Raw genomic sequence first — 144,179 nt, 5'->3', positions numbered from 1 at the left:
ATCAATGATCTTTTCAATCAAATTTCCAACACCTATTGGAAGATCATTTCTCTAGATGTAGAGAGAAAAATTCAAATTTCCCAGATACTTAGCTATCAAAATTTTACACCAATTGGCCTCCTCCTTCATCAGTTTCTACCCCACTTTCTGTTAGAGAAAAAGGATAATTTAATTTAATTTATTAAATTACCTTTTCTCCCTTCTTAAGATTTCACTTTATGCATTTTTTAGCTTTCTCTATTTAATAATTATTTTATAATTATTAAATAGCTTTCACCTTTAGGTTACCCTTTGTAACTTATTAGGTTACCCTTTTCAGGTTTTGATCTCCTTTTATAAGGATTGATCTCTTTGTATCTCTTGAATCTCTTATTATTTTGAATATACAATTTGCATGTCTTTAGATCAAACCCTTGCCTCTTCTTGTCTTTTTTCTTCTTCATGACAGGTTTTCTACATGCAATTATTCTTGGGCTTTCTAGATTTGATTTGCATATTTGCTCAAATCCTACATAGTATTAGAGCCAAATTTGTTGTAGCTTGTTTGGTATTTGGAGAAAAAGGGAGAATAAGGGTTTGATGGATCAGATCTAGAGTTTTTTGGGTATATCCTAAGAAAATAGGGGGTCACTAATTTTTGGAGGATTTTGAGGTCAAACGGACTTCATAGATGGATTCAAAGGATGTCAAAACCTTTGTTTCCATATAAAGTTTGTCCATTTTGGACAATGTTGATTTGGGAGACAAATTTCTTTTGCACACTAGGGTTGTACAGCCTCTGGCACGTGTTACAAGGTGGAAATTTTTTTAAAATTGCAAAAAAATAAAAATTTGTACAATTTTTAGCTGTTATGGTTAGAAAAACTATTGGTGGTCATCGAAACTACTAGCAGCTGTGGTAAACCACCGACGGTTACCACTCGCGGTCCTGTAGACTGTTGCGGTTCAGTGGCCGCTGTAATTCCTCCATCGCCTATTGTGAGCAGAGTTTGCCAATGGCATTGCCCACCCACCTTTGTAGCCCCACTCAGTAGCCCACCCCTTTGCCCAACCGTTGCTCGATTGGCGGTGTGTGGGTGGTGTATTTTTAAATTTTTTAAATTATGTTTTATTAAAAAAATAAATAAATTTGCATTTCCAAGGGCCCTATTTGTTTTTCTCCATAACTTGAGCATACAGATGTATTTTTTCAATCTGTAAAATGCACCAAAAAGATAGTTCCAAGATGGAGACATTGGTGTAGGTATTTTATGATTTTTCTGTAGTTTGGTTGCCTATTTTGGAGTCAAAGCTGGATGTTCTATTTTTTACTCCAGAGGGCATATTTTGAACGTCCCATCTCTATTTTTCGAAAACTTTATATTTTTGGAAAGCTGATTCTGTCTACTTTTCAAAAATGTTGTAATTTATTCTAGATTTTGCTACATGTTCTTTCTATCATTTTTTTTTCTATTTTGTTCTCTAGCGGATATCTTGAATATTTCAGGTCCGAGGATTGCTTTCTTAGCATGAGATCTCTTCTTTTCGGTTGTTCTATCTATTGTATCAGCTCTTTGTCATTTCTAATTATTTTTTATATCATTTGTAAGCATTTTTATGCAAACACACTGAGATAAAGTGCCTCTCCTTACTTTTTGAGATCTTTTTTTATCATTGTGATTTATTGTACTCGCACTGTATTATAAAGTGCCATGGGAGATAGTTGATTTTCATTTAGTGCCCTCTTCCTTTTTCAAGTGAGTGTCCCTTCCATGATATTAGCCCCATGATGTGTCAGTGACATGTGCCTTTATAGGTGTTTGTATCTCTTCCTCACTCTCGATGTTCTTGGTACTTTTTGTTTTGTAAGAGATTCTTGGCCCACTTTCTCAGTTGTCTATCACCTCACCCTTTTTTACATTAAGGGGGAGTTCTTCTATTGTTTCTAATGCTTCCTTGACTTGTTGGAGTGAATAATGTATTCAATATTTGATCCTATGTACAAGCAAATTACAGTGGCTGGATACCTATGCATTTGGCTGAGATGGATCATCTACCATATATACATTCTTCTTTTTGTTTTCAGAGGAGGTTCTTTAGATCAACGGTTTATTTTTGATAGAGTTTGTAGCTTCTTCATGCTTCAGTGGTTTTCTTCATGATCTCTCTTTGTTCCTATTTTTTGGAAGATTCCTCTAGTTGGAGGCTTTTGTAGTCCTTCACTAGATTGTTCAGCTATCTCTTTTTGGAGTAGAGTTTTTCCCACTAAGTTTTCTCTATTTTTCCATTTCATAGAGATTTTGTTGTGATTGGGTACCTCATCAGGCCTTGTTGCTGGGACCCAAGTTTGCTTTCAGCATTGTAGTTCCTTGTTCTTTTTACATTGTTTGTAGTTGCATTATTGCTCATCTTAAGGGGGGTGTTAGAGAAAAAAGATAATTTCATTTCATTTATTAAATTACCTTTTCTCCCTTCTTAAGATTTTATTTTATGCATTTTTTAGCTTTCTCTATTTAATAATTATTAAATAGCTTTCACCTTTAGGTTAACCTTTGTAACTTATTAGGTTGCCCTTTTTAGGTTTTGATCTCCTTTTATAAGGATTGATCTATTTGTATCTCTTGAATCTCTTATTATTTTGAATGTATAATTTGCGTGTTTTCAGATCAAACTCTTGCCTCTTATTGTCTTTTGTCTTCTTTGTGATAGGTATTTTGCATGCAGTTATTCTTGGGCTTCATGGATTTGATTTGCATATTTTCTCAAATCCTACACTTTCATGAGAAGCACAAAATTTAGATCAGATATCCTTCTGACTCCTAGACCTCCTCTACTCTTAGGTTTACAAACTATGTCCCAGCTAACGAAGCTTAACCCATTCTTTTCACTTCCTCCTGACCAAAGGAAATTTCTTTGGATTTTATCCAATTTATCCACCATGTCCTGAGTGATTTTGAACAGAGAGAGGAAATACACAGGGATGCCTTGAAGGGATGAAATCAGAAGTTGAAGCTTACCCACACTACTCAGGGTTTTACTTTTCCACCCGATCAACTTCTTTTCCATTTTTTTCCAGAATGGTATTCCAAATTTTTTTGCTTATATCTTTCATAGTCAAAGGGAGCCCCAAATACGTGTCAGGGAGTAATGCAATATTACTCCCTAGTATGTTTAAGATCCTCCGTTGGATATCAAGAAGTGTTAAAGAAAAACACCTTGCTTTTATCCAAATTAATTTTCTATCCCACATTATCCGCATAAACTTCTAGGACAAATTTCCAAGCCTTAGCTTCCTTCACCGAGGAATCCTCGCTTAGGAAAATGTCATCCACAAACTACTGTATCACCTTTGGAACAAGCATGGAGGCAAGTTTAATACATTTGATCTCCCCCCCTTCCATCTTTCTTAGGAAAGCCCTACCCAGTACTTTTGCCACCATAATGAATAGGTAAGGAGAGATAGGGTCCGCCTACCTTAGACCTCTCTCCCCACCAAAGTTCCCCCAAGGTGAACTTTTCATCAGCACTAAATAATTAACAGTCTCTGTCATTGATTTAACCATCCTTATAACCTTCTGACTAAAACCAATTTTAACCATAACATCATACAAAAGGTCTAGTTGATCCTATCATAAGGTTTTGAGATATCAAGTTTCAAAGTGACACTTGGATTACCACTCTTCTCAATAGAGTGAAGCACCTCATGAGTTCTTATGGTCACATCAAGGATTTGATGCCCTGGAACAAACCCATTCTGGGTTTTCCCAATAAATTTGGGCAGCAACAATTTTAGCCTATTCACCATAATTTTAAAAAAAATCTTATAAGTAGTGTGACAAAGGCTAATCAACCTAAAATCTAAGCGAGCCCCCAAGTCCTTGACCTTAGGGATTAGGAAAATAAGCATTTTATTGAGTTTCTTGAGGAGCTTCTTATTTTAAAAAAATTCACGGGCAACCTAGAGTAGATCTGTTTTAATCATCTCCCAAAAGTGTTGAAAAAAGTCAGGGGGAAACCATCAGGGCCTTAGGATTTATAGGCTTTCATAGACAAAATAACTCTACGAACTTCCTCCTTAGTGATCAACTGTGTTAGTTCCTCATTCTCCTCTACCAAGATCACTATGGGTATGGAATTAATCAACCATCGTACCTATCCTCGTCCTTGACATTTCTATGCTCCTCTTTATAAGAGTTCTTGAAGTAAGCAGTAGCCCAACTACCTATTTCTTCATATTTAGTAAGCTTTACATTGTTATCATCTTTGACAACATCAATAGTGTTTCTCCTTTTATGGATGGATGCTGACCTCTGAAAAAAAAAAGTAGTATTCCTATCTCCCAACTTGAGCTATAAAACTCTTGATATTTGCTTCCAAAAGGTTTCCTCTTTGCTCATCGTATCTTTCCAAACCTTCCTATAGTTTTCCTCTTCCAAAAACATATCATCAAAGGCTAAGCCCTCCCCCATAATTTTTTGGAGCTCCTCTAAATTCTTTTCCACCTCCTTAGTCTTAAAGATATCCCCAAAGTATTTTGTTGTCAAGGTTGAACATTCCTTCTAATATTGTCCAATTTAGCAAAGAATATGTACATTGTAGTTCCCTCCACATTAATCCCCCACCACTCTGTCACCCGCTCCCTAAATTCGGGATGAGATTGCCACATAATTTCATATCTAAAAGGTCTTGGGGCCCCCTGGAACACCTCTTTCCAATTAGCATGATCTAAGATCATCCTGGGTAATCCCATGAGAGAGGAGGAAGTCAGACCCTCCCAGCTAGCCGGGACCAAAAGTCTATCAAGTTTGACTTGGATAAGGTTAACTCGCTTCCTATTGTTTGACCAAGTGAACTTCACACCTCACATCTCCATATCCATTAAATCATTTTTATTAATGAATTCAACTAAGTCCTTCATACTTTCATTGAAATCCACCATTCCTCCAACCTTCTTCAAGGGGTATAGAAGAGTTAAAATCTCCCATATAGAAGGTATTTTGTTATGAGAAAGGAAGATAGACAGTTCCTCCCAGAGATAGCTTCTTCCTTGTCTAGAGTTGGGGCATACACATTAATTATGCTCTAGATCGTATCATCATTCCTATGTTCAGTAATAAGATAATTTTTAGAACAATGTATAAAAATTCCTTTACCAAAACTTGGATTCCAGAAAGTGGCCACACCTCTTGACGCTCCTTCCACTTCACTGTAGCAAAAATTAGCACTTGGCCAAATATAACTAGCACTACATTCAAGGTTAGACATAGTCATTTTAACTTCCTAGATCAGGAGTATATCAACTTTCATGTTAGATAGTTGTTTCTTTAGGGAAAATTGTTTTTGGAGGATATTCAATCCCCTCATATTCCATGATAGAATAATCATTTTCTACCCTTTGTCATAGACTCTAGGGTAGGTTTCCTTCACTAGCCACCTGCCTTGCCATCTGCTTCATTCCTTTGCTCTGTTTCCCATATTTCCCCACATCCATCTTCAACTCTTTCTCCACCTCAAGTTTCTTTGTTACTATTTTCTACCTTCTCTAGGTTTGCCATTTCCCCTCAACATTGTCAAGCATAGCCAATGATGTGCTAGTTTTTTCCACTCCTCTTAGAGTTTGGGGTAACATATTCACTCCAGCAAAGCATTCTAGCTACCTCCACACCTTCCAAGTCTTTTCCATTTTCCTTCTCTATTACTTTACTTTTGTCCTCCAAACTCCCATATAGCTCTTCAATCACCATATTTCTTAACGGGGCGCTAAGGAGGTCCTCAATGCCTTGTAGAAAGGGGAAAGTCTCCTCTCCATTGAAATCCTCTATCTCACCTTCCTCTAACCCCCCAGAAGATCCACTCGGTTCATGGGGCTTCTCAGAAGCCCCTTTTATTTTAATCTCCACCTCACCTGGGTGGGTAGCAACCTCCTCTTTTGGCCTCTTCCTAGGTCGAGAAAGCTTCTTCTCCTTTTCCTCCAACACTTCTTCTCCTTTATCCAAAGAAACAATTACTTACTCTCTTGGTTATGAAGAAAACACTACAACTTCCTTCTCTCCTGTTAACATCTCCTTCTTAACAATCTTATTTTTCTTATCAAAATTTATAAACAAGTGTCCAAATGATGAGAATTTCTAGCAAAACTGCTAAACATTTTCATATATAATGGGTTGCACCTTCTTATCCCACTTTGAACTCAGAAAAATGGACTCAGGTAAACAAGCACCAATTGCAACATTCACACTAAATCTTGTAAACACTAGCGTAGACTTCTGTATGGTAACTATGTCTACCATAACATAATGTCCAAAGGAATTCCCAATAGATTTTAGGATCCCTTCATACCAAAACTCCAAGGTGAGTCTTGGGAGCCTAACCTAGACCAAAGCCATCCTATTCAACACTTTTATTGGTTCTAGTACAGGGTGCCATTTGGCCACCATAAGACTGTGCTTCCTATAGAACCAAGACCCCACCAACATCATTGTCATGTCTTCTATTGCCATAAATTTGAAGCAAAAAAGACCATTTGACATCACCAAAATAGTCACACTCCCTTTTAACTTCCATCTCTAACTTACCCACTTCCTAACCATCTCAATCAATGGTCGGAAGGCCACAAACCTGCCAATTAGGTAAAGTTTCAAGTTTGTAGACACACTATCAACCAGGCTATCTAGGACAACAATTTCCACTCTCTCATCACCATTGATCACTTTGGGTGGTTCCAGTGGGACATGAGTCATATTTTCTCCAAGGACTATGTCCTTCCATCCTTGAGCCACTTTTGTACTCTTTTCTTCATCCTGACACTCCACAGAGGCCATTGTAGACTCTATCGGAACCCCATAAGTAGGACGATTAGAATCTACACCCCCCTAGATAGCCCCAAATGAGGTCAAAACAAGTTGCAAGTCTGGGAAAGAATTTGGGACTCAGCCCGGCTCTTGGGGGCCATCCCCACTCATCAAAATTCAAAAAATCAAAGGAGCGGGAAAAGAAAAAGTTGCAAAGAACAGAATCATTATAACTTTTTGCTCAATTTTATTTTTTGGATTGGTAAGATTTTATCATTAAGAAGTATTTTTTAAATGCAAGAATATTAATTTTTTTGTGTTTTATTATTTTAATATTATAAAAATTAATTCATACAGTAAAACTAATTTCTTTTTTGTATCGATAAACAACCAAGGCCTTGATAATATTGATTAATAAAATTAATGATTTACAATAGAGAAACTTTGTTCAAATGGGCACTAGTAGGAAAAAATAGAGAAGAAAACCTTCAATCTAGCTCGGGACCTTTTTCCTTTATTATTACATCATAAAAGGGCCATACCCCAATTAGAATACCACCACAGCTATTATTATAGTAGAGAAGATCATAATTCAAATGAGTACATATGATCAAATGATTCTTTAAAAATAGTAGAGACCAATTGTGGAAAGACCTATCCAACCACTACACTTTATGTCCTTCCATTGAGAGATAGACTCATCTGTGCCTAACTGACTTGACAATCGAAATGGTTAGAAATAATACTACATTAATCTTTCTAAACATTAAGGATACCATGGAAGGAATAAATTATTACCTTTACCTTTTTGGTTTATTACTCCATACTGCAATACTTAAAATAACACTTACCAACTCATTAAAATGAATAATTTCCCCTTCTTTATAAAATAAATCCAAAAAGTTATCAACAAATTTGTTAGTATTCAATTCTTACTAGAAAATTATATTTATAATTGTAATTGAAATGATACTAACTTGAATTTTCCCTAGTATACTAAGCTAAATTTAAATTTTGGGATCTCATCACAATTCTTATGGTGACCAATAACCACAATAGAACCTCAACTACCTCTGATGAGCCACATAACAAAGTCTCAATCAAAAATAACAACACAACTAACACCTTAGAGTAATACCAGAGGAATACCAAAAATCAAAATAGAGCTAGTTGGGATAACCATTAATGCTAGCTGAAAACTCAAATACCCATCTCCTTTGCCCATCATACCATTCTCGATCATCAAAAGATTGAAATAAAACTATGGTGAGATCCAAACCAATGAACCCTTTAAATATGGGATTTTAAAACTGAATGTCCTTCTAAGTGCACATAATTATCTTGCCAAAATGCTAGATAGTTTTGAGTAAAATCATTAATCTATTTATCAGAAAAATCAATTGTTGTTTCTAAAATTACAAAATGGATCTAAATGATTAAAGCATAATATATAACTCAACAAACTCATACCAAATTTGAATCCTAGTAAACATATCACAGAGGATTGAAGCCATCAAAAAAGAGGAAAACAACAAACTATAATCATAATCTATATTCATTTTGAGTATAGAGAATTACATGTAATCATGAATATCTTATAATCCAAGGACAACTAAACTATCTGTTCCTTGAACATGTTCCAGAGTCAGCCTTCGAAATCTTTACATCAAACCAAAACCCTAATGAAAACTAATAGAAACCTATCTAATACAGTATGATAAAAACTTAAGCATATAAGCTAAAGGCATTTTGGGACCAAAAAACCCCTTCAAAAAAGTCCTAATCTCTGGGAGAGACTATATAACAAAACCCAACCATCAAAATGGAACAAAGTAGACCGAGATACTAAACCAAAAAATATGTGACATGTTTTACTTCTTCCAGAACACCATGATAAATTATGCAATGTCATTCATATTTTCTGATTGAAAATGGGGGGGGACTTCAAACCATGACCTTTCTCTGTTGGACTTCTCAATATTGGGAGTGCAGAAGTCCAGCAAATCTAGATTACCAAAACCCACTCCTAGGTGAATATAAGCCTTAAAAATGCCAAGAGAATTGAACATCCATTTGTGACCATTATCCATCGTGATCCTTCTCCAACATAGGAGGAAGTGGAAACACAATTCGATCTTTGGCCAAGCCAAATTGAAAGCTATCATATCCCTAATAATCAAAGCAGGACTCCTTAGAATATTTTCCACAACCAAGCTTCTTGGTGGATGATTCATATACATCTCAGGAAGGGGCACACATAAATTTTCATCTAGACTCGTGATGACTTCTATGATTCCTTGACACCAGATGGAATAAAAAATATTCAAGAATTTTTTTACCATGGCCCATTTGGAGATCCCGTCTTTGGCCATGCATCTGATGAATGTGTTGATAATGTCACTGTTCATCCTCCAAGTGTATTCATAATTGAAGAGGCCTTCACCAATTACCTTGTTGACTGTAATTTGAGTCATCCTGTCAACTTTCCTGAGAATAGGATTCCATCTTTTAGGTTTTATATTACCTTGAAAGCCATGGTGTGGGCCTTGACAGTATGAAAAACACAAATGTTTGTATCCATATCTCAGAAAATGCTGATTGACAAAGATAGGGCAATTTAAGTTAAAGGAATAAAATGACATTGTGAAGTTTCTAAAAAACCCTCAACTATCCAACAATAACTAAGAAACTTGACATCACCTAAGAATTATGATTCAGACAGTCTTCTACTAAATGGAAATATATGCATCAATAAAGGAACATCAAAGCCTAAATATCTTTTTCAGTCCTAATCATGATCTGTTAATCCAAATATGATAACATATAAAAAGAAACCTGAGAGTTCATTTGAGTGCTACGATGACTTCAAAAAGATTTGAACCTTAGCCACCTATCTACTATATTACCCATGGGAGGTTAAAAAGCAAAATGTATTAAAGTTTATTAATGCCCCCCTTCAGCTTATCCTTATATATGTTTTACCTTATCTAGCTATCCTTATTATTTTTTAATGGAGGTACTAGGTAACCTTACCATAAACATAAAACTAATGGAAAAAAAGAAATTTAGAATTCAAAGTCCATCTCTAAATACCAAGAGTTTAATACCATCAGCTTCTTTATTAGCTAAAAGATCTTCCTTCTATTTACCTTCTCAAAAAATATGGAAGATCCTGATATCTTCAAACCTACCCAGAAGATTAATAACTTCTTCTAACTTGGAATTAAGAACCCAATTTGGAGTAGCACTATTCCTTATTGCATTTAATATAATTTGATGTTAGTGTAGTTTTTTATTTTTTCCTATTTTGCTAGTTTTTTCCTACACTTTTAATAATCTCGCTTAGGTTAATAAAGCATGTCTTATTAGGTGAATGGTTGTGAGGTGTCACCTTCCTACATGTGAGCATCCATTAGCTATCTTGGGAAGATACTTTGCTATCTTTAGTCCGATAGATGGTTGCTCCTCATTGGTTGGTGTTGCCACCTCCTCCCTCTTCCTAGCCTATATAAGCATGCTACCTGGCTTGTATTTGTATCTCTTGTTTTTGCATCCTCTTAATGCTATTTTTCTTTCAGCATTTGCATTACTCTCTTGGAGACTAACTCTATGATGCTATTTTGATTTTGTATCATTTGCATTCATAGTTTAGATATTTACTCTTTGCACTAGTTTTCTGGGTTATTAATCTTTTCAGATTCTAACATGGTATCAGAGCTTTTCTATGTGCAAGAGTAGATTTTAGTTTCCTTATTTGAGAGATTCGGGGGGGGCAAATAAACTTTATTTTAGTTTTTTGACAAAAACAGTTTTTCTCTGGGGTTTCAATCTCAAATCTGACAACCAACTTGCATATTTGGAGTTTTCAATTAGTTTTGCAAGTTCCAGCATGCCATTGATGGACTTGAGAAGTTGATCCAGCATTTGCATGTCAAATTTTGGTTGCTGGGGTCGTTTTTTGATTTTTGGAGCCGTTTTTTTCTGTTAAAGGCGTCTGATTTACACTACAGCAACATCTTCTGTTCATCAGGAAGAAAAATGCTTTCTGGGTTTTGTTCGCAGCCTCGAAAAACCATCTGGGTATCTTTTAGATTTTGCATGCAAGCTGTATATTTTTCAGAATCGAGCATGCAAAGCTACAGCCATACCCCTCTCCGTTGGCAGCCGCAGATTTGAATGCAGTTTTCAAATGTCTCGTTCTTGCTCATACGGACTCCGATTTTGATAATTCTTGTTATGAACTTGGCTATTTTTTTGTGCTCTATCCACTAATGGAGTTAGTTTTTGATTTTCATGGATGAATTCTTCAGAAATTGCAGATTCTCAGCCGTGACTGTGCACAGTTCTCGTTTTGGAAACTTCGGAGGATCATAACTTTCTCATACGACCTCGTATCGAGGCGATTCTTTTTTTGAAAGTGCATAATTTTTCGAGTAGATCGCAGTGGTGCTATTTTTTTCCTTGATTATTGTGCCCAAGTTTCACTTTTAACATATGCTCTTCATGAGGGTTTGTAATGCATTGAAATCAAGACCTACTTGTGGTTTTTTGGCCATAACTTTTGCATATGGAGGTATTTTTCCGATCCGAAAAAAAGTGCCAGAAAGCTGGTTCCGAGACGGAGATGTCGGTACAGGTGTTTTTGAGTTTTGATTCAGTTTGGTTGCCTGTTATGGCAGTCAAAGCCGAATGTTCTATTTTGCACTCCGGGAGGCGTATCTTGAGCTTCCGATCTCCAATTTTGGACTTCTTTATATCGTTGGAAAGCTCTTTCTGTGCTCTTTCCAGTGATGCTGGTTTTTGTTCCAAATTCTGTTCCAAACACATCTTATTAAGTCTTTTGCATTTTAGCATTCTGGTGGATATTCTGTTTGTTTCAGGTCCGGATATCGATTTTGTTGCTTCAGTTGCTTCGTTTTGGGCTTTACCTTCTGTTGTTTCAGCCTTATATTTGTTCTGATCATTGTTGATATTCACTGTAAGCATCTTTATGCAACACACTGAGATAAAGTGCCACTCTTGCGTTTTGGGATCCTTTTCATCATTGTGATTCATTGTACTCGCACTATTATATAAAGTGCCATGGGGGGGATAGTTGTTTGCCGCTTATAGGCTCTCTTTCTCTAATTCCTCATGCAGTGTCAACGACACATGCCTTTATTTGTGTTTGTACCTCACTCTCGATGAGTTTTGCTCCTGTGTTGTAGGAGATTTTTGGCCCATCTTTTCAGCTGCCTGTCACCTCACCTACCTTAAGGGGAGGTTATATTGTTGTTCTATGCTTCTTTGGTTGATGGTTCGTGCCTTCTATTTCCATGGAGGTTCCTTTGGTTGATGGTTCGTACCTTCTATTTCCATGGAGGTTCCTTTGGTTGATGGTTCGTGCCTTCTATTTCCATGGAGGTTCCTTTGGTTGATGGTTCGTGCCTTCTATTTCCATGGGGGTTCTATAGATCAGCATTTTGACAGAGCTTTGCGGTTCTTCATGCTTCAGTGATGCTGCTTCTTCATGATCACTCCTTGTTCCTATTTTAGGGGACAATTTCCCTAGCGGGAGACTTCTTCAGTTCTTCACTAGGTTCTTACCTCTTTTTGGGGGAGGGTTTTTCCCTTGTGGTTTTCTCTCTTTCCCCGCTTTCAGAGGTTATAGCTTCTTGCATTGTACTTGGGTACCTAACATGGCCTCGTTGCCGGGACCCATTTCTACATCCACTTAAGCTTTGCTTATGGGGGGGTGTTAGTGTAGTTTTTTATTTTTTCCTATTTTGCTAGTTTTTTCCTACACTTTTAATAATCTCGCTTAGGTTAATAAAGCATGTCTTATTAGGTGAATGGTTGTGAGGTGTCACCTTCCTACATGTGAGCATCCATTAGCTATCTTGGGAAGATACTTTGCTATCTTTAGTCCGATAGATGGTTGCTCCTCATTGGTTGGTGTTGCCACCTCCTCCCTCTTCCTAGCCTATATAAGCATGCTACCTGGCTTGTATTTGTATCTCTTGTTTTTGCATCCTCTTAATGCTATTTTGCTTTCAGCATTTGCATTACTCTCTTGGAGACTAACTCTATGATGCTATTTTGATTTTGTATCATTTGCATTCATAGTTTAGATATTTACTCTTTGCACTAGTTTTCTGGGTTATTAATCTTTTCAGATTCTAACATTTGAGAATCGCCTTCGATGAAGATTTTGGATAATCCTAAAAATTGACAAAGCTTCAGACCTTCTTCTAGTTCTTGGAGCTCTGCTAGATTATTAGACATAGGACTAATAGGCTTGGCCTTTTTACCAATCCATTGGCCTATATTATCATTGATGATGCATCCAACTCCTATTGTCCCTAGATTTCCTCTAGCTACCTCGTCAAAATTAAGCTTTACCTAGTCCTTCAGTGGAGGAGTCCATTTACACCTTTCCCTTGCCTCCTTACTTTTCTTCAAATATAAAAGAGGAGGATTAGTCAATTTAGGCCATACATTTTTAATTTGGCCATCTTAGATAGAGAAGGATCCTTCTTCTATTCTCATTTTCTTGAGATGTGAGTTAGCTGTTTCAACTATGCTAGCTTCTATTTTTTGGACAAACTCTTCTGATTTCAACTCTGTACTGCAAAAGATTCTTCTATTCCTTTCTTTCTAAACTTCCCACACAAGGATAGAAGGACAAATATTCCAAAGTTTACTATGGATTCCCTTACATAGATTTGTGGGCCAACCTTTGAGAAAGTTAGATAATAAATTAGGAAATGGAGAATACAACCTAACCTCTATCTAAGTCATTCCCAACAGGCTCGAGAGTACGAGAAGCTATATAGTAGATGATCAACATCTTCACTATCATGCTTACAAAGAACACACCTTGAAGGACTTTTGAAACCTAATTTATGAAGTTTGTTTGTCATCATAATCCTATTTTGAAATGCCAACCATAAGAAGAATCATGCCTTCGGCAAATAGGTAGGGTCCCGACAAAGTTTGAGTGGGATTTCCACTTCATCCCATCTCTTTGAATTTATTAGCACTTTGTATCCATTTCTCACACTATACATACCATCATTTGATGCCGCCCAGATGAGCTTGTCATTCCTCTCAAGATGCTTAACTTTCCTATCTTGAATGATCTTTTCATATGCCTTTATAGCGGCTAGATCAATCTCTAAATCTTTTAGAGGTTTCCAAATCCATCTTGAATATCCTTCCATAGTGATCTTTGTTTTGTAGTCACTCTCTCTACTACCCTATAGATTATTTAATTTCTCTTTAAGTTCTCTTGGGATTAGACTATTGTCTATTGGAGGGTGCCCATCCCATGAATCTTCCCAAAAAAGGACTTCATCCCCCTTACCAACATCCCATGTAAGGTATTTTCCCACAAGGTGGAAATATTTAACAATGAAGTTCCAACTTTTTGATCCTTTAGGAAGGGTCTTCATCCTACAAATTGAGATAAGGTCTTCTACCTTCAAGTATTTATTATACATATTCTTGGCCCATTTATGCTCTCTTTCTGTGTAGAGGCACCATATTAATTTAGCCCCTAGAGCTTCATTTTGCCATTGTAAATTCTTAATTCCTAATCCTCCACATTCCTTAGGTTTGCAAATGTTGTCCCATTTTATGAGGGCTAGTTTTTTTGGACTCCTCGCAATCATTTCATAAAAAATTCTAAGTTTAGCCTCTAACTTATGATGAAGATGCTTGGGAAGAGGGAGGCAAGAGAGCAGGTATGTAGGAATGATCGACAACACTGAGCTTATCTTGGTACTCTTACCAGCTTTCATGAGCCATTTATCTTTCCAATAGCCAATCCTAGCTTCCAATTTCTTTGATATATTATACCAAACCTTACTAGTCTTCACTCCCTTCCCTAACTCAATGCCAAGGTACTTGCATGGGAAAGAACCTATTTTATATCCCATAATTTGGCATATTTGTTTTTCCACCTTAGGATCCATATTAATAAAATATATCTCTGATTTCAAAACATTCACTTTCTAACCAGAAGCATTCATGTAACTCTCTATGATGGATTTTAAAGAAATCACCTCTTTAATTGTACTTTTGCCTAGCAGATTGTGTCATCTGCATATTGTTGGTGAGTTATATTAGGGATATTCCTAGTGACAATAATACCTTTAATTTCCTATTTGTTATGAGCCCTAGTAATAGATCTCCCAAAGACTTCCACCATGATAATATACAAAAATAGAGATAACAGGTCTCCTCGTCTTATACCCCTTGAAATATCAAAAAAACCTTCAGGGGACCCATTAACAAGAATAGAAATTTTGGTAGAGGAGATGCATTTAAAGATAAGATTTATCCATTGATGGGAAAAATCAAATGCTTCTAGGGTCTTACAAAGGAATCACCAATCCACCATATCATAGACTTTTTGAATATCAAGCTTCATAAACATACATGGCTCTTTATTTTTTTGGGTTGAGTGAATAGTTTCTTGAATGGTAAGAATGCCATCTAGAATAGATCTACCTGGAACAAAACTTGTTTGTTCCTCAGAGATAATCTTCAGAAGGATTAGTTTTAGTTTGTTTGCTAGAATCTTTGATTTTTTTTATAAATGGTATTACAAAGTGCAATGAGCTTGAAGTTCCCTGGACTCTCAGGCTCTAACTTTTTGGGGATCAAAGTAAGAAAGGTATAGTTAATTTTGGATAACAGGGATCCACCTTTCCTAGAGGCTTCAATTGCATTCTAGAGATCTATATCAATAATGTCCCAACATTTCTGATAAAAAATGCTTGGAATCCATCTAGACCTGGTGATTTGTCAGGATTCATGTTAAAAATGACCGTTCTAACTTCTAATGTTATAGGTTTCTTTAATGCTTTATTGTCCTCTATTGTAACTAGTTTAGGGATAATTTCAAGTAAGTTGGATTGAGCCTCTTGGTTATACCCTTCATAATTATTTAATTTTTTCTGAAAATGATCCAATTTTTTTAAAAAAATTTCATTTGGTTTATTTGTTGAGATACCCAATTGATTTCTAATACTCGATATTTTACTTTTGGCTCTATTATAGAGGGTAGAATTATGGAAAAATTTAGTGTTATGATCTCCCTCTTCTAGCCACCTTTCTTGAGATTTTGTCTCCAAAAAATTTCCTCTTTGGTTAGTATCTCTCTTGTTTCGCAAGCAATTATTTTTCTAAAAGGGAGCTATCATTATTCATTCCTTTCTTAATGATTTCTAAGTTTAATTCCTTTAATCTATCTTCGATGTCCAATTTTTCTTTAAAGATATTGTTGAAGTGATCTGTATTCCATCTAAGAATCTTTTCTTTGAGCATCTTCATTTTAGACACAAAAATAAACATCCTAGACCCTTCAAAATTACCTTGTGACCACCACACCTTAATATTATCTAAAAAACTAGAATCTAAAAACCACATTTTTTTGCATTTAAAAGAGCTCCTAACAAGTTTGTGAGGCTCAAAAAATTTAGTTCTAACTGGGAAATGGTTAGAACCAACAATTGGTAGAATCATAGATTGAATATTTAAATTATTAACATTTGGGTCTCCTTTAATGAAAAACCTATCTAATTTTTTTGCTATATATGTAAAATCCTTCCGCTTTTTGTTCCATGTAAAATTCCCATTCTTAAATGGGATATCTATCATATTATGGAAGTCACACCATTTTTAAAAATCTTTAGAAGATTGAGGAATTTGTTGAGAACCCCCTATTTTTTCATTTAAGTTTAAAATAGTATTAAAATCTCCTCCTAGCAATATTAAATTATTCTCATGATTTTTCATGAATTGGCTGATTTCTTCCCATACTACTTTTTTTCTCTATATTGTTGGGAGGACCATAAATGTTAATTAGAATAAACTTGAGGTTGGATTTCAAGCTTTTGACTGTACCATTAATCCAATTATTATTCATACTTAAAATATCTAAGGTTACTTTTCTATGATTCCAAATAAACCCTAAACCCCTAGATGCACCTACAGATTCTTGCAAAGAAATATTCCAATTGCCTAACTTCTTGTCTAATTCAATACCTTTTATCTTATTTAGTTTTGTTTCCTATAATAAAATAATTTTAGATTCAAATTATTTTATATTTTCTTTTAGTAATCTTTTTTATTACGGGCATTTAAGCCCCTAGCATTCCATGTGGTGATCTTCATGGATCCTTGGGAAGGATCTTCCCCTTCCCTATGTTAAAAAGCTGATTGACTTTTGGCTGCTCGCATGCCTAACCATCTGCTTCTCTGAGTTCCTTGAGAGATTTTCTTCCTTTTTTGGGTTTTCTTCTACCAAAATTAGGGGATTTGACCCCTTCCTAGTTCATTATTATGCCCAGTTGTTCTAGATTCTCTTGTGCACCTTTAACAATTTCTATTTGATTGCTCTCCATAATCTCTTTTTCTTCATTAGCCAGCTCTTGTAGTATCCGTTCTGTTAAACTTTGGTGGTCCAAGGTAACTCTATCCTCAACCTCACATGGCTTTTTGGCTACCAAGTAATTAGTGTCTTTGTTTGGCTTGTTTTCTTCTTCAAAAGATAAAAGGTCCCTTTTGAGATCTTCAAAAGTGTAGTTATCTCCTCCCAACTATAATACTTGCTTTAGAAGTTCTTATTTTTGTGAAATACTGCATTTTTCTTCATTTTTGAAGTCAAATACTTGGATTAGTTCCTCTGAGAGCCTTTCTATATTTTTCTTATCATCCTGTTTTAAAGCTTCTACTTCAATGTCTTCATTCTCCTCTAGCTCCTTATTTAAAAAATCCTAGAAGTCTAGCATTGGGATATCTTTAGACCTAATTCTTTCTAATATACTTATTTTAAGATTGTCTTTGGGAGACTCTCTCTTTGGGGTGGGAGTCTGCCATAATTTGGTTAACTGCTTTGGAGTCTTCTTGTCAGAATTTAAGATCATCAAAGATGGTTCTTCAACCTGCTACCTTTGTGCCTTCAAATTCTCTTCAATATGTTTAGTCTTACTATTAACTGAGTCTCCTCCTTTTATGGATGAGCATTCCATTTCATCAATATCTTTGAGTAAATTGTCTATGCTCTTGTCACCCACCATGTTATTTTCTGATTCCAAATTCCTCTGTTCATTGATTGATTTTGTAGGACCTTTCCTTTCTATAACTTTCTTTTCTTCCTTCTAGATTTTTTTTTGTTAACTATTGTACTCTATATTTTGGACCTCTTGTCTGATTTGGGGGACTTATCCAAACTATAACTACAATCTTTTTGCTCCACCATATCTAGTGAATGCAATTTGTCTTTGCTCTTATCTGTGCTTATGGGTACTTCCAATTGGAGACTTCCTTTTTTGTTCTCTTGTGATATCAGAATTCTTTCCTTCTAATTTTTATTGATTCAAAGTGTTTGGCTATTGATATTTTCTCTTATAGCTTTATTTGACTATTCAGCCATTTCATTGCCTAAGTGACTTCTTGTGATGATTAAAACATCTTCCTTGGCTAAGCACTCCTCCTGCTTCATTCTCTAATACCTTATTTTGATCATGGGGAGGGAGGTATTGAGATCTGATGTAGCTTGTTTTATTTTAAAGGAAATTTTCCACTCATCATCAAGCCTGATAATCTCTATAACTTTGCCTTCATACCTTTGAAAGTTTAGTTTGTATACCAATCTATTGGTGATAATTTTGATTGGTTTGAGAATCATATTATTTTCTTTACATTTGATTAAGAATTTAATGTTATTACAACACTCAAAGGAGTCATCTAACCCAATCAGGTCTCCTATTGAGCGTCCTATCATTTTGATAATACCTATTTGTTTTAACTCTAGGGGGATAGGGTTTATTGAAACCCAGGTAGGTATTAAAAATTCTAAGTTATCTTCATTACAATTAGGTGTCCATTCAAAGAATTTAACTGCATGACCTTTGGAAAAACAATAAGAATTGTAAAGAAAGTCTTTTTTCACAGCCTCCTTATTGCAATGAATATAAACTTATCTATAAATATAGTGAGAAATACCTACCTAATAGTTGCAGTAGTCCTCTAGCCAGCCAATTAGATTATGCAACTCTGAGTAAGATTGATTTTTATCCGTTCTATATGTTAAGAGAATAATTATAACTTTTTGTTTAATCTTATTTTTTGAATATATATATATATATATATATATATATATATATATATATATATATATATATATATATATATATATATATATATATTCATTATTTAATAAAATATATTTATTTCTAGTATTATTAGGTGAAATTGGTACATTCATAAATGAGGTTTTTTTTCTTCAAGAAGATGAATAATTTAATTTTTTAAATAAAAACTTTCATCTATTTTGCCTACTTTCTAACCCCTGCATGAGGTAGGGACTCCAACTCAACTAGAGCTCTTGTTATTTATTATTATTTTTTTATGGTACTTTGTTTTATATATTGTTAATTCTAATGTTAATATAGCATTAGGACTTCAAGATTCATGAGATATTCTTCAACAACTACTCAACAAGGATCCATACATGGTCATCCATTAAATATGATAAATACCTCAAAAATATTTTACCACCCAACCACTTGGAGCCATAAATGGTCCACTCCCCTAAGCTATGAGATAAGACCATGATCCACATAGGTTCTAAGACAATCTAAGGCTTGGATTATCCCTTCCCAAGAAAACATAACAAACATGTGAAACAAAACAAAATGGCTAATTAGAGGCAATGCCAACACGAGTGAGGGCTTAGGACACTTCTAGGTGAGTAACATTACATACCCCTCAAATATTGGGATCAACCTCCTCAAGCATTCTCAACATGTTGCATCTAGACCTTACACAAAATGACATATGGTCTCTATACTCCAACATGACAATTGTGGTTGAAATATCTCATATCTTAATTAATGTGTTAATGCAAACCTCAAAGCCCATTTATTTTATTAATTTTTTCACTTGATTACAAACTCACACATAGAGCTAGCCTACTCAGGGCCCTAGTCTCCACCACATAGGATCCTTTAACAACCAATTTGCATTCAAGCACTTATGGTGAGGCACTCACCTAGGAAACCTAGCTAACCCTAATCAACATGCAAATAAGATGTAAGATTACACAAAGAATCCATCCAAACACCCAACATAAAGGTTTAGGAAGTTGATTCAGGAGCATCTTGGGTTGCCTTGTTATCCTGCTCTTTTTTTGGTTCATTCTATCGAGTTCTGGTATTAATCAAGTTACAGTGTTAACTGAGTTACATTGTTAACTAAGTTACGATGTTGACCAAGTTCTAGTGTTAATCGAGTTCCAATGTTAACTGAGTTTGAGTGTTGACCGAGTGTACCTTCATGTGTTGAGTGAACTTGATATTTGTTGATGTTGGGTTCCTTCTTTCACCAATTTTTTCTATGATTGGTTCTTAGTTTGAGTTGCCTTATCTATTTAATTTGGATCAAGAATTTAATAATAGGATCTTATCTTGGGAAGTGTGCAAACTATTTTAAGGTCGACCTTTCTATTATGTAATGATATAGAATCTTCTATAAGCCATTTAGGCAAGTATAAATAGGGGTATTTGGTCTAGGTTTGAGAGATACTTTAGGAAGTTGGCAATAAATGTTTATGGTAAAGCTGATTTGAAGCTAGATAGTGGATCTTGAAGTTGTATTTTGCATATGGTTGTAACCCAAAAGGCCTTACAATTGGGCATGTATGTTGATAACTTGATGAATCAATAAAGTGTTTTTGTTTCTTCTCTCCTTAGTTTTGTTCTCTTTGTTGTTGTCTTACATTGTGTTACTTAGTGATGTGGTTGGATAGTTAAGTGAGCCTCTAGCCCTAGCTATTCAGATCCCTCCCTCAGTCAAGTTGTATCTAAGCTTGAGGTTCGTCCTTAAGGAGATTGGATCGTGTAAAATGCTAAGTTGAATTTGGTTGTAGGGTGGTAGATCTATGAATTTTTTCTATAACTTTTAGAAGGGTTATGAGGTAAAAGCACAAACCTGTATCACCCTTTTATAAAGGAAAAGGCTAACAAAAGTGTAGTTGTTTACATTTAATAGCATAAAAGTGGTATTATTATTTAGAATTTTAAAATGAAATAAACTAATGAAATTTGTAGAAATGGATGAATTTTAGGATTATAATTTTTAATAATTATTTGAAATAAGAAATTATATATTCTCTTATTTTTTAAAGATAAATTTTAGTTGTTGAAAAATATTAGAAATTAGGGGTCTTGTTCCCACCACAAAACTATATGGAAATAAACTTATTGCCCTTTGATCTTAGATTATGTTATTGATAATATATGTAGCTAGAACAATAAAAAATAGAAATGGGCTTTAGACTTATATTTTCTCTTTTATAACAATTCAAATTTTAACTTATTCAAATCAATAGTTTTCATCTCCCATCACATTTTTCAAAATAAATCTATTCCAACCAAAAGAAAAATTATAGATTCTGGAAGAGGACTCTCTCCTCTAGAATGTCATATAATTTTTATTTATTTTTATATATTATTTAATATTTTTTCTTTCTCAAAATCAACATCTTCTTAAGTGTTAAAATATGTACTTGTAGAATTTTTTAATTACAATATACTGTATCTAATTAAAACACTATGAACTCTATATGAGAATATTCTTGACTTTGAGTTCTATAAAATGGTGTTTATATGTTATGAAATAAAATATCATAATAGATAGTAAGAGTTATTGAAACATCAATTGTCTAAAATAATTGTATTTTTTTAGTTATTGGATACTAACTAGTATAAAACATGCATTTAATAGATATTTCCAATTGGAAAAATGTGAAACCATATATAACTTAACTAGAATAATTTTATCAAAGATCATATGTTTGAAAAAAATGGTTATTAGATAGAAATACTCAAATTCAATCATTTTAATAAGTTCGCTTAAAAGGTGACACAACTTTTCACTTTTACCCTATGATCTTGTAGGAACCTATTTGTAAAGATGGTTTGAGGCAAAGGAAATGTTGACACTGCTATTATGGACATGTTAAGATATATTGCAGCTAGATTATATGCTATAGAGACATCCTAGAGGAGAGAAGTGCTTCTTGATGATGTGAGTGATGATGAAACAATAACACCAAACCTGACTACTAAACATGAAGAAGATCAAGATGGGAAAAACTATTCAGAGTATTGTCTAGGGCACATTTAAAACCTATTGTAGAAGTTGTTTCTTATGATGGAAAATTGGACACCAATGTTGTGTTGGATTAGATCTCTAATATGGAGAGGTTTTTTGAGTTTGAAGGTACTCTTGATAATAGGAAGGTGAAAATTATAGTCACTAGGTTGAAAGGTCACACCTCATTGTGGTGGGAGCATTTGCAAATTAATAGACAAAGGAGAGGAAAGGAGTAGATCAAGACTTGAAAATGGTGAACAAGGTGAAGAAGAAGTTCCTTCCTATTGATTACCAAGTTAGCTTGTTGAGAAAAATGCAAAATTTGAGACAAAAGGACATGAATGTGAAGGAGTATACTAAGGGATTATATAGATTGGACATCAGATCTGATCATGTGGATGATGAGGTTGAGAAAGTCGCAAGGCATCTAAATGGATTGAGATTTGGAATTCAAGATGAGATAAGTTTTGTGAAATTGGAGAGTGTGGAAGAAGCATATCAATATGCCTTGATAGGTGGAGAGATCTTGATAAAGAAGCATGAAAAAAGACAATGATGTAGAGGTGGTAGATTCCAAAGAGGCAAAGGTAGATATTATGGAGAAGGGGGTTGATCCAACAGTTCTGTGCAAGATAAGGGAAAATCTAAATGGAAAAATAATGACAAAGGCAAGACTAAGTGGAAAGGTTGTAATTCTTACCAAGGAGGTATTATCTCTTACCGAGGAAGAGGTAATTCTTATTCTGGAGATGGTTTTTGTGGTAATTGTTTCAGATGTAGCAAAGAAGGGCATAAATCCTTTGGGTGTAGATACTTTGGTGAGAATGAACAAGGTAGCAGAAATGTTCTGATTCATGGAGACCTTGAGGGTTCACCAAGGGGACTTGAGGTTGGAGAAAATATGATGGTGAGAATAACTTTGTGTAATAAGGTAACTGATGAGGAACCTATCATAAGGAGAAGTCTTTTCAAGTTTAAATGTAAGATGCCTAGAAAATGCTGCAAAGTGATCATTGACAGTGGAAGTTCAACAAAATTTGGCATTAGAGGAGTTGGTTACAAAGTTGTAGTTGCAGAGACTAAAGCATCCTAAACCCTATCATGTTTCATGGATCAAGGATGAACATAAGTTGATGGTAAGAGAGCGATGTGTTGTGAAGTTCAAGATCGAAAATTACTTTGATGAAGTTCTGTGTGATATTATGCCTATGGGTTGTTGTCATATTCTATTGGGTAGGCCTTGGAAATATGATATAAATGTTATGCATGATGGAAGATTTAATCAATATATTCTTTGGGTGAATGGAATAAAACAAATACTTTTACCTTCCACTGAAAGTCTAGATGAGGTTAATTGTACTATTATTTGAGTTTGTGTGGTCAATGGGAAGACATTTGAAAAGGAAATGAAGAAGAATAATTTTTTTTTTGTCATAATTCCTAGAAGACCAAGTTGTGCTAGTTGTAACTGAGTGACAGAACATAGTGATGACTGAGTGTTAGAGGATAGTACTAACCGAGTTATAAAAAAGTCGACAATATTAATCGAGTGCTAGTAGAAATTGAAAGTTTACTTGATGAATACAAGGAGATTGTTGTAGAAGGTATACCCAGTGGTTTACTACCAATAAGAAGTATAAGTCATTGTATGGATCTGATTCCTAGAGCTAGTTTTCTAAATAAAGAACCATACAGATTGACACCTACAGAGAATGAAGAACTTAACAAATAGGTGCAAGAGTTGTTGTAGAAATGTTTGATTAGAGAAAGTTTGAGTCTATGTGTTGCACCTATTGTATTGGCACCTAAGAAGAATGGAGAATGGAGAATGTGAACTAATTCTAGAGCTATTAACAAGATCATAGTGAAATATAGGTTTCCTATGCCGAGGATGGATGACATAATAGATTGCTTGAGTGGAGAAAAATATTTTACCAAGATTGATTTGAAGAGTGGTTATCATCATATTAGAATCAAAGAAGGTGGTGAATAGAAGACTACTTTCAAGACAAAAGATGGTTTGTATGAACGGTTGGTTATCCCTTTTGGTTTGACTATGCACCTAGTACTTTTGTGAGGTTGATGAATGAAGTTCTCAAGACATTTTTGGGTAAGTTTTTTATTTTTTATTTGGATGATATTCTAATATTTAGTAAGAAAAAGGAATAAAACCTTGAGCATGTTAGACAAGTATCATAGAGGTTGAAAGAGGGGAAGTTGCTAATTAATTTTAAGAAGTGTTCCTTTGTGCAAGAAGAGATTGTGTATTTGGGATTTTTTTATTTCAATTGATGGTTTGAGAATGGATCCTTAGAAAATGTCAAAGCAATTTGGAATGGCTGACACTTGAGAATGTGGGTGAGGTAAGATCATTTCTTGATTTGGCTAGTTTCTATAGAAAGTTTATAAATAATTTTAGTTCTATTTGTAATGTTATGATTGAGACAATAAGAGGAGATAAAAAGGATTTTAAGTGAACATGTGGAGCTGATAAGAGTTTTGAGACTTTGAAACAAAAGGGTGGTAAGTTATCAATATTGGCTTTTCCTACTTTTGATAAGGTATTTGAAGTTGAATATGATGCAAGTGGCAAAGCAATAGGAATTGTATTGAGTCAAGAAGATAAAGTTGTTGCTTTCTTTAGTGGGAATTTGAATAATGCTAAAAGGAAGTATTTTGTGTATGATCAAGAGTTTAATACTATTGTTCAGTCCTCGAAGAAGTGGACACATTATTTGGTTCCTAAGAAGTTTGTGTAGTATATTGATCATTTAGCTTTACAATATTTGGGAAGTCAACATACATTGAATAATAGACATATGAAGTGGATTGATTACTTGTAGAGTTTCACATTTTTTATCAAGCATAAAAGTGGAGTTACTAACCAAGTTGTTGATGTATTGAGTAGAAGACATTCTTTGTTGACTGAGATGAATGTTGAAGTTCTTGGTTTTGATGAGATGAAGGAGTTGTATGATATTGACCTTGATTTTTCTAAGGCATGGAGAGAGTGTAGAGCACCAAATCTATTAGATCAAATGTGTAAGTTTGATGAATATTTCATTTAAGAAAGTATGTTATTCAAAGGAATTTAGTTGTGTATACCAATAAGTTCTATGAGAGTTAACTTGATGAAGGAAACACATTGTGGTGGATTGGTTGGACATTTTGGAATTGATAAGACATTGAGTTTGCTAAAGGATATGTATTATTTTCCACAAATGTATAAGGATGTTTAGAAGTTTGTAAGAAGTTGAAGAATTTGTCAAGTTATAAAAGGAGTAAGTTAGAAAACTAGATTGTGTACACCTATTTATGTTCCCGAGAAACCTTGGAGTGACATCAATATGAATTTTTTTCTTGGATTACCTAAGACAACAAGAGGTTATGATTCCATATTTGTTGTTGTAATAGATTTTATAAGATGATACATTTTATACCATGTAAGAAGACATCATATGTTGTGCATATTGCTAAGATTTTTCTTCAAAGAGATTGTTAGATTGCATGAATTACCAAGAAGTATTATTTCTGATAGAGACAACAAGTTTGTTGGTTACTTTTGGAGGAATTTGTGGAAGAAGATGGGTATTGAGTTAAGATTTAGTTCTACATTCCATCCATAGAGAGATGGATAGATAGAGGTTGTGAATACAATCTTGGGTAATTTGTTGAGATGTTTAGTAATTGGGCTATGATATTGGCACAAGATGAGTTTACATATAATAATTATGTGAATAGGAGTATAGGAAACACACCTTTTGAGATTATCACTGGAATGAAGCCCAGAGGAATATTAGATTTGAGGTATGTTGTTAGTGAAGAGAAGAGAAGTATTGAAGGGGAAGAATTTGCTAGTTTTATGAAGCCTTTGCATGAGGAGGTGAAGTTGAGGTAAAACAAAGTAATCAAAAGTATGAGGAGAATATTGATAAGTCTAGAAAAAATCATGTTTTTGAAGTTGGTGATGAGGTCATGATTCATTTAAAGAGAGAAAGATTTCCTTTTGGAGCATATAGTACGCTGAAAATGAAGAAGTTTGGACCTTGTAAGATCTTGAAGAAGTTTGAAAGTGGTAATTCCTATGAAGTGGAGTTACCAAATGACATGAATATATCTCCTATATTCAATGTTGTCAATTTGCAAAAGTATAATGTGTTGGATGATGAATTTGTTGTTTAGATGATTATGCTAAGAACAAAATTGAAGAGGTTGAACAAATATTGGATCAGAGAGTTGGTAAAAGCACAAGAGGAAAAGATTACTATGAATATTTGGTGAAGTGGAAGAACATACCAATTGAATATGCTATATGGATTTCTCAATCTAAGTTGGATTAAACTTAGGTTGTGACATCTCAAAGATTCAAGAGAATCATTTCTTTCAAACCTAGTTGTCTAATGCAGGAGCATCCTGGGTTGTTTTTCTATCCTGCTCTTTTTTTGGTTCACTCTATTGAGTTCCAGTGTTAACCGAGTTATAGTGTTAACCAAGTTACAATGTTAACTGAGTTACAATGTTAACCAATTTACAATGTTAACCAAGTTCTAGTGTTAACTGAGCTCTAGATTTAATCGAGTTCCAATGTGTAATGCCTACCCCTAGTTGATCTTTCAGATTGTATTGTTGGATTATTTTAGGCTAGTTTGATGGTTATGTTTTATGACTATTGATACTTGGTTACCAAATTTGATTAGATGTTATTTCATACTTAGCTAATTTATGTGATGAGTTACTTAGGTATTTCATGTGTTTATGATTATTTTGATGATGATATATGTATTTTCATAAAGTGATTTCAATGATCTCATCATGATTAGTTAGATGAATGATTTATATGTAGTTCTATGGTTACCCCATACTTGCATGCATATGGTGTACTTGTATGTTTTACTCTATGATTGGCATTCTTGATGTGGTTAAGGGAGTGAGTCGTAGTCACTTGCTAGTTGGGATCTACATGATGCACTGATCCTTGCCATTGCCTATTTAGTTTAGCTTATATGTGTATGTGCATGCTCAAATTTTATGTAGATTGTAGGTACTAGGTATTGACTTCCCTAAATTGCTAGGATGAGCGCACCCTATCGCAATATCTCAATGGTGAACAAAGGGAGATAATTCTTGAGTCCAAATCCTAACCTAAGCAAAATTTTCTAGAAAGTATGATAAATATTTGAGTTGTTTACCTATCCGAATTTGTCAAGTGATGTGAATTCATGATTTTGACCCTAGAGTTTGATATGTTCTTTGTCTTTAGTTGAGTTGTCATATTTAATCTTGCGTGTCTATTGTGATTTTCAGTTATAATTAAGTCAAATTAAAAGAGTATTTAGTGATTTAATTTAATGGAAATTTTATAAAGAAAATTTAATATTTAATTATAATTAATTAATTGAGAAATTAATTAAATAAAAGAATCAAATTTAAAGATTTAATTAAAGTTCTAGTTTTGACATAAGCATATTTATTTTATTTAATAATAATTTATATTTAGGAGTTTTATTTTTATAATAAACTCTAAATATTATTATTAGTTGGATTAATAAATATATTATTAAAAATGTCTCAGGATATAATAAGAGAGAGAAAGTATAAATTTAATAAAGTTTATTCTAGTTAAATTGCATAAAGCTTACACATGAAAAGTAAAATATAATAAAGTAATAAAGGAAAAGGGGTTTCACATGATTGCACAATGGAGGTCCTAATTTGGAGAAGAACTCTTTATTAGGAAATCAAAGCTCATTTGTCCATACCAAGGTTTGGAGGAGCCATTTTTCAAGAAGAGGGTTTAGAAGGAAAAAGGGAATTGCTTGCGAGTTTTGTGCATTTGGTTGTTTAGCATCAGATCCAGGTAGGATCTTGTGGATTTTTTGTAGTAGATTCATTCTTAAAAATATATATCTTCTCTGTGTCTAAATGGATCTATTTTCAGAATTTATTTGGGTTAAAATCCTCATGTTGAAATTTGCTTTTATACATTCTTGAAAATGTCTATGATTGAGTTAATTATTTCAAACCCTTATTTGGGAATCTTGTATTTGTAATTTGATTGATTATAATCTAGGGTAGGGTTTTGGAAAATAAAATTAGGATTTTTATTTACAAACTTGATCTATTGTATTTATCTTTCTTATCAAATCTATGTTGGATTTTTATTTAAAAAATATATATATATATATATACATTATATAAAATTACCACAATAAATAAATTAATTATGAAAATTTTATATATTAAATTAGCAATTTATCACACCAGAAAAAATTGGATATTTTGTGATTTTATATGGAGTGACTTTTTTGCTGTTTGTTTATTGAATTCTTTTTATAAAAACTAAAGGGTTGATGTTGTTGTTATTTAAAATAAAATATAAAAAAAATATCTTTGGGAGGCGGACCACTATCCATACCCCCCTCACATCTAAGATAATGGCTTTGAAGTGCATGTGATGGCAATCAAAAATTTGAAATCATATTTATTAATATCGTACCATGCACATGAGAGAGTAAAAATTAAATGGCACCTCCTCTTAAAAATATTTAGATAAGAAAGGGAGAAGAGAGGTGGGGCCTGTACACTCAAAAGTGTCCCACTCTAAACCATTCTATCCAAACGATTCCATGAGTTGGAATGTTTGGATGCCAGTTTAGAGCTCCCTATCCACGGAGTGCAAGAAGCTAGTGTTCAAGTTCAAAGCTCTTAGCCAAGCCTTAGAAATGTACTTCTTGCTAGTAAACCATGCAACGGGAGGTTCTTTGAGACAAGAGAAAGAATGCCAATATCTTCAAGGAATCCCTCAAGAATGCAATGCAAGTATGGAAACTAAGCTAAGATGATAATGCAAAATGTAGCTATGCTAAGCATGAATGAGAGTATTACAAAACCAAATATTAAGCTATGTGAGATTATTGCAAGAATGAAAACTAAACTAACATGCAACTATGCTAAGAATTCCATATGATCTTATGTTAATATGATGGAATGAGAGAATGTAGACAACGAGTGAGAAGTTCTCCACAAAGCTCCCAAGAAACCTATTAGAAAACCTGTAGCATAACAATATTCAAAAGATGGATCCTTTGAGGGGGAAAGCTCTCTCCCTTTTAAAGTCATATGGACGGTAGAGATCAAGATGAAGATGGTGGATGATCAATGGTGGAATTTGAAAAGAGGAGTGATCTATGTGCACACACAAGTCAACCAATAGAATATAAGTTGACTTGTCATATAAGACAAAAGTCACAAAGCCTTTTCTTTTAAATGCAAAATAGAAAAAGGACTTTATGTGTGCACTTTAAGTGGGTTAGAAGAATGGGGTCTTTTATTTAATTAAAAGGGGACATGTTCTTTTGATCAAATAATGAACTTAGGATAGCATAGTCAAACTATAGGTTATAATCAAATAAATTGATTATTAGCAATTTGGTCTAGGTAAATGATTAAATTAATTTAACCAGAATGTTGAAAAGGGGGCTAATAGTCTAGATGACCATTTTTAAGTGATTACATTTGCCCCTCTTTGACTAATGCGTAATCGATCTGGGAACACATTATGTCAAAGAAAATAGAAAGCCAAGTAGGTGGTGATAGATATAGATATCTGATTTCAAAGAATGAAATGCAGAAATAGATAGCAAGTCCTAAATGCACAACCTAATAGCGGTAGTACTAAACATTAGGAAGATGATGTTAGGATCCAAAAAGAATTTTAACACCTAGCAAAACGAATAGATCGAGAGCAAGTGATAAGGTCAAACAAATGCTTCTAAGAAATAGATAGCTGTAACAATTAGCAATAGAGTATTTCTGCCCCCTCGGGATCGAAATTGAAATGAGGTAAGGGGATGCAGAAACTAGCTAGACATGAGAAAATTAGAATAGAGCAATGTCCAAGATGATAGATAGATGATTAGAACCCAAGAATGACTATAAGAAATTGATAAAATGCCCTAATTTGACTAGAGTTGACCTTGAAGGATATACCATAAAAATTAGGTCGAAACGAGTAGAAAGGTGATTTTAGACATGAAACAGTGAATTGAAGTAGATATGAAGTATGGAAATGATGAAGACATGGAGAAATGAAGATGCCCTAGTGATGATTCAGAGATTAGACCTCAAAAGGTCAGCTAACTGCTCATAAGTAAGTAGAATTTTAAAAGACAATTTTGACCATCAAGATGAACTCGAATTTGGATTTCGATCCTGAAAATGAATCTAGGACGTTGAAATTATTTAAGACGTCAAAACTTTATATAATGTGATGATAAGATAGAAATGAGATGAAGTGAAAGATTAAGAAGGTGAAAAGACATGAACAAGAAGAAAGTAAAGAAATATATGAAATGAGTTAGCCGATATGTCTATGAAAAGATGAAGAGAGAGCTCTCCCCATATGCAAGAATGCAAGACTAAGCTAGAAAATGAACCTAAAATGCAAGCTAATATGCAAAGTGGTTTACCAGCAAGAAGCGCATAACATTTAGACTCTTAATTTCATCATTGAGCATTTATTAGGGACATCATGAGATCATACAACCATCACTAGTATAACTATGAGCATATGAATATGATCGATATTAGATAGGTATGTGGAAATCCAATCTAAGCATCAGAGACATGTAAGTCAAGATAACTGCACGATTAGATTCCCTAAGTTTAATTTAGCAAGATTACACCTGTATCAAGGCATAAGCGCCAGGATAAACCCTGAGTGCAGTCTTGCAAAACAGTCAAGGATGATACATTTGTAAGTCAACGTGTTGAATAGGACCAGCATAAATGCTTACAACACTATAGGCAAAGAAAAGTATACCCACAAGCAGAAATCAAGAAAATATGTCCCATGCCCCCAATCTTCTAGTCAATGACATCCTTGAAAGACTATTTAGGGATGGAACATATAGTAAATAAATCGTCATAGACAACACACAAAGTAGTTAAAGATCAACATAGCTCAGTCATTTAAGTGTTAAAGTGTGTGTGTGTAAGTCACTTGGCCATTTCTTCAAGACTTGATTCTGATAGTGAGAAATATCGTGACATCGAAGATTGTAGGTAAACTATTTGAAAAGTGTTGAAAAACACTTGATGTCAAGGTGGGGGAAGTGTTGAGAAACACTATTTTGTGAGTTGTCAAAGAAACCCAAATGCACAAGAATACCTCAAAAAGGCTTAGTAGTTATGCCCCCGAGATGAGGACAAGAAACAATTCCAAGCTTAGGAAATGTGTAGGAAAGTAGGTGATTGAGACTGATAGACATAGGTGCAAGGGTTTCAAGTAGTGCCTGTTTCCAGGTTTTCACCACTTGACAGATTTTTTTAGGACTTTTTTCAATTTTTTATAGGATTTTTCAATGTTTGATTTTTTTGGTGATACATCAAAGTGCCTATTGCTAGGTTTTCACTAAAATGATCATTTTTTCAAGACATTTTCCGATTTTTAGCATTTTTTCAGCATCATATATGATTTTTTGGATTTTTTAGAACGTTTTAGAGATTACTAGTTCTCGAGCAAGATCACATCATTTTCTCCTAATGTTTAGCAAGGTATAGGACATGATGGAGAAACAAGCCAGTGGATAAGAAATAATGCATAAGAAAGGAATGTGAAGCAAGTGAAAGTGATCCTCAAGAACTGACTCCTCAAGAGTACCCAAGCTAGGGAAAGAGGTGAATTAGTCATATGAAGCATATTTTGGATAAGAAATGGAAGTAATGAGAAAGATAGCATGTAGGATAAATGGTGAAGCCAACAAGTGCGATAGCATGAAGTGTGTAGTCCAAAAGAGTAGACATGTCAAGAGACCTATGAGAACCATGTTTCATTTATTATGATCAAGACCAAGGGGTCAACTAGATAGTATAGCAATGGGATAGAGCAATAAGAATAAAGCTCAAAAAGAGAGGCTATGAGTGAATGGGAGAGCACAATAGAAAATCTCATGGATAAGATATCCAATATGCAAAGATAGCTCAACATTGTCAAGATCAAAGAGAGAAGAGGGGATAGATGGATGATGGAAGAATTACGCATGATGCCTGTTTGCCAAGTTTTCATCATGGTACTTATCCAAGGTGCCACAAAAAGTAGTTTTCACCATAGAATAAATTTATTTCTCTTTACTTTTGCTACCAAGGTGCCACAAGAAGTGGTTTTCACCAAGGCACATTTTCATTTTTATTTATTTTTTGCTTCTTTTTTTTTTTCTATTTTTTTTTTCTTTTTGAATTTTTAGAAAGAGCTCAAGCTTTTTGAATTTAGATAGTGCTCCTATAGGAAAGATAAGCCATGATAAGCCAAGACCATAGAAAGGTATGCTCAAAGATGTTGATAGGGTGATGAAAGGGAAATGGTAGTAGGAAGAATATATGGAGGATAAGAGTTCATGTATAGAAAGGAGGTGTAAGCTTTAGAGGATTTCATGTGGGTAGCTGAAATATTGGACAAGATCAACATTGACACACACCTTGAAGGGTGTTGGAACAATGGAGGAATCATGGATGAAATAGCTTGAGATTTAGATGTATGAGGTGGTAGAAGAGATTTGGAAAAAAGTGGAGTGGAAGGCTTTGGAATATTTTTAGGAAGATTTTTGGAAGAAGATGGAATGTAAGCCTTTGGAAGCTTGAATGTCAACTTTGAAATATTTTCAATATTCAAGTCTTTTAAAAGAGACTTGGGAATCCACATAGCTTTAGATTTTCCTCGTTCTTTGGGTGCTTGAGAGTGCCTTTGTATAATGATGGATTTAGGAACCCATATTTTCTTTGGTTTAGCTCTTTGAGTAGTGGACCTTTGTGGTCTCTTTTGTGCATTCTCCTTCTTAGCTTTCACATGTCGATTAGATGGGACATAGTGATCTTTCTTTTTCAATGGATTCTTATGTTTATTATCACTTCCAAAGGACTTGGGATTTGTGGATGAATAAGGATGATATGATTGGTTTAGATGTATAGATGGGTGAAAATTCATCAAGGATGAGTGTCTTTGTTGATCTTGAGGTATTATAGCAGAGCTATGGAATGAGCTAGGAGTGAATGTAGGAGATGGAGGAACATAAGGCTCCAATATGGATGGAAGGTTTGAATGCTTTAGCTTAGATGGGTAAGGACCAAGGATAGATTTAGAAGATGCAAAGGGATAGTGGGAAGGGATATCAACATCTTTAGAGTAAGCAACATGGTCAAAGCCATCAATAGACTCATGAGTACCTTTCATAGGAACAACATTTTTAATAGAACCGCTTGAAGCTTGAGCACAATTTTGAAGTGGATGTGGAGAAGTAGAACACGAGGGGATGCTTTGATCTTGACAAGTAGCTTTGGATAGCATAGGAAGAGAACTTTTCTCATAATTTTCAGTAAGCTCAAGGAAAATAATGGAAGTGGTATCTTCATCATACTTAGGAGGTGGACAAGATATAGGATACAGAGGGGAAAAATATTGAAAGAGATGAAAGGGTGCTTGATCTTGATCTTTCTTGATATTTATAGCTTTTTATTTTTGAGAGTCCTCTTGACATGGAGCCACTTCTAAGGACAAGCGAGAATGAAGAGTGAATGGAGTAGTGCTTGGATTAGGCATAGTAGTGCATGAAGGTTGAGGATATTTAGGATTAGTAGCATGGAAAAGGTTTACAGCCAAGTGAAGGTTAGCTTGAGTTTATTTTAGAGGTAGCCCTTGAGGATACACGTAGTCAATGTGGAAAGCATTAGGTTCTTTATTTGATAGAGGCATGTTGGAAAGATTTGAAGTGTTGGGAATTGCATGAGTGTTGGAAGAAGTGGAAGATGTAATGGAGCCACTACTAGACATAGGTTCATCAACATAATCTTGCTCAAGAGAAGTATCCTCACCACATGAGTCACTAGAGGTTCCAAGATCAACAATCTCATCATCAATGAGATCTTGGATTTTATGTTTTAGCTCAATGCAATCTGAAGTAGCATGGTCATTATGTTGATGATAAGCGCAATAGATATCCAAGAATGGGTTTCCATATGAGCTATACTTAGGTAACATGATGATCTTATTGCCAAGAAGTTTTTGCAAAGTGTCATCATAAGAATCTTCCAAGGGAGCAAAAGTTCTATTAGAAGTATGTCTAGAGTCCTTTTGTTGTTTCTTAAGTGAATGGTATGCATCCATGCCTTCATCATTATCTTGGTCAAAGATAGGTCCATCATGAAATTTTGGCATAGGCTCAAAGGAGGTATCACTTGCTTTCTCTCTAAGGAGGTCTTTAGATCTAGAAGATGAAGTTATTTGATGTCTTGAAGTAGAGCATGTAGACCTAGAAGAAGAGGATGACCTCAAAGAAGGTGACACACATGCATGTAAAGGCCTTAAGGAAGATTCATGTAATGATGCAATCTTCTCCTCTAACCTTTTCTCAAGTTTAGACTTCATTTCCATCATGCGCTTAGAGAGATGAAGGTAAGAATGATCATTTGTCTCTTCTAGTTCTTTGTATTGCACATATAGATCTTGAAACTCTTTAGTGATATGGAGGATATCATGATCATCTAGATTTGGTTGAGGCTTGGTAGCACAAGATTTGAATTCCATAGTGGTAGATGCAAAGCCAAGCATAAAAGAGCCTAGAAGATAACTTGATGTTGAAACTATAGGAGGTAGAGTGTTCACTTGCCAAGATAGTAGAGAGAGATTAAAGTGACTTGTCAAACAATATGTCCAAGAAAATTACGACATGAATGACTCAAGTCAATAGCTAGGCAAGATGCCCAAATAGTCAAATAGATAGAGCAAGCAGGGTGACAAGTGAACAACTCTCCAATCCAAGAGTGTATTCAAGAAATCAAGGTAACCATTTCAGAAAAAATATAACTAGCAAGTGGACATAGACCATGAAGATAGAAAGACCAAGAGCACCAAGACCAAAGAGTCACTTTAAAAGTGTTCAAGAACTAGAGACATAAAAAATAAAAATCAAATGATGAGACTCCCCTTAGGAAGCAACACAAAAAAAATGTTAAGACTTGATGCTTTGACTTGGTTGACAAAGTTTGACAATAGTTGATAGCATAGCAAGTTTGATGTTCAAAAGAAATTTCTTTCCAAGCAAGATAGTGACACATGGAGTAGTCTTCAAACAATCAAGCAAGGGACAAAGCAACCTTGCATGATACAAGCATATGTGAGGTCTTAAAAGAAATCCCTAGAACTATCATCATGTGTATGTTCCAAAGATTTTCACAGGTCTAGCACATTCGAGAAAACATCAAGCAATATCTACCTAAAGAACATGGGTCATTACTCAACAACTTGGCCTATGCTTGATGCTCCTTCGCCTCACACCAAGTGGTTTCCCACAAGAGATATTGGCTTTATCATGGAAATGCCATAAGCATAACCAAGGGAACACATATGGTGAGTGTAAATCTTGGGGTGATCCGGGTAGTCCACTAAGATCAATCCTTGCACCAAGAAGTTGAGCAGCTAAAAAGGGTAGTTACTAACTTAGGGTGTTTAGATAGGGCTTCCGTTCATAGTGTTCCTCTTTCTCCCAATTACATGACACCTCACCTTGCGATGAGTAACTGATCTCGCGACCACAAGAGTACCTTAAGCATTCTTGCCTAGTGATCTCCTTATGGTTGAAATCTCATAAGCGATCACATTAGGCAAAGATAAACACTACATCTACCAAGGTTTTGTGTCCTTGATAGCCTTGAGTTTATAGTGGGTTGGAAGAGCCGGGTAATTTGCTTGTCCCCACTTGGGTCGTTCCTCTCAGGTTGTCCGAGAGCAGGCCCTCTAAAGGATTCTAAACTACACAAAGAGTGGATCAACTTTTGGAAGTCAAGATTTCTGATTCACCACAAGGGTGAAGATACTCTCCTATTTCAATCATTTTCTCCCAAACACGCCAAGAAGATTTAGTTTCCTCTTACTCTTGAAACCAAATGGCAAGTCAAGATTTATGATTCACCACAAGGGTGAAGAGCATACTTTCCTATCACCAAAAGATCCCAATTGTAAGTTTTTTAATGTGCCTAAAAATAAACAAATATTATATGCCGCACATGTAAAAGTAAAAAACAAGAAAAATTGGATTTTTATGCGTTGGGCAGCCCTGCAAACAATCGTTAGTAGCCCTTGTGCATTTGAAGCTTTGACATGCGTTCTTTTTATGCAATGTTTCAATTTTTTTCACAAGGATGGCAACCTGCAATCACAACTTGTTAGCATCAAAAGTTAGTGTGAAATAACATAAAATAATGCAATAAAAGGTGGTTAGTTTCCTTAAAAATCCAATTTATCTTCCAACCAAGTGCATGCAAAGAAAGTGCAAGTTAATCACAAATGCTCTCATTTTTACTCTTTGATTTTGACCTAGTCAACAAGATTGGACTTGTTTGCTATGATTTCGTATTCAAAAATAAAAATGAAAAGAAGAGACCCCTATTAAAAATCAAAGAGCTTTCTAAAAATACAAGAAATTTAAAAAATCTCTTCATTTGCGCTCTAGAGATCGATTTTTTCAAAACAAGCCAAATTTATCAAATTGAGTTTTTGATCCTTAATACGACCTCAAAATTCAAAACACAAAGAAAGAACCCCCATTAGAATTGAAAACCCTTTCTGGAAATGTAAGTTTTTTTGAAAAAAATGCTAATGTGTGACTAGAAATGACTTTTTATGAAAAAAAAAAATCACAACTTTCGCAAATCACGTCAAAATGCTCTGAAAATTGGACTGAAACATTTTGGATACATACCCAACCTACAAAAAAAATTTTAGAATCATAATCCAAGCGGTTTAAAAGATACGATCAAATATTTAAACCAACTAAATTTTTGGCCTTCAAACCAATCTACTTATGGGTTGGCCTTAAAATCAAAGTGATAATCCTACAAAAGCACTTAATTAGATCCAATATGCTGCTGTAAAAAAACTAGAGATGAAAAATAAAAGCAAATGGAGCTAGAAACTTTATTCAAGCCCCATGGTGGGCGCAAAAAATGTACACTCGAAAGTGTCCCACTCTAAACCATTCTATCCAAACGATTCCATGAGTTGTAATGTTTGGATGCCAACTTAGAGCTCCCTATCCATAGAGTACACGAAGCTAGTATTCAAGTTCAAGGCTCTCAGCCAAGCCTTAAAAATGTACTTCTTGCTAGTAAACCATGCAACGGGAGGTTCTTTGAGACAAGAGCAAGAATGCCAATATCTTCAAGGAATCCCTCAAGAATGCAATGCAAGTATGGAAACTAAGCTAAGATGATAATGCAAAATGTAGCTATGCTAAGCATGAATGAGAGTATTACAAAACCAAATATTAAGCTATGTGAGATTATTGCAAGAATGAAAACTAAACTGACATGCAACTATGCTAAGAATTTCATATGATCTTATGTTAATATGATGGAATGAGAGAATGTAGACAACGAGTGAGAAGTTCTCCACAAAGCTCCCAAGAAACCTGTTAGAAAACCTGCAACATAACAATATTCAAAAGATGGATCCTTTGAGGGGGAAAGCTCTCTCCCTTTTAAAGTCATATGGATGGTAGAGATCAAGATGAAGATGGTGGATAATCAATGGTGGAATTTGAAAAGAGGAGTGATCCATGTGCACACACAAGTCAACCAATAGAATATAAGTTGACTTGTCATATAAGACAAAAGTCACAAAGCTTTTTCTTTTAAATGCAAAATAGAAAAAGGACTTTATGTGTGCACTTTAAGTGGGTTAGAAGAATGGGGTCTTTTATTTAATTAAAAGGGGACATGTTCTTTTAATCAAATAATGAACTTAGGATAGCATAGTCAAACTATAGGTTATAATCAAATAAATTGATTATTAGCAATTTGGTCTAGGTAAATGATTAAATTAATTTAGCCAGAATGTTGAAAAGGGGGCTAATAGTCTAGATGACCATTTTTAAGTGATTACAGGGCCATGTGCACACCTCCATGCTTTGGTTTAAAAAGTCAACATGGTTACTTTTTGAGTTTTCTAAATATCTTGTTTTAACCTATGTGGGGGACTTTTTAGTATGTTGAATTTGAGATTTTAAAAAAATCTTTTTATTATTTAGTTTGAATATATATTGGGGTAGTTGAAATTAAATTAGGTTGTAATAATAGATTTATGTTTATGTTTATGTTTATTTTATTATTTTTATCTATATGTATCTCAAAATAGATTTATTTAAGTACATAAAAACTTCTAATTAGTACTTCTTTTATTATTTATATTATGTTTTGAAATGGAATATAATTAATAAATTAAGTATTTATTTCTGAAATATAGTTAAAATATTTGTATATTAATTTAAACTATTATTAAATTCTGCTTATTTCATTTTTCAAATGTTTAATGAAAATGCTTTTGTCAAAGTGAAACATATTGAGATCAAGAGATTTAAATTCATCTAAGGTTGTCTATAAACAATAAGTGATTTAGAATAAGAAAACTTATATCTTGTAATTTGAAAATAGAAATCTCAATAATGGTTGAATGTTTAGTAGTAAGTGAATTTTACTTTAAATATATAAATACAAATTTAAAATTAAGAAAATCAATTAAGTAAGAAGATAAAATTCTTATCTGCTTTTGAAAATGAAATTTATTGTTATGATTAACTATCTTTGGGGAAAATAGGAACCCTTGTAAAAACTATGGATTCGGAATTTTCTCTAAGATCAAACTAGGCATAGTAAATTGTCAACTGGAAAACTTTGGAAATGAAAAATTGGAACCCTGAATCGTAATCAAAAACCTTGTCAAACTATAATACTTGAAAAAAAAATGGAAACTTGAAAACCTTGAGTGAAAATTGAATTGTTGTGTTTTCAAAACCAAATGAGTTATGAAAGTTGCATTGTTTTGTATTTTATATGATGTGTGGTTTACTGTTGTGGGTTTCGGGTTTGGTACTTTGACCAAATCAGGATGTTTACCAAAGGCTTGGGGGTTTTGTTCTATGATGATGTTATGTGTATGATCTTTTATACTTGACCATGGTGATGTGTCATGTCTTTCTATGATGAGTTATGATCAATGCTTGTTTGTGGTTTCCAATTGCTTGTATAGAACTGGGGTGATAATTGTGGCTTTCTTGATGTAACTTTTGAGTTTTTGATTAGTTATCTTCTAGTACTTTCCAGTTGCTTGTATAGGACTAAGATGATTACTGCAATTTTTCTTTTGGTGCTTTCCAGTTGCTTGCATAGGACTGAGGTGAATGTTATGATTTGTTTCTAGGTGCATTCTAGTTGCTTGTAAAGGACTGAGGTGAATACTCTATTTTATCTATAGGTGCTTTCTAGTTTCTTATAAAGAAGTGAGGTGAAAATTGTAATTCTATGATTTATACTTTTTATGAGCCTAGGGTAGGTAATCTATGTGTACATTGGGAACTAGCTTGCAATGGAGGCTAGAGCCCAAAGAGGTTTCCTGGGTAACCCATTGTAAGTTGTTTTAATAAGTGATAATGTTTTATTAAATGAGAGTAAAATGAATTAGTGAGAGTCATTCTTTGCCTAGCCCTTGCCTCAAGTACTAGTACATACTAGGATTAGTGTAGAGAGGATGCTTGGTTGTGACGTTGCTTTGTTAGTATGCCTTGTCTGTAAAAAAGGATATTGGTGCCACATAGAGACACTAGAGGGTCAGAGTCTAGAGTGGCTTCCAGGGTAACCTTAGAGCTGGCTCATGTGATGACACTTGCCCACTTACATAGTAGATTCCCTACATGTCATTGTTGCCTTTGGGATTAGATGATACTAGTGTCTTGGTACCCTTTGAGATAGTTTTCTATCAAGTGTTTCCTTGACCTAGATGTTGGTTATAACTTGTGTTTTGATATTCATTTGGGACTTGAGACTATCTCCTCAGCATGGTGAGAGTGGAACAATTCAGGTTTCACAAAATTAGGTGGTAGTGCTTTTTCTTATACCATTGAGATCTGACAGTTGGATGTCGTTTCTAGATGTGTCTACATTGTTGATCCTTTCTATCTGATCTTGTATTCTTGTTAGATGATTACTGTCTAATGTATGTATTTGATTATCAGAGATCTTATGAGATGATGTATTGTATTCATGATGTATATTCATTGATCTTTTCATACCCTATGACTTGTACAGTGGATGATTACACATTCTGATTATTGCCAAGTGACATCCTATAATTGTATATTATTATTATTTAAATGGATTTGTACTTAGGATTATTCTTTGATGTGGTTATGTTGTATATTGGATTTAGTATTAATTAAACATAAATGTGATTCAATGTCATGTTACCCTTAAGAGATGTAATCTATTTTATGATGGTTGTTATGTATGTGAGTTAATGCTTCAACTATATTTTATCTCTTGTTGTTATCATCTTTCAAAAAATATAGTTTGACAAACTTAGTGAAACTTTAGGTTAATTTCTTTTGGGTTCCCTAGTGGGGTGTTACATCTGGTATCAGAGCCTCATTTTCTACATTGGGAGATCTGGGTATATTGGAATGTCACTAGTTGTCAACTAGTTAACTAAAACAAAACTTAAACAATGTTATGTATATTTTACAACTTGAACACTTGAAAACTTGAAAACTTGAATACTTGAAACATAGAAAAAGGGAAAAACTTGAATTATTCTTGAGATTGGATTTCAGACATATTTTCATATGTTTGTGCTTTATGGTGGGATACCTTTGTTGACTTGTGAACATTGTTGTTGTTCTTGGTTGGGTGATCTCAATGGAGTCTTATCCTCCTATAGGGGAAAGGGTGTAATGGGACCTGCACAGTGAGTGTTTTAGTTTTATCTTTCTTGTAGGGTTCCAACAGTAAGCCTAAGTCTAGGGGGAGTGGATGTAATACCTGTATTGTCAGATTCTTTTAGGCCACTTTGATGGTTATGTTTTATGATTATCGCTACTTGGTTACCAAATTTGATTAGATGCTATTTCATGCTTAGTTAATTTATGTGACGAGTTAGTTATTTCATGTGTTCATGATTATTTTGATGATGATATATGTATGCTCATACAATGATTTCAGTTATCTCATGATGATTAGTTAGATGAATGATTTATATGCAGTTCTATAGTTACTTACTGTGTACTTGCATGTTTATGGTGTACTTGTATGTTTTACTTTATGATTGACATTCTTGATGTGGTTGAGGCAAGGAATTGTAGTCACCTGCTAGTCAGTATCTACACGATGCACCACTCCCTAACATTTCCTATTTAGTTTAGATTATATGTGTATATAGATGCTCATATTTTATGTAGATTACATGTATCGGGTATCGACTTCCCTGAATTGCCAGGATGAGCATACCTTATTGTAGTATCTCAATGGTAAAAGAGGGTAGATAATTCTTGAGTCCAAATCCTAACCTAAGCCAGTTGTCTTAGAAAGTAGAACAAGTATATGAGTTGTTTACCTGTCTAAATTTGTCAAGTGATGTGAATTCATAAATTTGACCCTAGAGTTTGATTATGTTCTTTGTCTTCAATTGAGTTGTCATATTTAGTGTTGTGGGTCTGTTGTGATTTTCAGTTATAATGAAATCAAATTAAAAGTGTATTTAATGATTTAATTTAATGGAAATTTTATAAAGAAAATTTAATATTTAATTAATTAAGAAATTAGTTAGATAATAAAATTAAATTTAAAGATTTAATTAAAGTTCTAGTTTTGGTGTAAGCATATTTATTTAATTTAATAATAATATATTTAGGAGTTTTATTTTTATAATAAACTTTAAATTAATAAATATATTATTAAATTTTTTTTTGGATTTAGTAAGAGAGAGAAAGAATAAATTTAATAAAGTTTATTTTAATCAAATTGCATAAAGCTTGCACATGAAAATTAAAATATAATAAAGTAATAAAGGAAAAGGAGTTTTGTGTGATTGCACAATAAAAGCCCTAGTTTGGGAAAAAACTCTTTATTAGGAAATCAGAGCTCATTTCTCCATAGTGAGGATTTGAGGAGCCATTTTTCAAGAAGAGGGTTTCGAAGGATAAAAGAAATTGCTTGCAAGTTCCGTGCATTCGGTTGTTTAGCATCAAATCTAGGCAGGGTCTTGTGGATTTTGTGAAGTAGATTTATTCTTAAAAATATGTGTTCTTCATATCTGAATGGATCTATTTTCAGAATTTATTTCGGGTTAAACCCTCATCTTGAAATTTACTATTATCCATTCTTGAAAATGTCTGTGATCTAGTTAATTATTTGAAACCCTTGTTTGGGAATCTTGTATTCATAATTTGATTGATTATAATCCGAGGTAGGATTTTGGAAAAGAAAATCATGATTTTTATTTACAAACTCGATCAGTTGTATTTATCTTTCCTATCAGATCTATGTTGGATTTTTATTTTAAATATATATATATATATATATATATATATATATATATATATATATATATATATATATATATATATATATATATATATATATATATATATATATATATATATATAATATAAAATTACCACAGTAAATAAATTAACTGTGATAATTTATATATTAAATTAGCAATTTAACATTCTTATTAATTTTTTTTTTTTTTTTTTTTGTGATTTTATGAGGGGCCTTTTTCATTGTTTGTTTATTTAAAAACAAATTATAAAACTTGAATGGGCAATGTTGTTGTTATTTAAAATAAAATATAAAAATATATTTTTGGGAGGAGAACCACCATCCATGCCCCCCAACATATGAGATAGTGACTTGGAAGCGCATGCGATGCCAATAAAAAATTTGAATTCATATTTATTAATATTGTACCATGCACAAAAAAGAGTAAAAACTACTCTTTAAAAAATTAGATAAGAATGGGAAAAGAGAGGTGGGGGCCACGTGCCCACCTCCATGCTTTGGTTTAAAAAGTCAAAATGGTTACTTTTGAATTTTCTAAATACCTCATTTTAACCTACCGCAGGGACTTTTTAGTATGTTGAATTTGAGATTTTTAAAAAATCTTTTAATTATCAAGTTTGAACATATATTGGGGTAGTTGAAATTAATTTTTTTTTGTAATTAATAGATTTATATTTATATATATATTTATTTTTATCTATATGTATTTCAAAATACATGTATTTAAGTATGTAAAAGCTTTTAGTTAGTATTTCTTTTATTATTTATATTATATTTTGAAATGGAATATAATTAATAAATTAAGTATTTATTTTTGAAACATAGTCAAAATAATTATATATTAATTTGAACTATTATTAAATTCTATTTATTTAATTTTTCAAATGTTTAATGGAAATGCTTTTGTCAAAGTGAAACATATTGAGGTCAAGAGATTTAAATTCATGTAAGGTTGTCTATAAACAATAAATGATAACCTTTTGCTACAAACGATAGTCTTTTGCTTTGCAACTCGGCCACCTTTTGCTGCTCCTTTTCAAATTTTGAAACCAATCTCGTGGTAGGCCCTAAGCCTCCTAACCCTCCATCATACCTAGACTTGTAGATGATGTTGACCCTACACAGGGATTTGGATGTTTCGAATGATAAGTGTGGGACCCTTGATGTGGAGATGAAGAAAATCTCTGGCCCTACTCCCTTGGGAAATGGAAAACCTATTGGTGCTCCTATGGAAGGTAGAAAAAAGCTGATGGTTGGGATCCCTATTGGGTGGAAGAATGCACTAGTGGGTACCAATGTGGCTAGAGATTCAATGGAGGATCCCAAGATTGCACATAGTGCTAATGGGCCAGTGATCTCCCTTCCAGATACTTTGGTGGGAAGTGTTACTTCTAGCCTCAAACTATGTGTGGTTGGCAGATTTGTTGCCTTCAGACCCACGATAGAGATGGTCTGAAAGTGGGTAGGCCAAAAATGGAATATTAAGGGAAGTGTTGGTATTTCTGCAATGCCAAGCGACCTTTTTTGTTTCAAATTCAATTCTCTATTCAAGATGAACTGAGCATGCATCATGTTAATAGTATGGAGGAAGCCTACCAATTAGCTCTAAAGGTTGAAGAAAAGTAGAACAGGCAATATAACCAAAGGAATAGAGGTGGTCGAAGGGGTACATCAACTCCATTTCGAGGAGGTTATAATAATGGCTAGGGAGAGAGTTTTGAAGGCTCTAAAAAAATTATAGATGCTAGGCAAGATCCTCCAAATCAAGAAAGAGGAAGGGGGTTTTAGCGAGGTTGAAGCTACGAAAGTGGAAGAGGCTAGGAAAACCAGAGAAGGCCTTTTACTTATTTTGGGTGCAGAGAAGAAGGCCATAGGGCTTTTGAGTGTTCCAATTTCAACATGCAAGATAGAAATCAAGGAGGGTCATCTAGAGTGAACCTAGCCTAGGTTGACAATGCATTTGAACAAGAAGTACCTCCAGATATGGGAGAAAGTCTCATGATGAGAAGGACAACATTTATTCTTGCCAAGGTGGATGTAGAGGAGAAGGGCATTGATGATTGATGGCTTAGGACCAACATATTTTGGACAAGGTGTACCTTGGGGGGAAAGGTATGTCAAGTAATTGTTGATGGAGGCAATTGTGAGAATATGGTTTCTAAAGAAATGGTAGATAAACTAAATCTCTAGTGTGAAAAGCACCCTCATCCTTATCAAATTGCATGGTTTAAAAAAGGTAAGTGAAGTCATGGTAGATAAGAGATGCCTTGTTAAATTTTCCATAGGGAAGGTCTACAAGGATGAGCTATGGTGTGATGTGATTCCAATGGATACATGCCATGTCCTCTTGGGTTGTCCTTGGCAATATGATGGAAAGGTTGTTTATAATGGGGAAAAGAATACTTACACCTTTTGGAATGATGGATCTAAGCTAGTCTTATTACCTCTAAAGGGTGATGGAAAAATTGAAAGTATGTTGTTTGAAAAGGAACTTGTCAAGGAGATGAAAGTGATAGGGTGTTGTTATGCATAGGTAGTACAAAAGGGGAAAGAAGAAGACTTGACTATACCACCAGAAGTAGCTGTAGTGTTGGAAGAATATTCAGATGTCATTCCAGAGGAGCTACCTAATGGACTTCCCCCAAAATGAGATATCCAACATCATATTGATCTTATTCCAACAACAAGCCTCCCCAATCAAGCGACATATAGAATGTGTCCCACCCAACATGCAAAACTGGGCAAACAAGTGACTGAGCTCATACAAAAGGGCTTAGTACAAGAACACATGAGCCCTTATGCTATCCCAACATTATTTACTCCAAAGAAAGATGGAATGTGGAGGATGTGCATAGATAGTCAAGCCATCAATAGAATAACCATCAGGTATCATTTTCCTATCCCACATTTGGATGACATGTTGGATGTTGTTGTTGGAGCAAAGTATTTCTCTAAGATTGATCTATGAAGTGGGTACCATTAGATCTGCATCCAAGAGGGGGATGAGTGAAAAAAAACTTTCAAAACTAGGGATGGTTTGTATGAATGGAATGTTATGCCTTTTGATTTATCCAATGCACCAAGTACTTTTATGAGACTCATGAACACTATGTTGCATCCATACATTGGTAAGTTTCTAGTAGTTTATTTTGATGATATACTAACTTTTAGTAAGGGAAGAGAAGAACGTCTGCAACACTTGAGGATAATATTGGGGGTATTGAGGAGAGAAAAGCTCTATGCTAGTTTAAAGAAGTGTAGGTTCATGCAAGAAAGCTTGGTTTTTCTAGGATTTGTCATTTCTGTAGATGGTGTCAAGATGGATCCAAAGAAAGTTCGAGCCATTCTTTAATGGCCTAGTCCACATAGTATCACCAAGGCGAGAAGTTTCCATGGCTTGGCTATTTTTTATAGAAAGTTCATTTGTAATTTCAGTAGCACTATAGCACCTGTGACAAATTGCACTAAGAGTCAAGAATTTTCATGGGCCAAAGAGGCTAAAGAGAGTTTCCAATACCTAAAGAAGAAGGTCATTGAAGCTCCAGTACTAGCACTGCCAGATTTTGACAAAGTCTTTGAAGTGGACTATGAGGCCTCACATGTGGGCATTGGTGCTATACTTAGCCAAGAAGGTAAACCAATTACCTTTTTTAGTAGAAAATTGAATGACGTGCGGAATAAATATTCTACATATGATATAGAATTCTATGCAATTGTACAAGCTTTGAGTCACTGGAAGCATTATCTAGTACCCAAAAAAATTGTGATGTTTACAAACCATATTGCTCTAAAATACTTGAACACACAAAAGAAATTAAACACTAGACATGCAAACTGGGTCTCTTTCCTACAAGGTTATACATTTGTTCTAAAGCATAAATCAGGGAAACATAATCAAGTTGTAGATGTCTTAAGCAGGTGAGTTGTTTTTCTGAATATCATGGAAATAGAGGTGGTTAGCTTTGATGCAATCAAAGACTTGTATGAATCTGATAGTGACTTTTGGGAAGTTGTTGATTAGTTCAAGAATCTAGTACTTGGACATGCAGACATTATTCAAGGTTATTATCTAATGCAAGATGGTTACTTATTTAAGGGAAAGTAGCTATGTGTTCCTATAGGTTCAATGTGAGAAAATATTATTTGGAAATTTCATAGTAGTGGTATGGCTAGGCATTTCGAGAAGGATAAAACAATAGCTTTGGTGGCCGATAAGTACTATTGGCCAAAGATGAAGTGAGATATGACCAGGTTTGTGGAGAGGTGTCGAGTTTGTCAAGTAGCCAAAGGGCACTCCCAGAACACTAGATTATACATGCCATTACCAGTACCAGTTAAACCATGGACATACTTGAGCATGGACTTTGTATTGGGATTTCCACATACATAGTGAGGTAATGACTCTATTTTTGTAGTTGTGGACAAATTCTCAAAAATGGTTCATTTCATTGCTTGTAAGAAAACTAGTGATGCTACTACAGTGGCTAAGTTATTTATTTCTAAGATAGTCAGATTGCATGTGGTTCCAAAAATAATCACCTCTGACTGAGATACCAAGTTCTTGAGTCATTTTTTGTGGACATTATGGAAGAAAATGGGAACAAAATTACAGTACAATTGTGCTTACCATCCACAAATAGATGGACAAATAGAAGTTGTTAATTGTAGTTTGGGTAATCTGTTGTGATGTATTTTTGGAGAGAAGCCCAAACAATGGGATTTGGCATTGCCTCAAGCAAAATTTTCTTATAATAGCTCAATGAATAGGTCAACTGGTAAGTCACCATTTCAAGTTGTTTATGGATATAGCCCTCAGGGTGTTCTCAATTTGGTGCAGCTTCCTTTTGGTGATAGAGTTAGTGATGATGGAGAAGCCTTTGCAGAGCAGCTCCACAAGTTGCAAGAAAATGTAAGACAAAAGTTGCAGGATAGCAATGAGCTGTACAAAGCTTCTACAGGTGCTACTTGAAGGTATCAGGTTTTTAATGCAATGGATCTAGTCATGGTTTACCTTAGAAAGGAGAGGCTTTCTACTGGGACTTATCATAAATTGAAATATAAGAAAATTGGTCCCTGCAAGATTTTGAAGAAGATTAATGATAATGCGTATGAGGTAGAGTTCTCAAGTGGTCTTGATATATCTCCTGTGTTTAATATTTTTGATTTGTATACTTTCCATAGTGATGATACCTCTGTTGAAAAAGAGGATGAGGTAGCTAGACACACACCATACCCATCAAAAAAAGAGAAAAGGTTGCATAGATTCTAGACTAGAAGACTGTTAAGACTTGTCAGGGTGACTACAATAGATATCTTGTGTAGTGGGAAGGGTTGGCACTGATAGATAGCACTTGGATTATGGAATGGGAATTACAGAAGCTAGATGAGCCTAAAAGGAAGTAGTTTGAGGACTGGAACTTGCATGAGCTTCATTCTTTTCAAGTAGAGGAGAATGATGCATGGGCATTCGAGGGCCAAGGATGTTGACTTAGATGTGGGTTTTGGTCGATATTTACTTCTAGGGTTCATAACAATTGACTCGGATATGGGTTTTGGCTGAAATTTTATAGGTAGTTGCACTAGAAGGAGTTATTTGGATTGCCGATGAGCTCATCTCGATAGGTGGCCATTTTGACATTTTTTTGGGAGCTTGAAAACTCATCTTGACCTTTGGAATTGGCTTTTAGTGTTTTTCCTAGTTTTTTTAGAATTTTGTTTTTGTAATAAATCCAAAATCGTATCTTTGATTTCATTGATTAGTTGGCAATTCATCTTGCCTTAGTTGGGGGCTTTTCCTGGGAAAAATTAGGATTCATAGGATGAGTTTTAAAATTTGCCAAAAATAGAAATTTCTATTTTTCCTGAAAATTTGCCAAATATTTTAATTTTTGGATTTGTAATAAGTAGGTGTTTGTTTTCATTGTACAGGTAGAATAGAGCTGCAAATTTTTTAATGAAGAATTATGGTATTCTGAAACATTTGTTTTGTGTCAAATTTTGAATTATTCTTTAACGATATTGGGGTTATATCATTCACTGTGGAGGAGGATATCAATATAATACTTTTAGGAACTTGGTATTATGGAAAGCATTGCCTTGCCTTGATAAGGTGGCACCTAGGCTTTGATGCTAGCATAGAGCTCAATAAGCTAGCTCCTGTTTGGGTATGACTACTTGGACTACCACTTGAATTTTGGGATGAGAAGATTCTAAGGTGGATAGGGGATTCCTTCGGTCATTTTGTTACTGTGAACATGGTGACACTTCAAAAATCTAGACTAGTGTATGCCAGATTTTGTGTGAATGTTGCATTGAACTGAGCTCTCCTGACTGTGGTCACTCTGAAAGCTAAATGGGGAGAGACATAACAACCTATAGAATATCAGAACACATGACTATTCTATCAAAAGTGTGGACAATTCAAGCATGTCATAGTGGACTATAAAGCCCAACTGAAGAAGGAGAAACAAAAGGAAGGATCCTCGAGAATTGTAAAAGAAAGTATTGGGGAATCCTCAGAAGCTCCATGGTTGGAGGAGGTTGTTTCTAGTACTCAAATCTTCGAGGTTAACAAGGTGCAGGATACCCCTGTCAAAAGGTCTGAGGGGCTAAATGAACCTGAAGTGAGGAAGCTTTAGATGAAAAGAAGAAATTGGAAGAGTATTCATTTAGACAAGAGATAGAGGAATTAATAAGGTCACCTTTGAGGGGGGCTCAGGAAGGTGAGTTGGTGGAGGAAGGTAAAATAGTGGTATGCCACTCCCTACCTGGTACTCCATCTAGTTTGAGAAGCAGGGGATTACAGGGACAAAAGTTTGTAGGCTGTGATACCCATGAGAGGTTATGCACCCCTCTAAGTATTATAAAGGCCTCTCTAATGGAGATAGCAGCAAAAGTGACGGCAAGTTTAGATAAAGTGGAAGCTGAAAAAGAACTAAGCCCCACTTCCCCATAAGTGGTGATAATGAGGAATGGGAAGTTTAGAAAAGGAAGAAAGGGGGGGGGGACCAGATGTAGGGACATGTGGTACAACTAGAAGACCAAGTAGTAGAACAACCAAGATAAAACAAGTAGCATGGGACGTAGCCAGTGGTAAGAAGTTTACATTGGAGACTGTAACAAGAGGTAAGAAACAAAATTTCTTTCTTGGAACTTAAGGGTACTAAATACACCCCAAAAACAATATTCTTTAAAGTAGTGTATATTCTAGGAAATTGTTGACTGTATGTTAATCCAAGAAACTAAAATGTCTAGTTCAAATTTTGTAGACTAGTGGGTCATATGTGGCCAGGGGCTGCCTTCATGCATGATGATGCTGACAGAGCCTCATGGGGTATTGCTACCATGTGGAACCCATGTTCTATGATTGGATTTGAGTTGTGGAAAGACAAAAATTTCCTAATAACAGAGTTCCAAACTAGTAATGAAAGATGGGGGCTTATCAATATCTATTCTTCTAATAATAAGATAGGGAGAAAAGAAACCTATGGAGAGCTAGAAAGGATAATGGATACTATAAAGGAAAAATAGATGATGTGTATGGGAGATTTTAATACCCCCCTCTACCACTTAGAAAAGTTAGGTGGAAATAGAGATTGCCCTAAAACTTTGCAAGACCTTCATGATTTTATGGGAAAAATGGATCTAATAGATGTAGACTTGAGAGGAAACCCATTCACCTGGACTAGTAATAGAAAAGGAAGTGATCTTATTCAAGTAAAACTAGATATATTGATGGCGATAGGGAACTAGAATTGATTGAGTGAATCCTTCCTAAAAAATCTCCCAAGAATTGCTTCTGTCCATTCCCCCTTAATCTTCCATTGGGAGGATGGTATAAGAGGAGGTCCATAACCTTTCAAGTATGAAATAATTTGGGAATCCCACCTAGAATTTAAAGATCAAATCCAAGAATGATGGAACATAAGGATATATCGTACTGCAATGTACAGAATAACTAAAAAATTAGATAATATAGGGAGAAATGTTAAGGGTTGGGCTAAGAGTTCCTTTGGAGATTTGTTCAAAGTTAAAAGAGAAGTGGAAGATAAACTTAAAAAATTGTAGGGGGTTATTGCTGAGGGTAATAATTTGGAAGAAGCTGCACAAGAAGAAGAAGAGTACACAAAAAAATGGAAGGAAATAATTTTGAGAGGAAATATTTTGGAATCAAAGATTGAGAATTCAATGGTTAACTAAAGGTGACAAGAAAACTACCTTTTTCCATAGGTTGGCCTTGAACAATAAAAGAAGAAACATGATCAACATGTTGGAAGGAGAAGGGGGAAAGAAATATAAAGACTAGGAGGAGATGGGAAGACATGATGTGGAGCACTTTTGCAATGCTTATAAAAAGGAAAATGGAATAAGAAATTAGGTCATAAGAAGAAGTTTGATAAACATGATCCCACAAGTGCTAAGAGAAGCTAAAAATAATAGCATTTTGGGAAATATGATGGAGGAGGAACTAAAATGGGCACTATTTTCTATGAAAGCTTACAAGACCCTAGGACCTAATGGCTTACAATTCTGGGAGGTTATTAAAAATGAGCTGATTTGGGCAACCAAAGATTTCTTTAAAATGGAGAAGATGCCAAAAATGATAAATAAGACTTTTATTGCTCTAGTCCCTAAGACTCTAACACCCATGAGTCTCCTTGACTTTAGACCCATTAGTCTTTGTAACATAGTCTATAAGGTTTTTTCCAAGGTAATGGTCAACAAAATTAAGCCCTTCTTAGAGAATATTAGAGGAACACCACAAAAGAGGTTTATGTTGAGATGAAAAATCTTGGATGCTGTGATAACCACTCATGAGATCATACATTCTATGGAGAAACTTATACCTAGTATGGCCTTGAAACTGGATATCTCTAAGGTGTATGATAAGGTAAGAGGGGATTTTTGTTATGATGTTCTTAAAAGAGTGAGGTTTAATGAAAAGGTCATAAACCTCATTAGGATGATGGTGAGTACTATCCAGTATGTGGTTCTTCTAAATGGCTCTCCTTGGGGTAATTTTGAAGTGGGGAGAGGATTAAGGCAAGGGGACCTGCTATCTCCCTACCTCTTCATTATGGTGGTAGAGGTGATAGGGAGATCATTTACCAAAATGGTAAATACGAGCTATGTTAGAGGCATCAAACCTGCCACCACTATTGAAACTAAAGTGTTACAAAAATTTGTAGATGACACTTTTATTTTTGGAGAATCCTCTATAATGGAAGCCGGAGCATGGAAGAATATCCTTAGAAACTACAAAGACAACTCTAGTCAACAAATAAATTATTCTAAAGGTAAACTTTATTTTTTTAACACTGCTGCTTTTATGTAGAGGAAGATTAGGAACATTTTAGGCTATCATTTAGCTAACCTCCTAGATACTTGCCTTGGTTTACCTTCAACCACTAAGGAGGTAACAAATAACTTTTGGAATACCATTTTTGAAAGAATCTAGAAGAAGCTGGCAAGATGGAAAGGGAAAATACTTAGTAATGCAGGGAAAATACAACTACTCTCTATGGCTCTCTAGGGTATCCCAATTTACTTTCTATCCCTTTTAAAAATAAACCAAAACATGGCGGACAAAATTGAGAGAATACAGAGGAATTTTCTTTGGTCAGGAATGGAGGAAAAGAACAAATTAAATCTTGTCAATTGGGAGGATGTTTGCAAACCAAAGAAGAAGGGTGATTTGGGAGTGAGAAGACTCAAGGAATTGAATAAAGCCCTTCTTGCCAAAATTGGATGGAGGTTGGGAGAAAACAACACAGATTGGAGCAAGATCATGAAAGATAAATACCTAACTCACCCTATTTACTCATAATATTTTTAATAATGACCTAGGAGGACCCAAAATTTGGATGAATATTATCAAAAGTAGAAGAATACTTAGGGAAGGGGTGAGATGGATTATGGGTAGTGGGTAGAACATCAAGTTCTGGGAGGATAATTGGACTGGGGGGAAAACCATTGGCTTACAACAAATTTAGAAGACTAATGGAAACATTGAAGGCAGAGGTGGGGCTAAGAATGGTAGTTTATATTGATGCTAGAAGGAAGTGGACAAAATTATGAAAAGATATTTGTCCTCTAGAAGATATTCAACTACTTAAAGAACTTGAAGAGTTGATGCTTCCACTTCTAACACAGGAGCATAAAGTTGTGTGGGATATACCTTCTAGTGACCATTTTACTATCAAATATACTTACAAACTTCTCTTTTGTAAGGACCTTTGTCCCACAACATGTTGTAAAGTCTAGATTAACAATTTTTTTCCCAAAATCAACTTCTTTTGGTGGACTATTCAACATGGTAAAATATTATTGTTGGACAATCTAAAAAAGGGATTTCTTTATCACAAACAAATGTTATCTCTGTAAAGAAAAAGAGGAGAGTATCTCTCACCTATTCTTTGAATGCCCATATACTCTAAAGATCTGGTCACTGGTGTGGAAGAAATTTGGACTGTGTTGGGCACTGAAGGAAAATTTGAGTCAATTTTTTGAAAACTAGGATTGTCCCTTTTATCACCCCAAGTTGATATTTCTATGGAGAATTATTCCACCACACATTTGTTGGCACATATGGAATTAAAGAAACAATAGAATCTTAGGGAAGAGGAAAGGCCTATGGAGGTAGTTATGGGAGTTATGAAGAAACTACTAAAGGAAAATATAATGATTACCAAATGTAAGACATTGAAGGAAGAACCAAGAAGGAAAGAATACCAAATAGCGAAAAGATGGGGTATACACTAGAACTTTAATCACTTTGATAACTCTAAGGAAATAAAGAGATAACAGACAAGATGGAAACTACCAACAATAAATCAGCTTAAATTAAACTTTGATAGTGCTACAAGAGAGGGTGTTGGGGCAATGGGTGGAGTGCTAAGAAATGGAAATGATGAAGCATTGCTAGTCTATTATGGGAAAATTGGTGGAGGAAGTAATAATATGGATGAAGCGATGGCTCTACTTTGGGGTCTACTATTGATTAATGATATGTAAATAAAGGAAATAAGTATAGAAGGTGATTCTAAATTAATAATTGATATGGCGAAGGGAGTCTCTCAACCAAGTTGGAATATCCAAAACATTATCACGAATATTAGACATATCCTAAGTGGGATGGAAAAAGTCCAGTTACAACACATATATAGGGAAGGTAATATGGTGGCTGATGTTACTGTTACCATGGGGTTTGAGTTAAAAGAAATGATGTGTTGGAGAAGCATGGATAACCTAAAGGAGGAAATTAAGGCCCTGATTTGCAGGGAAAGGGGGTGACCAAAAATTGAGCCTGGCTAAACAAATAAAGATCAGTGCCAAATTTGGTAGTATCATCTCTAGGAAGGCAAAGCTTGCTAAAATTAAGAAGAAGTACAAAGGAAAGATGACGAGACACCTTCGTACATGTTTAATGATAAATATATGCAATTTAAGGCAAGAGTTATTTCGCAATTATGGTAACATAATGCGACATTATAAACACTTTCTTTTTGAGAGTACGAAAAAAATCATTATGGATACTATCAGGGATTTTAGGGATGTTAGAGTTATGATGCAAAGTATGCATGAATCCCACAATGAAAAGGTATGGGATTTTGAGTTGCCTTGAAACCATGCTTGTAGGATGATTAAAGATCCTAGAGATGTTATTTTAAACTCCACAGTTCTGTTATTGATTAAAAATATCCATGTTGTCAACAAGCTTGAGGGCAAGAAGGCTCAAATGCAAATTACTAAGATTGTGGGGTTAGAGATCAGAAGAGAAGAAGTGGGTGGTGATTTGAATCAATTAGAGCCAACAAGGATAAAAAAATTTAAGGAGAGGATGGCGATCTAGTTCTTGTTAAAAGAAGGGGGCCTTATTCCTTATATGCAAGCAATGGTGAGTTACAATGAAAATTGTTCTCTCTAGTTTGTGAATGGGTGGAATGACTGAAGAGTTTCCATAAATGGTATCATGTTCCAAGTAAATGAGGAGGTTATCGCTATGGCCATTGGTTTGTCCCTGAAGGGGGAAAAATGGAAGAAGGTTATGAAAATGGTGAACGAGGCTAGCATGAATTGTTTTTTCACTGATAATGAAGAACCTATTCATTATAGGGGAGGCTTCCAAAGGGATAAGCTATCAGCTCCTTGGGATGATGTCTATCTAGTGATCATGAAGTACCTCACAATCGAGGGTAGGTTTGGAGTCTATTATTATTATCACTTTCCTCTCCTAAACCATTTTAGAAATAGAGACTTTATTTCGAATTTGTTCTTTCTATTACATTCCCTTGAGAACATGATTAGCGATGTTAGGGAGAAGAGAAGTAAGGGTAATAATTTCACTATCATTCACCAAGGTCTAATTTTTAGACTTTACTAGTTTCATCTTGCCTTCTATCCCCCTAGGGTCATTATTGTTGATAATCAATTCCACCAATAGAATTCCCCTACTAGTACCAGCACTAGAACTAGAATCCATATGCCACACCCTTCCCCTAGTAAGGATAATAAGAAAAATAAAAACCCAGACCTGGTAATTGAACATAAGGGTAGTCAAAAAATAAAAATTGAAAGGCCAGTGGAGGTGGATCATGGTGATTAAGAGGAGGAGGAGGGAGGAAACTGTAGGAGAAGATCAAGGAGGCTAGCCAAGTCACAAGAAAGGTATAAAAAAAAGGCCAATAGATTGAGGGTCAAGGAGGTGGAGGAGGAGAATTTTGAGAACAATGGGAGAGATCTTGAGGAGGAGAAACATTCTGACTCCTAGAGAGAAAAGGTGAATGAGGAGAAAGAAAAAAGTGAAAACTCTATTGATAATACCTAGGTGTCTTCTTACAATGTCAAAAACACTAAGACTACTCATGTGTTGGATAGTTTTACTTTGCAGCCTATCACCTTCTACGAGGACACCAATAAAGTGGATTCCTCCCCTATCACCATCTCCTCTCTAACAAAGAAAAAAACCAATGTTTTTGCTAACCCCCAGGTTTTGCAGGATGAAAACCAACCATTAAAAAAGATTAAGGAGATGTTTAAGAATGTGGAAAAAGGAAACAAGGAGAAGGAGGAGGAACAAAATGAGAAGAACACATAGATGGAGAAAAGGGTCAAATTTTTACAGGAGTGATTTTACTCCTCTAAATTTTCCTTGAAGGTTACCCATGCTGTTGCAACTACCCTACAATTACTGGCACAAGAGAAGGATGAGGAGGAGTTGGACATGGAGTACACCAAATTCTTGTATAAGTTTCTTGCTAAGGATTGGGCTAGGGTGCTTGTTGCTAGGAAAAAAAAAGATAAGGATGAGAAATAATGTGGAGGTCTCTAGGGGTTTTTAGCCCTAATTTGTTTATTTGTTTTTACAGTTGTTTTTGTTTGTTGGTTTACAGGTTATTCTCAGACTTGGGTTGGCTTTGTTAGAGTAATTATTTGTTTATACTTATTAATTAAATCACTTTGATTTAATTAAATAAGTTTCCTTTTACTCTTATTTTCTTAAGCTATCTCTTAGGTGCATATAATTAATAATTAATATTAATTATAATGTGCAACCTAGCTTTTTGAGGCTTTAGGTTACTTTTTTTGGGTTTTGATCTCCTTTATAAGGATTGATCTCTTTGTAATTTTTGAATTCGTTGAATAATCTTTTCTTCATTTGAATACAATTTGCAAGTTTTTTAGATCAAACCCTTGCCTCTTCTTGTCTTTTTCTTCTTTGTGATAGGTTTTCTACATGTAGTTATTCTTGCAATTCATGGATTTGATTGGGATATTTGCTCAAATCCTACATGTTATCAAAGCCAAATCTATTGTAGCTTGTTTGATATTTGGAGAAAAAGGGAGAACAAGGGTTTGGTAGATTAGATCTGGTATTTTTTCAGGTATTTCCTAAGAAAATAAGGTCACCAATTTTCAGAGTAGTTTGAGGCCAAACAGATGTCACGGATGGATTTATAAGGCATTAAAACCCTCATTTCCATATAAAATTTGTTTGGTTTGGACAACATTGATACATGAGGAAAATATTTTTTGCCTGAGAGGGCCATACAACCTCTGAATGCACTTTGAGGTAGAAAAATTATAAAAAATTGCAATTTTTTTTTGAAAACATGTGGTTTTAACCCACAGCTATTAATAAATTGCTAGCGGTTACCATTACGGTCATTGTTGGTGGCCACCACTAGTGGTTATCACTGCCAGTCTGCCCAGTTGCTTGCAGTGGCCCTACCATGGCCCCACTATAGCTCTGCTCCATCATAGCCCTTTTCCCACCCACCGCCCAGCCGCTGCTCCACCGGTGGTGCGGTATTTTTTATGATTTTTTAATAATTTTTTGTGCATTTTAGGGGCCCTATAGTTTTTCTCCATAACTTGAGCATATAGATGTATTTTTTCGATTCAAAAGATGTGCTAGAAAGCTAGTTCAAAGACATAGACATTAGTGTAGGTGTTTTTGAGTTTTGATGTAGTTTGGTTGCCTATTTTGGTAGTCAAAGTTAGATGTTCTATTTTGCACTCTGGGAGGCATATCTTGAGCATTTGATCTCCGATTTGGGACTTCTTTATATCATTGGAAATCTATTTTTGTACTCTTTCCAGTGATGTTGGTTGTTGTTCCAGATTCTACTCTAGGAACATTCTATTTAGTCTTCTACTTTTTTGCATTCTGCTGGATATCCTGGTTGTTTTAGGTCTGGGGATCGATTTTGTTGCTTTAGATGATTTGTCATGACTTATATCTTTCATTCAGTCTTATGTCTTTTTTGATCATTATTGATATCATTTATAAGAATCTTTATGTAAACACACTGAGATAAAGTGCCACTACATGCATTTCAGGATCCTTTTCATCATTGTGATTTATTGTACTCGTACTATATTATAAAGTGCCATGGGGGGATAGTTGATTTCCATTTAGGCCGTCTTCCTTTGTCAAGTGAGTGTCCCTTCCATGACATTAGCCCCATGATGTGTCAGTGACATGTGCCTTTATATGTGTCTATACCTCACTCTCAATGTGCCTAGTTCTTGTGTTGTAGGGGTTTTTTGGCCCATTTTCTTAGTTGCCTATCACCTCACCCTGTCTACATTAAAGGGGGGAAGGGGGGGGGGGGTTTCTATTATTTTTAATACTTTCTTGGTTCGATGGTTCATTGGAGTAAGCTATGCATTCAGTTTTTGATCCTAGATACTAGGTGTTTGTAGTGGCTAGCCACCTATGCATTTCAGTGAGATGGATCATCTACCATATAGACACTCTTGGTTTGTAGCCTTCTATTTCCATGGAGGTTCTTCAGATCAACAATTTCTTTTTGAAAAATTTTGTGGCTTCTTCATGCTTCAGTGATTTTCTTCATGATCATTGTTTGTTCCTCTTCTGGAACATTCTTTGCTATCTCTTTTTGGAGTAGAGTTTTTCCTACTGGGTTTTTTCTATTTCTTTATTTCATAGACATTTTTTTGTGATTGGGTACCTCATCAGGCCTTGTTGCTGGTGTAATCACCTAAAAATGGTCATCTAGACTATTAGCCCCCTTTTCAACATTTTGGCTAAATTAATTTAATCACTTACCTAAGCCAAATTGCTAATAATCAATTTATTTGATTATAACCTATAGTTTGACTATGCTATCCTAAGTTCATTATTTGATTAAAAGAACATGTCCCCTTTTAACTAAATAAAAGACCCCATTCTTCTAACCCACTTAAAGTGCACACATAAAGTCCTTTTTCTATTTTACAATTAAAAGAAAAAGCTTTGTGACTTTTGTCTTATATGACAAGTTAACTTATATTCTATTGGTTGACTTGTGTGTGCACATGGATCACTCCTCTTTTCGAATTCAACCATTGATCATCCACCATCTTCATCTTGATCTCCACCGTCCATACATCTTTAAAAGGGAGAGATCTTTCCCCCTCAATCCTCATTTTGAATATTATTATGCTGCAAGTTTTCTAACAGGTTTCTTTGGAGCTTTGTGGAGAACTTCTATTTCTTGTCTACATTCTCTCATACCATGGCATTTTAGCTTAGATTCATGTTGCATGTTAGTTTAGCTTCTATTTTGCAATAATTTCACATAGTTTAAATAATGGTATTGTAACACTCTCATCCATGCTTAGAATAGCTGCACTTTGCATCTCATTCTAGCTTAATTTTTATTTGCATTGCATTCTTGAGGAACTCCTTGGGACATTTGCATTCTTGCATCTTGTCTTTGGAACCTCCCATTGCATGGTTTACTAGCAAGAAGAGTATCTCTAAAGCTCATCTAAGAGCCTTCTTATTCTTGAAATACACTCTCTTGCACTCCATGGATAGGGAGCTCTAATCCGGCATTTGAACATTCCAAACTCATGGAATCGTTTGGATAGAAGGTTTTAGAGTGGGACACTTTTGAGTGTACATTTTTGGTGCCCACCGTGGGGCTTGAATCAAATTTTTAGCTCCATTTGCTTTTATTTTTTATCTCTGATTTTTTATAGCAGCATATTGGATCTAATCAAATGCTTTTGTAGAATTATCACTTTGGTTTTAAGGCCAACCCATAAGTAGATTGGTTTGGAGGCCAAAAAACTTAGTTGGTTTAAAGATTTGATCATATCTTTTAAACCGCGTGGAGTTTGGTTCTGAATTTTTTTTTGCAGGTTGGGTATGTGCTCAAAATGTTTCAGTCCAATTTTTAGAGCATTTTGACATGATTTTCGGGAGTTATGATTTTTTCTTTATTTTTCATAAAAAGCCATTTTTGATCGCAAATCAGCGAATTTTTCAAAAAAACTTACATTTTCAGAAAGGTTTTTCAATTTTAATGGGAGTTCTTTCTTTGTGTTTTGAATTTTGAGGTCATATTAAGGATCAAAAACTCGATTTGATAAATTTGGCCTGTTTTGACAAAATCGATCTCTAGAGCGCAAATGAAGAGTTTTTTTAAATTTCTTGCATTTTTGGAAAGCTCTCTGATTTTTAATAGGGGTATCTTCTTTTTATTTTTATTTTTGGATACGAAATCATAGCAAACAAGTCCAATCTTGTTGACTAGGTCAAAACCAAAGAGTAAAAATGAGAGCATTTGTGATTAACTTGCACTTTCTTTGCATGTACTTGGTTGGAAGATAAATTGGATTTTTGAGGCAACTCACCACTTTTTATTGCAAATTTTTATGTTATTTCACACTAAATTTTGGTGCTAACAAGGTTTGATTACAGGTTTCTATCATTATGAACAAAATTGAAACATTGCATAAAAAGAACGCATGTCAAAGCTTCAAATGCGCAAGGGCTACTAACATTGTTTGTAGGGCTGCCCAAAGCATAAAAACCAAAACTTTCTTGCTTTTTTTTTTTCATGTGTGGCATTGATTAATTTTTCATTTTTCATAAGCACATAAAACTTGTGATCGGAGTCTTTTGGTAATAGGAGAGTACGCTCTTCACCCTTGTGGTGAATCAGAAATCTTGACTTGCCATTTGGTTTCAAAAGCAAGGGGTAACTGAATCTTCCTGGTGTGTTTGGGAGAAAACGATTGGAATAGGAGAGTATGCTCTTCACCCTTGTGGTGAATCAGAAATCTTGACTTCCAAAAGTTGATCCACTCTTTGTGTAGTTTAGAATCCTTTAGAGGGCCTGCTCTCGGACAACTTGAGAGGAACAACCCAAGTGGGGACAAGCCGATTACCTGGCTCTTCCAACTCACTATAAACTCAAGGCTATCAAGGACATAAAACTTTGGTAGACATAGTGTTTGTCTTCGCCTAGTGTGATCGCTTATGGGATTTCAACCATAGGGAGATCACTAGGCAAGAATTCTTAAGGTACTCTTGCGATCGCGAGATCGGTTACTCATCACAAGGTGAGGTGTCCCGTAATTGGGAGCAAGACGAACAATATGAACGGATGCCCTATCTAAACACCCTAAGTTAGTAACTACCCTTTTTAGCCGCTCAACTTCTTGGTGCAAAGATCGATCCTAGTGGATTACTCGGATCACCCCAAGATTTTACACTCACCATCTGTGTTCCCTTGGTTATGCTTATGGCATTTTCATGAAAAAGCCAATATCTCTTGTGGGAAACCACTTGGTGTGAGGCAAAGGAGCATCAAGTGTGGGTCAAGTTGTTGAGTAATGAACCATGTCCTTTAGGTAAATATTGCTTGATGTGTTCTCAAATGTGGTATACCAATGAAAATCTTTTGAACATACACATGATGATAATTCTAGGGAATTCTTTTGAGACCTCACATATGCTTATATCATGCAAGGTTGCTTTTAATCTTTCTTTATTGTTTGAAGACTACTCCATGTGTCACTATCTTGCTTGGAAAGAAATTGTTTTTGAACATCAAATTTGCTATGCTATCAAATATTGTCAAACTTTGTCAACCAAGTCAAAGCATCAAGTCTTCACATTTTTCTTGTGTTGCTTCCTAAGGGGAGTCTCATCATTTGAATTTGATTTGCTATGTCTCTAGTTCTTGAACATGCTTATAGTGGCTATTTTGTCTTAGCGCTCTTAGTTTTTTTGTCTTCATGGTCTATGTCTGCTTGCTAGTTATTCTTTTGCTGAAATGGTTTTCTTGATTTCTTGACTACACTCTTGGGTTGGAGAGTTGTTCACTTGTCACCCCACTTGCTCTATCTATTTGGCTATTTGGGCATCTTGCCTAGCTATTGACTTGAGTCATTTATGTCATAAGTTTCTTGGACATATTGTTTGACAAGTCACTTTAATCTCTCTCTACTATCTTGGCAAGTGAACACTCTACCTCCTATAGTTTCAACATCAAGTTATCTTCTAGGCTCTTTTATGCTTGGATTTGCATCTAAAACTATGGGATCTAAACCTTGTGCTACCAAACTTTAACCAAATCTAGATGATCATGATATCCTCCATGTCACTAAAGAGTTTCAAGATCTATATGCACAATACAAAGAACTAGAAGAGACAAATGATCTTTCTTACCTTCATCTCTCTAAGCGCATGATAGAAATGAAGTCTAAACGTTAGAAAAGGTTAGAGGATAAGATTGCATCATTACATGAATCTTTCTTAAGGTCTTTACATGCATGTAAGTCACCTTCTTTGAGGTCATCCTCTTCTTCTAGGTCTACATGCTCTACTTCAAGACATCAAATGTCTTCACCTTCTAGATCTAAAGACCTTTGTAGAGAACAAGCACTTGAGCCTATGCCAAAATTTCATGATGGGCCTATCTTTGACGAAGATAATGATGAAGACATGAACACATGCTATTCACTTGAGAAACAACAAGAAGATCCTAGACATATTTTTGAGAGGACTTTTACTCCGTTGGAACATTCTTATGATGACACTTTGAAAAAACTTCTTAGCAATAGGATCATCATGTTACCAAAGTCTAGCTCATATGGAAACCCATTCTTGGATATCTATTGTGCTTATCATCAACATAATGAGCATAATACTTTGGATTGCATTGAGCTAAAACATAAAATTCAAGATCTTATTGATAATGGAATTATTGATACCTCTAATGATTCATGTGATGAGGATACTTTTCTTGAGAAAGATCATATTAATGAACCTATGTCTAGTGATGGTTTCCTTGATACCTCCACTTCTTCCAACACTCATGCATCTCCCAACACTTCAAAGCTTTCCAACATGCCTCCATCAAACAAAAAACCTAGTGCTTTCCATATTCAATATGCGTACCCTCAAGGGCTACCTCTAAAAGAAACTCAAGCTAACCTTCACTTGGCTGCAAACCTTTTCCATGCTACCTATTCTAAACATGCTCAACCTTCATGCACTACGATGCCTAATCCAAGCACTACTTCATTCACTCTTCATTCTCCCTTGTCCTTAGAAGGAGCTCCATGTCAAGAGGACCCTCAAAAAGAAAAAGCTATATATGTCAAGAAAGATCAAGATCAAGCACCCTTTCATCTTCAAAATTTCACCCCTCCATATCCTATGTCTTTTCCATCCCCCAAGTATGATGAAGATACCACTTCCATTATCTCCCTTGAGCTTACTGAAAATTATGAGAAAAGTTCTCTTCATATGCTATCCAAGGCTACTTGTCAAGATCAAAGCATCCCCTCATGTTCTACTTCTCCATATCCACTTCAAAATTGTGCTCAAGCTTCAAGTGCTACTATTAAAAATGTTGTTCCTATCAAAGGTACTCATGATTCTATTGATGGCTTTGACCATGTTGCTCACTCTAAAGATGTTGATATCCCTTTTCACTATCCCCTTGCATCTTCTAAATCTATCCTTGGCCCTTATCCATCAAAGCTAAAGCCTTCAAACCTTTCATCTATTTTGGGGCCTTATGTTCCTCCATCTCCTACATTCACTCCTAGCTCATTCCCTATCTCTCCTATAATACCTCAAGATCAACAAAGACACTCATCCTTGGTGACTTTTCACCCATCTATACATCTAAACCAGTCATATCATCCCTATTCATCCACAAATCCCAAGTCCTTTGGAAGTGAGAATAAACATAAGAATCCATTGAAAAAGAAAGATCACTATGTCCCATCTAATCGACATGTGAATGCTAAGAAGGAGAATGCACAAAAGAGATTGCAAAGGTCCACTATTAAGAGAGCTAAATCAAAGAAAATGTGGGTTCCTAAATCCATCATTGAAGAAATGCAATCTCAAGTACCCAAAGAACAAGAAAAATCTAAAGCTATATGGATTTCCAAGTCTCTTTTGAAAGAATTGAATATTGAAAATACTTCAAAGTTGACATTTAAGCTTCCAAAGGCTTCTATTCCATCTTCTTCCAAAAATCTTCCTAAAAATATTCCAAAGCCTTCCACTCCACTTTTTTCCAAATCTCTTCTACCACCTCATACATCTAAACCTCAAGCTACTTCATCCATGATTCCTCCATTGTTCCAATACCCTTCAAGGTGTGTGCCAATGTTTATCTTGCCCAATATTTTAGCTACGCACATGAAATCCTCTAAATCTTACACCTCCTTTCTATACATGAACTCTTATCCTCCGTATATTCGTCCTACTACCATTTCCCTTTCATCACCCTATCAACATCTTTGAGAATACTTTTCTACGGTCTTGGCTTATCATGGCTTATCTTTCCTATAGGAGCACTATCTACATTCAAAAAGCTTGAGCTCTTTCTAAAAATTCAACAAAAAAAAGAAGAAGAAAAAAATAGAAAAAATGAAAAAAATGAAAATGTGCCTTAGTGAAAACCACATCTTGTGGCACCTTGGTAGCAAAAGTAAAGAGAAATAAATTTATCCTATGGTGAAAACTACTTCTTGTGGCACCTTAGATAAGTACCATGATGAAAAACTAGCAAACAGACGTCATTTGTAGTTCTTCCACCATCCATCGATCCCCTCTTCTCTCTTTGATCTTAACAATGTTGAGCTATCTTTGCATATTGGCTATCTTATCCACCAGATTTTCTATTGTGCTCTCCCATTCACTCATAGCCTCTATCTTGAGCTTTATTCTTATTACTTTATCCCATTGCTATACTATCTAGTTGACCCCTTGATCTTGATCCTAATAAATGAAACATGGTTCTCATAGGTCTCTTGACATGGCTACTCTTTTGGACTACACACTTCATGCTATCTTTCTCATTACTTCCATTGCTTATCCAAAACATGCTTCATATGACTATTTCACCTCTTTCCCTAGCTTGGGTGTTCTTGAGGAGTTAGTCCTTGAGGATCACTTTTACTTGCTTCATACTTTTTTCTTATTCATCTTTGCTTATCCATCGGCTTGTTTCTCCATCGTGTCCTATACCTTGCTAGACATTGGGAGAAAATGATGTGATCTTGCTTGAGAACTAGTGATATCTAAAACCTTCTAAAAAATTTCAAAAAAAATCATATATGATCCTGAAAAAATTCTAAAAATAAGAAAATGTCCTGAAAAATTTGTCAAGTAGTGAAAATTTGGAAACAGGCGCTACTTGAAACCCTTGCACCTATGTCTATCAATCTCAATCATCCACTTCGCTACACATTTCCTAGCTTGGAATTGTTTCTTGTCCTCATCTTGGGGGCATAGCTACTTAGCCTATTGAGGTATTCTTGTGCATTAGGGTTTCTTTGACAACTCACAAAATAGTGTTTCTCAACACTTCCCCCACTTTGACATCAAGTGTTTTTCAACACTTTACAGATAGTTTACCTACGGTCTCCGATGTCGCGATATTTCTCACTATCAGAATCAAGTCTGGAAGAAATGGCCAAGTGACTTACACACATGCACTTTAACACTTAAATGACTGAGCTATGCTGATCTTTATCTACTTTCTGTGCTGTCTATGATGATTTCTTTGCCATGTGTTACCTCCCTAATAGTCTTTCGAGGATGTCATTGACTAGAAGACTGGGGGCATGGGGCATGTCTTCTTGATTTCTGCTTGTGGGTATACTTTGTTTGTCTATAGTGTTGTAAGCATCTATGCTGGTCCTATTCAACACGTTGACTTACAAATGTATCATCCTTGACTGTTTCGCAAGATCGCACTTGGGGTTTATCCTGGCACTTATGCCTTGATATAGGTGTAATCTTGCTAAATTAAACTTAGGGAATCTAATCACGTAGTTATCTTGACTTACATGTCTCTGATGCTTAGATTGGATTTCCACATACCTATCTAATATCGATCATATTCATATCCTCATAGTTATACTAGTGATGGTTGTATGATCTCATGATGTCCCTAATAAATGCTCAATGATGAAATTAAGAGTCTAAATGTTATGCGCTTCTTGCTGGTAAACCACTTTGCATATTAGCTTGCATTTTAGGTTCATTTTCTAACTTAGTCTTTCATTCTTGCATATGGGGAGAGCTCTCTTTCTTCATCTTTTTGTGGACATATCAGCTAACTCCTTTCATATATTTCTTTACTTTCTTCTTGTTCATGTCTTTTCACCTTCTTAATCTTTCGCTTCATCTCTTTTCTATCTTGTCATCACATTATATAAAGTTTTGACCTCTTAAATAATTTTGACGTCCTAGATTCATTTTTGGGATCGAAATCCAAATTCGAGTTCATCTTGATGGTCAAAATTGTCTTTTAAAATTCTACTTTCTTCTGAGCAGTTAGCTGACCTTTTAAGGTCTAATCTCTGAATCATCACTGGGGCATCTTCATTTCTTCATTTCTTCATCATTTCCATACTTCATATCTACTTAAATTTACTATTTCATGTCTAAAATCACCTTTCTGCTCATTTTGACCTAATTTTTATGCTATATCCTTCAAGGTCAACTCTAGTCAAACTGGGGCATTTTATCAGTTTCTTATAGTCATTCTTGGGTTCTAATCATCTATCTGTCATCTTGGGCATTGCTCTATTCTAATTTTCTCATGTCTAGCCAATTTTTGCATCCCCTTACCTCATTTCAATTTCGATCCCAAGGGGGCAAAAATACTCTATTGCTAATTGTTACAACTATCTATTTCTTAGGAGCATTTGTTTGACCTTATCACTTGCTCTTGATCTATTCGCTTTGCTAGATGTTATAATTCTTTTCGGATCCTAACATTATCTTCCTAATGTTCAGTACTACCACTATCAGGCTGTGCATTCAAGACTTGCTATCTATTTCTGCATTTCATTCTTTGGAATCAGATATCTATATCTATCATTGCCTACTTGGCTTCGATTTTCTTTGACATAATGTGTTCCCAGATCGATCACGCATTAGTCAAAGAGGGGCAAATGTAATCACCTAAAAATGGTTATCTAGACTATTAGCCCCTTTTTCAACATTTTGGCTAAATTAATTTAATCACTTACCTAAGCCGAATTGCTAATAATCAATTTATTTGATTATAACCTATAGTTTGACTATGCTATCCTAAGTTCATTATTTGATTAAAAGAACATGTCCCCTTTTAATTAAATAAAAGACCCCATTCTTCTAACCCACTTAAAGTGCACACATAAAGTCCTTTTTCTATTTTACAATTAAAAGAAAAAGCTTTGTGACTTTTGTCTTATATGACAAGTTAACTTATATTCTATTGGTTGACTTGTGTGTGCACATGGATCACTCCTCTTTTCGAATTCAACTGTCGATCATCCACCATCTTCATCTTGATCTCCACCATCCATACATCTTTAAAAGGGAGAGAGCTTTCCCCCTCAATCCTCATTTTGAATATTGTTATGCTGCAGGTTTTCTAACAAGTTTCTTTGGAGCTTTGTGGAGAACTTTTATTTCTTGTCTACATTCTCTCATACCATGGCATTTTAGCTTAGATTCATGTTACATGTTAGTTTAGCTTCTATTTTGCAATAATCTCACATAGTTTAAATAATGGTATTGTAACACTCTCATCCATGCTTAGAATAGCTGCACTTTGCATCTCATTCTAGCTTAAATTTCATTTGCATTGCATTCTTGAGGAACTCCTTGGGACATTTGCATTCTTGCATCTTGTCTTTGGAACCTCCCATTGCATGGTTTACTAGCAAGAAGAGTATCTCTAAGGCTCATCTAAGAGACTTCTTATTCTTGAAATACACTCTCTTGCACTCCGTGGATAGGGAGCTCTAAGCCGGCATTTGAATATTCCAAACTCATGGAATCGTTTGGATAGAAGGGTTTAGAGTGGGACACTTTCGAGTGTACAACTGGGACCCATTTTTTTGCCTTCATGGTTTTGCTAAGTTAGCTTACCTCTTGAGCTTCACTTAAGGGGGGTGTTAGAGTAATTATTTGTTTACACTTATTAATTAAATCATTTTGATTTAATTAAATAAATTTCCTATTACTCTAGTTTTATTAAGCTATCTCTTAGGTGCATATAATTAATATTTTATATTTTTTATAATGTGCAACCTAGCTTTTTTAGGCTTTAAGTTACCCTTTTTGGGTTTCAATCTCCTTTTATAAGGATTGATCTCTTTGTAATTTTTGAATCTATTGAATAATATTTTCTTCATCTAAATACAAATTGCATGTTTTTTAGATCAAACCCTTGCCTCTTCTTGTCTTTTTCTTCTTTGTGACAAGTTTTTTGCATGCAATTATTCTTGGACTTCGTGGATTTGATTGGCATATTTGCTCAAATCCTATAGGCTTGTTTATGCCAACAATTATTATGTTCTAAAAAATCATAATATGTTTAGTACTATAGTTTTTTAAATTAGTATAGATGATACTCTGGTAGTTGTGAATAATCGTGTATTTTTTTTTGGCTACTAGTTGTTCTCTACTTGTTTCTGCTGGTAGTGTGCTAGTTGTTGGTTTTTTGGTTTTAAGGGTCGACCCCCTTATTTTGGTTGCTTTTTATTTCAAAAAAAAAAAGTGATTTAGAATAAGAAAACTTATATCTTGTAATTTGAAACTTGAAATCTCAATACTGGTTGAATGTTTAGTATCAAGAAAATTTTAATTTAAATAAATAAATACAAATTTAAATTTAAGAAAATCAATTAAGTAAGAAGATAATTTTTTTTTTGATTAGATAAACAGGTTTTACAGGGATCTTGAAACCCAATAGTTAAAACATATAAGGCTAATAATAAGCATGAAAGCCCAACCAAAAAAGTGTAAGTTTAGAGGTTGATAATAAGCATAAAGGCCAGCCAAAAAGTAAAGTTATGAGAAAAGACTAGGAAAAAAGACAAGTATTACCATGGCCTAAAGCCAAAAAAAAAGCCAGAATACATAGAAAAACAAAAGAACAAGCGAGAGTTATTCCTTGTTCTTTCACTCTAGCTCTTGCATAACCTGAGTAGCCTCGAAGGCTAGTTGATTCTCCTCCACTTCCAGCTGTTGCACCCTTTGGTCCCCTTGGTCCTGATCAAGAATGGTGTTGTCGTTTGCAGAGTCATCCTCCGTTCTGGCTTCTTCCCTATATTTTCCTTCCTCATCATCCTACATTTCTCTGTCTTTGATACAACCTGTAAGAGAGATGATGTTTTTGTTAATGGAACTTAATAAAGAGAACATCTGATTCGCAAGGTTGTGATTGTAGTTCTCTAGGTTGTGTATCCTTCTTTCCACCAGACTGAGCCTGTTAGTCAAATCCGTCCTCCTATTAGCATCCATCCCATTCCTTGCTGCCTCAATATGTCTCACCTGTTCTTTGACCTCCTCCAACTTGTGGAAAAGTCATTTGATTGATCTAAAATTTTCAATCATACTATTATGAGCATTATTAAAGAGGTTCATCCCTGTCTCCCTGGCTCTGTTTGAAATAGCCACTATCATTGGGTCAATGAGTTCTTCTAGCCGTAGTTCATCTTGATTTTCTACAAGGATTTGGGGATTCATGGCTTCCCTAAAGATGCCCATCTTCGAAGTCTTGGCATTAAAGTTTTTCCAAACTTTACTCCTATCATTGACTTGCACTTCCCCTTCCACATTCCCTGCATTCTCCTCTTTCTGCTCCTTAGGTTGGGCTTGGAGGTGGATAGGAGATAGGGGCAACACTAATGCCTCCTCAAACTGAGAGCGCACTTCCTCCAAATTCTCCTTCTTACGTTTCTTCCTTCCACTTTCATCCTTAATTTCCTCTTGCATCTCCTTAACCACCTCCTCAGACTTTGGCTCCTCCTCATCATCCCTATCTCCCTCCTCATCCTTCTTAGGAGGCTTCTACCCATGATCCCTAGGGCTTTTTCTGCTAGGGGTTATGGGGGAGGACAATTTTTTAGCTTGGTGGGTTGCTAATTTCCTTGAAGAAGAGATCCCTCCTTCCTCAAAGCTAAGGCTCTGTATATCTTCTGAATCAGAGTAGTAACTAGAACTACTAGACTCCACATTCTCTGCCTGAGGGGGAGCAATGCTTATAGTCTGAGCCTTGAAGTGCTCATGGATAAGCATCAATAGCCCCTTGTGCAATGCTAGATTTGTGGTGGGCTTCTTTTTGAAGCTGTCCACCTCCTTGCTCCTAGAGGTTAATAGATAATATGGAAAGGAAATATTAACATTATGCCAAAAATGATTCAATATAACAAAGTGGTGGGTACGAGCTCTATCAAACCTAGGGTCCAACATCATGTACTTGATAATAGCTCTCAGAATATACCTCCACCACTTCTTCATGGAGTTGGGGACATGGTAGTGTCAATCTTTCTCAGTGCCTTCAGTTCCTTCTCACTCTCCACAAAGTCCCTAAATGCATTGGCTGAGAGCTTCTTATCCTTGAAGAATTTAAAACCCTCGATAGGGATTTTGATGACAGTTACAATCACCTCCTTCGTTATCTGGAAGTAGAACCCATTCACCTTCACCTTGCCATCCTTCCAAAACCCCACTATACTTTTGGTCACCTAATTGAATCCATGCAGCTTCATGATATAATTGGTAACCCCACCCTCTTCTAGCTTTTCCCACACTTTCTCCCTACTTCTCCATTTCTCAAAATCTCCCATCAGCTCCTTTCTGCACCTTTCGCCTACTTTTGAAAATGAAATTTATTGTTATGATTAACTATCTTTGGGGAAAATAGGAACCCTTGTAAAAAGTATAGATTGGGAATTTTCTCTAAGATCAAGCTTGGAGTAGTAAATTGTCAATTGTAAAACTTTGGAAATGAAAAAATGGAACCCTAGGTTGTAATCAAAAACCCTGTCAAACTGTAATAATTGAAAATGAAATGGAAACTTGAAAAACTTGAGCCAAAATTGAATTATTGTGTTTTCAAAACCAAATGAGTTATGAAAGTTACATTGTTTTGTACCTTATATGATGTGTGGTTTATTGTTGTGGGTTTTGGGTTTGACTTAGTACTTTGACCAAATCATGATGTTTACCAAAGGCTTAGGGGTTTTTTTCTGTGATGATGATATGTATACAATATTTTATACCTAACCATGGTGATGTGTCACATGTTTCTATGATGAGTTATGATTAGTGCTTGTTTGTGCTTTCCAGTTGCTTGTATAGAACCAATGTGATAATTGTGACTTTCTTGTTATAACCTTTGAGTTTTTGATTGGTTATCTTCTAGTGCTTTCTAGGTTCTTGTATAGGACTAAGGTGATTATTATGATTTTTCTTCTGGTGCTTTCTAGTTTCTTGCATAGGATTGAGGTGAATGTTATGATTTGTCTTCACGTTCTTTCTAATCGCTTGTAAAAGATTAAGGTGAATACTATGTTTTATCTATAGGTGCTTTATAGTTTCTTGTAAAGGATTGAGGTGAAAATTATAATTATATGATTTATACTTTTTATGAGCCTAGGGTAGGTAATCTATGTATCCATTGGGAAGTGGCTTAAAAGGGAGGCTAGAGCTCAAAGAGGCTACTTGGGTGACCCATTGTAAGTTGTTTTAATAAGTGATAACATTTCATTAAAATGAGAGTAAAATGAATTAATAAGAGTCATTTTTTTCCCTCACCCATGCCTTGAGTGCTAGTATAGACTAGGATGGCAGTAGATAGGATGCTTGGTTGCTACCTTGCTTCATTAGTATGCCTTGTTTGTACAAAAGGATATTGGTGCCACATAAAGACACTACAGGTCCAAAGTCTAGAGTGGTTGCCAAGGTAACCTTAGTGTTGGTTAATGCAATGACACTTGCCCACTTACATGGTGGATTTCCTACGTGTCATTGTTGCCTCTGGGATTATATGATACTTGTGTGTTGGTACCCTTTGAGATAGTTTGCTATCAAGTGTTTCCTTGACCTAGATGTTGGTTATAACTTGTGTTTTGATATCCATTTGGGACTTGAGACTATCTCCTTAGCATAGTGGGAGTGGACCATTTGGGTTTCACGAGGTTAGGTGGTAGTGCATTTTCTTATACCATTGAGATCCAACAGTTAGATGTGTCTGTACAGATGATCCTTTCTATTTGATCTTATATTCTTGTTAGATGATTATTGTCTATTGTATGTATTTGATTATCAGATATCTTATGAGATGATGTATTATATTCATGATGTCTATTCTTTGAACTTTTCATACCCTGTGACTTGTACAGTGGGTGATTACACATTTTGATTATTGCTAGGTGGCATCCTATAATTATATTTTATTATTATTTAAATGGATTTTTACTTGTGATTATTACTTGATGTGGTTATGTTGTGTATTGGATTTAAGATTAATTAAACTTAAATGTGATTCAACGTCATGGGACCCTTAAGAGATGTAATTTGTTTATGATGGTTGTTATGCATGTGAGTTAATGTTCCATTGTATTTTATCTATTTTTGTTATTATCTTAATTTTTTTTTTGACAAACTTAGTCAAAATTTAGGTTAATTTATTTTGGGTTCCTTGGTGGGGTGTTACACAGTGTTGACCATGTTTCTTTCGTGTGCTGAGTGAACTTGATATTTGTTGATGCCCGGTTCTTTCTATGACCAAGTTTTTCTATGATTGGTTCTTAGTTTGAGCTGACTTATGTATTTAATTTGAATAATGTATTTAATGATAGAATCTTGTCTTGGGATGTGTGTAGACCATTTTAAGGTCATCCTTTCTATTATGTAATGTTCTGGAATTTTCTTTAAGCTATTTTTGCTAGTAGAAATAGTGGTATCTGCTCTAGATTTGAGAGATACTTTAGGGAGTTGGCAAAAAATATTTTTGGTAAAGTGAATTTGAAGTTGGATCATGGGTCTTGAAGTTGTATTTTGTATATATTTGTAACCTAGAAGCTAGGCATGTATGCTGATAATTTGATGAATCAATAAAGTGTTGATGTTTCTTCTCTCCTTGGTATTGTTCTCTGTGTTTTTGGCTTCCAATGTGTTACTTAGTGAGGTGGTTGGATAGTTAAGCAAGCCTCTGGCCCTAGCTATTCAGATCCCTCCCTATGCTAGAAGTATTCCTGGGTCCCATACCCCTATGATAGACCTACTATTTTGGGTTCCAAACACATCAAAATTTCATAAATATATCATGTGCAAAGTATAAATATGAAATAAAAACACAATCATGAACCAAAAAAAATATTTTTCTAAAGACCTCTAGTACTAATACAAGGTCACAAAATATCTTGACAAGGACATGTTGAAGAAACCATACAGAAAAGATAACACTTAATGTCCCATGCAATACACATAATCAGTTATATTGCTAGCTTATAAACCAACTCATATTTATAGACTCAAATTGTAAATACCTAAAAGTTCATTCCTTTAATTAATTCTTCATATTTGATTAATATTCTTCTACATCAGTATTCACATTTCTCAATTGTACGAAATATTATAGATTTTCAATCACAAACACACAAAAATGTAGACACGTGTATATTTAAGAGTCTCTTTGGTTCTAGACCCTACCTAGATTTCTATAAAGATCCCTTTTTAAAGCCTAACTCATCCTTTGTTCTTCCCCTTTCCTCCAAACCTCTCAAATCCTTCAAACATAACATTCCCACCATTGAGAAAAGATGATGTTGGTCATATATTTTTATTTCTTCTTAATACTTACATTTTCTTCTATTCTATTTTTCAAAAGAATAAAGGAATTTCCATTCCCTCTTCGAATTTACATTTTAAACCACTTATATATGTGGTTGAATAATTTTCATACCACTTTAGGTGAAAATAATCCACCCTTTTATATAAAAATAACTCTAAATCTTGAAATTGCCTTAGTTTATGTACAATTAACTACCATTGACAAGTTGTTTAGACATATAAGGCCCTTTTAGGGTTATATAATGGATGAATGGTCCAAAAATGATGTAAATACCCTCTATGGTGCTTTATAGCCCTTTTTTTAATGCTCCTCATTATGTTTATGTTTTGTTCTTATTTTCTTCCACCTGAGTAACACAAATTACTTATATATTTTTCTCTTGAATTCATGTTATATCCATCCTTTGTATAGTAGGGAGATTTCAAAATTTGTAAAGATTTTAAGTCCCAACAACAGATTATTTATGTATTAGTTTTTCCTCTTTTAAATACTTATGCTTTTTATTTTACCTCTTTTATCTTTTTATTTTTACATTCTATTAAATTTATCTTTATTGTCTAAGCATATTAATTAATTTCTTACATATGATTTACAAACATACACAAATAATTAAATACATTAATTATGCCAATATCTATATTTATATAGACATATATGTGTACACCCATAAATTCTCATATAAATATACAAAACATATACCATAGACAATTCACATGAAAATCCAAATATCTAGATCATGAACACATAATTCTAAACACTAACATCCACTAATCAAATCATCAAATGTAATTATAAAAACATAATCCTTGGACTAGGTGATTGAATTCCTATATGAGTTCTAACAATACAAGGGTGCCTATATATATCATCATGTCATCTCCTTATCAACAACAACTTATTTGAGGATTTTAAGGCACACTTAGATCTATGTAGTCAGGTGGAGTTGATGCTTGGTACCTACACTACTGCATCACCAACTGGCAACATAATAAATAAATAAATAAATATACATATATATGTATATGTATATGTATGTATATATGTATGTATGTATATATATGTATATACATATATATCTATATGTATATATATATATATGTATATATATATCTATAGATATGTATATATATCTCTATATATGTATATACATATATATACATATAAACATATAAACATATATATACATATATACACACATATATATACATATGTATATATACATATATATATATATACATATATCTATATATGTATATACATATACACACACACACAAATATATTGTAATGATTCTATTTTCAAATTATTTATGATTCACCACACACACACACACACATATGTATACACACACATATACATACACACATATACACATATACATATGTATATATAGATACATACATATATATACATGTGTATATATACATATGTATACATAGATATATACATATACATATATACATACATATTTATATTTATATATATACACATATATATATATGTGTGTGTGTGTGTTTGTATACATATACATTTATGTATATATCTAACTATATGTATATGTATGTATGTATATATATATGTATATATATGTATATATATTTATATATACATATATGTATATATCTATATATATGTATATGTATGTGTAGATATATGTATATATGTGTATATATATGTATGTGTGTGTATAGATAGATTGATACACACATACAAACATTGACAAGTAAGGAAGGAGGAATGTGCCATAGGAGTGACTACAACTCCCTCCCTCATTCAGAAAATGCACCAAGTAATGATAGATATGTAACATATGGTGGGTTAGCTGAGTTATCTTAAAACCAAATAATGAATAAAAATGAACCATATCGACAATAGTAACATCCATATGAATATTATGTCCACACAGTGTGTTAAAAGCATAGTGTAAAGTGTAATGTGATGCTAATTTAGAAGTCAAAACAACATGTTTATCTCATAATGTAAAGCATGATTCATAGTATGATGCTAGAATAGGAATCTAAACAACATGTCTAATCTTACATAGCACAATATAAAATATGATCCAAAGAAAGATCAAAATAACATATGCATATTCAAATCATATAATAGTCTCACAATGATAGCATCAAAGATAAGAATATGCCTAAATTGTTAACATGTTATTCCATAAGAACATGAGGGTTCTATCTAAACATATATCTAGTTGAAAATAATTTCATTAGTCCTAATTGAATCACATGACTCTATATCTTACATTAGGTACTCTCATTGATTTAGAAGGTTGTCAAGTAGGTAGAGCATTATTATAAAATTTTTTAGCACTACATAATATTGAAGACCCCAATATATTTGAACATAATCTTATAGTATCACATTCTCTATTAAATTTTAATTTTATTTAACCAATGTAAAGGACATGATACTCATATAAAAAGATAGTGCCCTAAGCCCTTAAAATGAAAGAATAGTCTTGAAAACATTAGTAAACCTTTTGCACTAATAAAATTGAAGCATACTAGACATATAAGCATAAATAAAAATAATCTTTTGTAAAAACACAATCCAACATGTTAAAGATAATTATTTTCTACCCAAGGAAAAAAATCACAACCATTTCTTCAAGATGTACAAACCCTAGATTTTGTCCACACATGTCATATCTTACTTCAATGTTTTACTAACTAAGGAGGACTCAATTCAACTTGTTATTTGTCAAAGTAAGAATAATTTATTGGGAGGTAGAATATCCAACATATCTCATCTTAATTTTTTTTTATTGTTATTTATTTCCCTTAGTTTTCTCTAGTAAATCCAATTAAAATAGTTTACTACACAATATTTTTTAACATACTAGAGAATTAATTTATCTTTCAACATGTATTCCTAATGGATTTGTATGCATCTTCCTTATTACCAATTTTCTCTCTTACAAACTATTGCATTTATCTATATGCGAGACATTATATTCTCTCCTACAACTCAAGTGATAGTTATTAAGCATCGTCATTTTTTTTTACACAAATCTATTTTGTCTATCTCAAATAAAAGACATATTCTATAGCCTAGTTGTATTCTTACTAATGTATTTCCTTTTCAGTTACTCAAATTCAAACTTTTCTCAAGTATAAAATTTTATTTTTCTTTAAAAAAATATAGGAAGTGAAATTTTAGGAGAGGACTAACCTACTATGAATTAATCAATTCAATAATACTTCAAAATAGTTTAAACTTTTCCTAGAGTTCTAGAGGGTAAAGAGAGAGAACATCTTTAATCTATTTATTTTTGTAATGGATTTCTTTCACCAGATTCTCGTTCAAATAAAATAAGAATACAATATTTACACCATATTTTCAAAGCCTAAATTAGTTAGTTGTTCCCCATACAAGTATATTTGTCTTTAGTCCCATATAAATATAAAACACACACACTTCCTATATTATCATCAGGTAATAATATCATTTCTAATATTTCATTGTGTGCTTAATGAGAGGAAAAATAATTATATTATTGATATAGACTTAAAAATATACTTCATATGCATAAAATTTTGAACTAAGTTAGTTTTTTAGAGTAAGCATAGATAAGACAAATGTTCTAGATTTGGCTTACCTCTCCTAATTCTATAGCTTTTCCTTCTGTGAGTGTATGCAACTACAACAAGTGATTAAATCTTTCAAGCCTATAAAGTGTGTATTAATAGAGTCACATCTTGTCTCCTATAATAGGTATATCCTCTTATCTGAAGGTATCAATTTTTACAATTGAAGGAACACAAATCATGAACTCAACTCAAGAAGGTAAAATATAAAACATTTACAATGCAATTAACTCTAGAAGTAAAGTACTAAAAATTGCAAGTCCAATTAGTAATATTCTAATTAACATGATAGAAAAAATGAGATACAATATAGAATCATTTGAGTTCCTTTAAAATAGAAAGAAATAAGACATAGCTACCTAAAGACTTTAGTCAAGTCCTTATGACACAAAATGAAAAATATAGGTGTTTTGGCAAAATATGAATACAAAAAAACATGAATTTCATCTCTAGTTATACTAACCATCTAGAAAACAAATTAAAAAAGGGTTTGTATAAACATTAGGGGTTATGCATGAGTTATCTATGAATCCCAGAGTTCTAGTGTAGGAACATGGGGCTATGATACCAGATGTAACACCCAACCAAGGAACTTTAAAGGACAAGGCTACATGTTACTAAGTTTAGTGAATATTTTTGTTTTTCATAGCATTTTTTTTCTTTGTTTACGTAACTCTAGATACAAGAGTCCCAATAGGCTCCCTAATGTTTTTATTTATCAATATTAATTAGATTCAATTCTTATGTTATGACTATACAAACCATCCAATTAATAAGTAACTTCTGATTTGAAAGTGGCTTGAATCATCATTTACTTATTTTCCCCTTAAAACGTTACATTTTCATCACTTGTGCAAGAAGGAAGATTTAAACTATAAATTTATTTAAATTCATATCTAGTTATCTTTCATTACTAAATGTTAATTATTTACTTCTATACTATTCATTTTATCATACCAGTTTAGGATAAGGACGACCACCTTCTAACTTAGATCTCAAGTAAAACTTAGTCATTCTCATTTTTGATAAACTGCATAGTCATATTTCTAGGATTTAGGGTAAGAGACAAAACATCTAGAAAATATTCCTTATTTTATTTTTCTTATTAATTATGAGTGATAAATATAACTCCAACTCATAATAAATAATTACTTTAACCCTTTCCTATTAGAAGCTAAGGTAGAAGGCTTAATACATCAAAAGCAATTACTACCTACTTAACTTTTATTGATATTTTTTAATGACACACAATACATAAATTTAAGTCTTCAAGTTCATATATTTACTAATGATATTCCATTTTCTAATTACTTCTACTCTACTATTCATTCCATCACTTTTAGAAAATCACAAGGTTCTTGTACACATCATAACATATTATTATTACCATTTTCCAACTCATAAACATAAGGAAATGCATGTTATAACATCATTATTACTCCATTAAGGTTTTTGAAATAATTCAACATATTTTATCTTCCCTTCATTTCTACTAGAGATGCCCTTCTCCCTTTTACATTTCTTTTCAATTAATGATAAATACACATATGATCTTAAGACCCCTTCTAGGAGCTAACATTATAATTATAAAAGAATGCATATATTTAATTCCAATACTAATATAGAATTAGGACTTCAAGATTCAATAGACAATCTTCAATAACTACTCAAGGAGGATACATAAAAATCCATGCATGAAACTTGAGAAATAACTCAAAAATATTTTTACAACCCAACCATGTGGAACCATAAATGGTTCACTCCCGCAAGCTAGGAGATAGGATCATGATCCACACATGTTCTAAGGCAATCTAAGGATTGGGTTTTTGCTTCCAAAAATAACATTAAAAATATGGAAAAAATAAAAAATGGACAACTAGAGGCAATAAAAACATGAGTGAGGGCTTAGGATATTTGTAGGTCAGTTTCATTGTGTACCCCTCAAATGTGGGGATCAACCTTCTGAACCATTGCCTACTTGTTGCATCCAAACCTCATATAAAATGACATATGTTCCCAATCCTCCAACATGACAATTATGGCTCAAATATCTATTATCTTGATTAATGTGTTAACCCAAATCCCCAAAAACCATTTATTTTATTAATGTTTTCACTTGATTATAAACTCACATGTAGAGCCATCCTAGTCAAGGCCTTGGTATCAACTGTTGAAAATAACAATGAGAAGTAAACTCTTGGGCAGGGTGGGTGGGTGGGGTGAATCAGTACTTCAGAACTCTAACCATTAAAATATTCACCACACATCCATCTCACAATTTGCATGTAAACTAAAATACCAAACTAAACATTCATCCATAGCATGAAACAAGTAACACATATGACACAAGATATTTGGTTATCTAGAAACTATCCAATGCGAAGGTAAAAATAGGGTGGGAATGAAATCCACAAATCTTCATTACTATAGTTGTAAAGTGTAGCCAATTAAGGTTAGAAAAGTTTGATCATAAACTATGATCTATCCTGTGAAAGGTATGCCCTATTAAAGGTTTACAAAGACTGTTAGGTCTTATCCTATTAAAGGATTTCAACACCCTACTAAAAGTGTATCTAGTTAAAGGATTTTAACTCACAATAAAGTAAGCACCCCATTAAAGGATTTACAAAAGCCTTTTAAGACTACTTTATTAGGATATTTTGACTGATTCACCTATTATAATATTTAAATATTGGTCCTTTGGTTAGCACTTGTCTCTTAGATATCAGATCTTCTCTTTCCAAGTATATCCTTGATCCTCCTGATTATATATGTCTTCTCTATCCTCTAACTATTTTTTTCTATTCTCTCTAACTGATTCTGCAATTCAATCTTTTCACATCTCCTTAGTCACTATGAATTCTCTATTTGTTCATGCAAACCTCTCGCTTCTCACATGAACTCTTTTAGGATTTTCCCTCTTTAAGAAGACTTAGGTGATCTAAGGTTAGGTAGGAATCAATGACTGAAATTCACCCATTTTTCCACTTAATTCATCCATTTATCTAATTGGTTTCATGTACCACATTGCGATCTTCAATGTAGATTCATTCTTATCTTCTAGAATCATAAAACAATCCTCAAGTCAGTCAAAAATGGTTTAGATACAAGTTTGTTCCATTACAAACAACTATGTCCAAAACCTTTTACTTAGCACTTGAAGCATTTGATGCTCGACATCCACTATATCTTCACTGTAGTAACTTGACCTCTGAATAACTCAACATCCACTATTCACTCGACATGTATTAGCTTGCTTGTCACTAGCGTGACTTAGCACTAATTGTCTTCTTGGCACATACTAGTGCTTAAAAAATACTATATATTTTTCTTAGCATGCATTATTTGACATCTTATGCTTGGCATACACTACTCACTCGACATGCGCTAAGTTCTATTAAGTAATGAATTATGTGTATTGTTACTCATATGTCAAAACCAAAATGAGATCAATAATCTCCCCCTTTGACATGAGTGGCAAAAGTACTTTGTCATGCACATATAACCTTAACTTATGAGTATAACTTAGATAATCTATATTCTTTACTTGACTCACATACAAAATTTCAAAATGTAAAAATTTTGAAAAAAAATAATGACTTATAAGTCATACCTCAAAACTTCACAACTCCCCTTGAGTTGATTTTTCTTTATTGTATCTGAATCGATACTCCCATTGAGTAAATTTTTTGAACTACTATCTTCCTCTATTTCTACATTTACTCCCCCTTTGTGTATTCTCTCCTTTTTGTCTCAACCTTCCCACCTTTTTATTATCCCCCTTTCTTGACACTTATGTCATGGGTGGTACACTAATAGTGTGTTTGTCCAAAAATATTTTATGGACCTCCATTATAATCTTGAGTGTTGCATCTTAATTATTGCACACTACCTCTAGAGATTGGAATTGAACATCTAGCTTGACACCAAGGTCTACTAAGCCATCATGAGTGAAAAAATGACAATATTTCTTCATCAATGTTTTAACAAAGGCTAGTTCCTTGTGCAACACCTCCATGTGTGGGGTCAACATGGATTGAATACTTATTAAGGTAGCCTGAATGTTTACATCTTATGCATGTAATGTAGCTAGCTAACCTTGAGTGGATAAAAATATTTGAAAATGAGCTTGGCTCTGACTAGGAGACAACTTAATAATTGTACCTATTGTTTGTTGATCTCCTTGTAGCTAGTCAGTAGCCTCTAAAATCCTTGTATGAATTAATTCACATCACAAAGTTTTGTGTATAGAGAAAATATATTCTCTAACACCTTCTTTACACTCTCCATCTTGGTTTCTAAGTCAACCTATCATAGTGCAATGGCATTAGAAATCTTTTCATTGACCTTTGTTTGAAACTTTTTCTCAAACCATTCTAGAAGTTTAGCATTTGTATCCATGTCTACATCACTGTCTTATCAACTATATTTTCCAGTTACTCAATAATATTTTTTTCCTCATTAGGTGTTGGGAGGCTATATGCATCAAGAAATATTTCTTTGATGTCATGTAGGACTTGTCTTTTCTTGTGCTCCCTTTTGAGGAACTCTTGGTGCTTCTTTCTTTCTAGAGCTTCCTACAATATGCTCATTTCTTCTATGGTGATTGTTGTAAGATCAAACTTTGGAAGTTTAATCACCTCATCTAAGTTGATATCTCCATAAGATATGTCTTCTTCAATCTTAGATGTATTAGTACTAGGCCTTGATGATTGTAATGGTGTAGCATTTACACTCAACCTATGAAGGTTTTGAATAGGAATAGGGGATCAATAGATTGGTAGGGTAACTAATGTGTGAATTGGTATTTGTTCCTCTGGTTTCATAGTCCAATCAGACTCTTCTATCCTATCCTTCTCCTTTTCTTTTTTTAATTCTTCCCCTTGCATCTATGATATGGATGTAGGACTTGTTTCCTAACCTAGTCTGGTTTTTGTTCCATCATTATTAATTATGAGTAAGGTTTTCTTGTGGGAAATGAATGACGCAGAGGTAATGCAACTAGTTTTGTAACAACACCTTGTTGTTTTGTGCTTACACTTTTTTTTACTATAATATATACCTCTAGGGGTACATTGGATGTGTCTATTTTCTTTTCCCCTGTTGTTTTCATTCCAACCTTTTCAATTTCATCCATTCTCACCAATACAAGATTTGAGCATAACTATGTTGCCATGGTGGAGCCTTGTAATATCCTTTTCAACTCATCTTCCATCAAACAATTGATGTTTTGTACTATGTTATCAGAAACATCCTTTATCTTTATTATGTCATGTTGACTTGTTTGGTCCACATGAGGGGATTGGCACTCGACATATGTACCTCAGGTACACTCTATTCATCCTGCTACTCAACTTCAGCTATATCCTTTTCATCCACTTCCTTCTATGTGCCTCCCTCATGGCCATCCTTGATAGATAAATCCTTAGCAGTCTCTACTACCTCTTAATCATCTTTTTCTTCACCAACCTCCTCAAGTGTTTGTTCACTTGCCTTTTGACTTTCTCAACATCAATCTTCTCTTTTCCTTTATTGAATTCACTATGTGGTGCCTTTGACCTTGTTGGACAATTTCTACTAATGTGACCAATCTTCAAAAAACTAAAGCATATAGTCTAACTCAACCATTGATTATAATCACTTTTGAAATGTGTTCTAATGCAATTCTCAAGAACATGTGCATACTCTTGACAATAGTGATAGCTATACCTTGTATTCTAATCCCAATTGTAGGATTTTCCATTTTGTTGTCCCTTTATTTGCTTGTTTGATGTCCACTTTGCATTAGATCTACATTCATATGCTTCATGTCCATACTTATGAAAATTGTACTAATATCCTTCAAATCTTTGTGTTCTTGAAGTCTTGGTCTTGAATTCATGTGTCTAATGTCCTTGGTTGTTGATCTTATGAAAGTGACCCTTGAACTTCTTCTTAGGGCTCTAATTTGCACTGTTGCTCCTGCAAATATTTGTTGTATGACCTAACTTTCCATAATTGTGACAAGTAGGCTTGTAGTTCTTAACTTTGTTTTTTCTTTGTTCACCACTTTTAGATGATTCTCCTTCCTCAGTATTGATGTATCCTAATCCAAAAATATCATTGTTAGATCTAGGAGATCTCATCAATCTCTCAAAGTATTTGATAGATTCACTAGGTTTGCTGAAACTTTTAGCAAATTACTTTTCTTTTCTCAATTCATTCCTTAGTTGTTCATTCTATAAAATTAGGGTTGTGATTTCAATATCCTTTCTATTCAATTCATGATCGGTCATCATCAATTGATTAATTATCTTTGATTGCATGTTAGCAATCCTTTGTAACTTTGATGTCTTTTCTTCTAGTTTGTTGGTCAATGTTCTTTTGTCATCTTCAATCATTACTTTGTCTTCCTCAAATTTCTTTTTCCATTTAGTCACCTCACATAACAATATTGATTTTAATTCTTGTTCTATCTTAAGATTTCTGACCTCTTCAGTTAGGGTTCCATTGTTTTCCATTAGATCTGCAATAGTTGCATCAAACTCACTTAAGTTTCCATTCACAAACAATCCAGTAGTTTCAACTTCTATGTATTGTATGTCATTTTGTTTAATAGCCATCCCTTTCCTTCTCTTTAATGAGTGCTTCACCTCATCTCATGCTTCATTCAATTGATGTAATACAAGTTGTATTTCAATCTAGTGGTTATCAATAACCTTTCCTAATTTGTAGACTTCCATCTTCAAGATCTATCCTCAAAGTTGCAAAGCTTTCCTTTCTAGAGAAAAAAGATTTGATACACTTTGTTGGATATTACAATGGGAAGTAAACTCTAAAGAGGGGGGGGGAGGTGGGGGGTGAATCAGTAATTCAAAGCTCTAACCATTAAAATATTCACCACACATCCATCTAACAATTTGCACATAAATTAAAATACCAAACTAAACATGTTCATCCATAGCATGAAACAATTAACACATATGACACAAGATATTTGGTTACCTAGAAACCCTCCAATGAGAAAGTAAAACTAGGGTGGGGATGACACCCACAAATCTTCGCTACTATAGTTGTAAAGTGTAGCCAATTAAAGTTACAAAAGTTTGATCATAAACTATGATCTACTCTATGAAAGGCTTATAAAGACTGTTAGGTCTCACCCTATTAAAGGATTTCAACACCCTACTAAAAATGTGCCTCATTAAAGGACTTTAACTCACAATAAAGTAAGCACGCTGCTAAATGATTTACAAAATCTTGTTAAGACCTCTCTATTAGGAGATTTTGACTAATTCACCCATTAGAATGTTTTAGCATTGATCCTTCTGTTAGCACTGGTCTACTAGATATCAAGTCTTCTCTTTCCAAGTATATCCTTGATCCTCCTAATCAGATATGTCTTCTCTATCCTCTAACTACTTTGTTATGTTCTCTCTAATTGATTATGCAATTCAATCCTTTCACATCTCCTTAGTCACCATGAATGCTCTATTTTTGCATGAAAACCTCTCCCTTCTCACATGAACTCTTTTAGGGTTTTCCCTCCTTAAGAAGACTTACACGACTTAAGGCTAGGTAGGAATCAATGACTATGATTTGCCCATTTTTCCACTTAATTCATCTAATTATTTGATTGGTTGCATGTAGTACATAGGGATCTTCAATGTAGATTTTTTCTTATCATAAAACAATCCTTAAGTTGGCCCAAAAATGGTTTACATAGGAATTTGTGCCATTACAAACAACTATGTCCAAAATTGTTTACTCCACACTTGAATCCTTTGATGCTTGACATCCACTATATCTTCAATGTTGTAACTCAACCTCTGAATGAATTGACATCTACTATTTTCTTGACATGTATTAGCTTTCTCTCACTAGAGTGACTCAACACTAAGTGTCTGCTTGACACATATTGTATATTTTGCTCAACATGCATTATTTGACATCTTATGCTCAACATACACTACTTTCTCAGCATGCACTAATTTATATTAAGGAATGACTTAAGTGTATTGTTACTCGTATGTCAAAACCAAAATGAGATCGACATCAACCACATGGGATCCTATAGTGTCCACTTTTGGGTCTGGGCACCCATGGTGAGCCACTCACCTAGGGCACCTAACTAAACCTACTAAACATGAAAATAAGATGTATGATTACACAAAGATGATATTCAAACACCCAACATAAAGTTTAGGAAGCTAACTTGGGTCTCATACCCCTATCACAACCCTAAACTCTAACCACACTATTTTGGAATCCAAACACATCAAAAGTTCACAAATAGATCATGTGAAAAGTATAATCATAAAATTTTAAAAAAAATCATCAACCAAAAATAATATTATAAATGCTTGTAGTACTTATACATGGTCGCAAAATATCCTAACAAGGAAATGTTGAAGAAACCATATAGAAAAGATAACACTTAATGTCCCCTACAATACACATAATCATTTATATTACCAACTTATAAACCAATCAACATTTATACACTTAAATTGTAGGCACATGAAAATTCATTCCTTTAGTTAATTCTTTAGATATAATTAATATATAGTTTACATAGGTATTCACATTTCAAAATCACGTGAAATATTATATATTTTCAATCATAAACACACAAAAATGCAAACACACACATATCACTACAATATTTGGGGTCAAATTGTGATGATAATTTGCAATGACAGTGTAATTCATGTTGATTTTCAATTTTTTTTTGAAATTATCCTTGATGTCATCACAATACTGATGTTGGTGTCACACTTGTGATGCCTCCACGAGCATAAATAAAAAATAAATAAAGCATTACATTAATCATTTTCCATTTGTTTTGATTGTGGAGAGCTACGTACAAAATAGGTGGAGAGCTGTGAACATTGTTGTGCCTTTGTGATTAGTGCATTTGGTTGCTGTGCCCTTGTAATCTTTGAATTTCATTATCGTGCCCTTGCTTTGTGATTTCACTTTCATTTCATGCCCTTGCTCAGCGATTTCATTTTTGTGGTGTGCCCTTGCTCTATGATTTCATTGTTGTGTCATGCCCTTTTGATCTACCTACCCTTGCTTTGCAATTTTCTTCAAGGGGTAAGAAGAGTTAGTTATACAAATGTTTTTTTTCTTTTCCTTGTAAACATGCATGTCTTTTTATTTCCTTCTAAACATGTATCTAGTTATATAGTCAGAGAGATCTCTTTTAAGGTGTTTATTACATATTATCTAACAATAGAAAAATGATCCAACTACATACATAATCCAGAATCCAAATAATAAAATAATAGAACTTGCTCAACCCTTGCTAAGTGACTTACCTCAAGATCCTACACAAAAATAATGCAAACCATGGAAAATGGGAAGAGTTTGCAAGAAATTTTACAAAAACATATCATAACAGATATTTTTAGAAAGAAATAAACCATAACCCAGTTGAATTGGTCTAATTGTTGATTAGCTGGTTTGATTAAAAATTCCTATAGAATTGTCATTAGATTAGGTACATATTCTAGAATCCAAATAATAAAACAATAAAACTCACTCAACCTATGCTAAGTGACTTACTTGAATATCCTGTAAAAAAAAATGCAAACCATGAAAAATGGGTAGAGTTTGCAAGAAATTTTACAAAAACATATCATAGAAGATATTTTTAGAAAGAAATAAGCCATAACCCAGTTGAATTGGTCTAGTTGTTGATTAGCTAGGTTGATTACAAATTCCTATAGAACTGTCATCAGATTAGGTACATAATCCAAAATCCAAGTAATAAAACAATAAAACTCACTCAACCTGTGCTAAGGGACTTATCTCAACATCCTGTACAAAAATAATGCAAACCACAAAAAATGGGCATAGTTTGTAAGAAATTTTACAAAAACATATCATAGCAGTTATTTTTAGAAAGAAACAAGCCATAATCCAGTTAAATTGGTCTAGTTGCTGATTAGCTGGGTTGATTACAAATTCCTCTTTCACTAGGAATATGAACTTATGCTTTTCTTCAGTGAGTTGTAACACTAATGAATGATTTCAAAAACTTTGGCCAATGTTGAAAATTCAAATTCTTAGATATTTGTAGGGTTTGTGGTGAATTTGTAACACTAATGAATGTTTTTAGAAACTTTGGCCAATGTTGAAATGAGGGTGGAGAGTTGTAAATGTTGTTGTGCCCTTGTGATCTCTACATTTTGTTGTCATACCCTTGCTCTATAATTTCATTATCGTGTCATGCCCTTGCTCTATGATTTCATTGTTGTGTCATGCCCTTGTGATCCACATGCCCCTACTCTGTGATTTTCTTCAAGGGGCAAGAAGAGGTATGTATGTAAAACAAAATTCTTTTCCTTGTAAACATATATGTCTTTATATTTCCTTCTAAACATGTATCTATTTATATAGTTAGAGAGATCTCTTTTAAGGTGCTTATTACACATTATCTTACAATAGAAAAATGATCTAGCTGTGTACATATTCTAGAATCCAAATAATAAAACAATAAAACTCACTCAACTTGTGCTAAGTGACTCACCTCAAGATCTTGTACAAAAATAGTGCAAACCACAAAAAATGAGTAGAATTCGCAAGAAAATTTACAAAAACATATCATAGCAGATATTTTTAGAAGGAAACAAACCATAACCTAATTAAATAGGTCTAGTTGCTAATTAGCTAGGTTGATTAGAAATTCTTGTAGAACTATCATCAGATTAGGTACAATAAAATGAACAATCAACTTTACCAAAAATGATCCATCTGCATACATATTCCATAACATTGGCCTCCACATCATTTTACTTATTGTATAATAACATAATAGGGATTCCAAGCCTACTGCCACACTCTTTCAATTGGGTATTATTTTGAATACCAATAACACTTCTTTATTAGTTGATATTTCATTTGGAAATCTTTTATACCTAATACATACTTGTCCTAATATTTCTTTTATGGTTGACCTTTACGTGATCACTTTTTTCATGATCCCCATGAGTGAGTAGCAGACTATCAAATGCATTTTGAGGCACATATTATTCATCAAGAAAATCTTGCATCATTGGCTTCAAAGATTATATTGGGTTTGTGATTTTGATGATTTGAAGTCTACTTCTAGCTTTGTTTTATTTATTTATCTTGGTTTAGGCGTTATTGCATTTTTTTGCAAGAACTAATCTCTAATTGCATTATCATCTACAAAGGCTAAGTACAAAGCAACAATTCTTAATAGTTAAAAGTTTTAATGGCTTAATTAGTTAATGATAGATTTTCTATTTCTTCCTAATGGTCTCATTATTCTATTGTGTGATAATTAGAGTGCTATTTACATTTTTTGCAATCTAGTGGAGCATTAGAGGAATAAGTGTATTGAAATCTGTATGTTCACTATATTTAACAATTGATTCAAGATGAGAGGCTTTCATTGTGCAAGGGTACTTAAGAAGTTATTTTTTTTGTTAGGACCTATTCATGTATTTCATGCTTAGAGAGTTTGGAATCTTGCATTAACTAATTGCCTACATGCTTAAGAATATCATCATAGACATTTTTATACATAATCAAGAACATGTTTGTACATTCATGCTCTAACTTAAGTTCACTTAATCGAGCCTAAATTTATAATATTCTAGTCTAGTTGGGCTCTAGTTTATACATTGTGCATATCATGCACTTCTGACTTACATATCTAGCTCTAGTATACTATAAATTTAGTTTGAGTTATCTCTTGCATATTTTTAGGACTAAATGTTTCTATAAAAGAAATTGATCTCTTCATTATAATTCATATTGCATATTATAAATTATTTTTAGGAATATGACTTCCTATTTGAATTTTGTTCCCTCTATTTTTTGCAGAAATTTTATGTACCAAGATCTTACTCCATGCATATTTTGATTCTTATAAGTATATGATGATTAGTTGGTCTAGTATTTCATTAAATAGCATCAGACACACAAATTATTTATTTAATTGAACTCCTTTTTGAGTTTTTTATTCATATATTTGAAACCACTTTCCTTAGTGTTATCCTAAGATAATATGGGCTTTTCTATGGATCATAAAAACATGGAGAAAGAAATTGAAAATCTATTCTATAATATATAACAATAGAGAAACAATAGAGGTGGGAGAAGCAAGGATTTAGATTAGTTGAAGATGGAGAAATAATTTTTCAAGCGAAAATAATTTGAAAAATCAGCTATTTGCACTAGCAAGATCAAATACAAATTTTCAAGGTGATAATATTACATATGTAGATGCATCACTTGCATGCCATGCATGAAGTTCATTCCCCAAATTGTAATGAATGGTTGGATATAAAGGCTCCATACATTGGCCCAATAATGGAAGCCAAGGATGTTAAAGAATAATTTTAGTGAAGAGTTGAGTGACATTACCTCTAAACCTCTAAACATATTGAGAGACATTTTGTGTTCGATATTGAGGCCCTTTCAAATGATGATCAAATAGGGCCCTAAGGTGCAAATGTCTTGGACATGAATTTGAGCACTCAAGATCATGATTAAAGGCTTCAAAGTCATAAGGATGAACTAGGTGAGATCACCTCCCTAACATGCCTATCAAAGTGAATGTGATGAGGAAAAATAATAATAGCCCAAGCCATTAGGAATTAGCAAGGTAGATCTAATATCAACACCATGTTCTTGCTTCTGAGATAACAATTCTTCAGGTGCATTTTCTTCTAAAACATTAATTTTATTGAACAATTGTAAACTCTTACATAATGCATTCTTGTTTTCTATTACCATTGATGAGCTTCCTATTGTGACAAAAGTTTGCACCCACGTCCAAAGTTTTTACCTAAGGACAACCTTGTGAAACATGGAAACAAGCTCCAAGCTGTGGGACTTGAACTATGAGGTTGAGTCTCTGGAGAAGGCTGACTTCCTTTACTATCAGGGTGCACCTAACTACTCTTGGAGAGAAAAAGGGAGAAGGAATTCATGAAAAGAAAATCTACCTATTCTAATCTAAGGGGGTGATGCACCAAAATAGAATGTTCAAACTAATCTGTGCCCATACATGCACTATTGAACCATCATGACACCAAAAGATATACACATTTAGACTTGCTTTAATATAACAATCACATGCAGATTAGAAAACCTAGATGAATGACACAAGGAAAGAGAAGATTGACTTATATATCATTCACAGGCCAGAAGAGATACAATCATGCAGATTGTAGATCTCTACAAAACACCAATGAGAGGTAGATAGTTCTTACACTTTACATCAATGGCTGAAGGAGATAAGGTAGAATGCCATACACTTCAGAGGCAAAGGGAATTTACACATGAAATTGTAGAGCAATATTAGAGAAGTCAGAGAAGGGTTGACCTTAACAAAATTTACAAAAATTTCCTTTATAGTTCAGGCATAATTGAGATATTTTCCAACTGAAATTACTCTACAACCACTGCCATTAAGCCCTACAGAGAATAATCATGGAGATCTGAAGAAAATATGATCTGAGCATAGATCTAGATGCAATGATATCTAATCTTTGTTGAAATAGGGCCCTAAGAAGACATAAATGACACCATTAAATAGTTCTAACCAAGTAGATGGATCAGATCAGAGGTGATGGAGTGTTTTCCCTACATTCGTTGAGTTCAACATTCATACGAGAGTGTGGCATTGATCACAAGGATCATATTACACAACAAAACTTGATTTCCCCTATTTCTAGCTTGTGAATAAGAAAAGTCAATAGGTCAACCAAATCCTGCAAGCGGATTGAGCCACATGGGCCAATGGTCTTTTATCCTTTTGCCACCTTGCAAGGTCTTCCCGTGGTTGACCACATCTAACCGACTAACTGTGCCATCTCCCAACTTAACCGCAATAGTCACATTAACTGCTGGTGCCTAACTGTCAATACCTTAACTGGACTACTGGGACACGTGTCCCCCATTTTCTATCTCACCGTACATATCTAGTGAGCACCTAGCCATAGCGAGATAGCAATGGCCATTGATCTAAGATCAATCCAAGGGTGAAGGATTGCATGAAGTACTCTGAAGAGTGGTGGGTCCTATATCGCCATATTGCTATTTGTAACCCCCATGCAACTCACCATAGTGAGATGGTGATGATCGTTGATCCACTTGATCTGACAATCAGAAGATTCCCCATATACTATGCCATTCACTAAAAATATTGGGCCCACAAACCCTTTGGTATACACCTCAGCAACCTGGCCCCATGATGACACGCGGAAGAGAGGCACTTGCTTGCATTGTTTAATTTCCTTGCAACTTTATAATGCGGAGAAGTCCCAGCCCTTGATCTGGTTTGAATCTATGGTGATCAGAGATTTACATGATTACATACCTAGTCAACAAAACTGACTAATGAGATACCTTTTTCATACTCTGACTTGCCTAACAACTACCACAGAAGATAGGCCGTCATTACCTCTGAGAAAAGTAGGCCCATAACATCACACCAGCCACGTGTCGTAAGGGCGCATACCTGCATTGCTTAAAATCCTTGCATCTTCATCTCGTGGGCATGCACTAGCCATTAATCCTTGAATATCTGATGGTGGAAGGTAAAACTAAGAACATAGGACACTGTGGGACGTGTCACAAAGGGGCATGCCCACATTGTTTAACATCCTTGCAACTTCATCTTGTGGGCATGCACCAGTGATTGATATGATCGCATCAGATAGTGTTCATAACATGTGCTCTCTGAACCTATGTAAATATCCACTGTGACATCACATGGATGCGTGTCACCAAGGCACTTGCCCACATTGTCAGAAGGTCTGATAGAAGAAAAAATGCGGGAAAGCAGGTGCCAATCAAAATGCCAGCTGGATTGAGACTTCCTCCCTCTACGGCCCATAGAAAGAACACAGACCCACTGATCCACATGTCACAAAGAGGCTTCCCCACATTACATAAAGGTCATGCATTTGGAGAATGCCAAAGATCTGATGGTGTCGAAAGCTACAGAAAAGAAGAAGGTTTGTTTGATCGTTTCATTTAATTTTTTGCATTTTAAATTCTCAGGCATTAAAATGGTATAAAAGATGGGAAATAGCCATTGGGTGGGGTTTGCATTCAAATTCAAATTTTGGTGGGGAGGGAAAAAATGGCAACACTTCCCTTGAACAAAATCAAAATGATACGCATTAATACACCAAATTTTTCTCTCAAAACCATATGTGCCGATATAAAAATTAAGTACAACATGTCCAATATTTTTGTAGATATACACATTAATTACACCAAATTTTTCTTTCAAAACCATACGTGTAGATATAAAAATTAAGTACAACATGTCCAATATTTTGTAGATATCTACATTAATTACACCAATTTTTTCTTTCAAAACCATATGTGCAGATTTAAACATTAAGTACAATATGTCTAATATTTTTGCAAATAGACACATTAATTACACCAATGTCCAATGTCTTGATGCTCCTAATGCTTCTACTAATCACAATGATGATGATGAGAAGGATGGTAATGATCAAAGATTATGATGATTATAACCTTTTACTATTTATAATTCATATGCGATGCTAATATGTGATGCGATTTTGAGTATATGTATCATGATTTTTTAAGCTAAGATAAGACAATTGATTTACTATTGTAGAAACACAAAGCCCTTTCACCAGAATCTCATACAGTCTCATGGGTCATTAGGCATAAGTTAGTACACCCCATAGAGATTAATGTCTTTTACCATTTGTAAAATATATCTCACATTGCCACCTATCTCTCTTATTTCATGAAGTCTAGGTACCAACAAATAGGTATTTGTTAGATTTTTCTTCCTCGAGTGAGGAAAATGTAGGAATGGAAGAAGAAAGTGAGACATTTAGTATGTCTAAATCAAGGAGATTGACTCGAGGTCAAAATATTAGAAAGAAATTAAATATTTTCCTTGCTCAAGGGGGTCATGTTCTTATGATGATGAGAGTAAAGGTGACTTTGATGTGCCCTTTAGGTAAAAACATCTACAAAAATAATGGCTCCCCAATGAACTTTCTCCAATAAACACTATTTTTTAATGTTGGAGAGAGGATATACCACATAGCACCATCCTCCTTACATATGTTGGTCCTATTTTCCATGGATGGCATAAAGGTCTCTTACAAAAAGGTTGTTGAATTGACGAAGTATGTCAGATGTTGCTATGATTATAGTAGTTGGATGCAAATTGTTAGATATAAAAAAAGTATGTCTAGGTACAAAATATTAAAAAATTCTATACAACAAAAAGTTACTGAACAAAATAAAATAGTAGCTATATGCATTGATGGAAGGCCAAAAGCATTAGGGAATATTGCATGTTTTATAAATAGTACACAACCTGTGTGAACTAAGAAGTGACCTAATTTCATAGTTGAGGCATGTGAGGGAAATCACATATTTGTCAGTGTAATAAAATCAATACATCGAGGAGAAGAGCTTATAATTGATTACAATTTGAATCACATAGATACAAACAAAGCCACTATCATGTGTGAGGTGGTACATACTATGCACATTTAAAACCAACTCCAAGCAATGAAGATAAACACACCATTAAATTTATATATATATATATATATATATTTTTGCTAACTTAGAATAATAACACATATGTTTCAACATGTTTGAATGATTTTTTTTTAAAACAAAGGTCTACAGTATGGATCAATAGCCATAGGATCCACACGACGGTGATGGTTCTTCTTGACTGGTAAAACTCATTGTTGTTGTACAAATTAGATACCAGAAATATGTTAATGCCTATTTTTTATTATGCTTGATTCTTCACTACTATTTTGGATTGATTTTAAATAAAGAGCTAATAATGTTTCTCTCATAAATGAGTGCTGATCAAGACAAGGGAGAGGAAAAAGTAGTCCACGAGGATGAGGAGCCATGCCATGATGAGCTGGTTGAATTTACTATTTATTTTAATTCAACCACTAATCTTGTGGTTGAATTGAAAAAGTGTATTAATGAAATAGGAAAAATATTATCAGAAGTCGCACTAACTCAACCTCAGACTCCTATAACACAAGATATGATCAATAGGTTGTTGACTTGAGCTCACACATATTCAATAAGTATTAATGTAGTTTTTAATTATAACAAAAGTTCAATAACATGTTTTATACTATACTCTTTTATTTATGTCATTAAATAAAATGCACATGTTAATTTTTCAAAGGATATTAAGGATGTTAATGGGTGATCCCCTAGAGGATAATACTTCAGGTGGTTCAAGTACATCTCATGTTCTATCCTACATTTGTGTTTTTCTCAAACAATATTTTTAAAAATAGCTCTAACAATCTCATTTTTTAGCTGCTACCATTGATCCTCTATTCACTACGTTGCTTGGTACAAGGAATATAACTAAAGAGGCACTATCAACTGTAAATTCAATAATACATAGCTCGACGACAGATGCGGTGGCACCACGTATTGGTAAGCCAATTCCTTTTTTCTCTCACATTTTTCATGTGTTTATTTCTAATGCAAGAGCATCCTGGGTGTATGAAAAATCTTGCATCACCCAAAAAATATTTTTATTTTCAGCCTTTTCTATTTTAATAAGGACTAGTAGACAGGGAGATTGCTATTTCTGGGAGCTTGCTATTTTTAGTAAGTTTGTCATATGAGCTTAGAATGTTCTCATTTTATAAAGAAAGGTTCATTTTAGAGTTGTAAGCCTACCATACAAATCTCATTGCTCAAGCATTAGTATCAGACAAGTTATTGCAGATTTTCGATGGAAAAATTTGTAGAAAAATCTTTAGGTTCACCATTGGAGACCTTAGAGTGCTCAGATGAGGTCCAAAAACTTGATAGAAGGGCACTAGTGTAGTTTTGAGCCTGTAGATCAAGAGCTGACATTTCTGAAAACTAGTTATAATAGCCAATCAGAGCAATAGTTCATGAGTTATGGCCTTTCGAAGTTGGGCTACCCAAAATTTCTAAAATAATTGTCAAAAATGAATTTGGCTAACTCTATATGTTTTGTTAAGGTCTTTCGGCCCTAGGTATTAAGTTTGAGCATCTAGAACCTTCCCAAGTAGCATAAAATTGCCTATTTAAGAAAGGCTCAAACATTGTCTAGAACATATCTGGGTGATAGTTTGTAGCACTATCTTGCAGATTTTTATAATGAAGGTGCCCATTTGGGTTAGCATATTGTAATTGAGAATTTTGTAATTCCCCATTTGTGGTGATAATAAGAAGTCCATATTTTGTTTCTTGCATTTTTTCTTGTTTATTTGTTTTCAGTTATGATTTTATGGTATTAAGGGGAGCACCCTGCATTAAGTGGTATTAGAGCTAGAGTTCTTGAGCATGTGGATAGATCATCGACTATGAGGTAGTTCACATCAAGACCATGGTTTGCGCTGAGCATGTAGATAGATTGCTGATTGTGAGGCAATTTGTACTAGAGTTTTAGCAGAAGAGAAAAAATACCTCCACAAAGAGAGTATGGTGGAAGAGTTACATGTATTACACCTAAGGGTTTTCAGTCCCTCCAAAGACAAATGGAAGAATTGGAAGAACAAATGCATAGAGGAATGAATCTTCTGATAAGATATGAAAGTGAGGATGAGGACGAAGTAGAAGAAAATGCCAAAGTAGAGGTAGTTCTTAACCTAGAGGAAGAGAGGCTTTTTAGAGCCATCTCCAAGATTGGAAAAAGACCTAAGTTTGAGGTTCCCACATTTTTAGGAAATCTTAACCTAGAAGACCTGATCAATTGGATCAATGAACTAGAGGAGTACTTTGAGTATGAAGATATCGAGGATCCAGATAGGGTGAAGTTTGAAAAAGAAAAATTGAAGGGACATGCAAAGATATAGTGGCAAGAGGTTTAGTTGGAACAAAATAGAAAGGGAAAGGACAAAATCACCAGATGGGATTGGATGATAGTTAAAATGAAGCAAAAATTCATTCCTATGGATTATGAGTTTGATTTGTTAAAGAAGATGCAAGGAATGAAGCAAGCGGAAAAATCTGTTCAAGAGTATACCAAAGAGCTCTACCGAGTTCTCATTAGAACCAACCATGCAGAAGTTGATAAGGATAAAGTTGCCTATTATCTTAATTGGTTAAGGCCCAACATTCGAGATGAGTTGAGTCTAGTTCAGATGAATAATATTGAGGAGGCATACCAGTTTTCCTAAGAGTTGAGGAGAATATGAACAAGAAGTTTGACAATAAGAATAGTGGAAGAGGTTGTGGTAGAAGATCTGGTGGACGATCTTATGGAGGTTGTAATGATGATCAAAAGAACAAGGATGAGGCTGGAAGTAGTAGTCAAAACTAGAGGGGAAATAATTTGAATCATTTCCATGATAAGAACAATAGAGATCAGAGAGAAAGAGGTAGGGGACAAGGATTTGGAAGAGGAGGCTTCCATGGGAAATGTTTTCACTGCGGAGAGGAAGGACATAGAGTATTTGAATGTACCTAGCACCAAGGAAGGATAGATTGAAGAACCAAAGGCTAGGCCAAAGTTGCACATGTTGATGAAGATGCTAGATCCTCACATTCTAAAGATGCTAAAAGAGGAGAAGTCCTAGTTAATTGAAGAGTCTTGCTAAGTGGTGAGAATGAACCTGAACAAAGAAGGAGCTTGTTTCACACAAGGTATAGATGTGAAGATAAGTGTTGTGATGTGATTATTGATGGTGGAAGTACTAAAAATCTAGTGTCAGAAATGATGCTCACTAAGTTGAAGTTGAAGAGGTAGAGACACTCGCATCCATACTTTGTTTCTTGGGTGCAAGATGACCACAAGGTCATGGTCAATGAGCAGTGCTTAGTGAAGTTCAAGATTGGAAGCTACTAGGATGAGGTACTATGTGATATCATACCTATGGACATATGTCATATGTTGTTGGTTAGGCCATGGTAATTTGACATGCATTTTTTACATGATGGGTGAGCAAATATCTACACTCTAAGGATGGAGTGAAACATAAGCTAAAGCTATTGAAGGATAAAGAAGAAAAGGTATATAGTGCTGCTAGAATATGTTTTGTTGATGGAAATGAGTTTCTTAAAGGTATGAAGCATGAGCATATGTGTTTTGCTATAATTCCTAAAGATAGTAAGGAAGAAGTCGAGGAGGTACCTATAGAAGTTGTAGATATATTGGAAGAATTTTTTGATATTGTATCAGATAATGTACTTGATGGATTGCCCCCAGTGAGGAAGATCAATCACTAGATGGATTTGGTTCTAGGAGCTAGTTTTCCAAATAAAGTTGCACATAGAATGACACTGGTAGAAAGTGAAGAGTTGAATAGGAAAGTTCATGAGTTATATAGAAGGGATTGATTCGAGAGAGTCTGAGTCCATGTGCTGTACCAGTAGTATTAGCACCAAAGAAGAATGGAGAATGGAGGATGTGCATATATTCTCATGCTATCAACAAGATCATGATAAAGTATAGATTTCCATTGCCAAGGATGGATGATATTATGGACTATTTTACTGGAGCTAAGTACTTCACAAAGATAGATCTCAAGAGTGGGTACCATCAAATTCATATTAGAGAAGGTGATGAGTGGAAGATTGATTTCAAGACAAGTGAAGGACTATATGAGTGGTTCGTCATGCCTTTTGGGCTAACCAATGCACCGAGCACTTTCATGAGGCTCATGAATGAGGTACTTAAAGAGTTTCTAGGTAAGTTTGTCATTGTTTACCTAGATGATATATTGATCTTTAGTAAGACATTCGAGGAGCATTTGATTCATATTCACAACGTGTTTGAAAAGTTAAGAGAAGAAAAGTTGTTTATAAACCTAAAGAAGTGTAGTTATGTAAAGAAGGAATTGGGGTACTTAGGATTTGTAGTTTTAGGAGAAGGTCTAAAAATGGACCCAGAGAAAGTAAAGGCTATTCTTGAATGGCCTACTCCAAGGAGTGCGACAAAGGTAAGATCTTTTCATGGATTGGCTACATTTTACAGAAAGTTCATAAGAAGTTTTAGCAGTATTTGTGGACCCTTGACTGAAAAAATGAGAGGGAATAGAAAAGAGTTTAAGTGGACTACAGGAGTAGATAAGAGTTTTAATTTGTTGAAACATAAAGTTATTGAGAAACCTATTTTAGCACTTCCTAATTTTAACAAGGTGTTTCAAGTAGACTGTGATGCTAGTGGTACTGTAATAGGAGCTATTTTTGAGCTACGAAGGTAGATTGGTTGCTTATTTCAGAGAGAAGTTGAATGATGTAAAAAGAAAATATTCTATTTATGATAAGAAATTTTATGCTATAGTTCAAGCATTGAAGAAGTGGAGACACTATCTTCTTCCCAACGAGTTTGTTTTGTATACTGATAATAAAGCTTTGCAATATTTGAATAGTCAAGGAAAGTTGAACCAAAGACATTTAAAGTGGGTTGAGTTTTTGCAGAGTTATACATTTGTTTTGAAACATAGAAGTGGGAAGTCTAACAAAGTTGCAGATGCTCTTAGTAGAAGACAACTTTTGCTGATAGAAATGCAGATAGAGATGGTTGGATTCAAGGAACTTAGTACATTGTATCTAGATGATCCTAATTTTGGTGAAGCATGGAAGGCTTGTAAAGAACCTGTTGCACTTGACAAGACAAAGTGGTTGGATTTTATGATCCAGGATAATATGTTGTTCAAAGGAAGCTAGTTGTGCATTTCTAGAAGTTCAATGAGAGAGAATATCATAAGGGAGAAGCATAATGGAGGACTGGTTAGACATTTTGGCAAAGATAAAACTATAGCTTTGGTTGCTGAGAATTATTACTAGCCCCAGTTGCAGCAAAATGTGAAGAAGTTTGTACAGAGTTGTAGAGTATGTCAGATAGTGAAAGGAGTAAAGCAAAATATAGGGTTGTATCAGCCATTACCTCTACCAGAGAAGTAGTGGGAGGATGTCAGCATGGATTTTGTTCTCAGATTACTGAGGACACAGTGCAGGCATGATTCTATTTTCGTGGTGGTTGACAAGTTTTTAAAGATGGCACATTTTCTTCCTTGCAAGAAGACTAGTGATGCTATTCACATGGCAAAATTTTTTTTTAGAGAAGTGGTGAGATTACATGGTCTGCCAAAGAGTATAGTTTCAAATCAAAATACCAAATTTGTTGGGTATTTTTGGCATACATTGTGGAAAAAGTTGTAGACAGATTTTAAGTTTAGTTCATCACATCATCCATAGACTGATGGATAGATAGAAGTTGTGAATCATAGTTTGGGAAACTTGCTGAGATGCTTGGTAGGAGATAAACCAAAAGGATGGGATATGATTCTACCACAAAAAATAAAATTATATAATAATTCTGTCAATAGGAGTACTAGTAAATCACCATTCTAAATTATATATGGGAGTAGTCTCATAAATGTTTCTAAATTGAGGAAGTTGGATAAGGGTGAGATAAGTAGTGTTGAAGCCGAAGATTTTTCTGAACATTTGAAGAACATCCATGAGGAGGTGAGGAAGCACATCATAAAGATGAATAAATAGTATAAGGGTAAGGCAAATGTGAAAAGGAGATATAAGGAATTTCATATTGGAGATGAAGTCATGGTTCATTTGAGAAACAAGCATTTCCTAGTAGGTACATATAATAAGCTAAAGATGAAGAAGTTTGGACCATGCAAGATAGTGAAGAGGCATGATTCTAGAAATGCGTATGAAGTAGAGTTGCTTGCTGAATTGAATATTTCACCAATATTTAATATTTCAGATTTGACAAAGTATTATGAAGGAGGTAATAGAGATGAAGTTGCAGAAGCACAGTGGCACATTCCAACAACTAGTTCAAGTACAAAGGAGATTGAGGAGGTACTAGATAATCGTGTTGGAAAAAGTACCAGAAACAAAACTTATGAGGAATATCTGGTCAAATGGAAAGGGAGACCAGTTGAGGATTCATCATGGCTAGCAAAGGAGGAGGTTAACCATCTTGGTTTTCCTCTGAACACCTAAGAAGTGATAGGGTCACTTCTCAAATTACCCTGGGTGTTTGATGTAAGAGCATCCTCGGTGTATAATCAATCTTGCATCACCCAAAAAATATTTTTATTTTTAGCGTTTTCTATTTTAATAAGGACTAGTAGATAGGTAGATTGCTATTTCTAGGAGATTGCTATTTTTAGTAAGTTTTTCATATGAGCTTAGAATTTTCTCATTTTCTACAAGAAGGTTCATTTTAGAGTTGTAACCATAAAAATCTCATTGCTCAAGCATTAGTATTAGAGAAGTTATTATAGATTTTCGGTGGAAAAATTTGCAAAAAAATATTCAAGCTCACTGTTGGAGACCTTAGAGTGCCTAGATGAGGTCTGAAAACTCAACGCAAGGGCACTAGCACAATTTTTAGCCTATAGATCACGAGCTGGCATTTCCAAAATGTGGTTATAATAGCCAATTAGAGAAACAGTTCATGAGTTATGGCCTTTCGAAGTTGGGCTACCCGAAATGTCTAAAATAATTGTCAAAAATGTATTTGGCTGACTCTATATGTTTTGTTAAGGTCTGTCAGCCCTAGGTATTAAGTTTGAGCATCTAGAACCTTCCCGAGCAACATATAATTGCCTATTTAAGAAAGGCACAAACATTGTCTAGAACAACTCTAGATGATATTTCATAGTACTGCCTTACAAATTTCTATAATGAAGGTGCCCATTTGAGTTAGCATATTATAATTGAGAATTGTGTAATTCTACTTTTGCGGTGATAATAAGAAGTCCATATTTTGTCTCTCATTTGTTGTTATTTTTTTTGTTTTCGGTTATGATTTTATGGTATTAAAGGGAGCACCCTGCATTAATTTCACTTGAAATATTATTTCTTAGGGGAAATTTTGTAATATTAGATTCATTTTATGTAGGAGGCGATGAAGACCTTCTTGGGTATTCCTGTGCTAGATGTACGGGAACATTAAAGAATTGTGATCAATTGGTTGTTAGCAATGAAGATGGTCTTCCTTTGAAAATATCCCAACTTCTAGGTACTTTAAAGATTGGTCCTCTCTTTTAATATACAATGTTATACTCATAATCAAGTGCACTAACCTCTCATGTAGTCCCCTATAATAGCTACTAATCACACTATTATTTTGCAGGGAATAATATATTTTATGAAAAACTTAATGATGACTGTTTGTGTATATTTGGGCCAACCATACACACATGGTATCACATTTTGATTTCATTCCTAGGTCACGTTTCCTTAATTTGATCAATTTCTTCAAGTATATTAAAAGGTAGCTTTAATTCATTTATAAATCTAACAATTTTTTTCTTTTCTTAAAAGGTGGAATTTGCAAGCGAAAGAGTTAAAGGACCAACTCATTGATGCCATGACATCACTTTTTGAACCCAACATCTTTAAAGGACTTAGGCTCCTTCAGAAAGTGAGCCAAGCTTTGAAGTATATTAGGTTCAACTATAGGACCCAAATGAAAAAAACTCTTTTTAATCAACGACCACCCTATATTCTTGTTATTGAGTGTGAGAATCTTATAAATGATGCCACTATTCAAAAAGCATTAGATGATGGAGAAACAGTATCACCTGAGGAAAGAAGGCATGTCATAATATAAAAAATGATATTATGTAATAATTACTCTTAATACTTATGTGATCTAACATATTTCAAACTTCACATAGGTTGCCTAACACATCAAAGACAACCGAAGCAAGAAAATAGAAGCACAAGCAACAAAAGCTCAGCCTGGGTGGATATTCAAAACTTGCTGGACAAGTTGTAAGTATAAGTAAATAAAAAATTATATGTAAATATTTATAAATTATAAACAATTTTAAAAATAAAATTCATGATACCAAGAAAAAATGTAGGCCATGGAGTTTTAAAAAAAATCTTTGAAGAGGACAAGAAATTGGCCTACAGACAAGGTTATACAACTATGGTTGAATGAGTTTGAGCAATGAGTACACAAGGTTCTTTTGCTAGATCTATCGATGAGGTAAATAATTTATTTTTATTTTAAATTGAATAATTTAACAATTACTGTATTTGATATTAAGTTCCAAAAATATAAGTTGTTATATTTGTTTTAAGTAAGGAAACAATGATTATATATTTGTTTAATTTAACTTGAATATATTTATACATATTAAAATGAATGATTAAAATTTCTTAATATTTGTCTTGAATTTATATGTATATATTACTAATAAATTTTTGAATTATTTATATTGGATTGTAGCCTACCAATCTTGATACATCAGTCGAGCACTGCGGATGTGGTGATTCGAATGTGGATCCTAGCACTCAAGGTATATATTTTCTATTTGATATTTGATTTTTGAATTATTAATACGAGTAAAAATTATAAATTGAATTTGGTGTAGTAATACATATTTAACTATAATATGTGTTGGGATTAAAAAATGATGAAGGGTGCTCCCCTTAAAACCATAAATTCATAACAAAAACAAAGAAACAATAGCAAATGCGAGAACAACATATGAACTTCTCATTTGTGCCACAAATGTAGAATTAAAAAATTCACAATTATAATATGCTAACCCACATGGGCACCTTCATCATAGTAATTTGCAAGACTAAGAAGTGAAATACCACCTAGAGGTATCCTAGATAACATTTGGGCCTTTCTTAAATAGGCAATTTTATGCCGCTCGGGAAGGTTCCAAAAATTGAAACTTAATACCTAGTGCCGATGGACCTTAATAATACATATAGAGTTAGCCAAATAAATCTTTAACAATGATTTTAGAAATTTTAGGTAGCCCAACTTTGAAAGGCCATAACTCACAAAATGTCGCTCTAATTGGCTATTATAACCACTTTTCAAAATGCCAACTCATGATCTATAGATTTAGTACTATGCAAGTGCCCTTCCATCGAGTTTTCAGACCTCAAAGGCCTCCAACGGTGACCTTGGAGATTTTTTTGCAAATATTTCCGCCAAAAATCTACAATAACTTCTTTGATACTTAAGCGAGAGAAATAAGATTTTTATGGTAGGTTTATAACTCTAAAATGAACCTTCATATAGAAGTGAGAACATCCTAAGCTCATATGAAAAACTTATTAAAAATAGAAAGTTCCCATAAATAGTAACCATCCTATCTACTAGTCCTTATTAAAATAGAAAAGACTAAAAAGAAAATATTTTTGGGTGATGCAAGATTGCTCTTACACCCAAGATGCTCCTACATCAAAAACCCAGGGTAATTTTAGAAGTGACTCCATCAGGTCTCAAGTGTTCAGAGGAAAACTAAGATGGTTAATGTCCTCCCTTGCTAGAAATGATTAATTTTCTATGGGCCTCCCTTTCCATTTGACTAGGTATTCCTTGTAAGTTTTGTTCCTTGTACTTTTGCCAATACAACTGTCTAGTATCACCTTAATCTCCTTTGTAGCAAAACTAGCGACTGGAATACTCCACCACACTTCTGCAACTTCATCTCCATCACCTCCTTCATAATACTCTGTCAAATCTAAAATATTAAATACTAGTAAAATATTCAATTTAATAGGAAACTACACTTCATAAGCATTTCCAGAATCATGCCTTTTTACTATTTTGAACAGTCCAAACTTCTTCATCTTCAACTTATTATATGTACCCACTAGAAAATGTTTTTTTTTCAAATGAACCATGACTTCATGTCTAATATGAAATTCCTTATAAATCCTTTTCACATTTACCCTAGCTTTATACTATGCATTCATCTTTATGATGTGCTTCCTCACCTCCTCATGGATGTTCTTCAATTTTTTAGCAAATTCTTCTACTTTAACAATACTTATGTCTCCTTTATCCAACTGCCTCAATTCAGAAGTGTTTCAGGGACTACTCCCATATACAATCTAGAATGGTGATTTACTAGTACTCCTATTCACAAAATTATTATATGCAAATTCTTCCTTTGGTAAAATTAGATCCCATCCTTTTGGCTTGTCTCCAACCAAACATCTTAATAAGTTTCCCAAACTATGATTCACAACTCCTATATGTCTATCAGTCTATGGATGATGTGATGAATTGAACTTCGACTACATCTTCAATTTCTTCCACAATGTATGCTAGAAATACCCAAAAAAATTGGTATCTCAACCTAAAACTATTCTCTTTGGAAGACCATGTAGTCTTATCATTTCTCTGAAAAACAACTCTTCCACATGAACAACATCACTAGCCTTCTTGCAAGGAATAAAATATGCCATCTTTGGAAACCTATCAACTGCCACAAAAATAGAATCATGCCTATTTTGTTTCCTCGGTAATCCAAGAACAAAATCCATGCTAACATTCTCCCATGACTTCTCTGGTATAGGTAATGGCTGATACAATCATGTATTCTACTTCACTCATTTTGCCATCTAACATGCTCTACAACTTTTTACAAACTTATTCAAATCTTGCTACAAATATGACCAGTAATAATTTTTAGCAACCAAAGAAATGGTTTTATTTCTGCCAAAATGTCAAACCAATCCTCCACTATGTTTCTCCTTGATGAGATTCTCTCTCATTGAACTTTTGGGGATGCACAACTGGCTTCCTTTGAACAACATACTATCCAGTATTATGAAATCCAACCACTTTTTCCTATTAGGTGTAACAGATTATGTACAAGCCTTTTATGCTCACCAAAGTTAGGATCATCTGGATGTAAAGTATTGAGTTCCTTGAATGCAACCACCTCTATCTACGTTTCTGTCAACAAAAGTTGTCTTCTACTAAGAGTATCTACAACTTTGTTAGACTTCCCACCCCTGTGTTTCAAAACAAATGTATAACTCTAAAAAAACTCAACCCACTTCAAATGCCTTTGGTTTAATTTTCCTTGACTATTCAAATATTGCAAAGTTTGATGATTGGTATACAAAAATTTTTTTTTAGGAAGAAGATAGTGTCTCCACTTCTTCAATGCTTGAACTATAACATAAAATTCCTAATCATAAATAGAATATTTTCTTTTTGCATCATTCAACTTCTCACTAAAATAAGCAACAAGTCTACCTTCTTAGCTCATAATAGCTCCTATTGCAGTACCACTAGCATCATAGTCTACTTGAAACACCTTGTTAAAATTAGGAAGTACTAAAATAGGCTACTCAGTAAATTTCTATTTCAACAAATTAAAACTCTTATTTGCTCCTATAGTCTACTTGAATTCTTTCCTATCCCCTCTCATTTTTTTAGTCAAGGGTCCACATATATTGCTAAAACCTCTTACGAATTTTTTGTAAAAACTAGCCAGTCCAGGAAAAGATCTTACCTCTATTGTACTTCTTGGAGTAGGCCATTCAAGGATAGCCTTCACTTTCTTTGGATTTATTTTTAGACCTTCTACTGAGACTACAAATCCCAGGTACACCAAATCCTTCTTTACAAAATGACACTTCTTTAGATTTATCAACAACTTTTCTTCCCTCAACTTATCAAACACCTTATGAATATGGATCAAATGCTCCTCCAATGTCTTACTAAAGATCAAAATATCATCTAGGTAAACAATGAAAAACTCATTCAAAAATTCCTTCAATACCTCATTCATGATCCTCATGAAAGTGCTTGGTGCATTGGTTAGCCCAAAAGGAATGACTAACAACTCATACAATCCTTCCCTTGTCTTGAAAGCAATATTCCACTCATCACCTTCTCTGATACGAATATGATGGTATGCATTCTTCAAATCTATCTTTGTGAAATACTTAGCCCCACACAAATAGTCCATAATATCATCCATCATTGGTAATGGAAATCTATATTTGATTGTGATCTTGTTGATAGCACAATAATTTTTGCACATCCTCCATCCTCCATTCTTCTTTGGTACTAACACGACTGGTACACCACATGGACTCAGACTCTCTTGAATCAACCCCTTCTGCAACAACTCATGAACTTGTTTGTTCAACTCTTCACTTTATGTTGGTGTCATTTTGTGCATTGCCTTGTTTGGAAAATTGGCTCCTAGAACCAAATCCATTTGGAGACTAATCTTCCTCATTGGGGGCAATCCATCAGGTACATTATCTGATACAATATCAAAAAACTCTCCCAAAATATTTACAACTTCTATAGGTACCTCCTCTAGTTCTTCTTTACTATCTTTTGGAATTATAGAAAAATACACATGCCCACACTTTATACCTTTGAGAAAGTCTTTTCCATCAACAAAACATATTGTGGCAACACTACATACCTTTTCTTCTTTCTCCTTCTATGGCTTCAGCTTATGTTTTGCTCCATCCTTGGTCAGAGTGTAGGTATTTGCTTGCCTATCATTTACAACATGCCTGTCAAACTACGATGGCCTACCCAAAAACATATGACATATGTCCATAGGTATGATATCACAAAGTACCTCATCTTAGTAGCTTCCAATCTTGAACTTCACTAAGAACTACTCATTGACCATGACCTTGTGTTCATCTTGCACCCAAGAAATATGGTATGGATGGAGGAGTTTATGTCTCTTTAGCTTCAACTTGGTGACCATCATTTTTGACACTAGATTGTCAATACTTCCACCATCAATGATTACATCACAACACTTATCTTCACATCTGCACCTTGTGTGAAACAAGCTCCTTCTTTGATTAGGTTCATTCTCACCACTTAGCAGGACTCTTCTGTTAACTAGGACTTCTCCTCTTTTAGCATCTTCAAAATGTGATGATCTGGCATCTTCATCAACATGTTCAACTCTTGCCTAGCCTTCTATTCTTTGATTTGTCCTTCCTTTGCATTGGGTACATTCAAATGCTCTATGCCCTTCTTCTTTGTAGTGAAAACATTTCCCACAGAAGCATCCTCTTCCATATCCTTGTCCTCTATCTCTTCCTATATAATTTCTATTATTCTTATCATGGAAATAATTGGAATTGTTTCTCCTTTGGTTGTGACTACTACTTCTAGCCTCATCCTTCTTCTTTTGACCATCATTATGGCCTTCATAAGATCATCTACCAGATCTTCCACATGGCCTCTTCCACTATTCTTGTTGTCAAACTTCTTGTTCAATTTTTTTTCAACTCTTAGGGAAAATTGGTGTGCCTCCTCAATACTATTCATTCAAACCAGACTCAACCCATCTTAAATTCTCAACCTTAACCCATTAAGATAATGAGCCACTTTCTCCTTATTAGCTTTTACATGGCTAGTTGTAATGAGAACTTAGTAGAACAATATACTCTTGAAAATATTTTCCCACTTGATTCAATCCTTGCATTTTATTCAATATATCAAGCTCATAATCCATAGGAATAAATTATTACTTCAGTTTAGCTATCATCTATTCCCATTTGGTGATTTTTTCCTTTCCCTTTCTAATTTTCTCCAAGTGAACCGCTTCCCACTAGATGTTTGTTAGTGTAGTTTTTTAATTTCCTAGTAGGTTACTTATTTTTCCTTATATTGCTAGGTTTTTTGTACACTTTTAATAATCTCACTCGGGTTAATAAAGCATGTCTTATTAGGTGAATGGTTGTGAGGTGTCACCTCCCTACATGTGAGCATCCATTAGCTATCTTGGGAAGATACTTTGCTATCTTTAGTCTGATAGATGGTTGCTCCTCATTGTTTGGTGTTGCCACCTCCTCCCTCTTCCTAGCCTATATAAGCATGCTACTTGGCTTGTATTTGCATCTCTTATTTTTGCATCCTCTTAATGCTATTTTTCTTCTAGCATTTGCATTACTCTCTTGGAGACTAACTCTGAGTTGCTATTTTGAATTTGTATCATTTACATTCATAGTTTAGATATTTATTCTTTGCACTAGTTTTTTGGGTTATTAATCTTTTTATATTCTAACATGGTATCAGAGCTTTTCTATGTGCAAGTGTAGATTTTAGTTTCCTTATTTGAGAGATTCAGGGGGGGCTAATAAATCATATTGTAAGTTTTTGAAAAACCTAGTATGCTCTTCTCTTGCATCTTCAAATGATCTTGAGAATCATAAAAGTTTGACAAAAATGTTTTTAATCTTTGAGTGATTGTAGCATTTTTGGTTATACTGGCAACATTTCTAGTTGTTCCAATGTGTCCAACAAGCTTGAGAAAGTTACATTTGGCTTTCATTTCATCAAGATTAGAGATCATCACACAAGTTGCAAAACTGGGGTTTCAATCTCAAATTTGACCAGCAACTTGCATATTTGGTGTTTTAAATCAATATTGCAAGTTCTAGCATGCCGTTTATTGACTTAGGTAGCTGATTCAATCTTTTCATGACATCTTTTGGTTGCTGGGGTCATTTTTTGGTTGTTGGGGCCATTTTTTGTTGTTAAAGGCATCTGATTTACACTACAACTACATCTTTTGTACATTAGCAAGAAAAATGCTTTCTAGGTTTTGTTTGCAGCCCTGAAAAACCATCTGGGTATCTTTTAGTTTTTGCATGCAATCTCTATATTTTTTAGAATCGAGCACTAAAAGCTAGAACCATACCCCTCTCCATTGGCAGTCACAGTTTTGAATATAGTTTTCAAATACCTCGTTCTTGCTCATACAAACTTTGATTTAGATGATTCTTGTTATGAACTTGACTATTTTTTTGTGCTCTATCCACTAGTGGAGTTGTTTTTTGATTTGCATGCACACATTTTTTAGAAATTGCAGATTCTCAACAATGACTGTGCATAGTTCTCATTTTGAAAACTTCAGAGGATCATAACTTTCTCATATGACCTCATATTGAGGTGATTCTTTTTTTGAAAGTGCATGAGTAGATCACAATGGTGCTATTTGTTTCTTTGATTATTGTGCCTAAGTTTCACTTTCAACATATGCTCTTCATGAGGGTTTTTAATGCATTAAAATCAAGACCACTAAGTATTTCTTTCTAGTGGTAGTTGTAAATGCACTAAAATAAAGTGCCAAATCATTTTTTTTTAGGGGGGTTCTTTGATTGAGTAAAAAGGCGGGGCGGGGGGGGGGGGGGGGGGGGGGGGTTGGGCATTGTCATGGCTAGGTTCTCTTCTTTTTAGCATTTCTTCATCATGGATCAAACAAATATGCCCATCCTAGCTCCATACAATTACTTTGAGTGGAAATCATGCATGACAATTCACCTTAAGGAAAGCTGGATTAAATAGGATAACTATGGGACTTGAAACTTAACCTAATAAAGATGAAGATAAGCTTAAGTGGTTTAACAAATGTTATGAGGCATATGGAACATTGTGTTTGTCTATTTCTCCTAACTTGCTATTTCACATTGAGTCTTTGGATACACCAAATGAAATATGGACAAAGCTAGAAACACTATTTGGCACACAATATTCAATGAGGGGTCATATGTTGGAAAATGAACTAATTAGTTTAATTCTAGGCAATTTCAAAACAATCTAGGATTTCTTCACCAAATTGAAATCACTAAGGCTGTAGTTAAAACAATGTGAAATTGAAAAAAAGATGAACAACTGACTCTTAGTATTCTCTCTAAGCTAAGTTCAAAATATTCTGTGTTTGTCTCTACCTTCTATGCTACTAAGGGTGTACTTGGCACTCAATTCACCATGCCATCTTTAGATGATTTTTCTATCAATCTCACTCAAGAACAGGACAAGCTAATCCAGATGGGCACTCTTAAATCCTCTAAGTCACATGCCTTGGCTACCAACCAAGGCACAAAAGAACAAAAAGGGAAAAGTTGTAACAAAAATAGTAAGGATGAGAAACAAAATAATAGTGAGGAAAAGAAGGATTAGATATTGGTTGTTTCAAAAGCAATTATTGATACCCCATCTTCCAAGGGCGATAAGCCTAAGAAAGAAAAGGTCAAATGTGCCTATTGTAAAAGACCCGATCATGATGAACATAAATTTTTGAAGAAACAAATTGATCAGTTTACATACATTCTTGAGAAGAATAATATTAGTATTCCTAAGTCTATCAAACCAAGTTCTAATGAAGGGTCTAACAAGGCAAAAGAAAACAACAAAGGGAAAGGAAAGGGCAAAGGTCTTGTTGCAGTTGCTTCCTCGCCATCCATTTGGGTTCTTGATTCAGGTGCTTCACACCACATGGCTTCATCTAAGGAAGAACTTACATCCTTGGAGCTATGTTCTATGCCTTCTATCTTGATGGGTGATGACACTCTTGTTGAGGTGTGTGGGAGAGGGTCTGTTGATGTGGGGGATGTCACATTCCATGATGTTCTTTATGTACCCTCATTATCAACTAATCTCCTATCAATATACCAAATCACTCACATAGGTTCAAGGAAGTGGGTTCAGTTCACTCCTAATTCAGTGGAGATACATGAGTTGCATAGTGATTCTATAGTTGTAGTTGGGAGAGCAGATCATCAATCAAAACTCTACCTATTTTCTCATTTTGCTCCTGATCCTCCTTCGTCTATCTTGCTCACTCACTCTAATGATGTGAGTAAATTATGGCATAAGCAGTTTAGCCATATTAACTTCTGCTATTTGCATTAGCTCAACCAACAGAGCATGGTCAGAAGGTTGCCTTCGGTTCAGTTCTTAGGCAATGTTTGCCAAGGTTGCATTCTTGGTAAGCATTCTAAGGAAAAGTTTGGCAAAAATAAGGCATGGAGAGCTTCACAGATACTAGAGTTAGTTCATAGTGATTTGGCTGGTCCATTTCTACATCCTTCTTTTAGTAGGGCCCGATATGTTCTCACATTCATTGATGACCATTCTCAATATACTTGGGTGTACTTTCTCAAATAGAAGTTAGAGGTATTTGATCATTTTTAGGACTTCATATTTTTTGTAGAAAAGCAATTTGGTAAAGCCATCAAATTTTTGCACAAAGACAATGGTAGTGAGTATGTCAACAATTGGTTTGAAATATTTTTCACTTTAGAGGGGATTTCTTTACATCATTTAGTTCCATACAATCCTCAACAGAATGGTGTTGTAGAATGGAAGAATATATCCTTGAAGGAAATGGCAAACTGTATGATTCACTCTAGATCTCTTGCACCATAGTATTGGGCAAATGCCATTAACTGTGCTTGTTATATCCAAAACCATGTTCCTCACCAAGCCTTGAAGGGATTTAATTATTTTGAAGCTTGGAGTAGTTGAAAACCATCAATTAAGCACTTTTGAGTTTTTGGCTTTCCTGCATGGGCCCACATTCCTGCAGAGAAACGTAACGCCTTGGATCCGCAAAGCAGACCTTGCATATTTGTAGATTATCTTGATGGTGTGAAGGGTTATTACTTACTCCACCCTACTACACATGAGTTGTTCATTGAGAGGAGTGTTTAGTTTGAGGAGGGATCTTCAAGCTCACTTTCTATCACTTCTCAAACTCCTTCTACTTTGACATTAGAGTCACTTGGAATACATGACATATCTTTTGATGAGTCAGATTCACCTGAACAGTCTTCTACCTCCACTTTTGATGCAGAGAGTGATTTAGAGAACTCACCTCCTTCCTCTCCTAGTCATCATTCAGAGGTTAATGATTCCCCTCCAAATTCTCCATGTTCTAGTGCATTTTGGGCTAGACAGACCTTGCAGTTTGCAGGTGATTAGGTTGGGGATCCATCAAACATTAGGCAGACTCATTCAAAATTCTAGGATGCTCTACATGTCTTCATTGCTACTACCTTAGATCCACAGTCCTTTCATGAGGCTTTTGGTATTCCCAAGTAGGATATAGCTATGCAGGAAGAGTATGGTTCCTTGATGAGGAACCACACTTGGGATCTTGTCCCTCTTCCTAAGGGAAGAAAACTTGTTTGATGTAAGTGGTTCTATCAGAAAAAATTTGCAGTAGATGGGTCAGTTGACAAACACAAGGCTTGCTTGGTCACCAAAGGATTCTCCCAAGTTCCTAGGATTGACTATTCTGAGACTTTTGCACTAGTTGCCTGAATGAATTCCATTCAACTTGTACTTTCCATTGCTACAACTAATCATTGGGAAGTACATCAAATGGATGTGAAGAGTGGTTTTCTTCATGGTGACCTTCATGAGGAGATCTACATGGAGCAGCCATAGGGCTTCCTTTAGGATTCTTCACTTGTGTGCCATCTTCAAAAGTCTCTCTATGGCCTCAAATAGGCTCCTTAGGCTTGGTATGCCAAGATGGACTCTTTCCTTCTATCAATTGGGTTCACTTGGTGCCATTTTGATCCTAATGTCTACATTTTGCAACAGGGTGATTCACTTCTATTTTTGGTTTTGTATGTTGATGATTTGCTAATCATAGGAAGTTCTTCACCCACCATTAAGGCTATCAAAGTGGCCCTTCAGGACAATTTTTTAATGACTGACTTGGGCTTGTTGCATTACTTTCTCAGGATTGAGATCTTTTAGTCTCCTTCTGGGATCACCATCATAGAGTCCAAGTATGCTCTAGATTTACTCTCGAGGTTTCATATGGCTAACTATAAGCTTGCTCTTACTCCCTTCCTTTCTGGAGTCAAACTTGAGGCTCAGTGTTCTTCTCCACTTGTTGATGGCACTTTGTACTGCCAACTTGTTGGGAGTCTCATTTATCTGAATCATATGAGACCTGACATCTCATATGTTGTAGGAATGGTCTCTTGATTCTTGTAGGAGCTCCATGAGTTGCACTGGAAAGAAGCCAAGTAGATCCTTCACTACATTTAGGGTTCTCAGAGTTGTGGGATTCACTATGCAGTAGGTATTGAGTTTGATTTGGTGGGCTACATAGATTTAGATTAGGCAAGTAATTCTAAGGATCACAATTCTACTTTAGGGTACAACTTCTCACTTGGTTCAATTCCCATTTGTTGGTTGAGCAAAAAGTAGTTTGCTATTGCTCTATCTTCTAGTGAGGCTAAGTATCAGGGGGTTGTAAATGCTACCACTGGGGCCATTTGGCTTCAACATCTTCTCACTGAGTTTGGTATCCAAACTAGATGGCCATCAGTCATATTTTGTGACAACTAGAGTGTCATTTAGATCTCACAGAATTTGATTCATCATCAGTGGACCAAACACATAGAGGTCCACATGCACTACATCTAGGAGCTCATCCATGGTCACGTCATTGACCTTTGCTATTGTTTGACTTCTAAGCAGGTTGCTAATATCTTCACCAAACCCTTCACTGAGAGAAAGTTCCTTCATTTGTGAGCTTTGATAGGGGTGTGAGATGCTTCATCTTTTGTGGGGGCCTCTTCCTCTCACTCAGAGTCCTGACTTTTTTTGGGGGTCTCTTTTCTCCCTCTTTTGGGGGAATCTTATGTACATGGGTACCTTATAAAGCTTGAATTGCTAGTATCCATTTCTACATCCACCTAAGTTTTGCTTATGGGGGGTGTTAGTGTAGTTTTTTATTTCCTAGTAGGTTACTTATTTTTCCCTATATTGCTAGTTTTTTCCTACACTTTTAATAATATTTCTTAGGTTAATAAAGCATGTCTTATTAGGTGAATGGTTGTGAGGTGTCACCTTCCTACATGTGAGCATCCATTAGCTATCTTGGGAAGATACTTTACTATCTTTAGTTGGATAGATGGTTGCTCCTCATTGGTCAGTATTGCCACCTCCTCCCTCTTCCTAGCCTATATAAGCATGCTACTTGGCTTGTATTTTGCATCCTCTTAATGCTATTTTACTTATAGCATTTGTATTACTCTCTTGGAGACTAACTCTATGTTGCTATTTTGATTTTGTATCATTTGCATTCATAGTTTAGATATTTATTCTTTGCACTAGTTTTCTGGGTTATTAATCTTTTCAGATTCTAACAATCTTCACATGTCCCTTCAATTTTTCCTTCACAAACTTGACCCTCTCAGGATTCTCAATATCTTCATACTGAAATTACTTCTCTAGTTCATTAATCCAATTGATCAGCTCCTCTGGGTTAAGATTTTCTAAAAATGTGAGAACCTCAAACTTAGGTCTTTTTCCAATCTTGGAGATGGTCCTAAAAAGCCTCTCTTCCTCTGGGTTTAGAATTGCCTCTACTCTGACATTTTTTTCCACTTCGTCCTCATCCTCACTTTCTTCTCTTATAGGAAGATTTATTCCTCTACACATTTTATCTTCCAATGCTTGCATTGATCTTTGAAGGGCTAGAAAAATCCTTAGGTGTAACACCTATAGCTCTTCCACCACACTCTCTTCATGGAGGCATTTTTGTGCTTCTGCTAAAACCCAGTGAAAATTGCCTCACAATTGATGATTGCTAAAACCATGGTCCTAGTGCAAACTACCTAACAATCAATGATCTGTCCACACACTCAAGAACTCTAGCTTTGATACCACTTGATGAAGGGTACTCCCCTTAAAACCATAAAATCATAACAGAAACAAAGAAACAACAAAAAATACAAGAACAAAATATGGACTTATTATTTGTACTACAAATCTAGAATTACATAATTGACAAGTACAATATGCTAACCTACATGGGCACCTTCATTATAGTAAACTACAAGACTAAGTAGCGAACTACCACTTAGAGTTGTCTTAGACAATGTTTGGGCCTTTCTTAAATAGGCAATTTTATGCCACTCAGGAAGGTTCTAGACATTAAGACTTAATACCTAGGGCCAATGAACCATAACAATACATATAGAGTTGGCCAAATACATCTTTGACAAATATTTTAGACATTTTGGGTAGCCCAAATTTGAAAGGCCATAACTCATGAACCATTTCTCTAATTGGCTATTATAACCACTTTTTAGAAATGCCAACTCTTAAGTTATAGGCTCGAAACTATGCAAGCACCCTTCCGTTGAATTTTTAGAGCTCATCCGGGCACTCTAAGGCCTCAAATGATGAGCTTGAAGATTTTTCTATAAATATTTCCGCTGAGAATCCATAATAACTTCTCTGATACTTAAGTTGGAGCAATGATATTTTTATGGTAGGCTTATAACTCTAAAATGAACCTTCATGTAGAAAGTGAGAACATTCCAAGCTCGTATGAAAAACTTCCTAAAAATAGCAAGTTCCCATAAATAGCAACCACCTTGTCTACTAGTCCTTATTAAAATAGAAAAGACAGAACACAAAATATTTTGGGTGATGAAGGATTGCTCTTACACCTAGGATGCTCCTATATGGAAAAATAATCTTGTATTGTAGTTGTAGGGGATGGAAAGGTTGTTCCTGATGAGCATGATGAGGTGCAAGATGACGAGAAAGATAATGTGGCTAGATAATGTAAAGAGCACAACAATGTTTTTTAAAATCTTCAAAGTCTCAATTATTTTAAATGTAACCCTTTTATTTGTTATTGCAGTGGACTTTCCTTTGCAAAGGATAGTGAGTGCACGTTCAAAAGTGAGAAGAAATATCGATGATGACATGGACATGCTTTTGCAATAATATAAGGAAGGACAAGAAAAAACAAAAAACAAAAAAGAAATGATTCAAGCAACTTATGTAACTTATTTGATAATGATTTATGTTTATGTATAGAAGTTTTATTTATGTTCTATTGAATGTTTTAATGAATCTTATGTTTCAATGTTAATTTGAATGATCTAATGTAACTAATGTGTTATTGAATGTTATCATGTGATAATTCATGAATGTTACATTTTATTAATATAATGAATGAATTTTAGATGTTAATGAGGAATTTAGATGTTGGGGGGTGGGGAATGAGTATGAAGTATTCAAAACAATGTCTTACTATGGGATTGCCTCAAATTATTCCTCTCTAGGGTATTCTATTGTTTTTATTTATCTACAATCATGTTTAATTGCATTTGATAAATTTTGTTGCAAATTGGGAGACATGAAGAAGAATTTGAATAGTGGAAACAAATGTTATTAGATTATTCTAAAGTATACATCAATTCATGAACTATTGTCATTATTTCTTTTGAGTGTGGAGATATGTTGAATAATATTATAGGGAGGAAGGAAAGGATCCTAAATTTTGGTCAAAGTTTTGTCTTCAAAACATGGCCAAATTAGAAAAGGAGGCCGCCACAATAAGTTGTGTACTTGAACCCATGTTTCATTTTTTTGATAGTGGGAAACATTAGTCCCTTCATAATTGACTTGCATTATGTGTTCTACATGACATGCAATGATTAATGGAGAAAGTAGGTAACATTTATAATTTCACAATTTGTAATCCTTGTTGCAAATTACAATATGTAAAAGTCAAACTTCATTGGCTACATCTCTAGCTAGTTTTATATATGATATATACTGATTTGAATTTTGAATTTTACTTTCAAAATACTTTGGTTAAACTATAATTTTTATGTGGATATTTCAATTTGCATGCCATTCTAGTCATTTTCTATTGTCCATGCTCATTAAACATCTTGATCACAAGAACGTTGTAGCACTAATGAATGTTTTTAGAAACTTTGGCCAATGTTGAAACTTCAAATTCTTAGATATTTGTAAGGATTGTGGTGAAGTCCTCATCGAATTGGTGCTTAGCTAAGAATAACATTAGAATGCTATAAGACTATCATGCTTCATAGACTATTATAAACATTTACTTGGCAGCATTGACGTTAATGACCTATTATTATTTAGTGCATTAGAAAACAAACATTGTGATATTTCTTTGGAGCTTGACAACTGACATGCTTCCAAGAAAGAATGGAATCTTATATGGCAATGGTTACTCAATGGTGTGAGTATGACTTTATGAATAAGGTTGGTCTTGATTCTTCCTTCATTGCAGAATGGACCCATTGATTACCTTCTTTGTCAAGCAAGAACTTAAATTTTTAATGTTCCTTATATTAATTAATTCACACACTCTTCATAGGAGAATCTCTTCATATATTTCCCAGACTCATGGTTATCTATCCTATGCCTAGCTTACTCTATGATCTTGCCTACTATTATCTAATTTTGGAGTATAGTCATTGTCCCAAGAAAGAGCATAAAAGTCTTGAGATAGCCAAGCTTGTATCGACATTATTTTAGACTCCACAAAACCTGCCATTGTAGAAGAGGTATCTCTCTTAATAAATTTGATCTTTCTCTTAACTAGGCTCTGATATCATGTTAAAGATGCCATTTAAGATTAGAGTTTTGATTATTCATCAAGTCTGAAATCACCAAACACCAAAATGAGAGAATATTAATAGATTTTGCTATCTCTTAGCTTTGAGAAATTTGTATAAGTATGTTATGAAGGAGACATGTCATGAAAGAACATGTCTCCATGATTTGGATCCATGTGTGTTCATGGCATGAGTTCACTATTTAATAATCAAATCATAAGAATGGCCCAAATTAGATTAGTTAACTTTAACCAATATTATTATAAGCACGGATCATTGATATGCATAGAAAAAGAATGAAGAGTATACCCGTTCTATTTCATGTATCAACATTATTGGATTTGATCCTTTCTTGACCAATTCTATGCATGAATATTAGATTATTACTTGATTTATTACAAATATAGGATATCAAGTAGTACTTAAATAAGATTATTGCATTCTAATATTTAGTCACTATGCTGGCTTCTGATATTTCTAGAAATAATGATTCTTTGGTGACTAACATATACCAAATCGATCACAACAATAATAGATTTGATACCAATATGATGTAGAGGGGATTGTGATTTAACTAACCAAACACATTTTTTCTTAACAAGGTCTTAATGACCATCCAATAGTCTACTCATTAGTGGCCTTCCTAAGGTATCTAACAAGACAATCCAACAATTCTTGGTAGAGTTACAAACTCTCCAACCAAACAAACTAGGATATAATAAAATTGGAATTTCTCATAGAGAATGAATGTGTTTATATGTTACTTAGACCCAATATTTAACCATAGATACTTTGGTTAATGTCCATAAAAAAACCCACAATCCAATTTGCTGTAGTAAGGGCTAAAAGAGACACAATAAAATTAGCCCTCCTAATGAGGTATTTGAGTTTTTTCTCCTCCAAATGCTAAATTACCCCCAAATTAAATTTCATATTTAGAAACTCCTTTTAGGCTATGAAATATTATCAAAGAATGGGAATTTGGTTTTTCTCCTAACTTCCTTAACCTTAATTGAGAAAGATTAGGCTTGATTTGTAGATTTAGGACCAACTCGCTTTGTAAGTTACTATTGAAAAATTTCACTAGACATCTTTGTTACTAAGGAAAAAATCCTATACCCTTGATGATATGATTTTTATATGTTTTCATTGTTGGTTAAAACCTTTATATTATGTTGTATGACATAAAGAGAAGTGTTATCATAGAAGTTTTACTAATATACTTGTAATTTGGTCCAACTTCCAATAACTTCTAATATAAATAGATCAATGGATTCTTCATCTTGTATTTACATTCTCATTGGGACTTATTTTTAGTTTTCTATTGCTTGTTCACTATTATATTTTCCAATTTGCATCCAGTGTTTTCACATCATTCTCTCTCTTTTTTACCCAATTGTCTATTTTTTCTCATCTTGAATGCATCCTTTTGGAATAGGGTGAAATAATTTATTAGACAAAGAGTGAGCTGATTGAATTATTTGGTAAACATACATGCAATGTGGATACATGTGAACTGCTTGATTAAATTCTTGGAAGTAACAACTACTCATAGAATGAAATGATTGCAACCTTTTCATAAAATGTTTTTTGAGAAGGCCTTAAGATCTTTGAATTTCCTAAAATATTCTTGATACATGTCTATAAAAAATGTTGAACCATAGGTAATGTGTAGGCTATTTAGTAGAAAGTAAAAAAGATATGGAGATCTAAAACTTGCACATCAACTGTATGTCAACTATATGATAAAATGCCTAGCAGAAATGTGGTAGCATAGATAGAAACACATTCATTCCATTTGACATAATGTGGCAAAGAGTATTCATCTTGAGAAATGATAGGAATTTACTTCAACATTTGCACAAAATGGATTTGTTGGATCAATTAGAAACTTTTGAGTTATTTCACATAAACATCCATATGAAGTGAAAGTGACTTGGATAGCATTTTTTGGGAGGTTCAAACAATGAGATTAAATATATTGAATATGTTACTTGTAAAAATTTTATGACTTCTTATATGTTTCTACTGTGATCTTTGAGTTGGTTGTTGAACTTTTGTAAATTTTTTCATTCCCAAAAATTTTGCTTGGAGTTTCTTGATTAGATATTTTTACATTCTATGTTAGCTGTGATTTGTTTGTTTGGAGATTCTTGAGTTTTACTAGTATAAGGAAATTGATAGAAGTATAGAAAAAATATTTTTTAATTCCAAACAAAATAATTATTCACTTTTTTTTACATAATAGTTATTACAAGATTCATATAGATGTAAAAATTTAATGAATGTGATCATTACTATATTCAAACATTATATAGATAATAATAATAAATTATAGAGAGAGAGAATTCCAATAAGCATATTAAAGTCACTCTTAAATAATTTTTAATGTCTTGTCAGATCTAACATTGAGAACAATTATTGCTTGCTTGTTAATTTAAACTGGGATCTCATCATGACTCATATCCTATCAATTAATTTCCCACACTACAACTTATCATCTGCATGAATGTACATTCATCACACTCTCTTTAATGTAAACCCCTCAATTTGATTACAAGATGAGCCAAGTTGATGAAATGAGCCAAGTGAAAATTGTATATTTGTGTTGAATTCTCTACACTTGGTTGTATGTTTTGAAAATACCATCAACCATAAATTGACACTGATTCTCATGAGAAACACTATAAGTTCATAAGTCTAATTTCATTGTAAGTCACATATTTCAGAAAATTCATAACACTGACCTTCAAATAGTTATCACTTTTAGTCTTGAAGATATACTTAACATTTTTTGGATCAATAGTGAAAAAGATTCTAGAACCTATGGGGCTCACCTTGATTGTGAGCATTTTCATTTTAGGTCTGTGGTCCATAGTAACATTTTTTTATTTTTTTATATTTCAACAGGTTGTCACAATCATGACGGCCAAATTCAATGGAATGACATTGGACAAACAACATTTCCATTACACAGTCATTGCAATTGGGACAAATAAATTTGATGGATATCCGTTGCACCCATGGTATTGTTGTCACAAACCATCATAATGGCGATAGAATAGTGAAATTGGTAAATGTCATAATTGTGACAGTTTCCTATCACAAGTATGATATTGTCATGATGACCTCTTGGATTTTCCTTCTACCAAATTGCGATGACTTTGGGCATTGTAATTACAATGGAGGAGCTTGCTATCACAATTTTCAATGCCAAAATTCTGACGCCCATTCTATGGGGGCTAATTCTTGGTTCTGTCGCTTGGGTGATGGTTGGCTATCACAATTATGATGGCCTAACATTGCAATTTGGGTCAAAATGTAGTAGTGTATATATTTAAGAGTCTCTTTGGTTCTAGAACTTAATTAGATTCCATTGAAGATCTTATTTTGAAGACTAACTTACCCTTTGTTCTTTCCATTTTTGCTAAACCTCCCAAATCCTTCAAACATATCATTCCCATCATTGAGAAAATATGATGTTGGTTATGTATTTTTACTTTTTTTTATTCTTACATTTACTTTTATTCCATTTTTTTGAAAGAATATATAATTTTCTATTCCCACCTTGTTTTAAATTTTAAACCACTCATATATGTGGTTGAATAGTTTTCATACCCCTTTAGATGAAAAAACACCACCCTTTTAAATAAAATAATTCCAAATCCTAAAATTGCCTTAGTTTATGTAACCAACTATTGTTTTAAAATTTGTTTAGGTATATTAGAGGAATATTAAGATCTTTTAGGGGTATATAATGGGTAAATAGTTCAAAAAGATGTAAATACCCTATCTAGTGCTTTATATACCATTTATATTATGCTCCAATATTCTTCCACATGAGTAACACATATTACTTATACCCTTTTCTCTTGAATACATGTGTTATAACCATCCTCTGTATATCAAGGAGATTTCAAATTTTGTAAATATTTTAACTCCCAACAAGATATTAATTAGGTATTAGTGTTTACTCCTCTTTGAAATACTTAATCTTTTTATTTTACCCATTTTATTTTCTTTATTTTTATTTATAGTAAATATATCTTTATTGTTTAATCATGTCAATTAATCACTTACATATTATTTATAAACATACACAAAAAATCAAATACATAAATTATGCCAATATGTATATTTATACAGACATAAATGTGTGTACCCATATTTTCTCAAAAAAAAAAACCAAACATATAATATAGACAATTCACATGAAAATCCAATTATCCAGATCATGAACATATATTTCTAAATACTAGAATCTATGATCAAACCATCAAATGAAATGATATATAATCCCTAGACTAGGTGAATGACTTCCTATAAAAAATCTAACAATACAAAGGTTCCTATAAGGACCATGATGTCATCTCCTTATCAACAAGAACTTGTTCTAGTATTTTAAGGCACACATAGACATGTGTAGCCAAGTGGAGTCGATGTCTAGTATTTGTGCTCACCTGCATCACCAACTAGCAACATGAAATACATACATACATACATATGCAAACATTGAAAAAAAAAGGAAAGGGGAGGGAAACATCATGTAGATCTTGCACATAAGTGACTATGACTACCTACCCTCATTTGGAAGATACACCAAGTAGTGACACATATATAACACATGGTGGGCTAGAAGAGTTATTTTAAAAACAAATCACAATTCTACATAACCATATCCATAATAATAACATCCATATAAATAGTATGTCCACACAATGTATTGAAATCATATTTCAAAGTGTTCTCCATAGTATGATACTAATATAGAAGTCTAAATAACATGTCTAATATCCTAGTATAAAACATGATCCATTATATGATGCTATAATAAAAATCTAAAGAACATGTCTAATATTACATAAGCATAGTATAAAATATGATTTAAAGATAAATCAAAAAATCATATGCAAATTCAAATCACATAATAGTACCTGAAGGATGGCATCAAAGATAAGATTATGCCTAAAATATTAAAATGTTATTCCATAAGAACATGAGTGTGCCATCTGAACATATATATAGTTAATAACAATTTCATTAGTCCTAATCAAATCATAGGACTCTATATCTTACATTAGGTACTCTCATTGGTTGAGAAGTTTATCAAGTAGATAGAGGGTTATTATAGGAGATTTTAGCTCTATGTAATATTGAAGACCACAATATATTTAAGCATAACTTTATAGTATCACATCCTCTTAGTCCTATGGACATATGAATGTAAATTTAATTTTCAAGATGAGTCATAGAGAATAACACTTAGGACAAAACAATCAAAAGAAAACCCAACTTCAATAATCATAGTGTGCTAATTACAACACCTAGTACCACCAATGATCTATAAGGGTTAGAGGGGCATTACATTAAGGATAATTCTTGATCTCTTGGATGGTTTTGCATTGAGTGGTTTTTCTTTTTCTTTTTCTATATTGTAGTAGTTTTCCCTCTCATGAAAGTCTTTTCTTTTGAAAGAAAATGAATTAATAGTTGACCCTACTCTCCACTTGTGTTCATAGTCACATTTTAATTAATGTCAAATCGTGGCAAGATTGTGTTCAAATACATGTTTATTGATCAGGATATTATACAACACATTAGACAAAGAATCTCATGTGACCTATACTAATCTCCTATCCACTCAATAATCTTCTAAATCAATGATAGTAGTTGTTGTGAGATATAGAGTCCTATAGTTTGATTAGGATTGATGAAATAAATATCATCTAGGTGTATATATACATACATATATTTATATATATACATATATACATACATATATTCATACATACATACATACATACATACATACATACATACATACATACATACATACATACATACATACATACATACATGTTGAAAACAATTGATCAATTGTATATTGTATTTGATGTTACATAAAATGTCATACATTCATTAGTCAGTGTCTGCTGAGCTCAATCAGGCAATGAAGATAGTTCTCTATGTTTAATGAGTATTCCAATTTTTTCCAAGCTTAGATGATAGTGTCTATCGAGTTAACTTGGGAGACAAAGGAAAGTTGGAATATAATGAGTGTAACCAAGCTCACTTGGTTACTAAAGATAATTTACAGAAGACAATGTCTATAGAGTTCACCCAAGAGACAAAGAAAAGTTGGCACGAACACCTTGTTAACCAAGATCACTTTGTTAATGAAGGAAAATCTATTTTGGTTAGTGTCTACTGAGCAAGGTCGGGTAACAAAGGATTTTCTTGTCTTGGCATATTGAGTTTAATGGATTTTTTTTATGGTTTTAGCCAAGTAAGGAGATGAATATAATTTTTTAAAGTTGTATTCAAGTAGACTTGATAATTTATATGATATAAGTATAAGGTCAAGTTGTGGGATTAAATATGAACAAGTGTGTAAGATAAGAAGATGCTTAGAGGAAGTGAGTTGGAAGGATAAGAAGAATATCCTTATGGAGTTGCAAAGATACATCAAATCAAGAAGGATCAAGTATTCAAGCTTGAATTAAGATCTAAAATCAGCAAAGATAAGTTTGCATCAACAATCAAGTCATATCATTGTTACTCTATAACCATTGTAATAATGAACTAAATCTTTTAACAGAGTTGGCTTAACAAATATTTGTAAATCCTCTAACAAGGTGGCATTTCTACTTGAAGTGTCTTGAAGAACTCTAACAAGGCCACTTCTAATAGGGTGATTAAATAATTTAACAATGTCACACTTAATAGTTTTTTTGTAACCTTTAACAGTGTTGGCTCCTTACAGGGTTCACTTCAGAAGAGAAAAAAATATTAACTAGTTGCAATTGGTGGTTTTTCCCAAATTGGGTTTCCAAGTTAAATCTTGGTGTCACTCGTGTTCATTCTATTTCATTTACACGTAAGAAACTAAGCTGATTAAAGTTAATCACATTAAACATCTTAAGATCTGAAGTTATAGCTGATATTTTAGTGCTTGCTGAGTTACAACATTTTGCTAGTGTAAACCAAGTGCTTATGTATTTACTTAGTTGTAGTAGAATAAGCTTTTATCAGAGTTTATGTTTTGAATTGCGTTGACATCTAAGGGATATGGGATTTTTTTTTGTGGTAACTAGTTCATCCCTCCCCTCTTAGTTACTCTTATATTTCCAACAATTGGTATCAGAGATTTTGTTGCTTACAGAGAAGGTTTCAAGGACCTAAGCTAAAGATTAGGATGTCTTACAGAAGAGAGATTCCCAAGTTGAACATAGAAAACTTCAAGGCATGATAGGAACTTATGAAGCTATATTTAGCAACCATCAATGATTTAGGTTTGAAATATCTAGAAAATCAATACAAGACTCCTACTAGAACATTGACAACAGAAGAAAGTGTTAAAAAGAAAAATCATAACATAATGATGATTGACATTTCTTCTTCTCTCAATTATGATGAATTTTCAAAGATTGTGGTACTACTCATGAAATGTGGGTCAAGCTAAAAGATATTGATGAAGGTAATGAAAATGTGAGGAGGTCCAAAGAAAAAAGTCTTAGAGGCCAGTTTGATTAGATGAAAATGAGAGATGATGAAAACATTGCAAAATATGTTGAATGAATCAAAGGTAGTGTAAGTGAAATCAAAGCCTCTGGAGGAGACATTGATGATAAAATAATTGTAAGCAAGGTAATCATAAACCTTCTTCCTATCTATGCAATTAAAGTATTTTCAATTCAAGAAATGAGATGTGATCCCAATAATAAGATAAATTTGGATGCTCTAGTGGAAAGATTGACATCCTTTGAGTTGGATAACTATGATAACTATGTTCCTAGTTCCAAAGGCATTGAGTCTACATTTGAAGCCAAGCTCTCACTCAACAAGAAACGTGGAAAATCAAAAGGCAAACAATCTAAAGTGAAGGAGAGGAAGAAAGTTCTAATAGTGATCTTGAAGTTATTGAAGTCCTACTTGCAAGGAAATATCCCAAAGGCAGAGGAAATTACAAAGGTAAAATTCCTCTAATCTATTTTTGCCATGAAGAAGTTGGTCACATTGCTACAAGTTATTCAAAAAGAGAAGACAAAGGAGAAAAGAAAGGCAAGAAGGAATTCAAAAACTACAAGGACTACAAGGATAAAGGTAAGAATTCATGTTTCATGGCTAAGGATTCTAATAGTAGTGATAATGATGAAATGGTTTATATTGTTGTAAAAGATAAATTTGATGATGAAGATGATAAGATAACATATATTTCTCATCTTAGCAAGAATGATGCATGGATTATTGATAGTGGTTGTTCTCACAACATGACTAGTGATAAATCAAAATTTGAACATATGGAACACTATGATGGTGGAAGTGTTAGATTTAGAAATAATGAATCTTATTTCATAATAGGAAAATATTGTATTTCACTAACCAATGAACCTAGATGTGACAATGCCTACTGGGTTGAAGGACTAAAGCATAATATAATAAATATGGAATAATTGAATAACATTGGATTCAAGGTAGAATTCATAAATGGAAAGGTCGAGCTTCTAGATAGAAAATGGAATCTAGTTGGGTCTGGTAATCAAACAAAAGGTAATTTATTCTACCTAGATCTTAGTGAAAGTTCATGTCTCATTGGTCAAGTAGAAGAAAGTTGGTTATGACATAAAATATTGTGTAATGTGAGTTTTGATAACATGGTCAAGATAAGAAAAAAAAAAAGAGTAAGAAGTATTCCTAGCTTGAGAAAACCTGATATGGGTCTATGCAAAAAATGTCAAATTGGAAAAATGGGAAAGACAAGTTTCAAAAGAAAGAACTATCATTCTCAAGAAGTCTTGGAGTTAGTTTACACAAAACTTTGTGGACCTATTGGCATAGAAAGGTATAGTGGAGATAAGTATTTCATTTTATTTGTTGATGATTATTCTAGAATGATGAGTGAAATGTATTTGAAAGATAAATTTGAAGCTTTTCAAAAGTTTAAGTGGTATCTAGCTAGAGTTGAGAAAGAGATAGGACAAAAACTAAAGTGTTTAATATTGGATAGAGGAAGTGAATTCATCTCAAATGAATTTAATGAATTCTACACTAAGAAAGGAATCAAAAGACAAATATCAACCCCTAGTACACCTCAACAGAATGGTATAGTAGAAAGAAGAAACAAATCTATCATGGATTGTACAAGAACCCTGATGATAGAAAAGAATGTTGCAATCAAATACTGGAAGGAAGCAATTAGTACACCAGTTCATACCTTAAATACAGTATTCTTGAAAAAAGACTCAAATTAGACACTTTGTGAACTATGGTATGGCTATAAACCTAATGTGAGCTACTTGAAAGTATTTGGTAGCAAATGTTATATGTTGAAGGAGTCTAGGAAAGATAAATTTAGTGTCAAAAGTGATGAAGGCATATTTTGAGGGTACAAGTAGTCATAGAAAGTGCACATGTGAAGATTGATGAGTTTGCAGAAAAGAGTGAAGAAGAAAGCAACAAAGAACCTAAAGATTATAGAAAGTTTGTTTACTTTGAACCTGATACATTGCCTAATCTAATTGGAAGTCAAAAAAATTTACCTCCCAAGTCCCCAAAATCTCCAGAAGTACCCAAGTTGTAGCTAATGCAACCCGAGTCACAGTCTAAAGAACACGAGTCATAGTTAGAGGCTACCAAGTTGCAACCAGTGCAACCTGAGTTAGAATTTGAAGGGCTTAAGTCACAGATAGTGGGACTTGAGCATGATCCAAAAGATCATGGTGAGACAAGTGTCATAAGCTCATAATCCAAAGTACCTATACTATAAAGATATGTTAGAAGGAACCATGCACTTGAATAGATCATTGGAGATAAATCAAAAGGTACAATGACAAGAGAAAAATTGAAAGGTACATGTTTGCTTATTGAACTTAAGCCTAGAAAAATTAAAGATGCTTTGGATAATGAAAGTTAGATTGACACAATGAATCAAGAGATAAAATAGATAGAAAAGAATAAGACCCAGACTCTTGTTCTTTGACCCAAAGATAAAAATGTAATTGACACAAAGTGGGTATTTAAAAATAAGTTAAATGAAGATGGAGAGGTCACAAGAAACAAAAAAAGGTTAGTTTGTAAAGGTTATTCTCAAGAGGAAGGTATTGATTATGGTGAAAATTTTCTCCTAAAGCAAGATTGGAAGGTTTTAGAACTCTATTTGCTTATGCTACACATAAAGGTTTTAATGTGTATTAGATGGATGTAAAATTTGCATCCTTGAACAGAATTCTAGAAGAGGAAGTCTAAATAGAGCAACCTAAAGGTTTTATAGATCCTAGCAAAATAGATATGGTCTATAAATTGTACAAAGCATTATATGGTCTTAAACAAGCTCCTATAGCTTGGTATGAAAGACTTCATAGTTATTTGATGAAAATTAGTTTTTAAAGGAAAAATGATAATAACAGTCTAAACATTAAAGAAGGACTAGAGAAGGAGATATTTCTAGTAGAAGTCTTTGTGGATGATATATTTTTTATTGGATATGATGAGTTATGTAAATATTTTTCTAAATAAATGAGCAAGGAATTTGAGATGTCAATGTTTGGAGAGATCAAATTCTTTGTTGGCTTGCAGATTCAACATAAGAAAGATGGTATATACATTACTCAATCTAAGTTTATCAAGAAGATACTAAAGAAGTTTGGAATGGAGGATTCAAGACTAGTTGGAACACCTATGTCTATTGGACATAATCTTCCAAAAAATGATAATTCCAAGGAGGTAGATCAGACCACATATAGATCTATGATTGGAAAACTTTAGTATGTTGTACATACTAGTCCTAATATTACTCTTATTGTTGGAATGGTGGAAAAATTTTCAGCTAATCCTAAAGAAAATCATATGATGGAAATCAAGAGAATCATGAGGTATCTAAAGGGTACTGAAGATTATGGTCTATGGTACAAGAAATGAGGCAACTTAGATTCAAAAGCCTTTACCGATGTTGATTGGGCAGGAAGCATTGATGACAGGAGGAGTACTAATGATGGGGCATTCTTTCTTGGTAAAATAATAGTGTCTTGGACAAGTAAAATTAGAATTGCATCTCCCAGTCAACAATAGAGGCAAAATATGTTGTAGCAATAGTCAATTGTTCCAATATTGTTTGGTTCAAGCAATTGTTGGCAGGTATGAATGTAGAAATCAATGATCTAGTGGTTATCTTCTTTGATAACTCTAGTGCAATCAACTTATCAAAGAATCCTATGATGCATACCAAGACCAAGCACATCTTAATAAAATATTACTTTATGAGAGAATTGGTGCAAGACAAGGAAGTAAGGCTAGAATATGTGAATACTAAAGAGAAAATTGTAGACATGTTCACCAAACCATTACCTAAGGATGCATTTCTATATCTAAGAAGTAAGTTAGGGGTTATTCCCCATCTAAAGTTCACTCAACAACATTTAGTGATGCATCAACTAGAGTATGTTGAAGATCAATCCAGTTGATGCAGTAATAAAAGTGTAGATTGCATATAACTCTATACATCAGGTACATTGATATTCATTGAATATTATCTTTGGTATAGGATGTCAAAGAGGGAGAGTTTTTCATGTCATACTTGTAATGAGTAAGATGTGAGGGAGAGTTTTTTATTAGAAGAAGATGTTGAAGACAAAAGAGTTTTTTGATAGAGGTAATTTAAAGTGATAGAGGGAGTTCTCATGGATGGGAATAAGAATGAAACTAAGGATATTTTCCTAACCTTATTTTTCTCTATAATTTATTTTATTATGACATGTTGTGTTTCCATCAATGCCAAAGAGGGAGATTGTTGAAAAATTTAATCAATTGTATGTTGTCTTTAATGTTACACAAAATATCATACATTCATTAGTCAGTGTGTGTTGAGCTCACTCAGGAAATGAAGACAGTTCTTTTTTTCTACCAAGAATTCCAATGTTTGTGAAGCTTAGAAGATAGTGTCTACTGAGTTCACTTGGGAGACAAAGGAAAGTTGAAAGATAATGAGTGTTAATCAATCTCACTTAGTTACCAAAGAGAATTCATAGAAGAAAGTGTCTATCATGTTCATACAGGAGACAAAGCAAAGTTGGCATGAAAACCAGTATTAACTAAGCTCACTAGTTAACAAAAGAAAATATATTTTGGTTAGTGTCTACCGAGTAGGGTTGGCTAAAAAAGGATTATCTTGTCTTGGGATATTGAGTTTAATGGATTTGTTTGATGGTTTTAGCCGACTGGGGAGATAAATATAAATTTTTAAAGTTGTATTCAAGCTAACTCAATAATGTATATGATATAAGGTCTAGTTGTGAGATTGAATATGAACAATTGTGGAAGACAAGAAGATTTTTAGGGGAAGTGAATTGGAAGGATAAAAAGAATATCCTTGTGGAGCTAAAAAGATACATCAAATCAAGAGGGATCAAGTATTCAAGCCAGAATTGAGATCTAAAATCAAAAAAGATATTTTTTCATCAACAATCAGGTCATATCATTGTTGCTCTCTAACCATTGTAGTAGTGAGCTAAATCTCTTAATAGATTTGGCTTAACAACTATTTGTAAATCCTCTAACAAAGTGGCATTTCTACTTGAAGTGTCTTGAAGACCTCTAAGAATGCCACTCCTAATAGGGTGATTAAATCATTTAATAGGGTCACACCTAATAGTGTGTTTTGTAACCTTTAGTAGGGTTGTCTCCTAATAGGGATCACTTTAGAAGAGTGAAACACATTAACTAGTTGCAATTGGTGGTTTTTTCCAGATTGGGTTTCCATGTTAAATCTTGGTGTCACTTGTGTTCATGATATTTCATTTATGTGTATGCAACTAAGTTAATTAAGGTCAATCACATTAAACATCTTAAGATTTGAAGTTAAACTTGATATTTTAGTGCTTCCCAAGTTACATAATTTTGCTAGTGTAAACTGAGCACCTATGTGTTTACCGAGTTGAAGCAGAATAAAGTTTTATCAGAGTTTATGTTTTGAATTGTGTTGATATCTAAGGGATCTAGGATTTATTTTTGTGGTAATTGATTTACCCCTCCCCTCTCAATTAATCCTCTTATACTTCCAACAATACATGCATACACACACACACACACACACAACACACACAACACACACACACACAAACACACACACATATATAGTACCCTCATGCTGTTATGGAATAACATGCTAATAGTTTAGGCATATTCTTATCTTTGATGCCATCCTTGTGACACTGTTATGCAATTAGAATCTTCATATGATGTTGGATATTTTAATTATGTTTCACACTATGCTTCTATGATGTTGACCCTCTAGCAATATTACGAGATTAAACATGTTTTCTAGATTCATATTTTAGTATCATACTATGGAACATGATTTACATTAAGAGACTAGATATGTTGTTTAGACTTCAATCTTAGTGTCATATTATAGAGCACACTTTACATTATGTTTTTAGTACATTATTTGGATATATTGTTTAATGAATCTTATTATTATGGATATAATTCCTTTTTATTCATGATTATGATTTAATTTTAAGCTAAACCTACCAGCACATCATGTCTTATGTATATGTTTCTTCTTGGTGTATCTTCTAGATGATGGGATGCAATCATAGTCACTCTTATGGGAGACCTACACAATTTCATAGCCTTCCTTGTCTATCACTATGTGTGTGTGTGTGTGTGTGTGTATTATATGTTATTAGTTGGTGATTCAGGTGTGTGTAGTTACTAGGCATAAAATCCACCTAGATATATAGATTAGAGTGTGGCTTAAAGTCCTTGAACAAGTTGTTATTTTCTATTAAGTAAAATAGGTTTTGAAGGGGTCATGAAACCCTAGACAAAAGAGCTACCAATTTACTCCATTAAAGCCCATATGATAAAAATATAATAAAAAAGAATAGGGAAAACCATAGAAAAAGGGAAACAAAAAAGGAAAGCACCATAAAACATACCCAAAATACTTTAAAGAAGGAAACAAGTACAAAGAAACACTGGAACATACAATACCACTATCCCATATTCTTTAGAAGCCCCACACCCTATAACTCTAGATGATCCATCTTCTTAGTAGCCTTCTTGATTTTTTGGATCTTCATAGAAGTATAAGAGGCCATCTTTCTAGTGTTGGCCCTATTTCTTCTACTTGGCCCATCCTAGCTATCTACAAGACCCCCTTGATCATCAAAGACTTTGATAATGGCCTTATTCCCTATTGAGCTCTCCAAATTTCTAATGAGAATCTTAAGGTGCTCATTGGATACTTTCAAGATTTTATAACTCTGACCAAAAATACATTTTAGAGTGTTCTCAATATTGGAAACCTTTCTTTCTAGCTCCAACACTTTGGCCTCCATCCTATAAAAGATAGCCATGTCAATTAAGGATCTCATATTTAGACCTTCCTTATCATCACTCTCAAAATCCTTCTAATTGATAATCTTTTCCTCTAGAGCTGCCATCTTTCCATTTATGTCATTTGATTTCATGATTAAGGCATTTGATGGATTTAATGTTATCAAAAAGACTATTCTCACATTATTCAAAATATCCATCTTAGGCTCTTTGTTGGAGTCAGTAAGAATAAATATTGAGGGACTAATTGGCTCCTTAAGATCAATCTCACTAGACTCTTCACCTTTAACCATGAAGTCATTATTTCCCCTAGAAATTCCCAAACACATAATGTTCATGTCCAAGTTTCTCTAAACAATCTCTCTCACCCTAGAGGAATGCCTCTAAAAAGGAAATTAATAGGGTTATCCATAGAGGGCACCTAAGGAGTCTTTAAAGGAAAACCCTTGAAATCAAAATTAGTTTCTCTACCAAGGGATTTATCACTATAATTCATCTGGGTAAACTTTAGAGGATAATCCAAAGCCCTATTCTTCCCCACACTGCCCTAAGCCTTACACTTTTTTTTGGTTTCTTTCTTTTCCTAGTTAAATTACCCCACATCTTCTTGTTGCTAACCCCCTCCTTATTATCATATTTCATAATATCATCTTCCTTGTTGTACTTCTCAAAAGAGGATATAACCATCTTCACATATATTTTAGCCAAGGATCCCTTCATATCTTTTCTAACATAACATATAGGGTCTTTGGAAGAAAAACCCTTCCCCTTACCCTTAGTGTTGGTAACTATTATCTCTAAAAGTTGTACCCTGACTAAATCCTAGAATTTAGTCACTTTGAGTAACATGGAAATGCTCCTAGTAGTGGGTGTACTAGAAATAAGAGTGAAACTCTAGATCCTAGGCCGATTCCTTATGATGCTTCACCTATTTTCTCTTCAAACATAAATTTAAAACTTGGGAGGGAAAGAGATAAAAGGAATATTTGCATGAAATGTAAATGCTAAAAGGTAAACTTGACCGAACTTAAGGTGATCCACCAAACATTAAGATGAGAAGATTGTTGACCTAGCACAATGAAGCTTTTTTTGAATGGTTAGAGGAGGTCAGAATCTTTATCTTAGAAAACTTATATATAAATATTTCACAAGAAGGATAGACTTTAAACAAGATGCTAAAGGGAATAATGACATTCATAGTTTGACAACTTGAAAAGAAGCATAATCTTATGACTTGTAACCTATATGAATATTCCAAAACTCACTTGTAGATAAAACTAAGACAAGAACTCAGGGGTTAAAAATAAATCACAAGAGTTATATCAAATTAGTGCCTTACAAAACAAGATGAACACAAGAAGGGCTTTTAAATTGTTCCTTTATTTAAGCTCCTAAGGTAATTCAACAACATTCCTCAAAGGGGTTGCAAGGTAATCTATAGAAAAATATCATGAAGGACTCTCAAGAGATCATGGCAAAAATGACTTTTTTGCAAAAAATCGAGAACCCTTCCTGCACATCTTGGAAATTATTAAATAGAGAAGGATTACAAAAAGCCTCAAATGGGAGGACACATGTCAAAAAATTTGACTGAAAGAATCCGTACAAAGATATCAATGATGTTGCAACTAAACATCCTTTGTATTTAGACAAAACTAGGATAGTAGCCACAAAATTGACATGGTGATACCTACTGCAGGGGTCTCTCATTTAATTCTACTTGTCCTTTTTTGCCTTGACTATCAAGATCCTTAACTGCTCCTATCATCAAGACCTTCATTTCTCCAATCAGTCCCCAAGACATTTACTTTCCTTGTGATGGGTTATCTAATGTATCTAATTTGATCCAAGCTACCTAATGTCATACTCTATCTTAAGATCAAATATACATCATGTCACGTAGCTCAAGCACCAATGCTCATCTTTTCGCTGTATTTCTTCCTATCCATCTCTACAAAATTTACCTCAAACCCAATGTTTCTTCCACCTTAGTGGATCATTGACATATTTATTCAACCTTGCATGTATCTTATCGTCTTGAAATTCCATTGGCCATGTTGATCTCCTATCGCTTCATATCTTCTTATGTTTTCTAATAATAGCTTATCACAAGATCTGGGCATTGAATGTCATATTGTTTTTATAGTTGAAATCATGCAAAATGGGTCATCTTTGACTTCTTTGTGGCTTTGTGACTATTTCTCATTACTAACTGCTTGGCATTGCAAAGTTGCACACTTGAGATTTTGTGTTTTATCATCTCTTCACAACCTAAGATCACCTTAACAAAAAAACTACAATGACCTTGCAATGACCATGAAACTAATGGCTCCACATACTCATAGCTACTAGGACCTAACATCTCTCTAACCATGTGAGACTGTAATGCCTGTATCTCTAACTGCATTGCCCCATCAAAACTACTAGTTATGAAACATACATTAACTATACGACATTGTAAACACTGCCTTGGATGAGCACAATCTTATTTTGCAGTTTTGAAACCATTCAACTTGAATGCCACCAAAAGATTATGAAGTTGTGCCTAGAAACTAATTATAGCATATCTTGTATTAGCAACCTCCTAGATTCAAATCTTAACCATAGTATTAACCTAGCAAAGATGCAAACAAAGCTTTTTACAACTTCATAAACATGACTAGGAGTTAACCTTAACTCTCAGTGATGTTGCTAATGCCCAAGCCTTAACTATCTTGATCACCTTTTCACATGTTCATAACTTGAATTTTCTTCAAATAAAACCCTTGTGATGGTGTGAAGACCTTTCCTTATTGACTTCTTTCTTCTATCGCGACTTTGTAGCTTGAGCTATAGGGTTTAAATGACTACAGGTGATGTTGCAATAAGGTTGACCAAAATTGCTAGTGTAAACCTTCACACCATTGCAACATGTTCTTCATTAACTGTATCTTGACCTGTGAGACTGTGAAGACCAACCTCAACTATTGATCACCACTTTACAATTGCAATCCACTTCCTCTTACTAACCATTGTGACTAGGTGATAACCACTAAGGTTAATTGTTTCATGCTATCAAAACCTTACCACCTTAATCCTAGTTCCATTTAACTCCATGCAATGCTATGATAAAAGGAATTCATTTCTTTATAGCCCAAATCATGGGTTAGCCTTAACCATGCATGATGATGTGAAAGTTGAGTTTTAACTGAGTTGTTGGTTTTTGCAACTTCGTAACCTTGAAACATAGAGCTCATTTTGATGGAGTGCATTGATTAAATCTATCACATGTTTTTCAGCAAAAAACTCCATCAAAAATTGAAATGCACTAACTATTAACTAACCCTTGTGATGATGTGATGAAGAGAAATTCATGCACCAGGCCCACCATGACATGTGTTTACTCATTGATCCTTCACAACCTAAACTCGAGGTTTGATATTTAACCTTGTGAATAGGCAAACAAAGAAAATTTTAGCATCACCACTATGATCCTATGTTAGGATTAACTACATGCAAAGCTGCAACAAAACTATTTAACTTAACTATTGCTCTACATCATAGCTTTGCAACCTAAAACCCCTTAAGGAAAAATTGCTCTACAATCGTGTGATTTCCAGCTTTTGCACCTTCACAACATTAACCTGAACATTAGCACCAAATTTTGTGAGGGCACAATGGTCATTATGAAGGCCACTTTACATCTTTGTAGTTACTCAAATTTTTAGTGATCATAAAGGAGTGATGGTGTGATTAAGTCATTTTCACAAGATTGCAACTTAAGATATCCATGAGAAAATGTCATACAGATGAGAAAATATAAAGACCTAGGATAAAATGAGAGAACTTAAGACCAAGATTTTATGTATCCCTCTCATGTATGTAATATGGAAATTATGAATAGTACAAGAACATGGTATATAACCATCACCTTAGGGCTTTCATGAGGGTTGCAACACTTTCATAAATGAAAAATATGCATACACTATCCCTTTTCATAGGCACCTAGCTATGATTTGTAGAACAAGATTTAGTATGCAAAGAACATTAACAAATAAAGTAAACATTCACAAACCAAAAACTAAATTCACATATATGCTTAGAGAAAAGAAAACAAACAAGAAGTGCAAACCTCACAAGAGAAAACACTCCATGCTTTCTTGATTCTGTAGATGTGTCCTTTTGTTGTGGATGTATGCTCAAGATGCTCAAAGGCTACTTCAATGGAGATGGGTAATGGAAAATTGGTAGCTTTGTGAGATCTCAATTTGGAATTATAAGGGTAAGATTGATGGCTTTGGTTCTCAAAATAGCATGGTAACTTTAGCTCAAAGATTGTTGATGAAATGGCTTGGGATGGGATTCAATTTATAGGCTAAGGGGTAGAGGGATGGAGGGCTTAGATGCAAGGATGGATGAAGGCTTAAGGAGGGCTAAGATGCACTCAAAGGGGAGCACATGGATTGTGCTTGTTTAGCACCAATGGGAAGGTGACACTTGTCACAAGGAGGATGAGTGTGAGAGGGTAGGGTAAAGGGTTGGTTAAAGGCATGATGAGTGGGGTTGAGTATGTAAGAGGGATGTAAGAGGAATGAGTGTGGAAGAGGGAAGAGTGTGGAAGATGGGTGTAAGAGTCATGAGTGGGCTTGTAAGAGTCTTTTATGTTTTGTAAGAGCACTCATGACTTAGTGGTTGGGTTTTTTTGAGGGGAGACTTTGGTTTGGATTAGGAAAGTCTTAAACTTGTTTAAGGAATGTGACAACATTAGGGGGTGGATTAGGCTTGGGTTTAGGATTAGATTAGGGATGTTAGAGATGTGCAAGTGGATGGCATTAATGAGGGTGGGTGAGTTAGTGGCTAAGATTGGTTAGTATGGGTGGATGGGGTGGATTAGGCTAAATGGAGGATTAGAGATAGGTTAGGGGTTTTTAGATTTGAGGATTTCATTTATCAAATAGATTTATTTAATAAATGGGGATTTTTGGAATTAGATAGAAGAATAGGATTTAATTGATAAATAATAGATTATTTGATTTATCAATTAGGACTATAGATGATTAATTAAATTAATCAACTAGGGGATGACAAAGGATTAATAGAAATTTAATTAATAATGCCTTTTTAGATAACTAAATAGGATTCCTAAAATAGTGTAATCAAATTTAGGTGTCTACATTTTGCCCCTCTTTGACATAGTGTTGAGACAACACTATTTCAAAGAAGTTTGAATGAAGACGACACGAGGAAGATGTTTTAGCAACAAGGTTGCCCCAGTCTCAGATAAGAAGAGGAGAGACTAGACTTAGATGATGCCCCCTCAAGAAGGCGACGGGGAGAGAAATGAGGCTCGATGACTTCTTGAAAAGTACAAGAAATTGAGATGAGCTAAGACACAGGTTGGCAAAGAGAAGGGGGTGAATTAGCTCAAACTCTCACTACGGGAGAATGATAAAGAGAAATCAGAGGCACAAAAGTAAAGCAAGCTTAAGACTTTCCAAGATTGGGGAGGGGGGGGGGGGAGATGGAGGAGCGGAGTGCTATAAAAGGAATCCATGGTAGGGAGATGGATGATAGAATGATAAAGCTGATGCAATAGGATTTCAAAGAGTCAGATTGGCAGAAGATGGGTTTTGGAGATCCCTAGGACTAGGATTATGGATCTCGAAAGATGAGGCTTGGTGGATTGATTTGATTGGTGGATCCCTAAGACTAGGATTGTGGATCCCTAAAGCTAAGCGTGAGGAGTGATTCAAAGAGATACTGATGCATAAGCTGGGGTAGGAGCGACAGATGTAGGATATGGATGGGGGATAATGGAGATGAAGGGAATCCATTGAAGCTTTTTGAGCGGGGGGATACTTCAAAGAGAAGTACCACCATGTAGTTGAGCACTAGATTTGCTATAGGACTATTGGTTAATTGCCAGGGTTACCAAGAACATCAAGGCCTTTTTACCAACCATCCAGAGGATTGACAAACTGACTCAAAACAAACACACAAGGATTGCCCCAGTATCACACATGAATCCTAGAGGAAGCAGTGTGGAAACGACACTAGGTAACCCACAAGTAGAAAAAGAAAACAAGAAAAAGACTTGATCAAGACCTTACGCTCTAATTGCCCCATTCGCAGCATACCATGATATGGAAGATCGTGGCAACCTTGAGGAGGGAACAAGGAGATTGCTTGGAAAAGATATTTCAAGACCCAAAAGGGAAGATCCCAAATCAAAAGAAAGCGAAAATCCAAAAGAGAACTGTTTGCCAATGAGATGGGTAGGACGAGGTACTAATGGACCAAGATCAGACATGAGGAAAGCTATATTCTGCAAGGATCTATTAGAGAGCACCTAAGCTGATGGATCTGGATGAGTGATGCATTTGGCAAGCTGAACGAAGAAGGATAACACTTTGGTGACAGGAGATCTAGCTAAAGGGTGCATTGGGATAGCTAACCAAGGTTTGGGATGTGTGCAAGATGTTGACCAGGGATGAACTAACACGAAAGCCGAATAGATACAATGATACTAAGCTAAAGAGGATGTACAAGCTGACAGACCAAGATATGTTACAAATGTACAAGTTTGTTCATGTTTTGGTTTTTTGTGAGATGGAAATGTTTGTGAAGGATGGGATGTCTATAATAGTTGATAGGTGGATAGGTAGATGGTTTGTGAAAAGCTTAAGGAAAATGGGATTCTATGTGTGCATGTGATAGGATACAGGCTAGGATACAAGATTATTTACAAGCTAGAATATGGTACAAGCTTTGCACAAGATTCAGATATATACAAGGTATGGTACAAGATTTACAAGGTATAATACAAGCTTTGGTACAAGATTTACAAGCTGTACAGGAGGTATTGACAAGCTCCATCAGATTTTGGATATTTGATTGGAACACCAAGGGAACAAGCAGGTGTTTTATGGGATGGTGGGTGGATGGATGAGGGATAGGATAGTGATAGATAATGGATTAGTCTATAGCACACAAGGTGCCTGAATTACCAGGTTTTCACCAAGGTACCTATCCAAGGTGCTTGAATTGCCAAGTTTTCACCATTGGACGCTTATTTCTCTTTACTATTTTTTTGTATTTTTCAAAATCTAGGTATACCAAAGATCTTCAAGCATAGAACTTCTTGAGATGAATGATGTTAGTGGGATCATTCAAGAGTTCTCCTTCTGGTGTAGATAATTGATAGGCTCCAGAGCCAAAGGAGGCAGTAACCACATAGGGACCAAGCCATGTAGGTTCAAACTTGCCTTTCTTTTCTCCATTTGCTTGGACTTTCATATTTTCTTTGAGGACCATATCACCTGGTTGAAAGTGTCATGGGAGCACCTTCTTGTTGAAATTCCTTTTGAGACAAGTTTGGTAGACTGTGAGATGGTCATAGGCTTGTTGTCTCTTCTCATCTAAGAGATCTAGCTGGGTGAGTCGAGCTACTCTGTATTCTTCATCTGAGATTTGCCCTCACAAAGATATGCGTAGTGAGGGAAGTTCAACTTCTATAGGTAATACCGCTTCGGCACCATAGACTAGGGAGTATGGAGTTGTGCCTGTGGATGTACAGAATGAAGTTCGATAGGCCCATAGAGCCGGATTTATTTGAAGGTGCCAATCACGGCCGACATCATTGACAACTTTCTTTAGGATTTTGAGGAGGGTTTTGTTAGTTTCCTCTGCCTGGCCATTACCTTGTGGGAAATATGGGCTAGAAAAGCGGTGATGGATGCGAAGGGAAGTGCATAATTCTTCCATGTTGAGATTTTCAAAGTTACCTTCGTGGTCAGTGAAGATGGTGGATGGGATGCTGAAGCGGCAAACAATGTGGTACAAGATGAACTTGGAGACTTGAACTCCTGTAGCTGAGACTAGGGGGACTGCTTCCACCCACTTAGTGAAATAGTCTATAGCTATTATTATCCATTTATGTCCATCAGATGAGAGAGGGGTGATAGTTCCAACTAGATCAAGGCCCCAACAAGCGAAAGGCCAAGGTGGTGCAATAGGTTGTAGATCCTGTACTAGAGCGTGCACAAGATTTGCATGCTACTGACATGGGAGACACTTTCTGACAAAGTCACAAGAGTCTTCTTCAATGGTAGGCCAATAGTAGCCTGCTCTAAGGATTTTTTGTGCTAGGACAATACCACTCATGTGGGCACCACAAAGTCTAGAATGTACTTCTTTTAATGCCATCGCGGCCTCATTTTCATCTAAACATCGAGAGAGAGTATCGTGATAACCTCGACGATATAGGGTATTGGCTATGATAACATAGTGGGATGATTTTCAGATGAGGTTCTGGCGTTGGGTATGTGTGAGGTGAGGGGATATGATACCATCGTTAAGGTAAGCATGAATTTCATGGTACCAAGGGGATTGGGGACCAACCAAGATACAAACACGGTTTGAATCCTCATTCGCATAGGCAGGTGTGAGGAGCTGCTCAACTAAAAACTCATACTGCGTAGCTTCTTGGGGAATTTCCAAGAATGAGCCGATAGTGGCCATGGCATCTGCTGCCTTGTTTTGCATTCGAGGCACTTGTGTAAACTGAAGCTTTGTAAAATCCTGGGTCAGCTGATCAACTAGCTCTTTGTAGGGTAATAGCTTTTCATCTTTGGTTTGATATTCATTTAAGACTTGTTTGATGATGAGTTGGGAATCACCAAAGACTTGTAACTCAGTGATATTCCATTCTACAACTATCTTTAATCCTGCTACAAGAGCTTCATATTCTGCTATATTGTTGGTGCTAGGGAATTGTAGCTTGAAGGCTTTTGGAATGTAATCTCCTTGAGGTGTAACTAATAATATTCCTGCCCCTAATCCATGAGAGGTGTATGAGCCATCAAAATAAAGCTTCCATGGGGGCTGTTCTTCAATTAGGCAGATATGCTCATCTGGAAATTCTGTGAGCAAAGGATATGCATCTACTAGAGGTGCATCAGCTAGGTGATCTGCTATAGCTTGCCCTTTGATTGCCTTTTTGTCCACATACTGGATGTCAAACTCACTTAGTAGCATAACCCATTTGGCCAAACGGCCTGTCAGTGCTGTTCTGCAGAGCATATACTTGAGAGGGTCAATCTTGGAGACTAGTTGGATGGTATGACTTAGCATGTAGTGGCGAAGCTTTTGAGTTGAGATAACAACTGCCAAACAAGCTTTTTCCATAGGAGTGTAATTGAGTTCATAACCAACTAGGGTTCTACTGATATAGTAGATGGCTCTCTCTCTACTATAATCATCATGTTGTGCTAGAAGTGCCCCTAGAGCAGTAGGTGTTGCTGATATATACAAGATCAAGGGATGACCAGGAAATAGTGGAACCAAGATAGGGGGATTGGTGAGGTACTACTTGAGCTGATCGAAGCTGCGATGACATAAAAGATCCCACTTGAAGTTATCATTCCTCTTTAGCAAGTGTGAAAATGGTGTACACTTATCTACAAGTTGGGAGATGAAGCGCCGAATAGATTGAAGTTTTCCCTGAAGAGAGCAAAGCTGTTGCAGTGTCTGGGGAGGAGACATGTTTAAGATAGCCTTGACCTTTTTGGGGTCGATCTCTATACCTCGTTTAGAAACTATGAAGCCTAGAAGCTTGCCAGATGTGACCCCAAAGACACACTTCTTGGGATTTAGCATGAGATGATATTGGGCCAACCTATCAAAGAATTTCTCCAGGTTAGCAAGATGATCCATGAAGGTGTGAGATTTGACTAGGATATCGTCCACATAATCCTCCAAAATGCTATGGATAAGATCATGGAAAATGGCTGTCATAGCTCTTTGATAGGTAGCCCCAGCATTCTTTAGGCCAAAAGGCATCATGGTGTAGCAAAAGGTTCCCCAAGGGGTAGTGAATGCTGTCTTATGTTGGTCCTCTTCTACAATCTTGATCTGATTATACCCAGAAAATCCATCCATAAGGGATAGAATTTCATGTCCAGCTGTAAGATCTACAATCATATCTATGTTGGGCAAGGGAAAATCATCCTTTGGACAAGCTTTGTTAAGATCTCTAAAATCAGTGCAGATTCTGATGTCACTAGAAGGCTTAGTGGAAGGGACCATGTTGGAGATCCATTCTGAGTAGTCGATAGGTCGGATAACCTTAGCAGCTAACATTCTTTCTAGTTCAGCTTTGACTAGTAATGCCACCTTGCGGTGCATTTTTCTAAGCTTTTGTCTGACGGGCTTGATCTTTGGATCGATTGCAAGATGATGAACTACAAGCTTTGGATCAAGTCCTGGCATGTCCTGATATGACCATGCAAATTGACCAATGTTCTCTCGTAAAACCTCAAAGAGGAGGTCAGCTTGATCTTGTGATAGGGATGCAACAATGTGAACAATTCTAGGGATCTCTGAAGAACCAATGTTGACTTCTCTAGTATCCTCTATTAGAATAGAAGACACCTCTGGTCAATTATCTTGAGGAGGCAATACTAAATCCTCATGTTCTACTTGTGGCTCTAGATTTTCTTACTGAGGGGTTCTCTTTGCTGCCTTAGCTAGTCCCAGATTTACCTTAGTTCCAGTTTTGGGTGTATCGAAACTAGGTTGGGGATTTTCTCCAAAATACCCCTTTGGATCTAGCTTGTAGATGTAGGTAGAATCTGGCTTTGTCTTCTTATGAGGAGTTTCAGCTCCCATGAATCTTAGAAGCACTTCCTCTGATGTGAACTCATCAATATGTATGACACTTGGTTGGTCCCAATCTATGAGTTGTGGATGAGCAAGTGGTAGGTCAATGAGATGGATGGATAGTTCATGTAGAACAGAGTCTCCTAGGAAGATTTGGTCTGGGATATCATCGTAGGCTCTCTTTTCAACTTCCTCAGGAATGTCTTCGATTTTGACAAGGTCACGGTGGATGTTCGAAAAAGCGTGACTGTTCTTGTTGGTGCCCCCAGTTGTGGGTATGCCAAAGCCAAGTCCTGACTTCGTTTCCCAATTATGTGCTTCGATGGGACATTGCATGCCCCTTTCTTCTGGTCTTAGTCCACCTCCTTGATAGTTCCATTTTTCAATGATGAGCTTATGTTGTTGGGGATATTTTTGGCTGAAGTGATCAAGGCGTGCTTGATTTTTTGGAGGTGCATCCTTATGTAACCAATTGTTGATATCTGGAGTGAGCTCTTCATGAAGAGGGGTTTTTGAGGACAGAAAGGTGGTTGGGCCAAACTGTTTGTATTGAGGAGGTGGAATCTCCTTAGCTTTGTGATATGTTGGCCGTCCATGGGTATGTGGATCAAGTGGGATTGCTCCGACAGCAAATGCATCTGATAGACTATATTCTCCACAACCTTTGTTGTTGATCTTTATAGTAGATAGGGTGGAGGCAAGGATGGTTTCTGCGTCATTACAAGTGTGGGATGAGTTGGCGATGGCTGTACCGATGTCTATTCCAGGGAAATGGTTTGTATATGAAGCTTCAACCACATTGCAGTAAGCAAAGGGTTCTGGATCGGCATGGATGGTTACCTCAGTGCCCTGATGCAGAAATTTGATGCACTGATGGTAGGTGGATGGAACGGCCTTCATAGCATGAACCCATGGGTGACTGAGGAGGATGTTAAATGGTAGGTTTAGATCAACAACATGGCAAACTGTCTCTTGAATGATTGGCCCAACCTTGATTGGTAGCAAAATAGTCCCTTCTGTGGTCCTTTCCAAGTTGTCATAAGATGTGATGGTGATAACCTCACTAATCATATCTGCCTCAGTATACCTAGCTTGTTTTATGAATTTTAGGGTGCAAATGTTCAAGGCTGATCCATTATCTATCATTACTCTTTTCACAGCAAAATTGGATACCATGATGGCTATGCGAAGCGGAAGGGTGTGATCTGGCTGAACCGCGGGTATGTCAGTGGGTTTGAAAGATAGGGCACATGAGGATGAAAGGTGTCCAACAAGATTACGAAAATCAGTAGCATTGATATAAGAAGGGACACGAGATTCTATGAGAGCATTGTCAAGGATGTCTTTGTACACAGGACTAGTGCGGAGAAGGTCTAAAATGGATATTTGGGCTGGCATGTTCCCAAGGTGTTCCAAGATATTGTATTAGCTTTTTGATGGAGTTGATGGTGTTGATGAAACTGGTGGGCTTGCGATGTTAAATCGCGCTCTTCGAGTGGTGACCACACACTCATTGTTTGGTCCTTGGATATTGATAACATTTACAGAAGGCTCTTTCTCAGATATACAACCTATAAGGCTACCATAGTCTATATAGGATGAAGTGTTGTCATTGTTCTTCCCATGCTATTGGTTTGGCTGGCGGTTGTTGGTGTTGTTTTGGATAGGTGCTTTTCCAGGATTTTGGTTGTTGTGTGGAGGAAAAGCATTTTGATAAATCTGTAAGCCTGCATTGGGAGAGGTTTGGGCACCAACAATGATTTCCTTCTGATCAATGAGGTCTTGCACATAGTCTTTCAGTTTCATGCATCTGAGGGTGGTGTGACTGTTTACCCTATGGAACTTGCAATACTCATTGTCCGTGTACCATGTAGCTTTGGATTGGCTTGGATCAATTTTCTGGGTAGGAGGAAATTTGATGAGGTTTTCCTTATCCAATTTCTCAAAAATAATATCCAATGGCTCACCAAGGGGTGTATAGTTTCTAGGAGCAGGTTGGAATCTGGGCTTTTGCCCTGCAGCTACATTGATGGCATTACCTTGATTGTTAGACCCTTGAAAATTGGGTCTTGTATTGTGGTTTTGATAGCTTTGGTTATTTCATTGTTGGTAGTTGATAGCTTGTTGGTTGTTTGTTTGATATGGTGGGTTAGACTAGTTTTGAGAAGGACCAACGATATTCACATGTCTGGTGTCAGTAACCCCATCTGTTGCAACATGCTTGTTTTTGTTCCAATACCTAGACTTTTCATTGGAATGTGATTGATTTTGGTTGGCCTCTTTGTAAATCTTTACCACACCATCTTTGATGAGTCCTTGCTCAAGGATCATTCCTGTCTCTTTGATATCCTTATAGGTCTGCAAACAGTTCATGGTCATGTGGTGAGCCAAGCTGGGATGTGCATTATCAATAAACATTTTCACCACATGGAATTCTGGCAAGGTGTAGGATATACGGGTGGTAAGGGTTTTCCATCTTTGCAGGTATTCGGCAAGGCTTTCTCCACCTTTTTGGTTGGTGTGGATAAGATCAACTATTGATAGCTCTGTTTCAACAAGATGGGCATATTGGGCTACAAATACCTCAGATAATTCAGCAAAGTTTTTAATTGTGCCATAGGGGATTCTATAAAACCATTCAAGAGCTGGTCCAGCCAAGCTTTTGGGGAAAAGGCGCAAGAGGAAGACATCATTGTATGCCACGTCCTGGCAATGCATGTAAAATTCTTTGATATGTGTGATAGGGTCTCCTTTTCCTCTGAATTTGTCAAATTTAGGTACCTCAAAGTGTTTGGGAAATGGTGTCATGGTAATGGCTCTGTCAAATGGGTAAGGACACACATTCTCAAACTTGAATGTCTTTGGATCATTCCCTTCTTGGATGGCTTTCAGAGCTGTCTTCATTTGCTCCCACTCTGAATTGATAGGTGATGGTTGGGGTGCCCCCAATGTAGGAGTGCCTT

The sequence above is a fragment of the Cupressus sempervirens genome, chromosome 7 (assembly GCF_028749045.1).
Source record: "Cupressus sempervirens isolate cs-2001-9-10 chromosome 7, ASM2874904v1, whole genome shotgun sequence".
NCBI lineage: Eukaryota > Viridiplantae > Streptophyta > Pinopsida > Cupressales > Cupressaceae > Cupressus > Cupressus sempervirens.
The sequence above is the reverse complement of the archived record's forward strand: the minus strand, read 5'-3'. Positions refer to the sequence as shown.